At 37.8% G+C, this 144,179-nt stretch overlaps 3 protein-coding genes across 9 annotated transcripts; 1 reads left to right on the top strand and 2 right to left on the bottom strand.

Annotated features, from left to right (window-relative positions):
* Positions 1-49,366: 49,366 nt before the first annotated feature.
* CCDC167 (coiled-coil domain containing 167) lies at positions 49,367-72,348 on the top strand. The gene is made up of 4 exons (XM_034428042.3): positions 49,367-49,474; positions 62,511-62,605; positions 65,450-65,502; positions 71,688-72,348. Exons 1-4 carry the CDS (start codon positions 49,403-49,405, stop codon positions 71,789-71,791), a joined length of 324 nt encoding a protein of 107 aa, XP_034283933.1. The 5' UTR covers positions 49,367-49,402; the 3' UTR covers positions 71,792-72,348.
* A 1,538-nt stretch (positions 72,349-73,886) lies between these two features.
* Positions 73,887-113,257, bottom strand: CMTR1 (cap methyltransferase 1). Of its 4 annotated transcripts, none has more exons than XM_034428039.3 (24): positions 113,155-113,257; positions 110,481-110,618; positions 108,003-108,157; positions 104,798-104,956; positions 104,383-104,475; positions 101,604-101,675; positions 96,648-96,742; positions 96,494-96,566; positions 96,092-96,290; positions 95,695-95,813; positions 94,210-94,306; positions 93,298-93,430; positions 92,486-92,665; positions 90,429-90,485; positions 89,533-89,590; positions 88,021-88,089; positions 87,038-87,169; positions 86,406-86,528; positions 85,029-85,120; positions 84,618-84,686; positions 83,806-83,853; positions 82,632-82,744; positions 81,845-81,953; positions 73,887-76,402 (listed from the first exon to the last, which is right to left on the bottom strand). In XM_034428039.3, the coding sequence occupies exons 2-24, from the start codon at positions 110,611-110,613 to the stop codon at positions 76,267-76,269; spliced, it is 2,514 nt and encodes an 837-aa protein (XP_034283930.2). In that variant the 5' UTR covers positions 110,614-110,618; positions 113,155-113,257; the 3' UTR covers positions 73,887-76,266. The 4 variants fall into 4 exon arrangements, with proteins under 4 accessions (XP_034283930.2, XP_034283929.2, XP_034283931.2 ...); XM_034428038.3 differs by having other exon boundaries at positions 112,940-113,197; XM_034428040.3 differs by having other exon boundaries at positions 112,994-113,197.
* A 4,822-nt stretch (positions 113,258-118,079) lies between these two features.
* RNF8 (ring finger protein 8) lies at positions 118,080-136,776 on the bottom strand. Of its 4 annotated transcripts, none has more exons than XM_087883092.1 (8): positions 136,484-136,776; positions 131,769-131,897; positions 127,722-128,456; positions 126,350-126,412; positions 124,278-124,367; positions 123,859-123,966; positions 120,984-121,195; positions 118,080-119,082 (listed from the first exon to the last, which is right to left on the bottom strand). In XM_087883092.1, the coding sequence occupies exons 1-8, from the start codon at positions 136,562-136,564 to the stop codon at positions 119,043-119,045; spliced, it is 1,458 nt and encodes a 485-aa protein (XP_087739218.1). In that variant the 5' UTR covers positions 136,565-136,776; the 3' UTR covers positions 118,080-119,042. The 4 variants fall into 4 exon arrangements, with proteins under 4 accessions (XP_087739218.1, XP_034283936.2, XP_034283937.1 ...); XM_034428045.3 differs by having other exon boundaries at positions 120,991-121,195; XM_034428046.3 differs by having other exon boundaries at positions 136,435-136,766.
* Between the last annotated feature and the right edge of the window lie 7,403 nt (positions 136,777-144,179).

The raw sequence follows: 144,179 nt of genomic DNA, 5'->3' as shown, positions 1-144,179 counted from the left end.
GCTTCCAGTCCCCTAATCATCTTTGTGGCTCTTCTCTGCCTACTCATTCTAGAGTCTCAACATCTTTTTTATATTGTGGCCATCAAAACTGTATGCAATATTCCAAGTATGGTCCAGGCAGGGACACTTCAGGGATATCAGGTTGTATAAAGTTACAGTCAATATTTGATTGTGCCCATATTAGTGATAATGTAAGGGGAGAAGATAAAAGATAAGATACCTCCTTGCTGATCTAAATGGGAAGAGAGTACGGAATGGCACGTGTGTGTATGTGTACATGTTTAAATTCACTTAAAGACAGAGATATGCAGCAAAAGTACATACACTATTCACTATGGTCCTTCCCTCCCCTCTCCTATACTCACTCAGACTTCTGTATTCTGGGGTTTACATAGGCCAGGCAAGCAAGCCTGCAATCACATGGCCAGTAAAGATGGATCTCAATTCCTGCAAGGTTGAATAATGTGATATTCAGTTTAATGTAAATTGCAAATTAAGGACACCTTGCATTTGATGCAACCCAAAGTTCAGATCATGCAAGGCTAGTGCAAGTACAATTGAGTTTAGTGCATGCACCGTTCTGGTTGCGGTTCTAGGCACTGCTACTCTTTGTGTGTGCAAACTGGAGAAAAGGAAGATTCTGTCAGAGAAAGACAGTAATATGCAAGTGAAAGAGTTCACTCTCAAGGAATTTAAAGATATCTTGCAAGCTGTAGTAGTCATGAAGCAAAAAAAATTATGGATGCTGACCGTAACCTCGATGGAAGCATGCAAATTCTCTGAGATGTGGATAAAGCACTCTGTACCTACTAGCATATGTATGAAGTTTTAAATAAAGAACAGTTCAGTCTACCCATGCTAAAATATTTCGAGAAACAATAAAGATGTTTTTATCGGTGTAACCTTACTTTTAGGAATGATTGTTAGAATTTCTTTATTTTTATTTTGCTTTCTGTAACTACTTTGTGACTTTGTTTACCATATATTTAAATTATAAGTCTATTCTTTTTATCTTTTACTTAATACATCATTAATATACATATAAAAAATATGTTTAAATTTTATCATTGCCTAGTTCTACCAAGTTGAAACCATTTACCCTATGTTCCATAAAAATACCATTTTGATTGGGGTAAATTTGAATAATGCAAGCATTTTGTGGAATTCATTAACTCCACTAATAGAGACTTACTTGAACATGCAGCCCAGATGCACTGAGAAGATAAGCAATAAAGTTCATGTTGTCTGAAGGGGAGGGGGAAAAAATTGACCTGCTTTGGTCAACAGATTTCCTCAGAGTCAGAATCTTCATTACAGCAGGCTCAGAGTAGCCTTTTTTTTTTAATGAGCCTGTAATCCCTTTTATTAGGATGGAGTTAGGAAGACTTAATGGAGCTGAGCTTTTACTGGCTGGATGCCTTTCCTGACACCTATGTGGAGTTTGCAGCAGATATTTTCTCTTTGCACCCTGATAGAAAAGCACTGTCGCTGCCTAGAATTGAACTCTCAATCTTCCAAGTAGCAGGCAAGTGTCTTCATCTCTATGCTATTGCACCGATGAGCCGGATCAGAGTACCTAAATAGACCTATATCACAGATATAGCTAAGAGTATTTCCTCTGAATCCAACGAAGTCCTTGGCAGAAATGCCATTTGATCCAAACAGTTCTCAGCTCCAAGAATACTCAGCCACAATATTCATCCACATCTACAAGATGACAATCAGTATACAGAAAAGTTATTTGTTGTTAACTATCAGAGACAAATAGCTGATATGCCAAAGTTCCACACCTTTCCTAAAGAATCAGGCTTTTCACAGCTGTGGAATGTGTTAAAGGCAGGGGTGGGTTCTACTTACCTTTACTACCGGTTTGTAGCCGGGCCACACGCGTGTGCGTTTGCTTTGCTCATATGTGCGCACACGCTTCTGTGCATGCTCAGAAGCATCTTGATGACATTGGGGTCAATGGGCGGAGCCTCATGCCGGTTTTACTACCAGTTCTATAGAACCGGTGCGAACTGGGGGCAACCCACCACTGGTTAAAGGGTTATGTTGAAGCTATGTTTAAAATACCCCTTCCCTTCCCTTTGATTTAATCTAAACTTTTAACTCTTGAGATGTTAACATAACTTAGAAAATACCAAATGTTATTTCTCAAACAATATGAATAATTAGCGCCTTGGGTTTTTCATACACCTTTAGCAATAGCATTTAGACTTATATACTGTCCCACAGTCAGTGCTGAAATCCAAATTTTTTTACTACCGGTTCTGTGGGTGTGGCTTGGTGGGCGTGGCAGGGGAAGGATACTGCAAAATCTCCATTCCCACCCCACTCTAGGGGAAGGATACTGCAAAATCCCCATTCCCTCTCTACTCCTGGGGCCAGCCAGAGGTGATAATTGCTGGTTCTCTGAACCAGCAAATTTTGAAACTTCTCAAAATTTCCGCTACCGGTTGTCCAGAACCTGTCAGAACCTGCTGGATTTCACCCCTGCCCAAAGTGCTTTACAGCCCTCTCTAAGCGGTTTACAGAGTTAGCATATTGTCCCCAACTATTTGGGTCCCCATTTCACTGACTTTGGAAGGATGAAAGGCTGAGTCAACCTTGAGCCCATCAGGATTGAACTCCAGGCTGAGGAATTTAAGATTAACATTCAGCAAAGATGTGACAAGTGAATTATTTAATATTTGAAACCTGCGCTACTACTTTCAACCCAATGAAAGAAAAGGAAAGCTTACCTCTTTCTTCTGAAGAGATAAAGTGATGAAAAAGAAGAAGCAGGGAAAAGAACAGAGAACTAAAAATCTATGTAAAATGTTGGCATATGCAAGCAAAAAAATAAGTTGCCTCAAAAACAAACCCAGTTCTGAAAAGGGGTTGAGAGAAGGAAAGGCACAGACCAGGGGTGAAATGCTCCCGGTTCGGACCGGCTCGGGCGAGTAGGTAGCGATGGTGGTGGGCAGTTCGGAGAACTGGTAGCAAAAATCCCTGCCCAGATGAGCCGCGCGATCATCAGAGCCTTTTTTTTTCTTTTAAATGGATCTGACCAGCCAAGCTCTGAAGATCCCAGCTGAGTTGCCTGCTAATCAGGCAACTCAGCTTGGATCACCAGAGCCATGTAAAAGAAAAAAAAAGTTTCTTTTTTTCTCCCCCCCCCCCCACAAGCCTCTAGCTTGCTTACCTTAGCTGCTGGTGGCAACACAATCCATTGCATCAGCAAGCAACTGAATCTCCCTGCCTGCAATCAAGCTCATTGGTGAGCAGCTCTATCTGCAACTTTAAGACTTGTGGACTTCAACTCCCAGGAAAGCTGGCTGAGGAATTCTGGGAGTTGAAGTCCACAAGTCTTAAAGTTGCCAAGATTGGAGACCCCTGTTCTATTGGGTAAGTTTTTTTCTCCTTTGGGAGCTTTAGAAAAAATAGTTAATTGAAGTTTTTTTTAGTTGTTCTTTTTTTAACCTAGCCATTTAAAGCTTAGGAAGTTTTAAATTTAGCTGCTTTTATATAAAAATAAAAATAAATTAAAATAAAATAATATTTGTGCAGCTTTCTGAGATTTACTGGGTTTCTGTAGTGTTTCACTCTAACTACACAAACACACAAAATCTCACAAAGCTGTATGTGGAATTTTGTGTGTGTAAAGTGTGAAAGTTGTTTTTTGGGGCTTTTTGTGGCTGTGTGAGGTTCCTGCTTGTTGCAGGGGCCATTTTGGGTCTAGCACAGCTGCTTTTACATTGTGGGTGAGCTAGTTGTGTTGTGTTGTCTTGTGTGTGTGTGAAGTGTGAAAGTTGTTTTTTTGGGCTTTTTGTGGCTGGGTGAATTTCCTGCTTGTTGCAGGGCCATTTTGGGTCTAGCACAGCTGCTTTTACATTGTGGGTGAGCCAGTTGTGTTGTGTTGTGTTTTGTAGGTTAAAAAAGGGTAAAGAAGTGACATTGACTTGGCCATGCCCACCCAGTCACCTTACCACCAAGCCCCGCCCACTAATTAAGCCATGCCCACAGAACCAGTAGCAAAAAAAGCAGACTATTGCTTTAATATCAAAAGGCTACTGTGGAATGCACGGCAATTATTATTTCTTTCATTACTTTATTCCTCTGCATACTCTATTCTTGACATCTTTGCTTTTATAACAATGCTTTGATATTCCTGGTTTTTTTTCCTCACAGTAACCTCTTGGACAGGGAGGCAACTTTGCCTAATACTTGATGAGTCAACCCTCCCACCCCAATAATAGCCCTCCACTTCTACCTGACTTCCTTCTCTGCCATATAGAGCTACTTCATATTTTGACAGAGAAATCAATTCATTCCTATAGCACTGTGCAAATAAAAAGCGTAGGACTTTGAAAAGGAATGTTTTTAACCCTTAGCGTCAGCCAATGTATTCATGAATTTTGTACCTTAGGAACATAAAGCAGGTGTGCTTTTTTAAAAAAAAAACATGTTATTTGTCTACTATTGTAAAGTATGTTTGAACTTTATAAAAATAATTACTGTTTTCAAAGAAAGACAACTCCTATGGGGAAGAAGAATGAGAAAGCCTGGATCTAATTCAAATGCAACAGAAGAGAGTGATTCCCTAGAGAGAAATGGGTACAACAGAGTTACTAATGGAGTTTCACTGTTTTCCCACTGCAGGGGATTAACATAGAGAATGTTCTTTGTTGTGGACTGATTTAATTTGACCCTGTTTAGAGAAAATTTGTTAAAGCATGATGCACATTACCGTTTCCAAATCTGATGCCCTGAAGACCCATGCCCTCAAATCATTGTTCATGCCACCTAACAGTAACAGATGTTCCAGTCCTGCACACTTGGCAATTTTAATATCACTTGCATGTTATTCTGTAGATACGAAGGTGTATTTGGGTATCCAGTTCATTGTAGAAGTCTTCCCCAACCTGAGAACTTCTCAACAACTTGCATGAACATTATCTATGGAGATTCTTAGTAATCCAAGTCATGGTTGTCCCAAAGGTGCTTTTTCAAGAGGCAACTGGACTTTCTTTCCCCACCATCCAGCCAGAACTGAAGAAGCTTCTTGGATAAGAAGCAAAACACCTTCGGAGAAAAACCAGAAAGTCCAGTTGCCTCTTGAAAAAGCATTTTGGGACTTTGGGACTTGCATGGTTATACTCATCATTAATAATGTTGGTTGAGGAGATAGAACTTGGACTCTTAACACATCTAGATGTTGGCCATTGGACTCCTTAATAGAACACTGAAATGAAAAAAGAAAGTATATTTTAATATCAGATGAGAAGGAATCCAACTTGCAGCAATTAATATTCAACATTCAGGAATGGTATGTGTTTGTGAATATCTGTGTGTAGCATATTTTAAGCTGAGAGAGTCTAGCCCAGGAGTGTCAAACTCAAGGCCTGGGGGCCAGATCCGGCCTGTGGGGTGCTTAGATCTGGGCCACTGGGCTGCCCTGGAAATAGCGAAGGACTGGCTTGCGGTGCCTCTGCCAGCAAAAATGGAGCTCAGGAAAGCTGCCCGTAGCCCTCCAGAGTTACGTTTTCACTGGCAGAGGGTTGCAGGAGGCCATCGCAGCTGAAAATGGAGCTGGAGAACCTGTTCTCATTGGCAGAGTACTCAGGCCACCACAGGTGCCCCCGACACAATTGACAATGAGCTGGCCATGCCCACCCTGGCCATGCCCATCCCAGCCCCTGAAGGTCAAACACAACCCTGATGCAGCCCTCAATAAAATCAACTTTGATACCCCTGGTCTAGCCTATAACTACCTAGATGTGTTAGTGCCCTTTCCCATACTTGAAATGGGATTTGAATCATCACTGTCATGTATAATCAAAAAAGGTTCTTCAAGTCTTTCATAAAACCAATATGATCCACCAAATTACTTGAAAAATGTTAATTTGGTTCATTTCAATGTTTTATTCAATTGAGAGTTTCATTGACACAATATTAAAAACTGGGGGGGAAATTTCCAGAGTAGACTATGTCAAGAGGCCTTTCGGAGCCTACCAGAAAATCCCAGATCTCAGGGTAGGAAGTTAATGCGCTTGACTTGACAAGAGCTCCCTCCGCTCAGATTCATTAAATGCTGAGGGTGTTTGTAAAAAGATGCTTTGAAGGCCAATGTCTCCCTTTCTGACCGACAGTTAATTGATATGTGTAAGAGCAAAATTGCACCTGGGAAATCAACCATGGAAGAAGGATTTAGTTTCATGCCAAGGCTTCTCATCTTATGTAAGACAAGGTGAGAAAAAGAACTCACAAAATCAAAACGTCTCCAGATACAAGGAGTCTTGCAAGTTTTCACTACTGCTGCTATTCCAAGCTCATTCTGTTGCCAGCTGTCAATCTGTAGAATGTTTGTGTCTGCTATTCATGATTCTGGCATCTACTTAAGGGCCAAATCATGAAAAAGACAGTTTTTTATCATTTAAAAGCCAGTTCTACTATTTAGTACAGGGGTGTCAAACTCGCGCCCAGCGGCCCAGATGTGTCATGTGCTAGCCATGCCCATGCCCAGTTTAGCGAAGGGGGGGGGAATCATGATACATCACGTGATGACCCCTTGACTACCCAAGTTTGACACCTCTGATTTAGTATATTTAACATTAAAGATGGAGCTTTTCCTAAGGACAAATAATTAAGGCAGGGTTAGGTTCAGTTGCTTTATATACAGACATCAGTCTGGCTAGTTTTGTGACAGCAACTGAAGACTGTCTTGGGCTTTCTTCCCTTGGAAGCAGATATATTTCTCACTTATAGCTAGATGACTATGCCGTTTTAACATGGCTATTAATATCCAGCAGAGAATAGTCAATGCTTTTTTTCTTTATGAGGGAATTGCAGTCACCATCATAAAGACAGTAGTGGTGAGCTCTCTTAGCATGTACCTATCATATTCACTGTTTGCTTATTTTGGATTTACAAGCTGGTTTGCATACATATTAAATCTACCTTCAAATTTTCAGAAGTATTTCAAGTTTGACTTTGCACCATGTAGATGTTGTGTCAGCTTTGGTTCACTTAGGGATTCATTGAAACATACCCCTTGACTAGAAGCACCTAAAGATTTGTATGCAACTGTATTTCTTTCCCAGACAAGCATTGGGCTGGAGAGAACCCAGCTGTGTATAGGCTCAAAAGAGGCCAATTATCTAGATCAGAGGTCTCAAATTCAAATCATCACAAGTGCTGCATAAGGACTGGTTAATTAGCCTGAGTGAGTGCAGCAATGCTGAAGCCTTTTCATAGATTAATATAAAAGTCCCCAGTAAGTCACAGGAAGAAAATTAAGAGTATCATGGTAGGCACTAAATTTGAAAAATGTTAGTAAGAAGCAGAGGTACTTATGAAACCAAGCTATGAAACTTCATTTTGCTTTGGCCATTTAACTGACAGTGATATCAATTAACCAGAACACCAATATTTGGTTTTATTAGTGGGTTGTAATAAATGTAATGTATTGTAAATGTAATATTTTTTCAAGATCATATTCAGGATGATAATCTCAGAAACCCATTCCACAAAGAGCTGCTCAAGTCCTTTTTCTTCTCTGTCCTTGCTGAGCAGAGAGAGATTTCTTTGGTTATGTTCTAATCTGTTTCATTCCTCTTCTCTTTCTCTCTTTGCACAGCAGAGTCTTCCCTTACATCTTTACAGGCATATCTTGCTGGCTTGCTATGTTTCCCATTCTTTGACTAGTAGAGGAGGTATCCCAGCAGGACAGCCAAACACAGCCCTACTCCTTATGTGCCAGCACCCTCATTTCCTTAGGCAACCTAGCTTCCCAGCTCATTTTCTTTGGCAAAGTCTTGTCTTCCAACTGCTATGCTTAAGGGGAGCCCAGAACCACTACAAAAGGCATGGACTATGAGGGTGGGAGAGATTCCTAAAGAGTGGTGCTGCTTACAGTGAGAAGCCTTAGTGCACTGACTATGCAGTCCAGCCAATCAGTTTCCAGTAACCCACCAGTCTACATAACAACCACTGAGTTGGCTTTCTGGATAGCATACTCAATACTTACAAAATATTGTGGTGAACCATAGAAAACGACGTGGAAGGCTTAAAATAGTTGAACAAAACACCCATAACACTGTGTCAGCCTTGCAGAGCAAACCAGATAGGAAATATCATCAGATAAGCTAATTCTACATTATTGTTAAGCCACATTGACAGAATCTTGCAAATCTGAAAGTACAATTCTCCCCCTGTATTCTTCACAGCCCAAGAAACTAAGGAGGGTCTCTTCTGAGCCTCTTGCCTCGCCCATTATTCAGCTGCATCTGTACTGTCTCTTATTTGACTGTTCCTTTGGCAGCATCTCTTTGCCCAGACTCCCAAGGCCATTCCCACAACTCCTTCTATGTACTTTCAAAAGAATTTGTTTAAGCAGCACTATGAAATTTAATGAATGAATCCCCTTCTGTCCTTTGAAGAGACTTGCTAATTGTTGATTTGGCTACCCAACATTCAAAAATTCAACTGGCAATGTACTGTACAGCAATAACTAGAATAGCATGAAAACAAGAAAAACATAGCATAGCACACAATTGGGGCACCACACCCAACTTTACATCATGAGGAATGAGTTTATGATGGTTCTGGCCCCAACTCACAAAAAATAGATCTAGGTCTTCCAAAGCTTCCAGAGGTTAACAGGGTCAGTCTCAGTTGAATCTCAGAGAGGAGATAATTTCATAGGGTAGGCACTGCTGCAGAGAAGGAATATACTGGAAATTGCAACTCTATCCTCATTGTGGATATACATGTTAGATCCAGCGTCTCCTCTGAGGCTTCCTGAAACTGGATCTTCCCAAGACAACCTGCATTTTCCAAAGCAACCATTTAAAGGTAAACAGACTATGATCAGCCCTTTGAGGCCAAGCCAGGAAAGAGACGCTACAAATCCAACTAGAACTCTACTTTACTAATATTGGCTTTTGTAATAGAATCTTGACAGACTTAACAAATTTGCCTCTCCCTCCTTCTGATATTAGGGTGAATCTCTCACTTTCACTGTCATCCAGCCTTAAAATATGCTTTGGGCTTGGCAATCATTGCTGCATTGCTTAGCAGTCCCAAGGTCAGCTCTGTGGTTTTCCACAGCTACTCATCTCTTTGCCAGATAGCCCAAATTCCTCTCCCTCTGGATTGCTTCCATTGTCTCAATTCCTTCTTCCTGGTATGGGTGGGTAAGTCCATTTCTCCTCTCCCTCCTATTCCACTTGGCCCCTCTGGCACTAATCCCCAGCCAAGCCACTGGGTTGTTCCTCATGATAGCTCTGCCAGCCATTCTCATTCTCCATTATTTGAGTACTGCCCACCAAAATTCTTATCTTCTTGCAGTCCAAGACTTCTCCTTTATTTTGTCAGCTATTTTGTCTTTCTTGTTAAACTTCCGCCCCATGCCCCTCCTCTCCTAACTGGCTCTCTACTTCTATATCCCTTCCTTCCGTTCATTACTTTCTCTTCTTAATTTTCATTTCTTCATTTTAAAGCTGTTTTTCTAATTGGCGTTCACAGTCCCTGATTCTTAACTTACATTGCAAAATTCTCTGCAGTAAACAATCTGTTTCTTCTTCCAGTCTCTTTCCTCCTGTTTGCTTTGCCCCATTCCAAGAATAATAGTAGCAATCTTCTAATTATTGTCCCCTTTAACTATATTAATTAGTTCTAGCCCTAATTGGAACCATGGGCTAAAAATTTTATCAGCATGTGGATGAGACTCTGCTGTCTCTGCTTTCAGTCTGAATCAAGGGATAGTGTTGCCTTAAGGCTGTAATGGACTTGATGAGAGCTAATAAACTAAAGTTAAATCCAGATAATATGAGGAAACTATGGATAGGTCTGGCCTGGGAAACAAGTGGAAAGAACAGATGCATAGCTTGGGGGCTTCTTTTGATTCCAATATGTCACTAGAAGCACAGATTGTTTTAAGGACCAGGGGGGGGGGCAGTGTATAATTTTGGCTGCTGCACCAATTTTGAGCCTACCTGGATCATGACATCCTAGTCTTAGTGATCTATATCCTCAAAACTTCTTTGATTGGATTACTACAATATACTCAGTGATTACCCTTGTATTTTGTCCAGAAGCTACAATGTGTATAGAACATAATTACTCAATTAAGTGGGGCAGCCTAATAGAAACTATATAGCACCAGTCCTGAAACAAATTTGCATTAAACAATTGGTCCAGTTTGAAGTATTGATGTTAATCTACAAGACCCTAAATATCTTAGATTCAAATAAAAATATTTTTTTTAAAAAATGAAAAAGTAACCAAACTAGAGAATAATATTAGATTCAATCATTGCCTTCTGATTGTATGGTCAATAGCCCTGAAGTACAGGCAACCATATGTTAACAAGATACTCTTGATTAAAATTCCTTAATTAAAATTGCATGGAATAATGTGAATATGTTTTATCCTAAACATATAGAATACTGTATATCAAAATGGGCCAATATTTTTAACATTAGCAAGGAACGCTGCAGGAATGGGTATAAACATAATCCATATTCTGTACTTTATTAAAAATTATTATATAAATAATAATAATAATTTTATTGTCACTGTACGTGTATATACAGTATACCCATACAACAAAATTCACTTAACACCCAAAGACCAGGTCCAACATACATAACAATCCCCCCACCACATTTCCCTACCCCTAAACCACCCAAACATCCACACAACAGACCAAGTAATACTGTCCAACAGGTCATTGATGATAGATTTATCTTGATTGACCAAAACCAGATATTAATATCTATAGAAGCATTTGATGACAACCACAGCATAAAAGAAAATGTGACTTGGAAGGTAAATGGCATGCAGCATGAATTAACAAATGAAATTTTTAAAAAAGAAAGAAAACTGGGTAAATTGTGTATGTCTCTAAAACTATGAAAAAAGAAAACAATATAATAGCTGGAAATGGAAATGCCTTCACCTTATAGGTATCCATAGGTTCGTGAAAGATGCATATCATGCTATAATGATTGGTGATAATGGAAGATGAGTTTTAGGAAAAATAATTATGCAACATTCCAAATAAATGGGATCTGGGGAATTTTGTTGTTGATGATGATGATGACAGAATGGTGGGAGGGTGCAGAAAAAGTGTTTAGACCATTTTGAAACTCAAGAATGACTTTGAATGGTCAATATTTGATCTGTTTAGAAAAAGTTCTGTTCAGATATAAGTTAGTATTACAAAAATTAATATAAATATAAAACATGATTGGTTGTTTATTATAGTAAAAATAATTAATGAAGGATACAGAGGTTATCAGGTATTCTGAATATGGGACAGATCATTGGAAGTGGAAATAATGAAAGTCGACTGGGGAAAACCCAGACATGAAATAGAAAGAAATGAAAATGACTGCAAGAAGCATGAATTCTGTATGACAAAGTATTAGAAGATAGAGTAATTTCCCAACAAAATGAATAGAAAGTGGATGTAAGAAAAGAAGATGTGGAAACTGTTTCAAACAGCATGCAAATAATTATGTTACAGAATGCTACAGAAGTGTGGGGTGTTTCACTAATGTGAAGTATGAAAAAGGATCGTGGAAGAATAATAAAATGAAAAAGATTGTGGCTGAAAATGCATATAAAAGAATTATTTCTCCAAAAATGAGATGAGAGAAAGTTATTGCATAATGGGTATGGAGGGAAAAAATTTAGCTCAAACAAGGAATGGTTAAGATTAAAAGAGGCAAAGAAAATGCATGATGATTTTGACGGGAATAAAATTTGTTTTGAAAAAGAATGAAGAAAGCTAAACATGGTGCCTCCAGCACAGTGAACAGAAGTAAAAATGAAAGTGATGAAATTATTTGGAATGAATCTGAAATGAGGGAATGCTGGGAGGGAATATTTTAGAGATTTATATGGCAATAATAGTAATATGTCAAAGAGTGGAATAGAAAAGAATGTTAGAAATGCAAGCATCCAATAAAAATAATGAAAAGGGAGTTATACATGCTATGAAAATATTGAAAAATAGTAAAGCTGAAGTCATAAATGACAGAATTGGAGAAAGATTAAAATATGGGTGTGATTTGCTTGTGAAGTGGCTGTGTGGCTTATTTAATGGGTGCATCTGTGCCAAATGATTAGAAGAATGCTTTTAGCGTTCTCCAATACAAAGAGATGATAGCAAGAGTGAATATAAAAGTTATAAAGGTGTTTGTTGTTTAAGTACTATATGCTTAGGAAAATGATTGTCAGAATTCTGATTGAAAAAGAGACGTGTCAGTAAGAACAATTTGGGAGGTAGAATCAGGTTTTATGATGGCAGAAGTCATATGTTTGTTCTTTCAGCAGGTTGTGAAGAAATATATCAAGGTGGGAACTTTATTGTAGATTTGTAGATTTAGGGAATGCGTATGATAAAATGAACTGTCTTGAATTATGGAACACTCTGTGCAAGTAAAGAATTGAAGGTGAGAGGTGTGTATGCCAGGAGAAACATAAAAGGAAGTTGAATGCAGTGGGAATTGAATATTTAAAAAGTGTTTCTTTTTACAGAGATAAAAAGAGATGGAATCAAGAATGAATGTCATAATCTGCACATATACTATATAAGTCTAGAGTTGGTTTATACTGAAATTTTGAGTATTTTAAACATGCTCTTAACCTGCGGTAAAGACCAACAGCTTTCTTGTCTTATCATTTGAGATTGGTAAGGAGGGAAAAGTCATTCAGAGTAGTATGCAGTATAGTTAGATATGCTTGAGACTGAGACATCAAAAGTGTCTTGCTATTCTCTTGAGCTGCCTTATCAGAAGTTTGAGTAAATGGAAAAAATGCAAATACTGTTTTGTATTGAATTCCAATCTATTCCCCAGAATCCATGCATGCAACCAATAACAGTCCCAAAGACAGACTAAGGGTCTTTCCTCACTTATATTTAACTATGGTACAAGCCTGCCATGCCAGTATTTTTTTTCTTCTTCTGTGCCATCATGACATTCATCTTATCCCAAGGCCATGAATGTGACCATCCAAAAATCAACCTTAGCTGCTGCACAGATATTAAAATAGTATTTTCCTCCTTATTCTAACATTGTCCAAGAGAGCTTCAAGGTGTGGAAATTCTGTTTAGGCTTTCTAATCCATTACTTTAGAAGAAGTCAAGTGAAACAGGCATTTGAGGCAAGGTTATTGGCATTAAGGACAGCAAATTTCATGTCAATATATTTTATCTGTGGATGGTGATTAACATTTCAACTCAGCAGTGACCAAAGGCCTTAAAAGAAACAATCTGATGCAAAAAATATCCATTTGAGAGTGACTTTTAGACAAATGGGAAGAGATTCTAACATCTCCTAGACTTATCCAGCCACCATTATATAACAATAAAGAAGACAAGATTTCTATCAGAATTTCAATGCTGGCAGATGATGTTAGACAATATTACAAATCACTGAGGACAAATAACCGATGAATTGATATGACACATGTAAAGATGCTGGTCTCAATTCCTAGATTTATTTGGAGACAAATTAATAGTCCAGATCAAAATCACAGTACATTTTTCTCATTAATAAAAAATATTTTAGCTATGAATATATTTATTGTCATTCTTTTGGCTGCTTGGTAAAATCATATTTTGCTTTGGCCCTGCTGTATACAAAAAGTTTCTAAAGATTGCATATAAGTTATCAAAAATCTTAAAGTTCAAACGTGGAAAAAGAAGAATTGCCAAAGACATAAAATAATCCTTATAGCCAAAGATTACTGCTCCTTATATAATTTATAACAAGATGCTGCTTTTCGTTATGTTACTAGTTTTAGAGACTGAACATGTAAGCTTGATTTTAGACAACCGGCAGAGCACTTTAATCTCCTCTGTAGACCCATGGAGAGGGAATAGGAAGGGGATGACTTCATCAGCAGAAAGCAGCTCTGGCAACAAGGCAGCATCTCAGCATGGTAGCTTTCAAATGGCTTGTTCCACTGAAGAGATGGAAAGAGATTTGAACTGATCTGAAGCTTGCTTTTTCTCCAAAATGTCTCTGCTTGGGATCCCAATAATTGCTTTAAATGGAAGGGCATTTACCAAAATTCAGGATCCACTGCAGTGGTGGGTTTCAAAATTTTTTACTACTGGTTCTGTGGGTGTGGCTTGGTGAGTATGGCATGGCTTGGTGGGCATGGCAAGGGAAGGATAATGTAAAATCTCCATTCCTTCCCCACTCCAGCGGAAGGATACTGCAAAATCTCCATTCCCACCCCACTCCAGGGGAAGGATACTGCAAAATCTCCATTCCCACCCACTCCAGGAGAAGGTTACTGCAAAATCCCCATTTCCTCCCGATCTGCTGGGACTCGGGAGGCAGAGAATAGATGGGGGTGGGGCCAGTCAGAGGTGGTATTTACCGGTTCTCCGAATTACTCAAAATTTCTGCTACCGGTTCTCCAGAACTGTTCAGAACCTGCTGAAACCCACCTCTGATCCACTGGGAAAAATAGTTCTCCAAAGATTCAGCTTTTTCCACAGTGTCCAGCAGAAAGCCATTGAGGTCCCTACATCTGCTTTAAAGCTTTGCCTTGTATTTTAAAATGGTTTCATTTTTAAGCCTTTTGGAACTCACAAATGAAGGCGAATATAGGTGTCCCAGGATAATGTTGCAGGATCCAGTCTGGGTCAGTCACCAGGACCAGAGGTTTATTCTTCTGAGCTTTTGGACACATGCTGGAGCCCATCATCAGGGAATTCCTCTCTAGCAGAGTGTGCGTTTTGGTGTCCTTTTGGAACAGACTGCCTATGGGGTAATAGAAAATAGGCAATATATTTAAATAAAATAAATAATACAGCTTTGAAATCTGTCCTGAGTTGCCCAAGGCAGGCCTCCGTAAAGCCTGACAACCAAGTTTCAGCACCTAGGGGTTGTTTTTCCAACCACTGTGCTTAAACAAGAATACTGTATTTTGCTGCTGCAATAGAAGAAGAAGGGAAACGGTTCTTATTTTCAAGTTGTTTTTGCTTGGAGTGGGGAAACCAATCTTTCTAATGCTGAATCCTGCTATAAAGTAGCTCCCATTTTGAAAGAGAAGGTATTTCATCTACAAAAATAATACATAAACCATCTCGATTACAGGCAATAAAAAGCAGGGGAAACCTCTAAAATATGCAAATGTAAGTAGAAACTGCAGATGCTGGGAAATCAATCTTATGGTGAAAATTAGCTCTGCCCTGTGTTGCAGGCAAAAGTGCAAAAGGCCACAAATGCATCAGGACAGAGGAAGAAACCCCTTTTTGTCTTCGTGAGCAAACTGTGGCTCCAGAAGGAGATTTATGCTTGCCATTTATCTTTCGTGAATCAAGAGAGCAGAAGGAAGAGGCGAGGTCACCAAAAAAGGCACACCGTGGCACAAAAGCGGTGCAGACGGCAGAAGAAAGCAGGGGCAGAGGCAACTTCACCTGCAGCTTCTTTGCACAGGCAACTTCACCTGCAAAGGTGCCCACGTTGCTGCTGCTGAGTTTCTGCAACAATTGAAAAGGAGTATTTCAATCAGAAAGCCATTTCTTTTAAGGGCTGCTTTTCGAGATGAGTTGGAACAGCAGTCTGCAATCTGCTTCCTAAGGCAAAATAATAATGGAGCCAGCCTGAGCCATGGAAATCGGCTGGAGACAATGCAAGTGCATCCCACCAGCACAGTCTGGGGTCAGAAAACCATCGTATAGCTGACCAAAGTACCAACCAATTCAAATTTTAAGGCTCTCTACAGTAATATTAATTATGCCTCAATTCCTCGCTCCCATCCCCTGACGATTACCTACTGAGGAAATATTATCTGATCTGTGAATTGCATTCTGAGCACAATTGACAAAGCTGCCTGAACTCTAGATACTTCTTTCTGTGGGCTTTTTTTTTTTTTTTTTACTTTCTTCATATTTTATTTTATATTTGGGTAAATTCTTTATGTTTTAGGAACTGTCATTCATAAATGACCAGCTTAATGAATAGAAAAGGGAACCAGTTAAAAGCTCAAAAATCTGCATGGAGGCAAGATGGACTTTTTGTCTGGAATGCAAATAGATTGACTGATGATATAAGAGGCAGCTGAAATGAACCCTAAAAGATGGCAAACCAGTTGAGAGCAGCTACATACAACAAAAATATCCATTTTGAGAGCTATGCAACAAGAGATAGGATTCCATCTGCAACCATGGAAAGGGTTTGCATCAATCCATTTTCTATATTTTGTTTCACTTTCATTTTGGACTAACTATTCAAAGCATGTTGATCTCTGAATCAATGGGGATAAGAAGGAATAGTTAACTCATATTCCACATTTTGTATGCTTCTCTGTATATGTATCGCTTGAGGGTGAAGACTCATTCTCTGAGCTTGGGGGTTGATTTCTGAATATTTCATTACCAGGCTAGGTAACATCTTTAGCAGAGTTTAGGGGATGTCAGTGTCAGTGTTCTTCTGTTTATAAGGGCTTCAGGGGTGGGTGTGTCAAGTGAGGGTCTTGTGATAGGTCAGCTGTTAGTCATCAGTGAGTCTTGTGTTGGGTCTTGTGATGGATCTTGTGTTAAGGAGATTACATCAGGTCAGGGTCATTGGGAAGTGAACTTCTGGTGGCGGGGGATGCGTGGGTTGGTTGAGGGTCAGTGCTGTCTCTAGTTGGCTGTGCAGTTAATTTGAGGGGTTCATAGGCTGGTTGTAGGTCAATGTGTCTGTTGATGGAATTATTTGTGGAGTGCCAGACTTTGATGAACTCATGAGCGTGGTGGGTGGTAGCATGGCCGATGATTTTTGTGTTGCTCCAATCGAACTGGTGCTGTTTGGTGTCGGTGTGAGTAGAGATTAATGTTTCATTTCTCTAGCAATAAAATATTATTATGTCATATCTGGATGTTGTTCAGATACTTTGATATTTTGATTGGCCAAACAAATTCAAAAGGACTTAGAGGTATGGAGTAAACTGAGACTATCACTTTTAGGTAAAATCGCCTCGATCAAAATGACAGTCCTACCAAAAATATTATATTTATTTAGAACAATACCAATAAATCCAGGAAAATCATATTTCAAAGACCTTGACAAAATGATCTTAAAATACATATGGCAAGGAAAGAGAGCTAGGATTAAATTGAAACATCTGCAAGATACCAGAGAGAGGGGTGGTCTAAGATTACCGGACTGGCTAACATACTATAATGCAACAGCATTAACTTGGATAAAGGACTGGATAACACTCAAAAACAAACGCATGTTAGCATTAGAAGGATTCGATCTCTTAAAAGGATGGCACGCATTCATATGGGAGGAAAAACCCAGGCAACATGAACATTTTAGGAGACATTATATTAGAGATGCATTGGCAAAAATCTGGACGGAAATAAGGAGAAAACATTACGACAAAATCCCAAGATGGATATCAACCATGGAAGCTCAAATTTACCCGAATACAATGTATATATAGATAAAATGAAAACATATGATGAATTGTTGAATACAAAAGGAGAAATGAAATCAAGAGAAGAGCTCAGACAGCAAGGTACGGACATTGATTGGTGGCCATCCCTACAGATAAAATCAAGATATAAAATGGATAGGGAAAAATTTGGAATCCAAAAAGAATGGAATGAATTAGACAAAATTATACTGCAATCTGACAATAAATTAATAACCAAAATATATAATTATTTATTAAAATACAAATTAGAGGAAGAAGTAGTGAAGGAAAATATGATTACGTGGGCCAAGAATTTTGGATATAATATCAAATTAGAAAATTGGGAGAGAATATGGAAAGTAAACACCAAATTGACAATGTCCGTACCTTACAAAGAAAACACATACAAGATGTTCTACAGGTGGCACCTCCCCCCTGCACGTCTGGCAAAGATGTTCCCAAACACCACACAGAACTGTTAGAAATGTAAAACACAAAAGGGACCTATTACCACATGTGGTGGTCATGCCCAAAGGTTAAAACATTCTGGAAAATGATCCAAAAACAACTGGAAGAAATTACTACACAGAAAGTGCCTCTTCGACCAGAAACTTATTTATTAGGAATATTGACAAAAGACTACAAAAAAGAAATACAATATTTGATAATACACATTCTTAAAGCAGCCAGAATTACTTTCGCACAAATGTGGGAATTGGAAGACACGCCATCAGAAGAGAGAACAATACAAAAAACATTGGAATGTGCGGAGATGGACAGACTTACCAAAGAAATTCAAGAAAAAGAAGACTCAGATTACTATTTGATTTGGCAAAAATGGTACAATTGGTTAGAGAAAAAGAAGACGAAATAAGGGAATACCACTCAAGGACACAAAAATGAGGAACCAAAATTAATATCATTACATAAATATCGTTATATAATGAAGGATATATAGATATATAGATATATGGATATACAAATTACCGATGTAGCTCCATTCACAAAGCTCAAGTTGCATGACTTGATTTTAGTGTACAGTTTGTTTATGTATAGTTTGTTTTTATGTGTGTATGTTTGTATATGTATGTTTGTTTATCATTAATAAACAAATTTAAAAAAAATATATTATTATGTCATATCTGGATGTTGTTCAGATACTTTGATATTTTGATTGCCCCAATATGCAACACTCATTGACTCCTACTGGACATAGGTAGAGCTTCTCTTTTCATCACTTCTCCATTTTAAATAATAGGTCCTTATCCAAATTGTCTTTGTCTTCTAAGAAGCAATGAATTATGTCACACCCAAGATGTCTGTGTATATATCTTTTCTAACTGTATACACATCAGAAGCTATATTTCCTTTATGGTAGCATTACATTTGAAATGATACAATATCCTCCAGTTTAATGACAAAACAGCCAAAAGTTCACTTTGCAGAAAAATCCAAGGTGAGACTTGCAAAATGTTAGTGTTAATTAATTTAATTACTTAGAATAAAGGTCTTACTGCAACCCTTGCCTTAATCTCTTCAATCACTTGCGTGTTAATAACTGAAACCTTCAGCAAGAGTGATTTGTTCCTTTCTTGGCAGCCAGCTGCAGGTAGAGAAAAAGTGCAATGCAATAGAGAGGAAAAAATGGAGGGTGTCAGAATAGCGTGGTCAGCTACTTCCTGCGACAGGCAGAAAAACTTTTAACTATATAACTTTCAAAAATACGTAAAATGCATATTTTTCTGGCCCTTCCTTAAATTTGCTTCAGCCCACTCTTGGCATTGAACCATGGCATGTGGCTCCCAACCAACTATACACAATTGAGGATGGCCCTCAAAAGCACTAAGATTGGCTATCCCTGATGTTGCATTTTCATCATTGCCCAAGATAGTAGAGTCCATTGAAAAGACTGAAACCCATAATTGCCACATAATATGAACCTACCACAAAGTTAGATTAAAATGGCAACAAAAGTCATAATCAATTGGGTTTTCAAAGACCTTAGACAAATCAAAGCATAATCTGTCTCTTTGATCTGGAAGAGGCTCTGATGCCACAAAGCTAGAAAATATAACAGAATCAAATGTCCCCCAGTGATCTAAGAAAACAAGGATGGGAATGGGTGATCCACACAGTATACAGTATACAATATACAGAATACAGTATACTGGAACCAGCCCGTATAAGGTAAAATGTTTGAAGGTACTCTTCAAAAAAATTGAAAATACTAGCCCTAAAGTGTTATCCCTATCCCATAGAAACAGTTTAATCTTACATGTCCCAATATACTAAGGAAGGAGGCAAAACAGATGGTGTATACAGTTTGCAATTGTCATCTCTAATGTACCAGGCATAAATCATAGAAAAATTAAATCAATTACATTCCATTGAAATCAACATGATTTAAAGTGCTTAAGTATGCCTAAGTAGCTTTGACTTCAGTGTGGAGTCAAACCATATCTTATATTCTCTGGATAATATTTCATGCATAGGCTGGGAAGGCGTGTGTGTATGTCAAAATCAGCACAATGACAGAGCATTGCAATGTAAGTCCCATCCTTTTACTCCCCTCTGTGAATTCATATGGTTTTATAGCTTCTTCTTAAATTAGAATATGTACAACATAGCCACAAGTTTCTCAGGCTTTGAATTATATAAACATGAAGCATTGCAAAGGTATGGTATGGTATGGTATGGTATGGTATGGTATGGTATGGTATGGTATGGTATGGTATGGTATGGTATGGTATGGTATGGTATGGTATGGTATGTCCAAATAACTGCAGGAATTAGAAATAATTGCTTGTCATTGAACTTCAACAATCCTTCTCCAGAAGGAAATGGTTGCAGGGGGGAACAACTGCTGGGGATTCAGTATGACATTCAGTGGTTCAGTGGTTGAAAAGTCCAGCTTTATACAGCCAACCTCAAACTCAACCCAGCACTATTTTTCATTAGAGATGTGATGCCAATTTGCCGTATCCTATTTTCTTCTATTTCAAACTCACTTTCCAGTTCTATTTGTGCAGCAGGAAACTGCAGCAACTGCAGAACTGTGCCTAGGTTGGTAAATAATGCATACAGCCCTTGCCGCTATGCAGACAGACAAAGACAGGTACTGTATCAAACTGTAATATTGTATTGCAAATTGCAGCATAAGAGCAGTAATTTAGTGCCCTGTAGGCAATCAGGATTCAGACAGTCCCATTGTCCTGCAATCTGTGCTGACTAGCAAGGTGACTGGAGATATAGCACATTGTTTGACCTTTGGATTGTCTCCAACCTAAGTGAAGCTATAAAAAATTCAGGAGACTATGCTCTCTCCCAGCAAATGGGTGCTAGAATAGATTTTAGTTAGCATACCTGCATGGAGAGGATGAGATAAGGAATATCCAGGCAGTAGGCAGTATGCATTAGATCCATCATCTATCAACGTATTGATCTATTTGTACCCAAAAAAAGCTTATTCTGGTAAGCGCAATGAGGTCATAAAAGAACTGATCAAGAATCAGGTTACTTAGATAGTGGCTGAACTTGGGTTTGGCTAATGATTTGCATATTTTATTTTGTAGTAGTTGCAGGCTCAAGGGAAAGTAGGGGAGGATTCATTAGATCTCTGAGAAAGTGCTAGCGGTGGGATTTTTTCCATTCATTTAAAACTCTGTTTGGGTCCGTGAGCAAGGTGGATTTCAGCTTTGTGGGCTTCAGGACATTAAGATGCATTGTCAGTTTCCCATTTTCAAGCACGTTTGTCACTGTTGATCATTCTGGGTTGTAGGCGTCTAGAGCTAGAAAAATGATATCGGGGGAAATATACAATTTCAGGCTCCCCACTAACTTCTTCATCAGAGGCAGCTGGGAACAGTGAACCAGGCATTCCCACAGAGCTCAGCAAAGGCCTGGAAGGATGTAATTACTCGGCCCTATTTAGAAAATATAAGAGCCATCATGGATCGTAGAGAGGTTTGCGCTGATAGAGGCTTCGGTGTGCTGAGAACTCACCTTTCTTTATTCTCCCGTTTTCCTCTATGACTGTCACAAAATACTTAAAGATTTGGTTCACACAAACTATAATTGATGACTAGGTGAAACCCTGTCTGGACTATATCACTTCACGCTGCAGGTGTAGAATCACAGAGTTTGTTTCTTTGTGGTTGACAAAAACTACATGCAAAACTAACATATGATGGTTAAGCTGCAGCTTTTTTTCTCAGATTCTCATTTTTTTAAATAGCGATATGTATCCTATTGTCTTACTAGACAACACAGTATCAACAGTAGAGACCTTCAAATTTCTAGGTTCTACCATATTGCAAGATCTAAAATGGACAGGTAACATCAAAAACGTCATCAAAAAAGCACAACAAAGAATGTTCTTTCTGTGCCAACTCAGAACGCTCAAACTGCCCAAGGAGCTGCTGATCCAGTTCTACAGAGGAATTATTGAGTCTGTCATCTGCACCTCTATAACTGTCTGGTTTGGCTCTGCAACCCAACAAGACAGATACAGACTTGAGAGGATAATTAAAACTGCAGAAAAAACAATTGCCACCAATCTGCCTTCCATTAAGGACCTGTATACCGCACGAGTTAAAAAGAGGGCTGTAAAATATTTACACAGACCCCTCGCATCCTGGACATAAACTGTTTCAACTCCTACCCTCAAAACAATGCTATAGAGCACTGCACACCAGAACAACTAGACACAAGAACAGTTTTTTCTTGATGAACGTATCTTCCTTTATGTACACTGAGAGCATATGCACCAAGACAATTTCCTTGTGTGTTCAATCACATAAAAAGAAATTCTATTCTAATTCAATTCCATTCTATCCTATTGTCTAAAATAGTACAGATTATAAAGTTTTACCTATTTAGTTGCCATTCATATGAGCTGAAAATATAAAGCATTAATATTAAGCAAAGGAATCAACAATACTGAAGTTTTGCATAGGATATACAAGAGTTTGCTATCCCTGGAATAAGTAGACTAAACTGGTTCTGTATCAGATAGGCCTGCACTTGTCACCTCTGCATGGGAGGGGAAAACTGAATTTTAGCCTTTGACATTGCAGAGCTTTGAACAGATTTCTCTGTCTGTCTGTTAATAGCCCCAAAAGAAAGATATGGACACTCTTAGAGCAATTCTGGGTAAATCTTCTGATACTCTGAACTTTGCTCTGAGACTCTTCATACCCAATATCCAGCCTCTTCTTTTAAACCGACTATAAAAGTTATTGCAAATTTATTAAGCTTAGGGAGGCCTGAAACTTTAGACCCTCTGCACATGGCACAAGTGAAGTTGAATGTAATTTTCTCCTGCATTTTTAATGCTGAAGTGACTCAAGTACCCCAAGGGATCCTTACTCTGTTTCTAGCCAAAGAATATTATTTACATTACTCACATTTGTAATTCTTGCAGAAAAGCCATATTGAACAGAACATTCATACATCATTTTAACAGCAGCTTCCTCTCAGTTTCTGTTTCTCATTATGACCATTTGGAGATTGAAAGTCTTTCCGAAGGTGCTGACATAGTTGTTGTGAAAGATCCAGATGTTTCTTCCCAGCAGCTGAAATTAATATTCACTGTCCATAAATAAGTTTGAGTTACAGACGGAGCCGAAGGCATAATAATTATAAGCCTTTCTTTTCCTTTTTCTTTCCTGAAATGATTACATCTCATCTTGCCCCCAATGCACAGAAAGCATCTCTGTCACATACCTTTTCAAGTGTTTGAGTTCCAATCCCCATCACAAACTCCAAGGATGAAAGAGGCAAAACTTCATCAAAATGAGAGGTGTTGACAAGTGTGATGAACATCAGCCTTGTCTACAGAAATACCTCTTAAGAGAATTGCTCACTTTGTGAAACCAGGCAGCCTCATGGTGGGTGTGTGAATTAATTTAATTCTAATTAATTCTCTAATCTCAAGCTGTTCCTAAAACCTGCACACAGCTGTCAAGGTGGAAGCACGGAAGGTGACATAGAGGCAAATCAGGGACTGAGTTCAAGGATTTCTGTATGTTTATCTCACCCAGATAAGTGGGCTTGGGAGAGAATGTTGTCCAGTTTTGTACCATCTAACCTGGAGGACTCCTGGTTGTCATTTTCTGTCATTTCCATAGTTACAGCATCCATTTAATGTTTTCTGTGTGGCCATTAGGTGAAACATATTGCAAATGCATGCATATTTTATGTGCAATTCTGCCCCCCCAAAAAAAGCCATTATTGGACTCGTTCCATCATTATCTATGAATAGGATTAACTGGCTGTAGGTGATTGCAGGTGGTTAATTCAAAATGGCTAATATATTGAGCTGATTATATGTGTATTTATATACTACTCTGGCCTCCCGTACGACTTCCGAGAGTTCAGGATCACAGCACCCAACAAGCTTTGGCCAGATTATTCACATAGCTCCACAAGGTAGCTTATTTTGAGACCCAATGATTGGCTTAGAGTCACCAAGTAAGCTTCAATATTTAAAAAAAAAAAAATCTGACCCTGGCTTCCTTCCTCTCTGTTCCAATCCAGTACCATATTGGTTATTACCTTCCTTTAGTGCAGGAAATATCCTACTGGTAGCCAGCTAGCCTGCATTGAAATACACACCTGCTTTTCCAGCATACAATACATTCAATAGATATACACCTAGAAACTAGAGAAGAATCCTCACATACAACATTGCTGGAAGAAGTTGGATCAAGCCACTTAATGCTTCTTCTCAACTCACACACTCAGACACACACCTGTTTTACTACTCCTGTTAAAATGCTTCAATATGCATATTAAGCGTATTATCCCCATTCATTTCTCTACCGCTATTTTTCTGCTAAAATTCTATTGGCATGAATTTGTTGATTTCATTATTAGAGGCGCAGCAACTGCTTCATATATTCCTATCAAAATATTTCTTTGTTTTAGGAGAGATCTGATGAGCAAATGCATAGGATCAGCCCATTTCTCCAACAGAAATGGATGGACAGACAGATACCTGCCTCAGTTCTCTGAAGAAAAAGTGAGGCATTGCAGGGAGAGTTTTATAGAAACCTCTGATTTCCAAATGACCATTCAACATGGTTGGGCATAGTATTTCATTTCCTACCACCAGCAATTCAGTGGTGGGTTGCCCCCGGTTCAGACCGGTTCACAAGAACCGGTAGTAAAACCGGCAAGAGGCCCCGCCCACCACCCCGGATGTTGTCATTGCTGATCTGCACATGCGCAGAAGCTTGTGCAAAACATTCTTCCACAAAATATGAATATCAGCTTTTTGCCCCAAACTATACTGTGATGATTGAATGGTGAAATGACCCATCAGAAGGTGGTAGCACTGGGCACCTCCATCCAGATGACATTCCATATTTCTTTGAATAAAAAGCCAAACATTAACTGACTGAAGAAGCAAGACATTAGCAGCAGTGAAACCAAGAAATGTAGGAGAAAGAAATGCTAAAAAGCAGTGGTTACCCGTAAGAAACAGCCTCATAGGGCATTCTTACTAATTGCTACACTAAAATGCTTTGCCAGGATTGTAATTCTGTCTACATTTGGTAAAATTGCCACAAACCAGACCGCAAACAAGATAAGAGCATAACACAGATAATAGAAGACTAGAAAACATAGAAGAAAAATATTAAGGGTAAGGAGTCCTGGAGTAGCTTACTTCTGCTGTTAATGAGATTAATGATCCGATTGTTTTTCTTCCTTTCTTAAAATGAACTCTGGTTCTACAAAGTCAATGATCAGGCAGAATATTCTCCTCAAATTGGTGCCAAGGCAGTGTGTGTGTGTGTGTGTGTGTTCCTTGGCATTCTCTTGTTCATATCTTTCCTTATTTATTTAACTATCTCCAATTAGCTTGGGTAAAATTCCAGACTGAGAGAGCCTATAGTCAATACCTAAGGGATTGTAATTAACATTTTTAAATACAGAGTTTGAAGCTATTTTATGGGACAAAATTGCAGGCTATTATTCAAGAATCAAAGTAATTGGTATTCTGTAGTACAAAAGCAAGAAAAAACAAAACCTCCACCTTATTTATCAGTGCATCGTTTGGATGGGCAATTGAACATTAAAACATATATTTGTAACACAGGAACCACGTTATTCTCCAGGAGATATTCATTAGGGGAAATATTGGGCTAAATCAGTAGAACTTTCCCAACATGGTTGTCCTGGAAGAACCCACAGTTTGCGTACTGGGTCTGCTTGGGCCAATGCAACCCCATCCAATACCAACAATGATAGAATCCCAGAATCAGAAGGTTAGTGTCATCTGAAAATGATCAAATCCACGTAGAATCCAAGCTAACTACTTTATTGTATTCTGCCTATAATACAAGAATCTCTTCAGTCTGCTTGCCTTCCCTTGGGAACAGGTAGATAAGGTTTCATGGAATTTAAGAAGGTTTAGTCCTGGATCTCTTCCATCTGCACAACAATTCAAGGCTGAATCCCTGCTTGATTCCTCCTCCCTGCCTGGCTGTGTATTTCCCAACAGCCCTAAAAACCAAAAGTCACACAGTTTTACTAGCTTTCAGCTGAAGCCTGTTGTTCCCCATCCAGACCCCTGTAGCCTCCAGGTTTTGGAACAGAATATCATCAGCATCACTTAGTTCACCAGGAGTGATGAGGTACACTTGAAGTAGCATCAGCATATTGATGATTTCTCATCCCATGTGACAGACCAACTCCTCCAGCTGTTTCATGTAGATGTTAAAGAGGGGTGGAGAGAACATTAAACCTTGTGATATCACACATAGTAAGGGCCAAGGGTAGGACTTCTCACTCTTGATCAACATTGACTGGTATTAGCCCCATAGGAAGTAAGTGAACCAGCAAATACAGTGCCACCCACTCCTAATCCACAAAGCCAATCCACCATGGTTAATGCTATTGAAAGCTGCCAAGAAGTCAAGAATCAGAATGGCTGTAGTATTCTCATCCTGCTCCTACCAGAGATCATCCAAAAATACAAGCAATGTTGCTTCTGTCCCATGTTTAGGCCTGAATCCTGACTAAAAGGGATCCAAATAATTCGCTTCCTCCAGAATTCATTGAAGCTGCTAAAAAGGGGGATGTTGAATACTGGTTGAAAGTTGTCTAGTATGGTGGGATCAAGAAATGGCTTCTTTAGGAGCAAGGGTCAGGCTAATGCCTTCTTAAGAGGTAAAGAGACAACCCCCTCTCACAAGAATACATTCACCGCCACACCAACCCACCTCCATATTACCCCCAGGGTAGCATTGGCTAACCAGGAAGGGCATGGGTCTAAAGAGCAGGGAGCTATTCTCAGTCATAAGGATCCTCTCCATTTCCTCAGGCCAAATAGGTTCAAACTGTTCCTATACAACTGGATAAAACTGTGCTCCAGATATCTTCATGGGACTTGTTCCAAGGCTGGCATTGGGAACAAATTTGAACAATTTTGTCCAACAATCACTCTGAAAATTCTTCCATGTGGCCTTGTAAGGAAATCTCCCAGTTCCACACCTGTGCTCAAAAAGGCTCAGGTCACTTGGAACAATGGGTAACAATCCATTGATGCAATAAACCATAGAAAATGTTGTCGCTTTACCACCCTAACTGCCACAAAGCAGGCCTTAATAGCAGCTCTCACCTGTGTTCAATCAAGTTCATCCCTCACTGACTTCCAGCAGCACTCTAGACTTCTCTTCCCAGTTTCATCTCCCTCAGCTCTTCTCTAAGTCACAGAGAGTGCTAGGATCCACAGGAACGGACATATCACATGAGTGCAATCTGATCCAAGGCCACAGCCACCCTCTTGTTCCAAGCGATGACTAAAGGCCTTCGCTGGAGCATGCAGCAGACTATCAGGAACAACCCCAAGTTGCCTCTGGAACCCTTGTAGGTCCATCAATTCTTGAGGGGGGACCAATTAATAATATGTTATTAGATGCAGCACACAATTTCTTCTATTCCACCTTGAAAGAAAGATACTCCCGCTTTTTTCAGCCTCAACCTGTGAAAGAGAGGACAATGCTAACACATATGCTTTTACTAGTGTCAGTACAGAAACTCCATCACCACCGAATCAATATTGACTTTTCTAAGGCAGCAATTTGTTGCTACAGAATTGATAGATGGTTTGCCCTACCCTGTTTCCCCCAAAATAAGACATCCCCTAATAATAAGCCCAATCAGGCTTTTGAGCGCATGGCAATAAGGCCAAGCGCTTATTTCAGGGTTCAAAAAAATACAAGACAGGGTCTTATTTTCGGGGAAACATGGTATTAAAAACTATGACCTAAACAAGAGTAGCATCTGAAGCAAAACTCCTTCATGGGTATGCTTTAAAATAATTGTTGCAATCCCAGTTTGGTTTTAAAGTAGAACATAGTGAATTTCCCCAAAATAACTGGACTGAAATAATGCTCCTAGTTCTCATAATTTATTAACCAGACTGCAGGGGGTGGGGGGAAGGGACCTCTGTACCTGCTCTATATCCAATCCAACTTGAAACCCTTAAAAATCCTACTCTTCAATGGAATTCTTAAACAAGCATGGAAAGAATCACAACTGCAGGTTGTTTTCAGCCGCAGACTTATTCATTCATTCATCCCCTATTCTAAGATTAATATAATAGTCCAAGTCACGATCCTCGTTCCTGATTTTTTATGAATAGGAGGTGAGATTTATGGAAGGAACATTTCGATGCATGGTACAGTACACATAAAGCCAGAAACATGGCACAACATTATTCATTTAAACAGTGTATTTCAAAAAAGTCAGTGTTTCATGAACCTGAATCCAAGAAGCTGTTTGGCAAATTGGCAAGACAAAACAGTTTTATGATTTGCACAAAGTTACACTCTGTTGTAAATCCAATATATATGAGAAACCTTTTAGTGAGTGAACTAATAGGCCTTATGTATTATTGTTATGTTCACTGAGATGAGCAGACATAAAAGAAAGAGTGAAACAAAACAAATAGTAAAAGAGCAAACAAGACACTACCTTAAATACATCTTTTAATTTAGGTGTGCACTTTTAAAAATGTGAATAACACTGTGAAGGGGGGGGCGGATTCCTAGGAACATAGAAGCAAGAAGGATGAATTGTTTAATACTTTTTTCAACAGCTTGGCTTGGATCTTAAAAATCTTTCAGAACCAGTATTAGCTGGAACATCCATCATCACAGCTAGTGGCCTATTTTTGCTCGATGCAGTCTCAGAGTGATTTTTCTTAGGAACACAAGGGAGGAAAGAATGAAATTTCTTTAGAGTAATATTCACCCTCTCCAGCTGATGTTATCTGCATTAAAAATGCTTTTGCTATGCAAGGATTTGTCAACCATCTCAGCTATTTTGCAATTAACATCTCAGCTAATCTAAACATTGTTTGGATTTTCATTTTTGAACCTTTTTCTAATTCTAGGAAACGAAAAGAATGCTATGAAGAGGGGAGGGGAAGTCTATTAGAAATGAGGTCTAGACCAGGGGTCTCAAACCTTGACAACTTTAAGCCTGGCAGACTTCGACTCCCAGAATTCCCCAGCCAGCTTTGCTGGGAGTTGAAGTCCACCAAGGCTTAAAGTTGCCAAAGTTGGAGACCCCTGGTCTAGATTGTTATGGAGCAAAAGAAAAAGAAGAAAGTTGATAAGCAGCCTCAAGCTCAACTGCTATGCTGGTTTGAGATGAGAACAGCTCTACTGGCAGGCGCTTAGTGGAAGGCAGACTGAAGAAGGCAGATGTATAAGTAGTCCTTGACTTACAATTGGCTGCCATACAGCACAAAGTTATGGCAGACCCTAAAAATGTGACTTAGAACCCAGATCCAAAGTGCCAATGGTCAGGCTTCCTCCTTAGTCATGTGACCAAACTTAGGGCACACAGCAACATGGCCACATTTACAGCTGTTTGCAGCATCGTGTGGTTACGTGACCATGTTTTATGCCAGCCTTGTCCCCCCCCCAAAAAAACCTGGCACTTACTTCCAGTCTTTGGCAAAACTGCGCCCACAGCCAAAAACATTGGTTCAGTTAATGACCGCAACAGTTGCTTAACAGCCATTGCAAAAAAGCCATAAAATTGGGTCAAACACAGGACAATCATCAGGACACACGGCCATAATGAGCACAGGGTCCGTTACAGTCATATGTCAAGGACTATCTGTAATGAGATCTAGGAAATAAAGAAAAAGGATTCAAATGCAAGGCAAAGCACATAAGATTTATGATAATGAAAAATTCTATGGAACGGAGAGAAAGAGGTTTTTTGTAGAAGGCATTTGCTGTATCAAGAAAAAAAAACCCCAAGGTGCATTTTTAAAAATACTAATAAATGCATAATAGCGGTGCTCAGTAATGTGTGTATTTACATATTAATGAGATGTTAATCAGAATTATGTTTCAATAGCTTTTCTGGTTATATGAAACCAATAATTTGATTCGCTTTCACTTTGCCAAAACATCCTTCCCTTTTTTTTTCTTAAGCAATACCACTGCTTTATTTTCATTTCAGGCTACTTTGGCCCATCTGTTATAACAGATGATTAAGTTCTGCCCAAGAACACAAGATGGTTGTATTTTAGTGGCAGCTTGTGTTGTTTTGGATAGATTTCCCAGTATACCCAGAGGTACTTACCTGTCTAGTTTAATTATAAGACCCATAATTTTGAGAGTTTCCAGGCTGCTAGAAATATAAGAAATCTGCAGAAAGATGTTGTGAATTTGGTTTTCCTTTAATAAATATTCGATTAAAATTCTGTGTTCCACTGGTCGCAGGGGAGAGGTGCACGCAGGGCATATTAAAGGCAAGGAGCCCAAAACACAAACATGAAGAGATTTTTCTTTTTTTAAAAAAAAAAATAATAATTTTAATGCAAACCTGTTTCTTGTAAGGGCTGGTTTGCACATTTACAATGTTTGGAGTTTATTTTCAAGCCCAATCTCACTTCGTTCTCTTATTGTTTACTCCATTCACCTTTGTTAGGAATATGACTATTACCTAACTTGTTGGGTTGGCAATATATAAACCATCAATGTATGTTTGCATTATATTGTATTGTATTGTATAGCTTTAAGACTGCTGTATTGCATCATACTGTGTACTGATTGGTTAGCTCTATTGCCAATGTCCTTAAGAAGGAGCTAGAAACATGGCTTGTTCTCTTTGTTGTTCTTACTCTCTGATATCTCTATCTGACTTACTGTCTGCAACTCTAGAAGAACTGTTTACTGTGTATGGTTAATACAACTGGTATGAAGACTTTGTTTATTGGATTGTGTAATCTATAACATGACTCAGTGTATCTGTGTGGTGACTGTGCTTATTTATAACTACTCTCAACCGCTTTCATGTGCACATCCTTGCTACTCAAGGGTTATTCCTTAACAACCTTGCTGCAATGTTAATAAAATGTAATAGGATTGAAATGACTGTACTGTATAGTTGACCCACCAGTGGTCATAACGTTTCATCCATACTGATCCAGGTTAATACATGAATGCTCTATAGAATAATTTATATCCTGCATGTTGCTGTTTTACTTCCATGTCCTACTATCATAACATGAAGTCTTAGATTCCTGGAATGTTGTAATGATGTGTGGAAAATACCTTTGGAGACAGGAGAAAGAGATGCAGACTAGTCAATGATCAGACAAGCAACAGCTGAATCCAAAGAAGGAATGTGGAGTTGTACTTTCAGACTTGCAAGATTCTGTTAATGTAACCTTATAATAAATAAAGATAGAGCAAGTACTTCTAAGTCTGCTTTTTGTATAGACTACCATGCAAGGCTAACAGATACTGACCTTTATCATCTTATACTTCAACCCAATTTATCCAGATTTCATCCATTCCCTACGTATATTTCCAATCCACCCATGCATCAGCCAAGTATTCAAAATTGTATTTATTTATGAAATTTATTTGTTGCCCATTTCGTACCCAATGAGACTGGCTGGCTTACAACAAAAGCATTAAAGCATTAAAAAACATTAAAATCACCAGAAGATAAAATTATTAACAAATAAAAGCATTAACAGCAGATGGGAAAGAAGGAAGCTGGGCATATTGGGGAAGAAGGGGGATTAAATTTTAATTAGTCAACCACCTCCAGTATGAAGTTCCTCCATTGGGTCTCCAAGACCTGACAGATTCAGGTCTTAAGGCTCTTATGAAAGGACAGGAGGGTGGGAGGCAATCTCACCCCAGGAGGTAAAATGTTCCAGAGGGCAGGGGCCACAGCAGAGAAGGCTTTTCTCCTGGATCTGCCAGATGAAATTCTTGGCTGACAGGATCCAGCGCAGATGGGGCAGGCCAGTCCCATCAGGGTGGGATGGTTCTTCAAGTAACCTGGACCAAGGATGAAATGCTACCAGTTCAGACTGGTTTGGGTGAACCGGTAGCAGAGATTGGGACTAGTTCACTGAACCGGTAGCAACCCCTGGCTGGCCATACCCCGGAACCGGTTCGCGGCCTGCAGTCCTGCCATGCATCCCTGCCTTCTACATGACCTTCCCGGCATTCCCCTGGCCAGCTTGTGAAGACAGGCAAGCAAAAGGCCACATGGAAGGCAGGCAAGCATGGCAGGGCTGCGGGGAAGGGTGCTAGCGGCCTACTCCCTTCCCCTCAGCCCTGCCATGCTTGCCTGCCTTCCACACTGCCTTCCCAGCAGTGGGTCCCTCATGCCCGCTTGCCTTCCGAGATCAGTGTCCAGCTAGCCCTAACCCCCACGCCCTTAGGGAGATGCAGTGGCTGCTACCTTTGCCCAAAACACCTCTCGCATCTTTTGGAAGTGATTGGGGGAAGCGGGAGGGGGGGAGAGCACCCAGCAAAGGCCAGGAAAAAACAGGCTGAACCATGAGGAACCCACCACTGGTGTTGGGGCTGAGAGGGCCGCTTGCTTTCTGCCTTCTCCAACCACTGCTGCTGGAGCCGAGACTGCTGCTCTGCTGGGGTGTGCATGGGCAGCCCCAGGAGGGTGGGCAGATGTAAGACCAATGCTGGCGGTGGGGAAGTGAGACCCGCTGCACTCAGCCGAAGAGCCATCTCGGCGGAACATGGCAAAGGTTGCTCGCCTTTTGGGCCTGGCACGCTCAGCTTCCGCGGGGCATTTGGGCAACTGTTGCCCGCTTACCTTCCCCTTCGCCTCAGGTCCTGCTGCCTGCATCTAGCCCATGACAGGGGATGGCCTGCTTCCAGGCCGGGCCACCCGCCCTCCCGAAGCACTTTCTTCCTTCTCCCACAGCAGCTGCTGCTGCTCAGACCAGGTGTGTGTGAGAGAGAGAGAGAGAGAGAGAAGAAAAAAAGAGGAAGAAAGAAAGAAAGAGGAAGGGAGAGAGAGAGAAGAAAGAAAGAAAGAAAGAAAGAAAGAAAGAAAGAAAGAAAGAAAGAAAGAAAGAAAGAAAGAAAGAAAGAAAGCCGTGAGTGATGTCATGTTGGCCATGACCACCTGGTCACATGACCACCAAGCCACACCCACTAAGCCACGTCCATCCACATAACTGGTGGTGAAAATTTTTAGATTTCACCACTGACCTGGACTCATGCCATATGGGGCTTAAAGGTGATGACCAACACCTTCATTTTCCCTTGGAAGCAAATCAGCAACAGTGCAGCTCACAAAGCAGTTGTGTAACACAATCCACTCTAGGGGCCCTAAGAACTGCCCACGCCACACCAGCACTCTGCACCAGCTGTAGCTTCCAAATGCTCTTCAAGGGTAGCCCCATGTAGAGCACATTGCAATAGTCCAACTGTGAGATGACTAGGGCTTTGAGTGAACAAGCACATAAATATCAAATATAGCTCTGCACGTGTATGAAATGTATTCATAGTACAGAGAATCCTAGGGCCATCAGTTCCAATTACTACTTGATGCAGGAATCCAAAATAGCCTGCAAGAGAGCACGCATTACCTTTCTGGGTACTTAGTTCCATCATCAAATTGCTCTTGTAGAATTTTTTTCCCTAATATTCAGGTTGATATCTGGCTTCCTATAAAGTCAGTCTATTATTTTATGTTATGACAGCTTTTTAAATATTTAAAGAACTTTATCATATTACTCCTCAATCTTCTCCTCTAAACCTAAACAATTTGAGTACCTCAAATCTCTAGTTTCTAGTCTCCTGATCATCTTGTTACCTGTACTTTCTCCTATACTTGAGCTTGAGCCCTTCTTAAAATATAATGTCCAGAATTATACTCAGTAAAGAAATTTGACTCATACAGAAAAAAAATAATTTTTTTTCTATGTTCCTTCAGACACTTCAAATATATATCTATAGAACACCTTTGTTCTGCACTGATCAGTTTTTGAAAATGAGTTTTCTATATTACAGGATTATCATGCATACAACAAATGCCTTCATTTTAAAAATACATTTTTGTTGATCATTCCTTAAGTTATTTCTTTTTATGTTTGTGACATCACAACATTTTCACACAAATTATATGATTTTCATATTTCAGGCATCATGATGCAACTGACAAAAATTTGATAATTGCATATAATTTGCCCAATGACATTTATTTATTTATTTATTTATTTATTTATTTATTTATTTATTTATTTATTTATTTATTTATTTATTGGTTCGATTTATATGACGCCCTTCTCCGGAGACTCAGGGCGGCTTAAAATGCATTAAGCAATAGTCTTCATACTTTTGTATATACCTGCTTACTAGGGCTTTTGCCCCCCCCCTTAAGCAGTGTTCTTTTTTTATACAAAGTCAGCTTATTGCCCCCACAATCATGATCATCATTTCAACATCAGTGTAGTTGTTGTAACTACCTATAATGTCACACCTTGTTCTCCTGGAATTTCAACCTAGCCTAGTCAGCTAGACTTTGAATTAAGTAGACTCAAGTGTGTTAATTGTAAGAATGAGTGGAAGATCAGAGAGTAAACAATAGAAGTTGTAAATTTGCATTTGTTTCTATAGGTCTGAGTCTTTGGATAAAAGAAACAAATAACACCGGAGGTGTCATAAAGACTCTTTTTACAAATCCTTAGCATGACCCTGAATGTTACTAATGTACAAAGTGTCTCACTTTCCCATTGCAGTAATGAAAGAAAACACCACTTGGTACCACTGAATTACCTGCAAAGTATGTAAACCCAGCTGACGTAAGCTGTTTTTTTCTTTTCTCTAAAAGGAACGGAGAGCACTCTGGGCATTTTCACACAAAAAACTACGTTAGTTTGAAAGCAGTTGCTGACCTTTGATATCTCCCAACATTGGCTGTGTTGGAATTGGAAAGCTGGGCTGATTTATTTCTTAGTAGCTGCAGCTCATGTCAAGCAACAACCAAATCTATTTTTGTTGTTGTTTGAGATGCACTGTGGACCTTCTTCAAAATGCCGTAAAGTATATGGGGAGCGAAAACACTGGCGGAGGTTGGAAGTTCTTGCTGGCTTTGGGAAAAACAACAGACTTTTCAACATGTCCAATTTCCGGAAAAACAAAATGCGGTCATTTTCTAATTCTAGCTCATGGATGCCCAACCTTTTGGCTTACTTGAGCTACATTGACTGAAAAGGAACGGTCTTGGGCCACATAATATAGTAAACTATATTATAAAACATATTATGGTTTTATGATATAAAAATCACATAATCATTTTAAAAGTTTACGATCTTACAGGGTTTCATTACAAGCTGTCCAGGGCCGTATGCATCCCATACTCCGTGGCAGGGATGGGTTCTACTTACCTTTACTACCGGTTCACAACGGGAGCACGCGTGCACGCCAGTCGTGAAATGTAAAATTTGTTACTACCGGTTCTGTAGGCGTGGCTTGGTGGTGGTGGGGTAATATGACTGAGTGGGCGTGCCCAACTTTTTTTTTTTTTTTTACTTTTAAAACCATTTTTTCTACAACCTCTTCGGCTGAAGAGGTTGTAAAAAAATGCTTTTAAAGCCTCTGATGATCCTAGCTGACTTGCCTGATCGGCAGAGGCTTTTTTTTTTTAAAGCCTCTGACAATCCCAGCTGACTTGCCTGATCGGCAGAAGCTTTTTTTTTTAAAAGCCTCTGACGATCCCAGCTGACTTGCCTGATTGGCAGAGGCTTTTTTTCCATTTAAAAACATTTTTTTATAACCTCTTTGGCTTTTAAAAACCTCTGATGATCCCAGCTGAGCCACGCGATCATCAGAGGTTTTTTTTTTTTTACTTTTAAAAGCATTTTTTCGGCCAAAGAGGTTGTAGAAAAAATGCTTTTAAAAGTTAAAAAAAAAAAACCTCTGACGATTGCACGGCTCAGCTGGGCAATGGGGGGGGCAGGGATTTTTGCTCTGGTTCTCCAAACCACCTGCCTCCATCGCTACCGGATCGGGTGATCCAGTCTGAACTGGGAGTATTTCACCCCTGGTGCACGTTTCTGTGCATGCGCAGATCATACCTTATGACGTCTAGGTATGTGGGCAGAGCCTCCCACCACTTTTACTACTGGTTCGCAAGAACCGGACAGAACCGGGAGCAACTCACCACTGGTCCATAAGTAGGACCCCTCTCGATTAGATGGTTTCAAGAATAGAATTCAATGATAATTTAAACAAAAGAAAAACTCATAAAAAAACCAAACCCCAAACTCTAATATTTACCAACCTTTTTAATATGGGGAGAGACAGGAACCCGCATCGTTAATTGTTACTAGGGGTTGCAAACTAAAAGAGAAGTAAGTTTTTCTTCTACATTTGCATAAATATTTAGCTTGGCTGCTTTATAGGAATGAAGATACAGCACCAACCATTTTGAGATTGAAAAACTGTTATGAATATTGCAGCAATAAGACAGAATACATAGTTTTAAAATTAAAGAAATTGCCTTTAATTCCAAGACCCAACAATTAAAATTTAACATCATTAGATTAAATTTCTATCTATTATTAAGACAAATGAAATAATACCATTAACTGTATCTCTTCTATCTTTTACAAGCAATTAATAAAATGGGCACATTGCAGATGTGTTCACAGAATTCTAATTATTACTCAGGGCTAGTTGTAGCAGTTTTTTCATATATTTATATGTCTTATACATAAATGTCATCTAGCTTTAAATGAATAATGAACTCAATCACGGGCTGCCTGGAAAATGGTTATTCAGAGCATTTTCCTTAGTATGGATGCAAAACATTCAACAAAGCATGCTTCCCATCTTATTTCATCAAAGACCCCGTCCTACACAACTGATGCACCTGGTTGTTTATTTGATTGGCTTGAAACCAAGCCTTAGAGATTTTCTTTCTGAATTAAGTTGTTTTGCCCAAAAGAAGTAACAGAATATGGTTTGCATCAGTGGTGGGATTCAGTCAGTTCTCTCCGGATAGCGCAAACCGGTAGCGGTGACTGCGGGAGGCTCTGCCCACCTGTCCGGACGTAATGTGTGACTACTGCGCATGCACAGAAGGCCATGTGCATGCACAGAGATGGTGCATGCAAGCAAAGCATGCACACACGCTCACATTTGCGAACCGGTAGGGAAGGTAAGTGAATCCCACCTCTGGTTTGCATGGAAATAAAACATAGAAAACCAAGGAAACTATATGGAGGTATCTACTAGATGAGAAGATTACCAGGCATTAGGGAAGAAATGTCTTCCATGAATGGTTCTGGAAATGATGACACAGCTGCAAGAAAGCCTGGTCATCAATGGTATTGAAAAGGGGCACATATAATCAGAAGCACAAACCAAAGAAAATATGAAATAGTCAAAATGAAAATCAAGGGTTGGGCATTGGATGTTTATGGAATAAGAAAACTTAGGTAGATTGGAATTTAACTACTTTAAATCAGATGTTACCTGATATGCAATTTAAGGAATGAATATATATATGAACAAAGGATGACCACACGCAAGAGTAGATATTTCAAAAAAGAACATAGCTAAATATGTGCTTCATTACAGCCTGATAAATGCCAAGTGTGTGTACTTTCTACAAACACATTGCAAGAATTCTATAAGAAACTGCACAACATATTAGATGCAACATCAAGAAAGGACACAGTATTATAGATGATTAAAATTCAGAAACTGGAAACATTAAAGAGTCTGAGTCACATTAAGATTTAAACTGAAAAAATACAATGATGCAAGAGATAATTAACAGAGTTTTATGAAGAGAATTCTTTATTGCCAACACCTGTTTCAAGCAACATAAATGCAGATTCTGTATCTGGACATCACTGGATGGACAATGTTGGAATAAACTGGAATATATAACAGGAAACAGAGGAGGGAATCGTCCAATCTAATCAGCCAGGACATTTACAAGTGCAGTTGTTAATATGATTAGCAATTGTCAAAGACCCAAATCAGAAAATTCAAGAAAATAGGTGTGCACACTATATATGATTTATGAAATATAGAATATAAAATAAGCATCCAAACAGATTTAGTTTATAAAGGAAAATCTAAGTTGCTCTGGAAAGAAAAAAAAATCTCATCATGAAAAGCGAATTGGGAAAAATATTTTCAGGATTTTAAGGAAAAAATATCCAAGTAACTTGCAGAACAATTCTTCATTAGAATTTGGGCAAAAGGGAATATGAAAACTCTTGGGCAAAATATAAGAACATCTATTGAGTTGTAAAGATAAGTAAGCACAAGGGAAGATATATCAATCAATGTTACAAACAACAGAAACCAGAAAAAGAAAATGAGACATGTTTTTAAGAAGATTAGAGAAATCAGAGGAAAAATGTATAACTTTTTTTTATAAAAATTTATAAACTTTATTAAAACGTATATAAAACACACATAAGAAAAACAAAAAAAAACATATAAATACATTATACAATGAACAATTTATAAGTAAATCAATCATTTGGAGCATTTGTTTCATATTGGTCTTTCAAGTAATACGGTTATACTTATTCCCCTAAATCTTAATTTACTAATTTCATTTTACCATTTCTCCCTCCCCTCTCTTCTTTTCTCTAAGACTTCTACTTTAGTAATCTATATATCATACATTTAAATTGTATCTTTACTTTTAGAGTTTCTCTCTAAGTTTATCTGCCCGTAGAAAATTATTTGTATGCACAATTGTATTTCTATTCTATCTTACTTCTAGTTGTGATTCTTCAGTAGTAACATTATGCCATTGATACCATTTATTCCAAACTTTATAAAATTCTGTCTCTTCCTTTTCCTTTAACTCTTTTGTTAACCTATCCATTTCAGTACACTGTGTAATTTTATCTATTATTTCTTCTTCCGTTGGGATTTTTTCCAGTTTCCAATTTTTAGCATATATTATCCTCGCTGCCGTTAGAATATGTATTAACAGGTATTTTATTTCTTTAGGAAATAAAGGATATGGTTTCATGAAGATTCCTAACAGGAAGGTTTCGGGTCTCTTGTCTATCTGTAATTTGGTAATTTGATCTAGCCATTTCTTGATGTTGGACCAAAATTTCTTCGCCGCCGGGCATGTCCACCATGGATGGTAAAAGGTGCCTTGTGGGTTTTTACATTTCCAGCACACTGAGGTATTTTTCGGATTAATTTTGGCCAATCTTGTAGGCGACATATGCCACCTATTGAACATTTTTAGCTGGTTCTCCTTGTATGCCACCACCAATGTTGTTTTTGTGTTCAATTGCCAGAGTTCTTCCCATTTCTCCAATTCTATTGAATATTTAAAGTTTTGCATCCATTTAATCATCGTGTTTTTGACTATTTCCTCCTCCATCTTATATCGCAGTAAGAATTTGTAGATTTTACTGATTAGTTTTTCTTCGGAGTCTAATATAATTTTATCTAGTTCCTGCTTCTCTTTACATATTTCATACGTTTTTATATATTCCTTATGTTTTGATTGAATCTGTGAGAAAGTCCACCAATCGATTTCTCTATTCAAATCTGTTTCCAATTGTTGTTTGGTTTTCAATTTTCCTTGTTGATCAATTAAATCTTTATATCTAATTATATTTTTGGGTTCTGTAAGGTTAGGATGTTTTAACGCTTCTGAGAGTGAAAGCCAAATCGGGATTTTTGTATACTGTTGTTTTTTAGTTTTTAGCCAAATTAGTAATAAAGCATTCCTAATTGTGTGTCTTTTAAAATAAGTATGTGATTTATACCTTTCGTCCCATAAAAAAGAGTGCCAGCCCGTTTGTAGGTCATGACCTTCAATGGATAATATTCTGCTATTATTCAATTCCATCCAGTCTTTGACCCATACAAGTCCCGCCGCTTGGTGATAAAGTTCCCAATCTGGGAGTGCTGTTCCTCCTCTATCTATTGAGTCCTGGAGTAGTTTTAATTTTATTCGTGGTCGTTTCCCCTGCCATATAAATTTAGAAATCATCTTATTTAGACTTTCAAAATAAAATTCTCTAATTTTATTGGAGCAACTTGGAACAGGTACAACAATTTTGGTAAGGTATTCATTTTAATGGTGGAGATTCTTCCCACAAATGAAATATGTAGATTTTTCCAATTGTCCAAGTCTTTTTTTATCTGTATTATTAATTTATCATAGTTATGTTCTCTTATGGAGGACGTTCTTGGTGATAGCCAGATCCTTAAATACTTTATTTTATTTGTTACTTGGATTTGTATGCTATTCTCCAATTCTCTCTCTTGTACTTTCGTCAAGTTTTTAACTAATAATTTTGATTTATTTCTATTTATCTTTAGTCCAACCACCTCTCCATAGTCTTCTATTTTCTTAAGCAATTTAGGTACTACTTCTAACGGTTCTTCTGCTATGAGTACAAGATCATCGGCAAAAGCCTGAGTCTTGTATTCTTCACGCCTTACTTTTAACCCTTTGATTTCTTGGTCTTTTCTAATTTTTTTTAGCAAGATCTCCAGAGATAGAATATACAATAGCGGGGAAAGTGGGCAGCCTTGTCTGACCCCTTTTGTTATATCAAATTGATTCGTAATATCATCATTTAGAATTACCTTTGCTGACTGTTTTGTATAAATTTCTCCTATAATATTTTCCAAATTTGATCCAAATTGCATACTTTTTAGTTGCTCTTTTAGGAATTCCCAATTTAAATTATCGAATGCTTTTTGGGCATCAAGGAAAACCAGTGCAGCTTGTCTATCCGAATGGGCTTCGTAGTATTCAAGTGCATGTGTTATCACTCTCATATTATTTTTAATTTGGTGGCCCGCAGAAATCCATTTTGGTACGTATGGATATAGTTGTTCAGTACTTTTTTTAGTCTTTCCGCTATAATTATGGCAAAAACTTTGTAATCTATGTTTAGTAAAGATATCGGTCTGTAGTTTTGAATTAATTGGAGATCACCCAGCTCACGATGTCGTCACCACCGGAAGTCCTCGGAAAAATGTATAATTAAGATAGAAATACTCGAAGAGTTTTCAAGAAGAGATCTGAGAGTATACAGAAACCTTTTACAAAATGACAGATACATCTGTGGAATAAAATATATTCCTGAATCAACTCCAGTCAAACATTTAGAATAAAAAACAATATACCCACCATCACACAGGAAAGCAGTTAAAATACAAATTGAAGACTTCAAACAGAAAAAAAGAGGCAGTTAAAGTACTAACAGCTGTATGTCAACAAATATGAAAAAGGTTTATGGCCCTTAATATAAAAGAGTATACAAAATACCTATACAAAAGAAGGCAAATGCAAGAGAAAGTGTAAATTACCAAACCATTACATTAATTGTTCATCCAAGCAAATTTTGAATTGTGAGAAGTTACTTATGAGAATGTCTGATCTTAGTGGTGTCTCCTGGTCATCCAGCAGGAGAGGCATGTTCCAGTTCCTATTCACAAGACAGTGTCATCCAGCAAGAACCAGCAGGAGAGCCCTTTCTGCCCTGGGAGAATTGATAGAGCCTTGATAGTACAGTGGTCTAAGCACCCTGTTATTAACACAGCTGCCTGTAATTTACTGCTGGTTCGAATCTCTCCAAGGCTCAAGGTTGACTCAGCCTTCCATCCTTTCTAAGGTAGGTGAAATGAGGACCCAGTTTGTGGGGGCAATAAGCTGACTTTGTATAAATATACAAAAAGTATGAAGGCTATTGCTTAACGCATTGTAAGCCGCCCTGAGTCCGGAGACTCAGTCTCCGGAGAAGGGTGGCATATAAATCAAATAAATATATATATATATATATTATATATATATATATATTATATATCAAATATAAATATATATATATTATCAGAATACCATCTAGAATATCATCCCCCTTAAAATCAGACTTATCCTGATCAGAATAACAGAATTGGAAGGGATCTTGTAGGTCATATAGTCCAATCCCCCCACCCAAGCAGGAGACCCTACACCATTTCTGACAGATGGCAGTCCAGTCTCTTCTTGAAAGCTTCCAGTGATGAAGCTCCCACAACTTCTGAAGGCAAGCTGTTCCATTGGTTGATTGTTCTCACTGTCAGAAAAATTTATCTTTATTTCTAGGTTGAACCTCTCCTTGATCAGTTTCCATCCATTATTCCTTGTCTGGCCTTCAGGTGCTTTGGAAAATAGATTGACCCGCTCCTCTCTGTGACAGTCCCTCAAATATTGGAACACTGCTATAATGTCTCCCCAGATCCTTTTCTTCACTAGACTAGCCATGCCCAGTTCTTGTAACCATTCTTCATATGCTTTAGCCTCCAATTCCCTAATCATCTTTGTTGCTCTTCTCTACACTCTTTCTAGAAACTCAACATCTTTTTTATAGTGTGGTGACCAAAATTGGATGCAGTATTCTAGGTCTGATCTTACTAAGGCTTTATAGAGTGGTATTAGTACCTCACGTGATATTGATTGAATCTCTATGTTAATGCAATTTAGGATTGTATTGGCTTTTTTGGTTGCCGCTTCACACTGTTGGCTCATATTTAATTAGTTATCCACTAAGACTCCAAGATCCCTCTCACAGTTGTTGCTATTAAACCTGGTTTCTCCCAGTCTATATAATCCTGCTGGCCTTTTGCAAGGCATTAAAATTTTGACTTTCCCATCAAGCCTGAGTCCCAGATAATGTGGCTGAGTTCATTGTCTGATTGTATTGATTGTACAGTGTTTGGTTATTCTCAACTATTTTATGCCCTCTTGTGTCATTTTTTAAATCATTGCTTGGGTTTTACTTTGTTCCTCTTTTGTTTTAATTGTTAGCTGCCTACAGTCATGTATATAAAATGGGTGGCCATTTATATTTTCTAAATGAATGAATAATATTTTACAGACTATAGCTATTTATGAAGAGCAAAGTTTCAGCTAGCAGATTTCAGAAAAGCCAAACTTACAGGAGATCAGACAGTTAAAATAAGATGGATAATGAAGAATGAAGAGAATACAGGGAGGATTTCTATCTTTGCTTCATTGACTGTAGCAAGGCCTTTCAACATGTGACTATGCCTGCCAAATGGAAAACATAAAACTAAAGGATGTGCCAGAACTTCTGAAGTTTTCTCTGAAAAATGTTTACAAGAGCTAAATTGGCCAAAATGGATTCAGAATAAGGAAGAGAATAAACTCAGCTTTGTAAATCACCTAAGCCAACCCTCTGCTCAGCATAGAAAGTCAACAAACATTGTCCTACATGAAAAACTTTAGCAAGGAGGAATCCACTACTAGTCTAGGCAATATGTTCAGTCCTTGACAGCTCCTTTGCAAAATAAACACGCCCAGTTCTTTTAAACATTGTTCATACGGTTTGATCTCTAAACCCCTTAACGTTCTAGCAACTCTCCTCTGAATCTAATTTAGCTTTTCCATGTCCATAAAAAAGAAGAAATTATAAACTTTAAAAAAAATTATGTGCATGGGATATGAAAAAAGACAAGGAAATACAGCTAAATCTCATTTACATTAATACAATGTTTCTCAACTTTGGTAATATGAAGATGTGTGGACTTCAACTTGCAGAGTTCCAGAAACTACTTTGTGCAAGCTGTGATATTGTTACCAACACTACCCATGGCCGGTTGAGAAACACTGCATAACATCATTGTCTACAAATCACCATACCACTTATTTTCAAGATACACTCCTTATACCATCAAATAATGGTCTAGCTCTCCCATCCAGAACTTCTCATTTCCCACATAATCTTCACTGATTATCACAATTACAGTTTTTGAACTATTCCTTTTCCATGTGTAAATGAATTGACATACTTAAATATACCTTTTTCTAAGCAGCTATTCATGAAAATCACCATTCTGATATATTCTTAAATCTCCAAATAGCCCAATCACTTTTGTATTCTCTCATTTTGTTCCCACTCATTCATATCACCTATTTTTGTTCCACTCATTCAAATCGTATTATTTGTCCATAATTCCTCCTTATTTCTTTCATTATCGCTAGAAACTGGACTGCAACATGCACATATCATCAACCTATGAATCCTATTTTCATATCCAATATCAATTCATACCTTCTGACATATATTTGGTCATCTTTATCTTAATTAAATCTACACATTAACTTTCCAATATATATTAATCAATTATGCCACAACATCAGACAACTTTCATTCAGTTCTATTATAGGCTTCCCCTTTCTCTTAGTTTCACATAATAATGTTCGTTTGTTTGTTTCATGAATTTCTTAATCCATGCTCTTTACCATGTACTTCTCTTATATTCAAGTTGTCATCTTCCATAAACCATGGTTGTCCCGAGATAGACTTAGATATTGATTCTCTTTCATCCATGGTTTTGCTGAATCAAGGCTTTTACATAATACATTCTGATAAGAGAAATGTGGACTTGGCTACCAACTTCATTCTTAACTGTGGCCATATGCAGCATTCCCTACTAATGTTAAGGACAATATTGACCAGTTTAAGTAAATTTTGGGCCATGTGTTGCAAAGCAGAACCAAAGTCTAGTTTTACAATCAAAGTCCAGTTTTAACCGAAGTATGGTCATCTATGCAAGTTAGGAACCTAATCTAAAGATTACCTTGCAAACCAAGATTTCTCTTCAGTTGCTTAATGCAAGAATTAAATCTTCCATACATACAAGACTCCTAATGTTTCAAGATTAATAGAACGTTTGTTAAATCCTGGATTGCTAGGTGTTGGCCAGCAAAATCCAGAGTACTTCCCTTTCTAGTTTCCTAGGTTAGCAGGATATCAGACCTTTAGAAAGGCTAAGATCTTCCCAGCTGCATAGACTAGAGGTTGTCAGCTGATTCAGCCTGACTGATAACAACATATCATAAGAATATTTTACTGGGGAACCTTTGAGAGAAAGGGTCTTTCAGTGGAGTCTTAAATTATCTTCTCTCTTGGTTTGTAATGGTAGGTCTCCCCAATCCCACATCTATTTCCATGACAACAAACATCAGAATTACAAAAATGATTTTCCCAGTGATAACATATCTGGGTGACCAAATAGCCGAAGATGCACAAGTTACCTGTTGCACAATTAGAAAGGAGACAAATTGAAGAGAGAAATGATAATTTGTTTGATATAAAAAAAAAATTATAGTGAAAAATATGGAATTGCTTTTTCCAGCATCAGACTGTTGTTGTTTTTTTTAGTTGCAGGAATGTGCTAGAATTTTCAGTTTGTAAGCGATTACGGCAGGGGTGAAATCTAAAATTTGTTACTACTGGTTCTGTGGGCGTGGCTTGGTGGGGGGGTGTAATGTGGGCATGGCTTTTTTTTTTTTTTTTTTTTTTTTACTTTTAAAAGCATTTTTTCTACAACCTCTTTCTACAACCTTTTTAAAAAGCCTCTGTCGATCAGGGACCTCAGCTTGGATCGTCAGAGCATTTAAAAGAAAAAAAGGTTTTTTTTCTTTTAAATGCTCTGCCGATCTGCCGATCAACTCAGCTGGGATCGTCAGAGCATTTAAAAGAAAAAAAACCTTTTTTTCTTTTAAATGCCTTTGATGAGCCACGCGATCATCAGAGCCTTTTTTTTTTACTTTTAAAAGCATTTTTCAGCCGAAGTTGTAGAAAAAATGCTTTTAAAAGTTAAAAAAAAAAAGCCTCTGATGATTGTGCGGCTCAGTTGGGCAACGGGGGGGGGCAGGGATTTTTGCTACCGGTTCTCCAAACCACCCGCCTCCATCACTACCAGATCGGGTGATCCGGTCCGAACCAGGAGCATTTCACCCCTGGATTAGGTCTTGTCAGTTTCAGGCAACAGCAGAACCAGTCAGAAGTACTAATCAAAGTCATAGACTGGAGCTTCTTAACTTGTGGTTAACCCTCACTGTACTAGTAAAGCCCTGTGCCATGGAGAGAACTGTTCAGAAAGAGATGCCATGAAGATTACACAAAAATGTGAACAATACAGTATTTGATTTTAAGGCTATGCCTGTCAGATGGTGGACATGAGGACAAAAAAGTTGCCAGGGGTAATCCTAGTCAAACCAAGCCATTAAGAAAGAGCAAAAGGAACAAGAGATATGCCTTCAAAATTTAGGAGATAGCTATCAAGTCACCATCTAAAACAACAGCCAATCAATCAGTCCTGGATTAAATATACAAGTTGTTTCCATAAGAACAATACTCACATATTTGGGGCATATGATGCCAATAGATGGAGGACTAGAAAAGATGCTTACACTAGAGGCCGAGAGATGTAGAAGACAACAGATGAGATCAAAAAAATTATTGAAATGCCCATGAAAGAATTGTTAAGCACAGGTAGTCCTCGACTTACAACCACAAATGAGTCCAAAATTTCTGTTGCTAAGTGAGATAATTGTTAAATGGTTTTTGCCCCATTTTACAACCTTTCTTGCCACAGTTGTTAAGTGAATCACCGTAGTTATGAAGTTAGTAAGTTAGTAACACCGCTGGAAAGTGAATCTGATTTCCCCATTGACCTTGCTTGTCAGAATGTTCCAAAAGGTGACCACATGATCCCAGGACTCTGCAACCGTCAGAAATATGAGTCAGTTGCCAAACATCTGAATTTTGACCACATGACCATGGGGATGCTGCAATGGTTATGTCATTTTTTTCAGAGCTGCTGTAACTTTGAGCTGTCACTAAATGCACTGTTATAAATCGAGGACTACCTGTAATTTCCAAAAACAGATCAAGACATCAATATTCACCACATTATAGTTAACTAAGAACTAAACCTCACGTGGAAGACCCTAAATCCTAAGGGCATTTGGGCAGTTTGGCTGGCTAGGAAGTGTGTCTTTCTATCTCGGCATCTACTTCTGTCCTACTATCGCAGCACCATTGAGTGTCCTGACATACGGCATTCTTGCATGGTATGGGAGCAGTTCTGTAGCGGACAAAATAGCTCTACAGAGAATCATTAAAACAGCCCAGAATATTATCAGACTGCAGCTACCAGCCCTGGACGACATTTTATTTATTTATTTATTTATTTTTGGATTTGTATACCGCCCTTCTCCCTGAGGACTCAGGGCGGTGAACAGCCAGATAAAAACATCAGATACAAATATTAAAACACATTTAAAAATATATATAGATTTGGCCCCATTAATTAAAAACGATAAGCAAAACAGAACAATTAATAAAACCCTTAAAAGGAAATTAAGCCAGCCCGGCTTGTTGAAAAAAGAAAGTTTTAAGGGCACGGCGGAAGGCACTGAGGTCATGGATTCTCCTTATCTCAGGGGGCAACTGATTCCAGAGGGTAGGTGCCCCCACAGAGAAGGCCCTCCCCCTGGGGGTCACCAGCCTGCATTGTTTGGCTGATGGCACCCCGAGGAAGCCCTCTCTGTGGGAGCGCACGGGTTGGTGGGAGGTCGTCGGTGGCAGTAGGCGGTCTCGAAGATAGCTAGGCCCTATGCCATGGAGCGCTTTAAAGGTGATAACCAACACCTTGAAGCGCACCCGGAAGACCACCGGGAGCCAGTGCAGTTCACGCAGGAGCGGTGTTACATGGCAGCGCCACGCTGCTCCCGTCACTACCCGCGCTGCTGCGTTCTGGACCAGTTGGAGCCTCCGGGTGCTCCTCAAGGGGAGCCCCATGTAGAGAGCATTGCAGTAATCAAGGCGAGAGGTCACGAGGGCATGAGTGACTGTGCACAAGGAATCCCGATCAAGAAAGGGCCGCAACTGGCGGATCAGGCGAACCTGATAAAAGGTCCCCCTGGTTACAGCCGTCAGATGTTCCTCCAAGGACAGCTGCGTATCCAGGAGGACTCCCAGATTGCGAGCCCTCTCTGTGGGGGCCAAAGACTCGCCCCCAATAGTCAGTGATGGAGTCAACTGACTATATCGGGATGCCGGGAACCACAGCCACTCAGTCTTGGAAGGGTTGAGCTTGAACCTGTTCCTCCCCATCCAGATCCGTACAGCCTCCAGGCACTGGGACATCACTTCAAGGGCATCGTTGGGGTGGCCTGGGGTGGAGATGTATAGCTGGGTGTCATCAGTGTACTGATGGTACTTCACCCCAAAGCCCCGGATGATCTCGCCCAACGGCTTCACATAAATGTTGAACAGGAGGGGCGAGAGGACCGACCCCTGAGGCACTCCACATATAAGAGGCCTCGAGGTCGACCTCTGCCCCCCTGCCAACACGAACTGCGACCGGTCGGAGAGAAAGGAGGAGAACCACCGTAACACGGTGCCCCCCATCCCCAACTCTTCCAACCGGTGCAGCATGATACCATGGTCGATGGTATCAAAAGCCGCTGAGAGGTCTAACAGGACCAGAACAGAGGAGCAACCCCTGTCCCGAGTCCTCCAGAGATCATCAACCAACGCGACCAATGCCGTTTCCGTGCTGTGCCCAGGCCTGAAACCAGACTGGAACGGATCCAGATAGGACGTCTTCGAATCTCGCTGTTTCAGAAAGTTGCATAACATTCTCAGAGACTCTTCCCATCCTGCTTACAATCTTTTTGGACTGTTGCCTTCTGGCAGAAGATACAGAACAATTAAAACTCGGACCACACGTTTTCTGAATAGTTTTTATCCCAGAGCTATTATCAACAATGAACTAAAGGGCCACCATCAGTGAGCTGTTGGACAGTATTACTTGGTCTGTTGTGTGGATGTTTGGGTGGTTTAGGGGTGGGGAATTGTGGTGGGTGGGAGTGTGTTTGGGGATTGTTATGTGTGTTGGACCTGGTCTTTGGGTGTTAAGTGAATTTCGTTGTATGGGTATACTGTGTATACACGTACAATGACAATAAAGTTATTTATTATTTATTTATTTATTTTATTTTATTCAGATCCTATCCAGATTTTTGCCTTAAATGGGTAATAGAATGAGATTCTGTTATCATTTTCGGTCTTATTAGTGGGTAACCGTTCTAAATGTCATTTACCTCTAATACATTTGATTCAGACATTATTTCATTTTACTGCATCTTCTGGTCATATTGCCCCATTTTTAACATCATTTCTTCCTTGTTTTAAAATATATATATATTTGGGAGCAACTCAAAGGAATATGTTTCTGACGATCTAATCACATTTGAAAAAAAATCTTTTGCAGGCTATATAAAAACGTATAACGTATCCTAACGATTACCCCGTATTCCACAATTTAAAGTACAGCCGACCACAATAATTCAGTAGCGCTTCATAATGATAGCTTGGCAAAAATAGTATCTCACGAGAGACTTTTAAAAGCTTTCTAATTTTAAGAGCCACCAAAGGGACTCGGGGTGGGGTGGGGGGGAATCAGGAGGAGACGCCAGCTAAATAATAACAAAAATGATTTTTAAAAAAATATGCATACACACACACCGATGGGCTTTGTAATGATTTTATTTGCAAGCGACTTCAATGAAAGAAGAAGAAAAAAAACCCAGAAAAACCGGCTACATAACCTCAACGATTATACACCCCGCAGCGTCACAATCGCCTTTCTGAAACCTTGACGCTTCTGTAGGACAGCTAGAAAGCCGGCGCGTTGGCCACGCCCCTTCGAACACAACGGGGGGCCCGCGCAGGAGAGAGGGCAGCGCCGCCCGTGACAAAGATGGCCGCGGCAGTTGTCAAGCCTCGGCCTTCCCTCACCCGACGGGATCCTACGTCAGCCCCCGGCGTCTGAAAAGATCCGACCAAGACAGGAGGGTCGCCGTCGTCCACATGAGCCAACTCGGACCGCGCGGAGGGAGGAAAATGTTTGAGAAAGCAGAGGGTTTGAGCATAGCTCAGCAGGTGAGGAGGGCGGCACGTTGCCTTGGCAACTAGAAGACGACCCCGGGGAGGCAGGGAGCAAAGATGGAGGACCTGGCTGAGGCCTTATGAAGGGGTCAACGAGGGGAGGGGAATCGTGTACCCAAAGGCCTGAAAGGACAACAAAGGTCGGGGGAAGAGAGAGGCCCTGTGAGAAGTAGCTGCGGGGATATTGGCTGTATAGGTGTGTAAGCTGAGGAAGCCTGCCACAATATTACCCAAATCTTTCCTCAGAGCAGAGTCTGTCATGACTCAAATATCAAGTATTTGAATAACAATGAAAATAAATTTATGTGATTTCCCTTCCCCTCCCCCCCACCCCCAGATTTTAATCTTCCCTACTTTTTAAAGAAAGAAAAAGCCTGGAGTATAAAACTCTTGCCAGTAAAATTTGACCCTTTGGATATAACAGTAACAAAGAGTTGGAAGGGGCCTCAGAGGTCATCTAGTCCAACCCTTTGCTCACGCAGGAAACCCGGCATGTATTAGGGACTCGAACTGCCGACCTTTCTGATCAACAAGCTCAAGTGTCTTTAGCCACTGAGCCACCTAATCAGGTAATGGACACAATTTGGACAGATGTCCAATTTCTCCCAGCTGGAATTGAACAATTTTCTTGATAATTCAGCTTGATATGTCAAATTTACAGCAGTAGTTCTCTCCTCTCTCTCTCTCTCTCTCTCTCTCTCCCTCTCCCTCTCCCTCTCCCTCTCCCTCTCTTTATAGGAAAGGAAATAAAACTTTTCCTTTTTAATAAAAGATTGGACAAGCATTTGTCTGAAATGGCATAGGCAGGGGGTTGGACTAGAAGACCTCCAAGGTCCCTTCCAACTGTATTATTCTGTTCTTACAGTCTCTTTATAGATGAGCAGATTGAAGAATAACGGAATTTACGCACACACCCTTTGGGAAGGGTGGATTAAACTAAAAAACAAAACACACTTAACGCAGTCACACTGCAACCCGTGCCAAGGAAAGTAAGCCATTGGTTCCTGGCTTTCCTAAAACACACAGTCCCATTTCCATTTATTCTAGCATAGCCATATGCAATAAAGCAGAATTAGTATAGGGTAGCATCTAATAACTTCCTATTTCATCTACCATTTGAAAAACGGATGGAGTATTGGGTCATACTGATGACCTTTGTTTTGAAATGGATAATTCCTTTTTAAATTAACACATTCAAAACAGTTTCTGAAAAAGTTTGCAACACAAAACAGTTTAAAGCCATAATATGAATGAAGAATAAAACAAGTAGGCACAGATACTTGGAAGATAAAACACGGATTCCATTTATCCGTCCCAACAGGAATAGGCAATTAATTAATCAATTTTATGAATTTAGATTGCCTAATCTGTGGTTTCCCCGTGACTGGATTTTGGCTCACCTTATCCCGAACCAGGATAACCATTTGTCATGCTTGTAATTGAACAATATTTAGAGGACCATATAATTTCTACATATTGTGGTCACTATAAAGTGGAGATTATAATTCAGTGCAGTGGCTTCGATGTAAACTTAATGGGGCTTATTTTTTGTTTAAACAACATTACAGAAGATATGACATCCTTACTTACTAGTTTATGACCTTCTGAAGTTTTTTTCCTGCATTACTGTATTACTTTAATTGATGGTGTTAAAGTAGGAGAATAAAACATTTCCTTGGTAAAAATTGCAGAGTGTACGAATTAGCAACCATTTTGGGTTAGAATCAAGAAGTCCAGTTTAGTTCTGATAATGATGCAGTGTTACTTATTGGACATACTGAGCAACCCACTTTGTAAAAATGGCAAATGAATTCTTGTACGCTAAAGGTGATGAACCTGAAGAGGACCGTAATTGATATTTGAAGTAGCATGGGTATCAGAATAAACTATTTGGTTTCAGATTGTAGCAGGGGAGAGGTATCTTTTTTTTAAATTTCTCCCATGCTAAGCCTTTCTGAAAACCGTCAAAAAAATAACTAGGTCCTTTCTATCTGATCTCCTAGTTGTTTATTTCTATTCCATAAGGAGCATTATAGTCCATTTCATCATAGGAATTAAATATGTTAGCCTATGGGAATTAGCATGGCTTGTAAAATTATTTCATTAGTTACCATTTTTGTATAAATTTATATTTTATCCAGTTTTGAAAAATAAAGTTTAGGTTAGAACCCATGCATGTATTTTTTTGTTATAATTATGAGTGTGCAATTTTATTATTTTTTGTTTGGTCTGGGAAGATTATTTGATTATAGAACTTTATATGGGGGCAGATTGAAGAGAATTGACAAGAGCTTCCTCAGCATTCTTCCTCAGCTACTTAAACCATTTGCTTTTATTTCTATATTTCCTTTGTATACTCAAAGGTTAAATGTCTATGCATGCCTGAGACAAGGATGGAAATAAAATGTGGATTCCTGTGCATTATTTGTTGTGTGGAGGTAGAGTCAATTTCTAAATCAACTCCCTTGTGACAAAATATGTGGGGCTCTCTGTGCACACTGTTAACTCTTTTTTCCTTGCTATGTTTGTTTTGATCACCATTTCTTCCTCCAACCTTGGCTTAGAATTCAGAGTGTAAAAAAGGTTTTTTAAATCAGATGATTTTGCTTTTTCCACACTTCCAGCAACCATTCCCACTACTGACATTTACAGTTTCAGGAGTCAACTCACTGGCATTCCTGCCCTGTGTTGTAAAACCTTCACTTGGCTGCTGCATTTCTTTTGAGCTTTTAAAAACTTGCCTCAATGAGAGGCAGTTATATGTTGATTTAATCAAAAGAACTTGCTGATCTGAGCAGAGCTACCAAATGTTCACAAATGGGAAATCCTGGAATGAGAATGTAAGGTTTCAAGCTTCACTAATGAAAGTGACACAGCCTGTTTTGCAGTAGCTTTAGTTGTCAATAATACCAGCAAACGTTTTCCTTTGTTGCATAGAAATCTTGTTTAAATCATTGTACAAACTGTTTTTTAATGAAATGTTTCCATCCCCAATATCCTGCCGATACAATAAGGTAGTATGAATTCTAATTCCTAGAGCAGTTTGCACATACTGGTGAAAAGGATGTCTATATGAACAATTTATTAAACACATCATAAATATTAAGAGTGGAATCTGTATAAACAAAAAGCTTTTAAGAATCTGAACATGTCTAATCAATTCCCAGTGAACTATCAGAGTAATTTTTAGTTCATGCATCCAGAAAATTATATCTCACAGCAATCCCAGAATCATCATTCCCCCTAATAGCAAGCTTGATAGCTTCATTGAATTCGAATGTTGGTTTGAAATATATATATAAAAAATACTTTTTAAACAGCAGCCTAACCAACAGCCAACCTTTTCCAATCTAATGTTCTCAGTATGTTTGAACTGCAGCTTTCAGCATTCCTAGACACCACATTCAGTGGTTAGGGACGATGGCAGATGAAACCTTCAAAAAAGTCTTCCAATGTAATGGAATTGTGAAAGTTGTAGCCAGATCATTCCTGGAATCAATCTAATGGGGCTATGTAGTACCTGATTAAATTCAGAAGAGGAGTTTTGGAATATGCAGAAGCACAAATGAAACACCTTTCTACAACTCATTAAAAGAGCTGCATCTTTTTCATGAATTGTGGGGATGCAGTAATAATTTATTCACCCATAAATTATTCTTCAACTAATGTATTCATCAAGGTATCATTTGATGTCTACATCAGAGAGATTCTTCTGCTTTCAAGGGACTCCCACTCACTCTTTAATACCAGTGTATGTTTGCACTGACCTAAAAAAAATACATTACTTTTTTCCTGAGTAATGTTGTCCAGTTGTAGTGGACATCAGCTTTTATAAAACCCAAACCACCATATACTGTATATTAGCCCTCCTGATGGGAATCGGTGGTACAGTCAATGTCAGTGGTGCCAATTTGGCATCATTAATTCAAATTATGCTGTTATTTAGACAAAATTTTAAGATTTTTTTTGAAAAGTTATGATCCCTATTTGCTCATTAACAATACTTTGGAGAAAGGTATTACTAAATACAGTGAAATGAATTTCAGTGAAAAGACAGTGAAACAAAAATATGGATAATACAATTGAAAATGGGCTGTTACATGTTGGCAATATAGCATTTTGACTCAAAATATATGATTGTATTTTCTACTTCTGAGAATAACATTTAGCAATTTTCCCTATTGTTACTAGACCTACCAAGGGCTCTTTTGAGTACAGAAGTACAGCACACATTTCTCCGCAGATGGTTTCAATTAAATAAGTAAAGGGAAAGCAAAAAAAGGTTTAAAATATACATAAAATTAAAAATCTGAATTTGTAGCAGGGACCCATTTTTCTCCCTGCTTTTACTTTTGTTTTTGTTTCCTCCTCTCCCCCCCCCCTTGCCCTTTTGCTGAATTTTAAATTGTTGCCTTCTTAGGATAGTTGTATCTTCTTTTGTACTCTAAATAAACTGTGTGTTGAACGTCTACATAAATAGTAATAGTTGACATTCTCAACTTTTGCCACAATTTCCCTATATACATGAGAATATGTTTATTTCAAATGTTAACACTGATTTTTATGGCTATATTGTAAGATACTATCAATATGAAAAATACTTCACTGCAGTCATAAAGTCAACTGGATATTGAAGTCTTGTGACATTATTCACATGACATGGATAAGAGAGGGTTAAATAAGCATCTCAAATAAACTCCCCAATGGAATTGATCAACCATTTAAACTTGAGTGGACTAAATTTAACTCCAAACATAACTGTTGTTGTTTGAAGTTAAATTACCTGCCAGGAAGAGGACTGGGCTAGACAGTCAACTCCCCTGTATTGTATGTACTACTTACTAGAAGGTTGTAAGTAGTAAGTACTAGAGGGTGGACTGCCCCTTCCAATGACCTTTACCAAAAAAAGGTCATGAACAGGAGGAATCTCTAAATGCTCCACTTCAATGGTGGTTGTTTTCATTTCTGCTCCTTCTAATAGCAACATAGGGAAAGAGTGAAATAGTGAGAGGAAAAAAACAGGAGGTGTATGATTCTATCAAACTTGTTCATGCTGCACCAACCTCAATTTAAACAGCACCAGTGTCCCTAGGGGAAAACTTTTTTATGGTCTGAGAGAAATAAAAATGACTAGGATATCCACAATTATTTCCTGCTCAAACACAAATATAAGTAAATTCTGGTATATTATTGCTTGTTTCAACTCTCCAGTATTTAGAAGAGAGTAAACATATTAATTTATAAGTCATGTAATTATTGTGTGATTACCACCTTTGATGTACATAGTCAAATTAACATGCATTGTGTCCTATGGAATGCCTGGCCTATCATTGATCCAATCTAAAATTGCTGTCCTTCAATAAGGAAATTATAAATCCCCAATTCTTTCCCAAGGTATTTTTCTTTAGAGCATTAAATATATGTGATTGTCATTACAGGATTTGATATTTTAAGTTAGTTCAGTTGTGCTATAGTCCTAGCAAAAAGTAATACATTTGAATGAAATACATTAATGCTTTTCTTATAAATGAATGACATTATAGAGAACTAAATCTTCACTATCCTGGACAGATAACTTCTTTTATATATGCTTAAGTTTCACAAGTATGAATTCCACAAGAAAGGCAAAGCTATGTTGTCAGTAAAAAAAATCTTCCTTTTTCAAGGAACTGGTTTAATAATACATTGTATATCTGGTGTATTGGTGTATAAGTCACAAAGGTATATATTGTAGGGAATTTTTTTTTGTTTTTGTTTTTTATTTTGGTGCATTCAGAATAAGAGAGTTGGAAGGGACCTTGGAGGTCTTCTAGTCCAACCCCCTGCCTAGGCAGGAAACACTACACCACTTCAGACAAATGGTTATCCAACATCTTAAAAACTTCCAGTGTTGGAGCATTCACAACTTTTGGAGGCAAGTTGTTCCATTGATTAATTGTTCTGTCAGGAAATTTCTCCTTAGTTTTAGATTGGTTCTCTCCTTGATTAGTTTCCATCCATTGCTTCTTGTCCTGCCCTCAGGTGCTTTGGAGAATAGCTTGACTCCCTCTTCCTTGTGGCAGCCCCTGAGATATCGGAACACTGCTATCATTTCACCCTAGTCCTTCTTTTCATTAAACTAGACATACCCAGTTCCTGCAACTGTTCTTCATAATGTTTTAGCCTCCAGTCCCTAATCATCTTTGTTGCTCTTCTTGACTCCTGGTGACTGCCTGAACAAGTCCCTGCAGTTTTCTGGGTAAGATTTTGCACATGGTTTGCCATTGCCTCTTTCCCAGGGTTGTGACAGAATGACTGGTCCAAGATCACTCAGTTAGCTTTGTACCTAAAATGGAACTAGAATTCACTGTCTCAGTTTCTAGCCTAATGTTTTAACCTCTACACCAGGGGTGTCAACCCCCAACCCCGTTTTTTTTCCCCTACTGGCTTTGGACAAATCCTTTAATTGTCTTAATTTTATATGAAAGCAAATTCTTGATATCAGGCTTTGTCTATAGATAGTGATCATTTGTTTATTTAATGTACTACCAAAATCCTATAACCAATGAAAATACACATTCATAAAAGACATCAAAACAAATGGTTAAAACAGCACAGCATAACAGAAGTAAGAATAAAATCCCAATAGTAATTATACAGTTACTTGATAGTGCCAACCCAGCATTGCCAACATCAGTGGGACCAACAGAGAATATCATCATTTCTAGCTCTCTACTCATAGTTTGGGTATCCTCAGCATTCTAACCACAAATGAAGTGAATAGATTGGTTTTGCCTGGAAAGTAAGTCCTCATTTAGTGACCATGATTGGGACTAGCAGTTCTATTGGTAATGAAAGTGATCACTAGGTGGGAAATCATTTCTCCACTTTCCTAAACCTTTCGAATGTTCACCCTGGCACTGGAATGATTAGTATGGGATTAATCTTTGTATTTACATTCATTGGAGAGGAAGGGATTACAAAAGAGTAAGCAGACATACAGTGGAGAATGCACTGGCTTGGGCAGTCCGTGGAAACAGCTGGTGTATTCCCCATTGTGTGCCTGCTTACTAACCTATAATTCCTTCCTCTCCAGTCTCTCTAATCTGCAGAAAGGGAGGAATAGGAAACAAGCAACCCTCCTGTGCCTGACCCAGTTTTTTTTTCTTCCACCTATCCCCAAGAGCAGAGAGATTATAGAACAAGGGATGACAGTTGTGTGCCTGCTTTCGCTTACAGTCTCTTCCTCTCCAGTCTCTGCTCTGCAAGAGGAAAAAATAATGGGTCAGGCACAGGACAATACATAGTGACTGTAACGATGATCACATGTCTAAGGAAAGTTTGCAAATGGACACACTGGATGCAAAGCTATTTTTCAGCACCCATGTAACTTAAGATGGTTTCTGCATGAGATAAGCAAGGTTTGCTTATACTTTGGAGCCAATCTATTTAGGTCAACAATTCAAATTGTTCCCAAAAGCCTATTGTGTTACATGGCTGTAATGGCTCTCATACACCATTCAATTCAATGGTGAAGAAAGCAAGGTTCTACATTTAGGCAAGGAAAAGCAAATGCACAGGAATCCTATAGGTGGTAACTGGTTTAGTAGTAGTAATTGTGAGACGGATCTTGGAGTCCTAGTGGACAATCACTTAAACATGAGCCAGCAGTGTGCTGCAGCTGCAAAAAAGCCAACACAGTCCTAAGCTGCATTAACAGAGGGATAGAATCAAGATTACATGAAGTGTTACTACCACTCTATAATGCCTTGGTAAGACTACACTTGGAATACTGCATCCAGTTTTGGTCTCCACTATGTAAAAAAGATGTTGAGAGTCTAGAAAGAGTGCAGAGAAGAACAACAAAGAGGATTAGGGGACCAGGGGCTAAAACTTATATAAAATGGTTGCTGGAATTGGGTATGTCTAGTTTAATGAAAAGAAGGACTAGGGGTGACATGCTAGCAGTGTTCCATTATCTAAGGGGTTGCCATTAAAAAGAGGGACTCAACCTATTCTTTAAAGCCCCTGAAGGTAGGACAAAAAGCAATGGGTGGAAACTAATCAAGGAGAGAAGCAACCTAGAACTAAGGAAAAATTTCCTAACAGAACAATTAATCAGTGGAACGACTTGCCTCCAGAAGTTGTGGGTGCTCCAACACTGGAAGTTTTTAAGAAGAAATAGGACAACCATTTGTTTGAAATGGTATAGTGTTTCCTGCCTGAGCAGGGAGTTGGACTAGAAGACCTCCAAGGTCCCTTCCAACTCTGTTATCCTGTTATACCAGCATGTGGGCAGCTGCATTCCGCACCAGTTGCAGCTTCCAAGAATTCTTCAAATGTACTATTATTTATTTTTATTTATTTATTTGTACCCACCTTTATTTTTAAAAATAACTGAAGCTCGCAAACATATCCAACACACTTTCCTCTTTCTATTTTCCCCACAATAACAACCTTGTGAGGTGGATTGGGCTGAGAGAGGGTGACTGGTACAAAGTCACCAGCTGGCTTTCATAGCCAAGGTATTCCCAGGTAGAGCACATTGCAATGGTCTGGCCTAGTGATGGGGGAGGGGGGTGGTCATACAGGTTTAACTGAGATATAAAAGTGTGACAAGTGTTGTTATTCCTTCTCACTTTTATCTTGTGCCTTTCCAACATCCAAACAATTCATACCTTGTGATAGATTTGTTAACAACGGGAACATGAGGGGAAGCTGCCAGCAAAGGACATGGGCAAATATACTTAAGAGAACACAAAGTGCCAGTGATAAAATTCCCTTAAATATCACTTCATTTACTTGACAAAGTTTTGGAATAGCTGCTCCTTTGTGTAAGGAACAGTGCTTTTTATTAATTCATTAGAAAAGTTGTTTATTTTGGAATCTCAATATATTTGAGCACACATTCAAATGTCATTCCTCAGTTGTGATGTCTGATTCTTGGTCTTTTTACCAGAGATAGTATAAATTAATATCAGCATTAAGTGTATATTGTACGTCTCTTCGTGCTGTGAATTTTTTCTCCTTTGTGGATCCAGCTTATCTTTTGGGGCAATTGTCTCAAGATCCCTCAAGGGAATCCAAATTCCAGAAGTGGTCATTGTATTTGAACATGTCTCTAAATACTTATTTTAAAAAAGTTCATGACGCTGCTGCATTTATTCTGAAGGGAAGAAAACTACATAATTGGATAAGAAGGAGTAAGCAGTAAATAGTCCTTATTAGTAGTATTCTGGAGAAAAAAAAGTGATAAAATGAGAAGGGATTTGCTAATCAGAATATGTCCATACCTCATGACTAAGCTTGGGCTCTTCTGGGGGCATGAGGGGTTCAGCAAAACATGCATCTGAAGATGACAGTAACATCGGTAGGACCTTGAACTCTGAGAGAAGAACTGTGTGTCTGGGGATCATTAGACTTGTAGTCCACTGGAGGGTGCCAATTTAAGAAAAAATTCTTCATCTTTTCTTTGGATCTCATACCTCCTCCTAAGTAGCTCTTACAGATGATGGGAATTAAGTACATATTAAATTAAATCCATATGAATTCTCATAATAGCCACAGAAATAGCATGTATCTGAGAACAACATCTGCTCTCAGAACAGGAAAATTCGTGGCAGCATGGTCAAATTTGTGCAGAAAGGGTCTTTAAAGATCTATTAGATATGATGGCACTCAATTCGGGTTGCTAAGCAGCAAGAACAGCAGGTGTAGTTCTTTCCCTTATGTTTGTGTGCTTTCCATAAGTATTTGATCATTTGGGCAAGAAGGATACTGGACTAGCTGAACCTTTGGTATTATCCTGAATTCTTTGTAGTCTATTTGCCTTCTGCAGCAAAAGCAAAGGCTAGTAGCACCTCGAAGATTTCTGCTCCTACCATTATTGTTGCTAAACACCAGTATTTTACATAATAGCATTTCAACTGATGTATTTTGTCATCAGCTGTTTGATGTACAAGGAAAGACTGTATTTTTTTTTCCATAGCAGCCTGCTTTTCTTGGCATAAATTAGTCCCCCACCTCTGTTTTTCTCTCCTGTCCCTTGCCTGAGGCTAACCTTGCTTTCTTTCCCACAGCAGAGTGTGAGAATTGCTAATTAGCCCAGAATTAACTCATAAAGTGATTAACCAGGAATCAGTAGAATTGATTTCCAAATATTACTTGTGGAAGGGATATGTGCTGTGGTAAGAAATATCTGGCAATTCTCCCAATTCCATGTATCTCATCAGGCTAATGGGAGAGACTGACCAGGTGAATCACACTTTCCCTTGACTTCTGGGTGCATGGGTGACACACCCACCCTATGCAATGAAAGGGAGAATTGGAAAGGAAGCTGGCATGAATTTGTCAGCCATTTTTATTATCTTCTCATCATGCCAAGTGCACTTTTTAATTCTCCTGCAGAGGAAGGACTAGTTTCTGGAGAAAGAACACCCCATTCTGTATTCAGACTATAGCGCAGAGCACAGAACTAAATTTTTAAAAAAGGGAAAGAGCAAAACAGTTCTCTGAGTGTGTGCACTCTGCATGGCTAGATGGACAGTAGTTTGAAAGTCGATATTCTTTTTGCCAGCAAAGACCATATTCTTTGTACCGAGAATTACAACAACAGTGGTTTACCTTGGGCTCCAAACCGGTGAGAATCCCTAGAGCCCTTTTCTCTTTGGCGTGACTTCTGTTCTGAAACGTTCTTTCCCTCTTCAAAACCTTGATTGCCTATGCAGCCTGCTTCAGCTGTTCCTCTCCCTCTCTTGTCTTTCCACTTTACTGAAAAATAAATTAGCAGACTAATTAGATGACTATCTTAAGCAGCCAGCAGTTGCTTCCTGCCACAACTCCAGCTGAATACAAGATGATCACAGCAGTTAAAAGTATCCACTTGAGACTTAGAATTGCCCAAGTTAATTTGCCTGCTCCACCTGGGGCAAGTCCCTGGGCCTCTTCCAATGTCAGCTTTTTATTTTGAAGACATGGCTGCCTGAAGATGTAAAAAAGCAATAAAGGTAGTACAGGTGATGTCTTATTTCAATGGGAAAAAAGTCCAAGCAGTTGAACAGAAAAGTATATTGACATTCACAGGTTGGTCCATCTGGATGTTATTTAATGAATATGATTATATTCCATACATATATGTTGTAACATTTATATTAACAACAAAAACATGGGAGTTTTCTCAATAATTTTTTCCTTGTAGGAAAATATGCATGTTATCAGCTTCAAGAAGCAGAAGTATTTATTTTGCTGCAAAAATTGTGGACTGACTGAGAAGCTGAATGCACAAATTGTTCTGAGTGTTTTAATCCCCAAACATCTGGAGAGCAGAAGTGAAAAACTGATGGAGATCCAGATGTGCATCCATATAAGCTATGCATTATTTTATGCTTTAATACTGTGATACCAGACTCAATACTAGTACTCAAGTAATGCTCAGGACTAGTAATGTGTGATCTTTCTTAATTAATTTCTATGCCTATACTCTTTCTATACTCTTTGACTCACAATTTCTGTAAAACCCTTGTCATTGGTCAAATAAGTTATGATTCATGAGGAATTGGACTAAACAGGTATTGGAGAGGCATCTACTACTCGAACTACCTGATAATTTAGTCAGAAGAAATTTGTTGAGTTGCTTGTACGTAAAACTAAAGCTGAAGAACTGGGCAGTTTAACTCCAGCTTAATTCTATTTGAAATTTGGCTCAAATTTAATTTTAGTTCTGAAAGCCTATGCCTGGATTCAGTCACTCTTGGAATGTTTAATTTTAGGGGTTGAAATCTTAACATTGATGCTGGATTGATCCCAATCTGACTTTGCAGTCATGGAGTTCCACTAGAAAACCAATTTAACTTATTTAAATACTGCTACATTATGACCATTTGAGACCAGAATTTCTTGTTGCTAAGTGAAGTGGTTGTTAAATGAGTCATGCCCAATTTTATAACCTTTTTGCCATGGTTAAGCGGATCACTGCTGTTAAATGAATCTTGTGATCTGTCAGGACAGCCTCCTTTCATTACCCAAGAAAGAAAAACCCCAACCCCATTTTCATAGAGAAAGGTATCTTTTACTGGGTACGAACTGAATGCAGTCAAAGAAAAGCAAGGTCTGAAGCAAAAGCACGAAAATTACATAAAGTACCCCCCCCCCCATCTGTCCGGCGTCCATCATCCAATCCACAATTTCCCCAGGGGTCATGTCGGTGCCACGTCTGGTGGAGCCATCCTCCAGCTCTGTCCACGACCGTTGACCTTGAGCCGTTATCAACTTCAAAGAAGACGCTGAAGCAAAGTTTTCCCCGTCTTCTTCTCCAGCTCTCTTACCCCCCCCCAAGAATCCCAATAGCTCCCCCCTTCCCCCGTTTCATGGCAGCTGAGCAATAAGCAATGAAAGAGTGGAGGCTCATTAAGCAAATCTGGCTTCCCTCGTTGTCTTTGCTTGTCAGACCTGGGAAGGTCACAAATGAGGATCATGTGACTACAGAATGCTACAACTGTCAAATACATGCTGGTTGCCAAGCCCACAAATTTTGATCACATGATTGTGGGGATGCTGTGACGGTCGTAAGTGCAAAGAATGGTGGTACATCTCTTTTTTGAGAACTGTTGTAACTTCAAACAGTAATTAAATGAATGGCTGTAAGTCAAGGACTACCTGTAACCACTATTTTTGTTTGTTTCTGTAACATTTTCCCATCTGTGAAAATCAGATATGTCTCTGGAATGTTTCACAGAATTTTTAATAAAATTACCCCACACGAACAGATCAACTTAATAATAAATATTGGAAGTGCAGTTTGACATAGAGGTGGTGGAACAGAAGGTTATGGGCTCACTCAATAATAAGGTTATGCCTTATTGGTAAGAATGATAGTTTGAATCCAGGGGCTTTGTCTGTTTTGCTCAAAAAATTTAAAGGTCGTGAGAAATTTAATTGCAGCAGATCCTCCAGCTAAAATGCAAGATATCCACTCTCTGGTCAAGTGCTGCTGCTTAATAGAATGGGCATCAATGAAATATCTTGTCATTCCTGTTTGTCTAATGTATTTCAGGTAGAGAGCCTAGAAGACAAGTTGACGCTTTGCAGGCAAGCTTTGGAAGAGGTGGATTTTAAGCTACGCAAAGAAGAACTAACATCTGCACGAAGGTACTAGTAGACCCTGTCTTGGGTCTCTTCTAACTGCATATATCTGTGGCTCTTGCAGTATGTTGGTTTGATTATTGTGTGCTATTCTGGATCAAGCAGTGATAAAAATGAGCTGCTCATTTCTTTTTAAAAGGAGTATATTGAATATAGAGGAAGAGGCAGAAATACTTCATTGAATTCTCCTTATTGGGAGATGTTGCTTTATACTTTGAATTTCTGATAGCTCATTTAAATGTTTCTGTGGAAATTGATTTTGTTATGACTGGACACTTCACAGGTTGGATACAAACTTTACACAACGCTGTGCAATATTCCATGTGTTCCCAATGCATGGTTTCTGCTCTGGGTGTATACTGTTCACTTTGCCCTCAAAGTTCTAATGAGCTGATAACCGGACCTTGGTGTACTTGGCCTTTTTGGTCTTTGAACTTCTCATAGGTTAAAATGGGATATAATCTTCGTCTCCCTCTAAAATTTCTTGCACACCTTGGGGATTTTGTGCAGCTTCAGTTTGGTTGTTTCTTGGGTATATCAAGCTGCAGAGCAAAGTTGTTGCCAAGCTTGGGGCCCAATTGTGAGCAGAGTTGCTGCACTGCCAGACTGAGCTCTAAGCAGGGATCAAGCTTCTTATTGTGGCTGTTGATCCTATGCAGCTGGATATCAGCCCTGGTTAGCGCTTGTTGTTGCTGAAGTTACCCAATTGTTGCTTCCCAGTTCCTTATCCCATTGCATCTTCCCTTCTGTTGTCCCTCTGACCCATGTAGTCTGTAAGTTAACTTTCCTTTATCTGTACTGAGGGTATGGGTGGGGCAAGATGGGAATGATCTGGTTGATTAGGGGTTATCAACCTATTCTTGAAAAAACTGGGGTATTAGTAAACTAGCCAGCTGTTTGCTACCGTATTATGCCTGTCAGAAGATCTGAATGTGGCCAGCTAGCTGGTTGAGATATAGTTAATGAATGCCTGTGAATGGGCTTTTGCCAGTTAGCCCATCAGCAAAGCTCCTTCACTTGCCTTTCTGGCAAAACCAGGACATAATAATTCTCACATCTTTTTCTCCTGAGGGGTGTGAGGAGGGAGGGAAAAATTAGCTGAACTCAGCTTTGGGAAGGTCAGGAGAGGGCTACTTTAGAGTGCAGAGGAGCACTTTCAACCATGCTACTCTTTCCCTCACAGTTCCCTTTCAAAACCATCTTTCTGCTGCTGAGATGTTTTCTTCCCATTAATACTTGGAAGCCATTTAAAGTGGCTTCTGCCCCTCAGCTGCCTAGAATTTCAAATTTTGCAGTACTTTATTTCCTCCAAGTATAATAAAACTTGATTATGTTACATAAACTATAGCATTAAAGGGAAATAATCCAAAATAGAACTTCCCTGACAGATATTGTTCCTTTTCAAAAACCTTTTACTTGTATGAAAATTTCCCCTGACATCCCCCCAAATTAACCTTCCTATACCTTAAGCCCACTAGACGTAATTTTACCTTCTAAATCAGCAGGAAAAAATTCTCCTTTCACCCTTATAAGATGTCTAGAGATTGCTTATTGGTGGTTCTATTCACCTAAATAAACAAGCCCAATTACTCCTTTTCTATTTAGGCATAATTTTCCACCATGTCTGTTACCTTCCTCCGAACCTATGCCAATTTGTTTACAATATATCTGCCGTAAAGTACCCCAAACTGAACAAATGCTTCATTGAAGTTTGTGCTAGCATAGAATAAAGTGGGGCTGCTACTTTTAAAGAAGAAAAGCTATAAAAGTAAATTAATTGGTCCTCAGTAATTTTAGAGATTTAAAGTCCTGTCAGTCCAAGCAGAAGCTATTCTGTTCGTAGTTATTCCCTGGCTTTTTATTTTGCCAGTAACATCTTGTCACCTTAGAGTCACTTTCTGGTGTCATTTCTTATATCAGGGCAAGGAAACAGCTGCTGGCACTGTGGGCTTTCTCTCCACAAAGCATTAACATTAAAGGATGTGACATGATGAAATTGCCCATTATCATTCAAATCTCAGGACAAATGATGACTTTTGGCAGTAGCAAACATTGAAAGGTAGCTGCACCATGATGAACTATTCTGTGGGATTGGACTAAAGGCTTTATTCTGCTCTCCACTTTCCTGATTGTGGGAAAGTTACAGAATTAATCTTCCTCTGTTTATGTTCCTCAGCAGTTTTATTCAGGGGCATTTGTTGATATTGATGAAAACAGTACAGGACCATCACAAATAATTTAATCCTCCTATGACACCCACTTTAGAAAGTGTATGGACTACAAAATTGGGGTTCCATTTCCTTCTAATTCTCAAATTACTCTTCATCTCAAGATTTTTATATATATTAGACACACAGTAATTCTAGAATTGTCTGAATTTGTCTGCTTTGTTTCTTCAGCTACACTTCTAAGAGCCCTGCTTTTGCTTTTCCAATATAACTTTATCCTGCACTTCGCCCTTAATTCACTCTGTAATCTAGTTTGGCACCATTTTCACTCTGGCTCTTGTTTTATTCTCTAGGGACAAACTGTATTGTGCTTACTGCCTTTCCTAACTATACTAGAGACCTTACTTGGAACTGGCAAACAAATTCAGTTATGTCACTTCCAAATCAGAGAAGGAATCATAAGACTGATTTTTTTTAAAAAAAAAAAATGTGTGCAGGAAAATTAACATAGCAAAATGCAAGTATGTTCAGAGGAACACTTAGTCATATGACCACCTTCCAGCAAACTGAAGTAACATAACTAGGTTGTCATCTCATCTGCCGTTACAGAAGCTAACTAGATCTTTGTGAGCTAGAAACCTTTATTTTTTACTAAGTATCTGTCTTTCCCACTTCCTTGCAGAGAATCACTGGAAAAAGAGAAAAACATGCTAGAAACCAAGGCCGAAATTTATGGTAAGACATATATGCAGTTAGTTTTCCTGTTATGGTGTCCTTCAGATAGCTTGGATGTCACCCACTAGAATTCCCAGCCAAGAATTGCTGGAGAATACCACGTTTGGAAGTAATTACGGTAATTTCCTCTGAAACTAAAAAAAAAAAAATCATTCAAAGTTGCCTGAGATGGAAACAGAGGCTTTTTAATAGTGGTATTATAAATGTGTTTTTAAAAGTTTAGAAATTCCTTGATACATTAGAAATCTCACCCATTGTTACAGTGATCATATGTCTACACTTCTGTGTAGTTAAATTTTCAAAAAAGAACTGCAAGTAAATAAAAACTACAATCCAGAAAGGTGCAGAAGAGACCATTAAAATGGTGGGTTTTTTTACACATTTGGAAAGTTCAAGAGGTCCCTCCATTTAATTTGTAGGTGCAGAAGCAGATAAGGAGGTTTGTCAGCATATATAGCACAAGTCAGTGAAGAAGCGAGAAGACAGCTTGTGCTTTCTGCCTGTTCTAGCAGAAAACAGCTGTTATAAGTTGCTGTAACTGAAATACCTACGTAACCTCTGATGTTCACTGGCCGTGCTGTGTGTCTCATCATTAAGAGGAGATTCTTGAACTAGGACAGGCCTGTCAAACTGGCAGCCCGCAAGCCGAATGCATCATGCACAGGCCACCCCCACCCTGGCTCCGCAAAGGCAAAAAGTCACGATACATCACAATATGTCACGTGACACGATCGAGTTTGACACCCACAATCTAGGACCTTTTCTACAGCATTGCTCCACTTATGAGGCTCCCTTGCCAAGAAACTCAAGCTCATTTTAATCTAGTCAGAGTGTAAGTCTGTTTTATTTACAGTGAGCCATTATAAATGTTAAAAGTCAAGAGCATCAATGGAGTTGTTTAAAAATGGCTTTATTACATTTTAAATTTGATTGTCTTTCTGTTCAGGGCAATGTACAAAACAATTAAAGAATATTTAAATAAATATAAATAAAATGCATGTCTCCTATTCTAGAAGATTGACTTCTCGGGACTACTTAGATTGAGATGTGCAGCGATTTCTTTATCATTTGGATTTCTTTAAAGAGAAAACACTATGTTTTATGCCCCAGTAGCAGAATTTGGAGATCATCTGTTCTTATTTGTTTACATGCAATATTTGTATACTAGTGAGTCTCTATGGACTTTCAAAGGCTTACAAGAATACACAGACAATTTATAATTACTAAAAGCAAGATACAAAATCTGTCCCAGTATTGCAACAAATGATCACCATTTGTTTGAAAATCCTCAGTAATATCACTTAAAATTACTTAATAAAACATCTCCATATAGACACTGTTTTGACTGTGCTTCTAAATATAATCAGGGAGAATGCCATCGGTATTGCTGCGGATAGAGTGTTTCATAGGAATGGAACATAATACTGAAAAACACCATGCTCTTGCCCTCCCACATCTCATGCTGGGGGGAGGGAAGAGGGCCCTCAATATCCCAGGTTAAAACAAATGTATCTGAAGGGCCTGCAGGTGCTAAGCCAAAAAAATCCGCAGGGCTAAAACCAACACTTTGAAGCATATTGGAGCCATTGTAGTGCCCACAAAACCTCAATGCTTTTATATGCAGCACTGAAGGCTGTCATCCAGCAGCATGTGGGACTTGAATTTTGCATCAATTACAGCTTCCAGGTGGCCTTCAAAAGCAGCTCCAGGCAGCATTAAACTGCAGAGGTGATAATAGCCTCCAGATATTGCCCGCCTGTGCCTCGTGCTCCAGAAAGAACTGGCACACCAGCTATAGTAGGGAAAAGACCCCTCATCTCCACCTATGTATCTGACAAAGGGCTACATAAACAAAATGGGCCAAGCACTTTACAATACTTCCCAATACTTCTTACAGCTGTCTGAACAGGTATAAACCCTCCTACTATAGATTTGAAAATGACTAAGCTACTGAAATTAAATGATACTTGGATATTAAGCGTTATGATATTCAAAACAGGTGCTTTTTATCTGTCTCGTTTATTTGGTTCGTTCTTTTTTTACACTTCTCCAGGGCAGACTTAAAATGCATTTCTGAGTACTTGTGTAGGAGAAATGTAATTTGACACTTCAATATCTGAAATAATGTGTGCCACCAGATGCACTTGACCTCTTCTGTAGTGAAGTGATTTTAGTTCCATATCAGAAATAAGTATATGTGCTCTAAAAATGCAAGTGAAGAGAATTGTTGATTTTAAAAATAAATCTCTCTACAAGGGCATTAACCTATCTTGAGAAAATAGGCTATAGAGTATCTTCAGAAGTTAAATTAAGTTCACTGCAAAAAAAAATCTGCATTGGGTCTTCTTTATACTAAAGGGAGTACAAAATAGTCTTATCATATCTTGGCACTCCTTTTGTCCAACAAAGGGAAATGGTTGTTTAGTGATCCTTTTGGGGAGACGTTTGTACAGGATACACTTCTATCAGCTTTGATTTGTCCAGCATAAAGAACTATAAATAGAAGCAAGGATGAGTCTTCACAATACTGGATGCCCTGTGGTGAGAAGATGCTTGCACTTACGTTAGGTTTTGCATGAAACATTAAAAAGCATAACCAGAGTAGCCTCCTGATAAAATAAGAGCACGACTCTTCCAAAATTGTGTTCATGTTTTCATTTGTGGAGACTCCAGATAAAAAGGAATTCGTTATCTTTTACAAGTTGTGGCTCCCCAGATGGGTAAATGTAATTTAGTGCATTCCTCATCATTGGCACACTGGGTGGCATTGCTGAGAGCTCTACTTCAGTTGCATCTGGAGGGCTGTGGGTTCCCAGCTCCTGGCTAAACTAAAATTTTAGTTTGTATCAAGACTATATTTTAAAATCTCCTGCCCTAGAAAGGAACACAATATCTTAGGATCAAGAGGTGACTGGAGACAGAGTTGAGTAATTGGCTGCGACAGCAGCAAGCGGTACAAAGATAAAGTCAATACAGCCTAATTGGGAAGAAACAGAAAAGTCTCAGAACTCCTGGAAAGGAATTCACAGTCAGTAGTTGCTGTGAAGAATCAAAATATCTCCCTCCTTCCAAAGTGTCTCTCTGTAGCAGGAAATTATCAAAGAACAGCATTAGAGTCCAGAATTCAGTTCAAAGGCATTCGCAGGGAATCATGCCAGGGATTTTTTTTTATTATTATTATTATTATTTTTTGCATTTCAGAAGGGCACAGACTAGTTAACATTGCCTACAGCTGGAAAGAATACTCAAAAGGTTAAATGTTTTTTGACTTGTGTGGGTGTATACATACACGAACACACAGACAGTATTGGTTAGGTGTTTATCTTTGTAAATCAGCAAATTTAATTGTAAAAGACTTTGCTAATTGAGCAACAGCATTTTTCCAGGGACCAAGTATTGAAGATTAGGCAAAGAAAAATGAGTTTGTCCTGTTTTTTTTTTAAAAAAAAGGTCAGAGGCAGCAAATTCATTTCCAGACCTACCTTTTTTTTTTTTTTTTTGCTCCTCCATAGATGCAGCACTAGGCTACTACCTTTGACAGAATAAATACTGCCTTAATTCTTGCTTTTCTTTGCTGTATGGAAAGGTCCCAATGCATAATTGTGTTTTCCTACTATCTGTCCTTGGCTATTTAGGTTGCACTGCCACCTGCTGGGATATTGGAATTTTCAGTATTTTCATATTCTTTATTTGAAAATATTTTTTAATACATAAGATTACATCTTAGAATCTGAAGTAGCACCCATATTTGTAAATGTCTAGCATCCATGAAAATTCATTAGTTATTAAAAATCTGAATTACAAAATCTGGGGCATTTTAACTGACTCATCTTGTGTAAGATTTTAAACAATATTGCTGGTCATTAGCAATATTTTCTAGTGCCCAATTAACTTTACTTCCAAGATTTTCTAGTAGTTCAACTACTATTTGAAATCTTTCTATACTATCCTTCTGTATATTCATGGTTCTTTATATCTATGTACAGTACAATTTTGTCATCTTTGTATTTTATTCATGCCCCCATATCTATATAAAAGCTTCCTTGGATTTCTGTACATTTCCAAAATAAATATTTAATCTTTCCTATGCAATTATTTACTTTCTTTGCACTGCTTGTTTTATGGGTCTGTTTTTGCTCATCTGTGGAACTTAGTACTTAGGAAGGCAAATAGCTCCTGGTCCTTGCTGAAGCTACTTGATGAATAGTAAGCATATAATGTATGAAGACTTGTTCTTAAAAACCCTAAGAAAATTAATAACCTCCTTGCTGCAATATCATCTAGGTATGGTTTGAGATTGGATTTTTTTTCCTAACAATTAATTTGCAGTATTTTCATACCCACAATCATTATTACATTGCGAAAGAGTCAGCATTCAAAAGCTTTGGAGAACAAGGAGAAAGCATCCCATAATAAATCTGGAGCTGTCATTCAGCCAAGGGCTAGAGACCTTTTGCCCATGTTTTAATGCACTGAGCTCCTCTCACTAAAGCTACCTCCCTTAGGGAGCTGGCAAATATAAAGGGACATCTGCCTGAGCTGTTATATTAACACCCAAGACTTCCCATTAAAATCATACTCCTCTGGCAGTCCCAGGTTGAACCGCACTGACCTTTGCTGCCACTACAGTCAGTAACAATGATTCTGTTGTCAAATAAGCCGTCCCCAAACTCTGACCTCTCCCAGAAATTACAAAAGCACTGAAATGGGCTCTGAATGGGCTTGATTGCTGTATAGCAGCAGAAAATAGATATATGAAACGGTATAGTGCAGAAGTTGAATAGCCTTTGACTTCATTTTAAAGTAGCTTTTTTATTACATTTGTATGTCACCCTTCCTCTGAGGAGCTCCAAGTATACAGAATGGAATCTAGCACCATTACTATAAAATGGGGTTTCTTTTTCCCCTGTGGCAAGTCCTCATAACCTAGATTACATAGATCAGCCTGCAGAATTCAGTCAACCGCCTCCCTACAATAATTCCTTTTGAAGCAATTTTTTTTTCTACTCAAGATGCTTTGTGGCACATAAGTAGGTAAAATGTTTACGTATGAATGAGGTCAGATCAAAAATCATGTTTAATTGTTAAACATGCTATTCTATTGGTAACCTTAAAACTCTTGACTCAAAGGTTTAAATCAGTGGTGGGTTGCCCCCGGTTCGCACCGGTTCTATAGAACTGGTAGTAAAACCAGGAGGCTCCGCCCACCGGCCCCAACATCATCAAAATGCTTCTGTGCACGCAACCCCGCTGCGAACCAGTAGTAAAAGTAAGTAGAACCCACCCCTGGTTTAAATGCTTTAAATTTGAGGGATGGGGCACCTTAATCATTTGTTATATTTATTCTACTCCCATTCCCTATGTTGCCCTAAAAATACATTTTTAACCATTTGAAATTTCAACCCTGTGAATATTATATAAAGATATATTCTCTGTAAATCAGGGTAATCCTACCATCAGTCGTCTTCTTTAAATCATGTAATGGCTTAAATTAAAATACTACATTTTATGTTCTTTTTTTAAAAAAAAATCTGTTCTCTACTTAATCTTAAAAGCATTAAGCAGAATCCACAAGTTTTGTCAGTATTCCAGCTTTTAATTATATAAAGATACTTTGAACATCTTGAGATTTCTTTTCATGAAATACAGTTGATTAACCTTGTTCATCTTTTGAGAGCGATATGTAAGTTACTAGTCAGACACACAGTACATACAAAGTAAACTAAAAGCTCACAATATTTAGAATAAGACTTAGATTTCATGCTGAGCCCTATTCAGGTTATGAGTCAAGTGCCATGGGAAATTTACCCATGTGCAAAATACATGACAGAAAAAGAAAACTATAATAGGAAATTATACTACAGAAAAAGAATAGAACATTAATGATACTCCAAAGAGAAGTGAAACTTGTTACTTAAGAAATGTTAAAATGGCCTTTCTTCTCCAAATTCTACAACCAGCTGATGAGGTAATTTCTCTCTTCCCACTCTTCCCCCCAAAATCATGCCTCTTTTACTGTCCTGCTATACGGTGCTTAAGAAATACCTAAAATTCTAATGTTATCTGGTTTAATAATACTGCAAAAGGCTAAAGACGGAGAACCTTAATATTTAAAACAAATTACGTTTTATTTTGAGAAGTCTATAATGTCTTTACAATGTGGGTTTTTGTTTTTGTCTTTCCAGAAAAAGAGCTCAAAACGCTTCGTCATGAGAATCGGAAGACTGTAGCGCTTTCAGCAGCCATCATACTCCTAGTGTTTGTTATTTACACCTGCTGGACCATGTAACGTTTAGGTGCTGAAATCTAGTGACTACTGTAGATCGTGATGAGTCTACTTCCCTTCCCAAATTGTGCCAAGGATCAGCTTTCCATACCAATGTGCTCTGCAACTTGGACCATCTTAGTGTAGTCCTCCCAAAGAACTTCAGTAGAAAATTAACCAAGGACAAAAGGCGGGCTTAGTTGGACCTTCCAGCTGATGTCTAGGGAACGGGATTATGAGAGCAGGTTAGTTGCACCTTGATGGTAGAATAGCCTTCAGAGACTGAGCTGGGGCCACTGCATTTTTTTTTTATGGCAGGCAATATATCTTTATAGAGGCTTCCATGTCTTTCATTAAGTCCTTTTAATCATGTTAAAAATGTTTTTAATTCATAGATCGTTTTGTAAGCCAGCTGACTAATTGTATTTGTGAGCCAGTTGACTACTTTTATCAAACTCTATTAATTTTTTAAGGGAAGAAGTTACTGTATAGTTTTGCCTTCTTGGAGAAAAATGTCAGTCCAAGTGATTATTAATATTTGCATTTTGAACTGAAATAAAATGCAGAAATTTAAAAATAAATGTGCTTCCCTTTTCCTTTTCACTTTCCCTGGTCAGGTCTCCCTTGTCAATTCGTTGCTTTGTAATTCTCCTTCCTTTCCTGACTTTTAAGTTTTTCACCATGCTAGAGTTAATTGGCTTGACATTTTCCTGACTGCAACAATGCCTCAAGTTCAGTACCTATTAGCAGTACCTATTAGCACCTCCGTTGAAGGAAGAAGGCATTCTAATGCTGTCAAGCTGCTTTGTTTTGCTTTGGAAATACACTCCTGGCTCCTTTTAGTTTCTGCTTCAAATATGCGCTCAAGCCTCATTCCTTTTGTTTTCTACTTTGGCAATATAACCATGGCTCCCTCCTTTTGTATATGTGATTCAGTTACATCCCTCTGCCCAAAAAAGTATATAAGTCACCTTTGAACTTCGCTGTTTTCAGTAAGAAAACAAATTCTGCTCTCACTTCCTTGCAAATAAATAAATTGCCTGTGTGTCAGTTTTAAATCCTTTTTCTTTAACATAATTTAAATATTAGGACTCTGCACATTTTAGAAATGACTTGCAAAATGTGCTTCAGACCTGACGTAATCTGAGCCCTTCTCTATAAAGCAGCCTATTTTTCAGTCTTCTGCTTAAACCTAAAAAAGATACCACAGCCTTAAGGAGTCATCAACTCATCAAAAGTGACTATCACTCTTCAAGCAGCCTCCCCAACAATGTAATCAAGGGTTTTGAAGATAAAATCCAATTTTGCCTAAATATCAGTTGCACAAAGCAAAAGAACTATTTCAGAAAGTCGGTTAACACTAGCAAAGTACCCCTGCTTGAAGTGCTAAAGAAGCTGCCCTACTCTTCAATCACTGCATGCATGCCCAAGTGGCTAGACATAAGCAGACCTTCAGATAACTTTTGAAGGAGCCATATGAGGCTTCCAAAGGACGTGGTAATTCAAAGCTTTGAGGAGGGCTGCTTTGCTCATAGTAGAGTGGGCATTTATTTCAAATCTATATATGTATTAACTGTATACTCCAATGTGCACAAAAATAAAACAATTGTTCAATTTTGTAAGAAAACAATCCCCCCCCCTTGGGACAATTCACTGAACATCTGTCTTTTCTGAAATCACTTAACAAATTATAAAGTTAGGTAGGAAAACTATGTTGACGTATTTATATATTGCGTATTTTAAAATGGCATATTTCACAAAATACGAATTCTATCAGAACAGCCCTTTTTCTATACAGTCTTCTATCAGCTGCATTTCCTAAAATTTGACTCCTACAGATTGGATATACTCTAGTAATGTGACACGGAAGCTGCCAGTTTTCTGATGGGGTTTTGGCTCTGTAAGAGAAACACATATTTTTTGCCCCAAATTTAAGCTTTTTAAATAGTTTTTCTATTTCCTCCAAATGTTACCCCCAGATCCACCCTATGAAGCAGGTTGGGCTGGAACAGTGACAGACCTAAAATCACTCCAGAGTCAAGTGGTGCCAGAACTTGATCTTCCTCAGCCCCGGATGTATCATAAAGAGCTAGAATGTTTATGCCAAAAAGAAAACACATTTTTAAATTATAAGGATTGTATTGGCAATGCAAAGAACGGACAAGAAATCACAACTGATACATGAGTTCAGAGAACACACGCTGTAAACATTTCTTTCAGCAAGACATTTTTACCTCCTTCCCCTCACCTCAACGCTTCACAGACCAGTAAGAGAACAAACAAGAACAAGTTGAACTATCAATTGATCAAATCTTTCTAATTTTCTCTTTGTACTCTGGACATTTGGGCTCTGAATCAACATGAAGTCATTTTTCAGGACTGGTATAAATTTTGTTTTAAGGTTTCTAGGCACACACTCTTAATATTTTTAAAACACTTAAATAGTTTCCCTAGGAGAAGGTCCCAAAACGGGGCCTCTAGTTACAGCCAAAGTAAATAAAAGGAAGGCAGATAATTTGTGTACCAGACTCCATATACAAGCTTATCTACCACCAATCACTCTTTAATAACAGAAACTAAAATCAATCTTGCAATGAAATCTTCCTTCTGAAATATTCTAACTTGCGATGAGCTTAACTAGAAATATAATCTGAAAATTTGATAACATCTGTTGTATTTAAAGCAAAATGACTCTGACCTATTGGTTGCATCAGGATAGTCGGAAAAAGTGACAAAGTTTCTCATCAAATTATTTTAAAGCCAAGGCTATGAACTGTAGATGTCAGATTATTTAATCGCTGTCACTTCCTATTGCAAATAAACACTCAATTTGTTGTTTTACCCTCTAGTCTGCTCAGACAAAAAATTGTATTGTATGGAAAAGAAATTTGTTTTGAAACATGGTCAATTCTTGCCAAAAGAATCTTAAAAGGTAAATCTTTGTTTTCGAACTCTCAAAAGAGATTTAGCAAATCTCAGAACTGAATCTCCAATATTAAGTGCTTTTGTATACTTCAGCTTTGAAAGAAAAGGAGAGCTTTAAACTTCCATTCTTCTCAATATATTTTCAATAGAGGAATCTAGAAATAAGATGAGATGAGATGATGGCAATTAAACTACATAACTGCTATTGCTAAAGTGAAGTATTAGCTATACTATACCTGAAGTGGCTCTGAAAGCTAGAACTACCGGTATTTATTTTAGCTAAGATTAAGATTTACTGGCAGTGTGCAAACATTTCTGAATTCAAAATATTGTGAGTTCAAAACAGTGGTTTCAAACAGTCTAAATGTTCTGAAACATCCCATTATAAGCATAAAACTATTTCAAACTTGAAGCAAAATTGTTTTGAGACTTAAACAGTTCCAGTAAGAACCACCATTCTAAACTTAGAATAATTCTTTCAATCGCAAAACATCTTGAATTCAAATATTTTGCTCATTTCTACAGTGTGTAGAATTTAAAAGTTCTCCTGTGCTAGTCAACTTTAATGGAGATAAAATCTATATAGAAACTTCTGCTTTCCCACATCAAATCCGTTTTTGACCATTTTCTTTGGGAGCTGAGACCTGGCTGATGCCTTCACTTACAAGACAGTCATATTTCTTTAAAACACAACATAGGCACCACTCACTCAATTACAAAGTCAGTATCTTCCTGCCAATGTGTGCAAAGGTTCAGTTTTAAATTTCTGAAGCCAAAAGAAGATGCTCTCTTTAGAAGTATGCAGCTCTTTCACAGGATCTAATTTATATAGTTCCTCTAAAGCCAATTCTCTAAATTGCAAATCTCCTTTACTTTCTGAAGGGAAAGTACTGGGTATAGAATTCAGAGAGGAAAATACTTGCATTGCCATATTTGAAAGTGGAGAGTGAGAAAAAGCATAATATATTTACTTGCATAGAAGCATGAAAGTCCAACTCTGATGAGAGTTGCAAGTTATGTTGACAGCAAGTGTACCTAAATTACTAATTCAAAAATTCTACCTGTCTGGTTCCTTCCTGCTAAGACCTGAACTCTCAAAAATCTCTAGGCTGCATTCACAAGCCAAATTACAAAAACCAAGTATGCTTCCCAGTGGAATCACAGAGAAAGGAACAAGAAAGATTACTAAAAGTATATTCATTTTTCTGTCCTCCTTTAAATAGTTTTGTCAAAAGTTGTCTGGCCTTCCATTTTACAAAATGCCACGTGTTCAGTGCATCCTCTTCTTTTGTTGCCTACTAGTAGAGCCCAGATGTCCGGGGGAGGGGGGAAGCCCTAGAAGATCCAGTGATGATCCATTCAGAAGAACGTGCACTGCTCCAGTCTTAACGTGGCCAGGAAGCAGGTACTTATATACTGCACGGTTTCCAATCCAAAGCTTTCTCCCATTTCTCTTGGATTGAGTCCTTATCATCCAATCGAACCACTTTGAAAAGTGTTTTTCTCCGTGGCTCCCTGCTGACTATTCCACACCTGGGTCATTCCCCATACTCTAAGATGTGACAAGAGAGTAATCACAGGATGAAATGTCGTCTGATGAAGGATAGAACAGTTTCTTTCGATAGTTTCTCTGAATCTTCTTTTTTCTGAGAGTCGTGCATTTTGATACCATCATCCCATTCCCAGAAGAGGCGACCAAAGTAACAAATGCTGCATGCAAAAAAGATATAAAACAGTGTAAATATTTGGCTGAACTGATGAATACAAGGCATTTATTTCATTGGTAGATTTATAGCCATCCTTTCCAGCATGATAGGGTGGTACACGGCATCATCCAATTTTTCCTAGAAACAACTATAAACGGGTTGGGCCGAAAGATAATGAATGGCATGCAGTCAACATTGGAACCTTCATAGCTATGGGTCTCCCTGGTCCTAACCTAACAGACTCCCTGGTCCTAATCTTTATACCTGCAACCTGATTGCAGGTATAAAGACCCCCAATCATGAACATTTCTAGTTTCTCAAAAGTATCAGGGCAAATGTATGTGCCTGAGCCAAGTAATCATGGACTATATCAGATTAAATCAGAGAGACCCAATCTTGAAGGCCTATGGACGAAATCTTTAAGGAAAATATAAGCATAATTATTTAATGACTATTATTAGAGTTGGCTCACTTACAGAACTATTGTTATCATAAGCACAGCAAAACCTATCACGACAAGCAAATTATAATGCTAAGTATGAGGCAGCAGGGGGCCTGAAATATAAAAATGCTCATCTGAATCCCGATGTTCTGATCCAAAAGAATTTAACATTTATATCACACTGATATCACCACGCCTTTGGCATGGTGTGCATTTATTTTCAAAAAGAAACAAATTATATATGCTTAATGGTATCTAGCCATACTAATAAAGGAGAATATTTGTAGCTCAGGCTTAACATGAGGGGCCTTTGGTGCTGAGCTTGCTTGTTTTCTTGCAGTTGTCTCATTATCCAAACTAGGTAACCTCATCAATGCTAGTGACTGATGATGTTACCTAGTTTGGGTAATGAAACGTCTGCAAGAAAACAAGCAAACTCAGAGAGCACCAAGGATCTTTCATATCTAGCCATTTTTAAATCTGAAAAAATATGAAATTCTGGGTATAACTTCACAAATTAAATTAGTTCTTATTCTGACATTTGGTTAGTCTGCTAAATTTATATTATTAAGACCAAAACAATCCCTAAACTTAATCAATGTGTTCCTAAGTGGCTATAATGGACAGTAAAGGAAAAGAAAGAAGGGTGGGAGAGACAGAATTATGGATTATTCATATTATTTTTATTCTTAAAAAAAAACCTGCATGCATACAAATATACGGCAGAGAATAGCCTCTAAAATAAATGAAACAGTACTCTGGGGAATTTATGAAACCCTCACCTCTTTAGCCTTTATGGACACAGCAACCAACTCTAAAAACCAGGGCAGGGAGATGAACCAGTATGGCTAGGAACTATGGTAGGTTGCATTACCTACAGCAGGACCTTTCCAGCATCTCCATTCTAGATACCCTGAATGATCCCGGTAAGGGAAAAGATTAAAGATTAAAATCCTAATCAATGTCTATATGTTTGTTTTTATACATTTCCATATCCATTCTTCTTTTTTTTGGGGGGGGGGGGGGTCAGCATGTCAAGAGTGAAACTTTGGCAGCTATGTGCCTCTTCGTTTCAACTTGCCACTAGAATGGGGGGGGGAGGTGTTGCTTTAGAATGGATTAGTTACAAAAGTGAAATCTTTATGATTCCGCTGAAGACCGTGAGTGCCTTAAACCTTTTCAAGGACATCACGATGGATGGAGTTGAAGCACAGAGTTCCCATAACAAAATGAACTTGTTTACATGGACTACATGAGAACTTGGGGGTTTGGCTGGGGAAATTATCCTTTAATTCTATGAACTGGTGTTTGGGAACTTCAGAGTTAGTTTTGCTTTGACATTACCATGCAGTGTATTCAATAAACAGTAAGATTTTCAGAAACGGAATAAACATGGGAGTTTTATTTGGATTCTCGAGCTGGATGTTGACACTTACCTTCTATTGTTTTGCACAATTACATTGACTTAATTACTTTATTTTGTGGCATTAGCTTTACATTTCCCCATGAAAGTCCATAGTTAGCAAGGGAGGGAGAGGAAATTGCCAAGAACTACAAAGTGGAAATGTCTATTTTAAACTGGATTTGTAGACTCAGAGCATTAGAAATCAGTATCTGATCAAAGATGGAGAATTTTTTGTCTTTACTCCAATGCCTTAAATGTCTAACTTCACCTAGATCAAATATTCTGCAGAATCAGAAGGACTGCTACTGCAAAGGCACCTAAATCTATACATAGAAGATAAAATACCAAAAACTGTTTTATTTGTATATCATGTCAGAACATAGATGGATGGGATGACAGCCCAAAATAGAAATTGAGAATTTTAAAGCATCTGGCAAGGGAAATGAAGTAAACTCCCAAGAATATATAAAAATGGTTTACATAGAAAGATCTGACAAAATAAATGCAGTAGGAACTATAGCAATTTTCTAGATAAAAGAAACTGTGTAAATACAGAACTTTTTATATATACTTAAAAAAATTGTGTGCTCATGTAGGTACACCTGTCCCTTATTTGAAACCTTCTTACTGAATAAGTATTCCAGAGCTCAGATTCTCTTCTTGATTTGAGGCTGCTGACAAATTGATAAAAACCAAGCACCTCACAGCAAGAAATGTAACAACCAGGCCCAACAATTACTGGCATTTAATATTCACAGTCTATTTAGTTACAGTATTTTAAGAAATGGATTATTGGACTTGAAACATTGTGTCAAGAACATATATCAGTGTCTATTTATAAACACACTAAAGCTCGCATGGTAATGCAATGCATCCATTACTAAAACCACACTCAGAATAAATCTAAAAATACCAGGGCTGAAGAAGCTTCCGTCTCCTAGTGAAGTACTGTCAGGAAAAGTATTCGGTGTGATGATAAAAGAAAGAAGAAAGTTTGTACAAAACATTATTTACTGTGCTTAGAGAGCAAAGAAAAGAAGCTCAAAGGATTCACAGTATCTGTCAAAACCCATCACTGAAAGAGGAGGAAAACTAGAAACAAATCAGGAAAATCACAAATCTTGGCAGTCTTGCATGTGAGAACTATATTTCACCATCATTAAAAGGAGAAACTAAAGAATAAAATATTTACTATGCTACCCCTCCATCCATCCAGTTACTCCTTTAAATGGTTTTCCCCCCATTATTCTTTTAATTTAAAAAATGGGAAGCTGTAATGCTGCAAAGATAAGCATTGATCTTTAGGATCATGTTTCTTGGAAAAAGTACATCAGAATCTGTAAATAAAAAGGGGGATGGCTGCAGCTCACTGTTCTCTTTGCCCATATGCACACTTTCTACATAGCAGAAAGCATGAAGGAAACCTAGAAGTGATAGCAGGAAACAAGATGGCAAATAAATGAAAGTTTTGTGAATATCCATAACTATGATTGCAACCTATCTCCACTCCCACCCAAAATAATAGCAATTTTAGAAGCGCGCCCTCACCATGTTCTCAAAATTTCAAAAGTGCAAATATCAACTAAAATATTTCCTGTCCCTGGCATGGACACAAAGTGGGTAGAATGACAAAGATTGGTAAGGAATAGATGAGAAAACTTACAAATTAGGTGCTAGTAAAATTGTTTAAACTATTTTGAGAAAATTGAGAAAAAAAGTTGTTCTTAAGTTCTTACAGAAATTCAAGTGAGAGAGTCAGAGAAAACCCTGAAGTTACAGAGTGAGAAAATGGAAGAAAGATAATATAGAAAATCGGAGAAAATTTCATCATAAAGTTATGAATGAGAGATTAAGCATCTCTGAGAAATAAATCTGTACATCTCTAGCTGACAGGAAAAAGAAAATCCAGCCTTCCTTTATGGCATAAAAACAGTGAATGGTTGAGCACATTTCTTACAGAAAGCAGCTGCAAATTTAAAGGAAGTTCACAAGATCAAAGACTGTCATCTGAAAAGAATCTGAGGCAAGTAAATCAAAACAAGATATATTTTTTTCAAAAATACAAAACAGAAAGATTGTGAAGCTGACTGAAGGCTACAGAAACTCCACAAATTTAAGGATTAGATTGGTTGTTGGAATGTTCACATCTTTGTTTCTTCCTTGACTAATAGAATTGTGTCCTGAGTGAGTTCCTCTGAAGTACTGATCAGGGGAAGGGATTTTTCTTAAAAAAAAAAAATCTCCCAATGAAATGATGAATTAGGTTTAATTAAGCAGGGAGACAGCCCATATTAATTTCCAAAATACAGACTGAACAAGGCAATCTGCAAAATGTATTTATGCGCAAGCTGTAAAGCAATCTGTACTTCAGAATGTTGCCTACAAAATATCTTTAATGTGTCATCAGATGCAGAAAGTCATTTACAACTACAAAAAAAGCTCAGACATCCAAGATGGTTCGAATAAAAGGAAGAATCATTGTAAAAACATAGGAAATAAGTAAGGAAAGAGCTATGAATTAAAATATAGTGTAAGCCCATTATAAATTACAAATTCAAATGGAGTTTGTTTATTTATAAATGAAATAAAGAGTTTAACTGGAAAACAGTTGATGCAAACGCAAATAACAAATGCAAAAGGTGGTATAATATATAACAAACTAGCATCTGGACCTATAAACCAAAGAGATTTGCTACAGCTCAATTAAGAAATTAGAAATGAGCAATAATGAACTGTCTTCTTACTTCTCTCTTAAAGTCTAAGGATTTCAAATTCACAACTCACTCTCTTTGACAGCAGGTTAATCTGCTGGACCCAGCACAGAAAAATCCTTTTGCTTGGAATAATAAATTAATAATGCATGTTTCTACTTTTGCTTATGTAACTCAAATATTTTTAATTAGCTATTTAAAGGTATTATAAGCATCCAGAATTCCCAAGCACTGTCAGAAGTGTTGATACAAATGTCTTCTCTTAGACTATTCCTACACTTGGAAACCAATTTCTGGTTTCCCACTCTTTAAATGCTAATATTTCTACTTTGTAAAGTTTCACCAATTTCAATAAGAACCTAAGACTCATCATTCTTTGAAGAAGCTAAACAAACGTTAGCATGGCTATAATACTATTCTGAAGGTGCCTAAGAAAACTCTGTTACATAAAGTGATCTATATTATATTTAATGTGTACAATGTTTGTGAGAAATAAATTACCTCAGTCCCCATGTGAATTCCATTTTAATTTAATTTTATATTCGTAATATTATGGTACAGTCATAGAGAAGAAAAGAATTTCCTGTCGTAAAAGGATGAAAGCTGACAAGAATCAGAATCCAAGTAGGCATCTGTGCCGGAATCTAAAATATCTTACCAGAGCTTACCAGACTAAACAAATTTGGTCAGTAAGGAATGCAATGTCTTAAAAAGCATATTGATTCAGAATTGTCTCATATGTTTTTATTTGCTTTCCTTGTTTTTAGAAATTAGTACAAACTTTACAGAACAGAAGGAGAAATAAATAAATAAAAAGTTCTAATGTGATTCTGCATCTAGCTTTTTCCTCCTGGATGAATTGCTACTATTTGCAAATTCAATACTCACTGAAATGGTGCTACAGACTCTGGAGGCAGGTCGTACGTGGACTTCTTTGTTGCCTTATTGTAGAAAAACTTTTTGTTAGAGGTTTTGCTGAATGCCATTGTCCAGGGGTCTTTGAAGAAAACCAAGAAGACGGAATCAAAAAACAAAAGAGGAGAAAGAAACACATCAAAATTTCTAATTGTAATGTTCCTTTGTACCATTCTCAGCAAACTACTTAACATATAAACTATTGTTTGGCTAATGCAGCATAAGAACATCAAAATAGAAAAATAGGTAATTTCTGTAGAACAGCAACCATACAATAATCACAATACAGTACTTTATTTTTTAAAATTCATAAGCAACCCTGCTTTGAACTAAAAGGTTATGAGGTGATTTTGTGCCAGTTACTAATGATGGCTGGTAAGGAACACAAATAGCATATGAAGAAGCTAGTTACAGCAAACATCTTTCAGCATTTTAAAGTTCTTTTCAAGAAAATAAACAGAAGAATCCAAGAAGCTCTCCCTCGGCCTCTAACATTTTCTATGCACTTTCTACCACCCGAGGTAGGAAGAAAAGACATTAAAATATAATAAGGGGGCAACAAATCAAGAAGGAAATCCGTGTTTGTTTTTTCTCATTCTACAAAGCAAAAATAATAAAAAGTGTCCTTACTTAATTTTCTCAACATCATCCCCCCCCCTTACACACACACACACACAATGATATCGATCCACAGTGCTCAAATTCCAGGCCTCAGGCTTGACTATTATATCAGACTTTGCATGAGTAGAAATTGATTTACCACTGACAGTCCGAACGATGTACAATCCAAAAGGTACAAAATGCCTGTCATCACGACCAGTGTAGGATAGCCGTGGGATTCCACCTGAGCTCTTGATAACCTTCATTTCTAACCTAAGTTAACAAACATGTGAAGAGAAAGAAAGAGAGAAAGAATAAGAAACAATCAGTATCTTTGCATAAACTATAAGAATCTCATAAGCTCTGACAGTCAATATGATTTGGTAGCAGGTAAAACAGGACTTGGACAAAGAGATCTAGTTTAAATTTTGTTCAATACAAATTCAGTATTGGCCAAATCAGTTCAACACCTTAGCTCTCTATCACAAGTAGTGATTTATCTCAGACAGATGCTGTAAAGATGAAGAAATCATAAGGTGGTTGGGTCCACAATTTTTGGATGAAGCTTGGTACCCATTTTTTTTAAGGTAGAATTCTATCTCCTCCAAGAATTGGAGTCTTGTCCCTAACATTACGACGCACCTTCCAAGTTCAACGTGAAACCCTATGATAAAACATGGCTGCTCGCTATGTATTCTAAAGCCTCAAGAACTGCAGAGCCAATAGAAATCCCAGCATACATCTATAATTTGAAGTGTGAATTTTGAGGAAATAACTTTCTCGTCCATTTCCAGAGGTTAGTAGAACCTTGAGGCTGTTACATTCATCGGAGATTGGCGGAATGCCTGCAAAGGCTTTGAATGAGGGTGCTGAGGGGCTCAGAATATTATAAAGTATAATAAGCATAAAAACTGTGAGGGAAACTAAGGTCAAGTTCTTCCATGAATCTCTGCCATAAACGAAATTCATATTTTACAAGAGGTAAAGCGATGAGGACTGTTGATGAATGGTTTTTTAGCCCTAAGTATGACTGCATCCAGATTAAACTGATTTTTTTAAAAAAGACATTTTTCCAATAGGTAAACATCTATTCCACTCTTGTTTTAGGCAAAAGTGACATCATCATACCACACTGTGGTTGTTGTTTTTTTAACCCTATTGATTTGGCAATAAGGAATAAATGATTTTCCTTCCAATATATACTCTATACCTTTTCTTTTTTCTACAGGCTGGTCAATCAGAACATAATAATACTGCTTTCCCAAACAGTAACAGAATTCTACGTTTTCAATCTGCAAATTAAATTACGTTTTAAAAAAATTCTGAGGACTTACCTCAGAAAGATCTTTTCCATATCCTCTAGCCTGTACACTTCCTTCACTCTGTGGGAATAAAACCAGTAAGCTTGGATATGTAAGCGCCAACCTCTGACTGTATCTAGGTTTCCTATAGTCCCCTTCTAGACAGAGTTGGGAACAAGCTATGGAACTTTTGCTGAATATTTTTAATACCTTGCCCTTTAAGCATATGATGACCCCCACACAAAAAAGGAGAAACCGCAGCCTTCGTGATTAAAGAGAAAAGATTGAAGAAGACTAAAAAACAATATATAATAAACAACGAAGAGTAACTGCACATAGTTTTTAAATATTTGTTCACTCTCGGGATCATTACAGAATTGAATCTATAGATTTAAGCATTTCTGGACTGCAACAACACCAATCCACTTGGTAATTCCAGATAGCAAAGTCAAACCATTCTGCTGAGCAAGTTAACCTTGCCATAAATTGTTGCTAAACAGAAAAATGCAGAATTATTCGTATAGAGAAAATTAAGGCTAGCTTTTTGAAAGTCTGTTCCAGCAAGTGTTATACGGTATATGCTAAATAAAAATCACAAATGGGCTTGCTTTTGGGGGAGATGCTTTGGAGTCAGTGGGGACTGCAAGTGCCTTGACACATTCCTGTAGTCTCCTTGGCAAAGATTTTTCAAAAATAGTTTTCACTGCCTGCTTCCTGGGGCTGAGAGAGAGGGACTGATCCAAGGTCACGCAGCTGGCTTTGTGTCTAAGGTGGGACTAGAACTCATCCAGTTTCAAGCCTGATGTTTTAACCACTACAAGAAGAATCCAAGAGGACTTGTTCACCTGATGGGGCTCATATCTGGACGGCTAGGTTTAGAGACAGCTTTCACAAACTTTTCTGCCAGCTGAATTCTGCAATCAGAAAGAGAGATTTATACATGGTACGGTATTGGACATTAAGAAAACTTATATGAGAATTTTCTGCAGTGTCTGCTGGGCAGATATTCCCAAAACAAACATAAAAAAATGATTGGATTTAATAATTCAGGCCTCTTCTGAAGAAAAGGTGATTAGTTGTTACCTAGTCTTCTTTCCAACAGGCATGTCTCCTTTGATAAAGTGGACAAAAAGAAAACAAAAAGGTTTCTAATATTGATCTGAAAAACTGTCTTGAACAGTGCAGATGAAAAGTTAAAAGAAGCCCCACTATCCCACAAAAATATTTATGCAATGGTCTACCGAAACGCTACTTACCGTTGATTGAAATGCTGCTCTTTAACATCACTGCCATTCAGCACCAAAGCATCCAGGATGTGGATGGCGTGGATTTTTCGCTGGGCTTTGCCCTAGAAAGAAAGGGAATTAGGAACATCTCAAAGTGCTACTCCTTGCAAAAAATGTGCATATCTGCATATAATGGTAGTCCTTATGAGTGACCACAGTTTATTTATTAAATTTATATGCCACTCATCTCACTTTTTTAAGCAACTGTGGGTGGCTGAATCTAAAATTTAGTCTGTTTCAATGTGGACCAATATGCAGATTTTCAGGCAGAGGGATGGAAAGACTTTAGTTCAGCTGGAAGATACTCAGAACAGATTGCAGTAAATTGGGATCAGAAATTCAGTCATTAAGTGAAACCTTAACAATGCTTAATCTTACTTTGGGGTTTGTCTGTTTTTCTTTACAGACCGGCAAAATTCATAAATCAAGGATTGGTCATAAAGTTATTTTTCCATCACTGTCATAACTGCTAACAGTTGCTGTATGAGCCAGTTGCTAAGTGAGATCTACTTGCATTCAATCTCAGTTTATATAAGTGAGATTAAATAGCACAATTTTTAATCAAAAAGTGCCCCTATCAATTTCTCCCCACTACCTTCTCTTTTATGAACCTTGAGGTCAAAAGTAATTTTATCTTCTGACTGGCTTTTATCTATTCTTGGGTTTTTTCTCCTTTTATTGATGTTTTATTTTATGGTATGTCTTTGGATTTGCAGAAACGCTTAGAGCCAATGAAGTTATTTCTCTGGAATTATCATGCCTGTAAATGCAAAACCACTCTGTCTTGGAAGTATGCGATCTGAATCTGTTCAGCCTCCAGCCACTGGGTCAACACTTCAACCACCTCATCTCTTTGGCCCAGAGATAAGATACAACCCAGAGCTTTTCTCTGAGACTCCCTCTGTTTTTCAACCATGTGATGCTTATTTTAGGGATTATACTACAGGCTTTATGTTGTTTTCCTACATCAAAATAGCTGAAACACTTTACTTTTTTGCTATTGTGGCCACAGTTAGTCCACTTCTGCTTTTGGCCAGTGTTTCTCACCTCAGCAACTTTTAAGATACGTGGATTTCAGCTCCCTTAGTTCCCAGCAGTCTATGCATCTTAAAAGTTGCTGAGGCTGAGAAATTCCTAGCCAAACATAAGAATTTTTTTTCCTGTCAAGATATCCTGAGGGACAATTTACTGGGAGCTGCACAGTGGTTATAAATGTGGCTAGCAGAAAGATTGGTTAGGGACTATGCCCTTGTTCTCTCTCCTCTCTCTTTTCATCCATCACACTGTTCAAGGAAGGAAACAGGGCAAAAACATTTTCAAAAGAAAACTTCTCTGAAGGTCACCAACCTCTCCTTTCAGCTCAGGAACAATTTCCACACAAAGAAGTGTATCCCGTGGCAGTTCTATCTTCAATTCCAGTTTGGTCCAGCGGTCTGATTGGCGACCAAGCCAAGTGTATATCTGAGACTTCTGCATATAAGCAAAAAAGGAGGTAGCCGGATTAGAGGCAGAAGCAGCCCACCAAAGAAGCCACATGCTCTCAAGCAGTTTGTAGTATAACAGGTGAGAGAAATGTGCATCCAAACTAGGATGATGTCTTAAGAAGGATATGAAAGAGATGTTATTAGGAAAGACAATAAACATTCAGTTTCCTTAACAAGACTCTCTAACTATTCCCAAAAATGTGACTTAATTTCACATAAGAAATATTAATTATTATAACCAAATAAGCAGAGATATTTCATCAAGTTATGAAACAAAGTTTTCATTTATCTTCAAATGACAAGGAGAATCCACCAGTCAAATTATCATCTTGGTAACATTTTGTTTCTTTTGTGTGTCTTCAAGTCAGTGTTGACTCCTGACGACAGCCTGGACAACCAGAAAGAAAAACGTACCTAATCTAAACAAATTCCACGTTACTTAAAATATATTATTTCACCTATTGATATTAACCAATATGTTTAATTATCACATACCCCTAATGACAGAAGGAACTTCTGCTCATTTCCCGATACCATGCATCTGTAATCCAGCACCGGTCGAATTTTGTGCAAAGTTTTTGAGTTGAGAGGAGTTGATTTATAACTAAAGATCTCTACGTTAGTACCCTAAAGCAAAATTGAAAGAGACAGAATGAAAGAGAATTCCACAATTTATTTCAATATGGTGACCTCCAGAGATCTGATCTGTAACTTTCATCAGTCACATCTACTGAGCAAGCTGACCAAGCATAATGAGAGTCTCTGAAAGAGACTAAGTTGAGGAAAGTAAAGGGCTAAATCTATGACTAGCATTAAAATACATTACAATGCTTTATGTACTGAGATAGAGCCTTGCTGGTACAGTGGTCTAAGCACCCTGTTATTAACACAGCTGCCTGCAATTTACTGCAATTTACTGCTGGTTCGAATCTCTCCAAGGCTCAAGATTGACTCAGCCTTCCATCCTTTCTAAGGTAGGTGAAATGAGGACCCAGTTTGTGGGGGCAATAAGCTGACTTTGTATAAATATACAAAAGTATGAAGGCTATTGCTTAACGCATTGTAAGCCGCCCTGAGTCTCCGGAGAAGGGCGGCATATAAATCAAATTAAAAATAAAAAATAAATAAAAAATAGCAGAATGTGCTAACTTCAGAGCCTATCAGCATGATAAATGCTTATCAGCCTACCTATCTTAGCATAAAGTAACTTCCATGAAGCTTAAGTTCCATCTTTATATATCCCTTTTCCTATAGTTTTAGAAAAGGCTCAGCCAATTGAATCTAACCATAGTGTCTAAGTGAAAGCCCTTCACAGTGCATTTCAAGCCAGCAGCTTTACAAGAATGTTAACCAAAGAACAGCTGACATTAAGTCTGGCCAGGTATTTTTTTTAATCTTTGCTTTCTATGAATGGCACCAAAGAGGGCATGAATGTCATCTGAATATCTCGACACAGAAAATGGGGAAAAAATTCTTACCTGAGTTAGTTCATAGAATTTGGACAAGGGATCAGAAGAGGATGGAGCAATTCGGGCTTGGTCTGGAATCTAGAAAGATTAAAAATTTAATTAGTTTAAAATTATAAATTGCCTACATTTCCCTGATTTTTTTTGTATTATGTAAGGAAAAAAACACGGCAATTTTACTATAAAGAAAAAAAATCAGACAATTTTATTCTTGTAGAAGCTATTGTTGAATCAAAATATTATTTTTCCACATATATTTTTATCTTCTCAATCCTCCTTCCTCATGAATCCCACACAAAGGACAGTGGGGATTTTCTGTTATAATAAACTACCCGTGTGGCCTTTGTCCATGCCTGCAAATTATCCAAAAGAATTAGGCAGTTCATTTAAACGTGAATGAGAATGAAAGTTCCTTTTCAAATCAGTAAAATACTTTTCATGCAATACATTATTAGCCTATAAAACAGGCTGCAATAAAAATCCCCCAAATCCAAGATCCATGCAGAGAAACCAACCTGCAATGAAACTATTAGTTCCCTTCAGCTATTAGCAATAAACTATATTTAATTCTACTGCATTATCTACTCTGTAATTTCAATGAATATTTATTATATTTGAAAAAAATACCCTTATATGAAAGATTTCAAACCTAAAATGTTGCAGAGATCCTTGCAAGTTCTCAGCTAGTAATCTCTATTTGGAGATATCATAACAATATCAATATTTTTTTTTTACTTTGGGATAATTAGCCAAGAAAACACTGTATTATGATTCCTCGCTTATAATTACATTTTTATACATCCATGACAAGTTTTAATTGTATGACAACACTGTTACCATAATACCTGCATCATTCAGGATGTCAAACGTTTTGTTGTGATTATAATCATGAGATAATTTAGATAGCAATTTTATTCTTGTTTTCTTTCTCCTAAAAACAAGGGATATATTTCCAACTCTGTCCTTCATCCTTCCAGTCAACTGGGCCAGTCAGCAGTTTTTCTTCCTCAACAATGAGTGCTTTTTATTAACAGAACTCTTACTCTCACAGAAACTAGCAGAACAAGCTGCCATCTGAGGAGGAAGCAGGATTTTCAATTCAGAGATGAAATGCTATCATTTTAACTTCCCAAGTCTTCCCTGCAGTGACAGGAGTGAAAAGAAGACTAACTTCTAAAAGGCTGAGACTTCACCTGTAAAATAGTAACTTCCAGCTGTGTTTCAGACATATTAAAGAGGATTGTGTCAGCTGGATAAAGAAGACAGTACAACTAGTTTAAGAAAATCATAAATAATGCCAGACTAGGTCAATTTGTACCTGCAATGTTATTAAAAACTGACATCAACTGGTTGCGAAGGGTCATCCTGAGCATACCTTTTGATCTTCTAAAGACAAAAGAATCCTTTCTGACAGAGAATATATGATGTTCTTATTCGGACTGCAGAAACCTAGTTCTTATATTAAGAAAGTTGAGAACCACAAAATACAATGGTTGTAATATTTTGCTTCTTTGTCTTACTCACCCCCCAAAGTCGGAGGCATTCTTTTCGGATATCAGCTTGACGTGGTTCATTCAAAGTCCTAAAAGAATATATAAGTGTCTAAATCTTCCCCCAAAAAGATACTTGAGGTTCTTTTTATCCCATCTACTCAATGATAACTTATTACTATCCATTCATCTAGTCACTGAGTCACATTGCTTGAATTGGGTGATCTTATGAATAGATAATACATAAAAAAACAATACAGGTGTCCTCAATTTACAACGGTTCACTTAGCAACCACTCAAAGTAATAACAGATCTGTGTTGGGGCTACTTATAACCTAGATTCAAACTTCCAGCAGACAGACAGACCAGAGACACAGACACACAAACACACACACACAGAGTTACATGACTGAACTACGAACACTTGACAACACAGCCACATTTTACAACCATCATGACTTACAACCATGATGGGCAGACTTCATTATGGTCGTAATTTGAGGACTACCTGTAGTTTTTGAAACCCAATGCTGCCTCACATATAATCTTGTTTCCCTACTAGTATGGCATTCTTGCGTTTGAAAAAAAACTCAATCTATAGTAGCTCAAATAAGAAAAAGCCAACCTACCATATTACAGATTTGGGCCATAAAAAACACTGCTTCTACCGAAGGAAAATCAATAGGACAAATTTAGTGACAACACACTAGGTAGGGCCCAGTGACTTGAAAGACAATAAAATCCTACTAAATTTACTCTAAATCAGTCCCATTGTAATCATACCATGGCTAAATTTGTACCTTACCACTATAAATGAAAATTATATTCATGAGACTAATTATGCATCTCAGAGAATCTACACATTAATTTCCAGTAAAATTCTTAAGTATAGTTTTGTAGAACACTTTTGAAAATACCAAATCTACTTACGTGTCTTGAACAAAGGCATGAATTTTGGCCAGGGCTTTAATCTGAACAGCACAGAATCTGCAAGAGAAAGCAGGTCTATTCTAGAGCATTCAGAGGAACTTGTTAAATGAAAGTCTTATGAATCAAAATATGGATTAAAAAAATAAGAGGCAGAACAAAAATAAAACATGTAGATTTGTACCACATTATAATGAATCGCATTGCACTGATACTGTTAGAAATTGAAGAGTATTTCATTTACAATTTTTGCTCATGATATTTTTCATTGGGTGAAATCCAGTGATTACTGGATCCCTTATCTATAATATTACCGCACATTTTAAATGTGTGTGTCAAATTTTTCAATTTTCAATTTCCAAACATTAGGAGTCCTCAAAACATTGGTTACTTTAATATCATTTAGATGCACTTGGTAAATAACTACATAAACATCATAACTTTTTAATATTTTGTTTGTTTCATTTGCCCAACAGGGATGCCTACACCTCCAAAGATCTGAAACTAATGCTTCAGGCAGCAAAATAGTAGCACCTCTCTGTTATTCATTAAAGCAGAACCTCTCTTTGGGCTGTCACAAAGTATGAAAGAAGACATGGCTACTTTAACATAGAAGACTAGAAAAACGAAGTGTATATTCTCATGAGTGCAGAGGGGTGTTTGAAGCATTTCTTTCAAATCGTTTTCAAGTATGCACTAACTCACTGTAGAATAGGAGACACAATCAGCCTCCCAAATCCTTGGGGTAGCCAGGCCTCAGTAGGTAAGGAATTAGATATAATATTCTATTTCACCACTTGCCTTTTGTCAAACATACACAATGATTTAGCTTCTTTGGTTTAAGAAAAAATGAGTCTTGGAAAAGAGATAACTTGCCTATGATATCAGAATAGAAGACTAAAATTGGAGAAAATGCTGCAATTGGGAGTATATATCCACAATAGAAGTTTAACTAATTCAAGCAGAAGTGGCTTCCTTATATGCAATATATCACAAAGCAAGGCAGATCTGGATACCTGGAATATGGTTAGGGCTCCAATAAAAACTAACAACATCTACTAATGCTTGGTGTGAAGTTTTACTATCTAATCTGTGGCCAGCGATTAGAGATACAAATAGAAGGGGATGGGAAAATATGTACAGGTAGTCCTCAAGTTACAAATGTAATAGAGCCTGCCTATTCCATTTGTAACCCGAGGATTCGTAGGAGTGAATCTCATACCTTGAACCTGGTCATTCCCTTCTTTCGTTTTTTCCAAAGGACTGGCAAAGCCTATAGAGACGCAATCTCCCTGCAGGCTTCGGCAAGGAAACAGCAAACGGCAAATATCCAGGCCTCAATTCACGGAGAATAGAGGCTTAAACTGCGAGTTCACGCGAGATCAATAGCACGAGATCTCACGCTACTGATCTCGCGGTACATTAGGCCTTTGTTCTCTATGAATGCATCGAAAGCCTAAAGCAACAAAGTAGGCAAAGAAACCGCGACAGAGAGATGATCTTTGCAAGTTAAGTGAGTCTTCACAAGCACAGTGCCTGTAAAGACCCGGGGGGGGGGGGGTAGGTTGAATAGGCAGGGCGAATGTTGTAGAGCCTCTGCGGTCGTTCATAAGGGCGAACAACTGCTGTGGTGTTGCAACATTTGTAATTTGGGGATTTGTTCGTAAACACTAGGGGGCGCTTATTGCATAATTTTGAACGTTTGCTAAGTGAATGTTTGTAACCCGGGGATTACCTGTAATTAAAAAGTGTTCCATGTTTTTAAATTCAGAGAGAGAGTCTTCTTCATATCATATTTCTTTTCTAACTTCCTTTGCATTTTATTATTTGCTTTTCCCCTCTCTGCATTTCAGTATTTTAACGATAAACACATGGATGAAAAAAGTATCTTATAAAGTATGTTCTTATGCAAACTATTAAATTTAAAAAGATATTTTCAGATAGTAAAAGTAACTTGGTAAAATCACTAGCAAAAAGAGTGCAACTATCCAAAGGCAAATCCTTTATTTTTTCCTGCAGAAAGTTTTTGGGTTTGTTTTTTGTTTTTTGTATTAACTCACCTTTCATTTGAGCGGATCATGTAGTCATAGAAATCATGATCGCCTCTGATTACTTCCAAAGGAACAACAAGATTAACATCTTGGTCAGAGTTGCGTAGCTGGTTCATTTTCATGTTCACTGTGAAAAGATAGTCTCTCACTTCTTCAATTCCAGCTTTTAAACCACGGCATATCACATACCTGTAGAGGCACAAAATACTTTTTTCCTTGTTTTTTGTGGGTTTGAGTTTTTTACACAATGACTAATACCTTTTGCTAGATTAGAAGGGAAACTCATGTGTATATGCTTCTGAAGAAACATAGATCATGCTATTAGAATGGTACAATATTTCCTGCAGTCTAGAGTTTTTGAACGACAATGGATCCAGAATCGTCTAATGCTTTCTCTGTCGTTGCTATTTTTCCAAACTATTTGCCAGTGATAGAAAAAAACCTGCATGAACTAACAGTGAGCTCTGATTAATTGTAGATTATAGTAGCTTTGTCCTATTCATACTTTAATGTGACCAATATTAAGCTATTGTAGCCAATTCAAACATTTCCTAAATGATTACTAATATATATGTTAAAAAAGCAAAAAGAAAAGATCAAACAGAGTCTGGTGGCAAATAAAAAAAAAATACTTATCCAGTGCCCCTTGCTTCCCCCCAACTATCTTGTATAGTTCTTTCTCCTTCTCTGATTCCAAGAATGGAAAATTCACAGCCAAAACCAGACATAAAACACATATCAAGATTGCAACTACATCAAATCTTTTATCACTGTTTCCTCATTCAAGCAGATTAATTGCCTTCACATTTCTCACTTCTCACCTTTCCGAATTGGCAGGACGGCTTGTCACAGGTTTGAAGATTGATACACGTTCAAAGCAGCAATACAACAAATACACAAGGCCAATACTGAATGGTGTGAATAAGTCAAAGGTTTTGCAGAGAAAATGCCCTCCTGGAGGGAAAAAAAAAAAACAATTAAAAGGGAAAAACACATACTATTTTATATTCTATCTTTCCATCAAGAAATTGAGTTTATCTTTCTGAAACCTAAACGAAACCAAGGCAGAATGCTTGGGCTGTAGCTTCTTAATGAGTTTGTGCTCATCAAAGAACCAAGTGTGTGTTTTCTCATTCTGTCTCAGGCTTTATTAGATAACCATCTGCTACATAATTTATCATAGCAGTAAAGCTTTACCCACAGACTTCTTGAAAAACTGAACTGGGAAGATCTTGATGATCTGGTAATAGTCATGGCCAGGATTACATAAATCCATTTTATGCCTGTGCCCTTTCTTGTTTCATGCAACCCTGTTCAGACATATCTTATTCAGCTCTCATTTGGATTATTGCAATGCACTGTACATGGGGCTACCCTTGAACACATTCAGAAGCTACAAGTTGTCCAGCATGCAGTGGCATTAGTAGTTATGGAGACACCACATTACATCCATGTAACACTATTACTATAAAGGCCTCTATTATCCTGTTACAAGAATATCTACATATATCTAAATGCATTTTAGAAACAGCAATTCACAATGACAAAAAAATAAAATAAAAAAACAAAAACAGCCCAAATTGGAACACCTTGTCACTTATAGTCCAAAGTTTGAACAAATATTTTCAAGGGAAATGCTTCATAAATAGAAAAAGACAAAACAGACTGGAGAATATCTAACTCCAAAATCAGAGGAGGATAAAATATAGAGGTAAGGCAAAATGCAACAGCACCTGTCCGTATAACAGAGAGTCCTGTGAGGAACTGACAAAGCGTCAGCTGTTTGCTTAAAATCTCTTGGATGTTTTCCTGCCCTTCTACTGAGAAGCCCTGAAACACACAAAGTTAAATGCATAATTGTTTAATATCACCATCTATAAGATTAAAAAATAATGGCTCTTCAGGTGTTAGCGCTATCTTCCAACCAATCCACCGTCAGAACTAATCTGTCCTTCTCTGGAGTGCCAAGTTTCGCCTTGGCTGATTGAGCAAAACATTGCTGCCACTTTCTCATCTCTCTCTTACCAACACCAACCACAGTAGAATATGCTTGTTGCCTTTCTGCTCCCTTCATTTATTATAGCACCAAATTACAACTGAGATATGTAGATTTGGGGTGGAGGGAGAGAACAGAAGAGAAAGTAAAATCAGTAGTGAAGTATCTTCCCTCTGGTTATAAACTGATAGGCATCATCTGTCTAAAGCAGTGGCCCTCAACCTTTTGGGCACCAGGGACCGATTCCACCAGAGGAGGTGTGGTTTTGCATGCTCCCTAATCCCAGAGGGGGCTTTCCTTGTTTGCACAGCCCAATTGCTGACATGCTGACATAAAGGATCGTGTTCTCCCTTTTACCTCATTTTTCTGTATAATCCTATTGGCAATACTCACTGAACATGCCTGTATGTAGATTGAGGGTTATTTTATAATAATTTTTAAGGAACCACTGCTATCGGTTTTCGATAATGTCTAGCTCAATGGCCAAGGTTATTCTGACAGAGGGCAGCAGCACTCAGGTCTTATACACGTGAGGCATTTAGGGAAAGGAAAAGGATGGAGTTCAGATTCCTATTACCTCTAGAGAGCCTTTGGAACTTGGACATTAATGGGAAAATGATAATTGACCTTTCATTGAGTTTCATAGGCTCTTGACTCCAGAGTTTGCTGCGTTATTAAATAAAGGCATATCCCTCTGGGATAGATTGACTATGCATAGTTAAGTCCATATAATCCCAGGAATCAAGTTCAATTCAAAGGTATTTTATAATTATAGCAGCTAGATAAAATTTGTCAACTACATCTCGGACCTTTCACAAAAGGTCATTCTCTTGACCAAAAAAACTCTCTAAGAGTTTTGCTTCACTTAGGACATAAAAATATGTTTTATTAGCTGAAAATAGAGGCTCGGTATTTACACGCAACAAGATCAGCTATATAGTTACATTGAAGTTTAAGTTTCTCAAGGACATTTGTAACGTATAATTTGGTGACATTCAGGGAACATATGTATATATATATATATATATATATATATATATATATTTCATTTCCACACAGTTCATTAATCCAGTTCCAAGATAAAACAGAATGATCCATGAAGTAGCTGCAAAGGAAAGCTAGTATTATGATTATTTTCCTAATTTGACTGCATGTCACAGCATGCTATGAAAGGTAAGCTGCAGATAATGCCCACAGGATAAAAGAGAGAAAAAAAACATACCCCATCGGCCATTAAGAAATGCACCCCCTTCTGATCTGTGTTGTCCAGCACAAACTGCTGAAAGGCAGATATGTTCTCAGGACGGGTGATGTCGCCATCTCCCTCAACACCCCCTTCACCTAAGTGGGAAAACAAGGATTTTGATTTTGAATCACATATATTAATACCGTACTTACCGAAGAATTGTTTTTTTAAAAACCTCCTGTTTTTAAAAAAATAATTACCTAACTTTCAACAGGAAGTATTTTAGAAAGTTGTTTAGTAAAAGGAAAGGCATTTTTCTTATCCCAATACTGCCAGTTTTTCCTATTCTTAGATAATTAATGTTCTTGCAGAAAACCATGCATCCATTGCGAATGGTTTTTTAAAAAAAATGAAAACAATTTTGTTTGCTTACCATAGTAAGGCTCGAAAAGCTCACTAGATGCAGCATAGAAATCTTCCAATTTGAAATCGTTTGGTCCTTTTAAGGTCATCCCAAAACCTTTTGCATGCCACTTCTTCCTCCAGAGGATATATTCTGAGAAACCACCAGGGCCAGCACATACATCAGCAAAATATAGCAGTTCAGCAGAACTCTCTTTAATTAGTGGTTTCTGCAAACAGAAAGGATAAAAATTCAATCACCGCAACTAAATCAATCTCCCAAGTAAATAGTTGCTGATATCAATCTGTTAAATTGCTTAGCTTTTGAGGTGCTTAATCAACCTCCATTTCAATAAAGCTCTAAGGATTTTCCTACTCACTTTTCCCATTCAGAGAAGGTACCAGAGATACACAAATAAATGAAAACCCTCACCCCACGAGAATCCTTTGGGTTTGTAAACATGTGGTCGAAGACATAATCTATGTTTGCCATCTTCATTGCAGCTCTGTAAGTGTAAGATGGGCACTTGTTAAGAGTTTGCCCTTAACTGACCAGATATGTTGCAATGTGTAGTGTATTCTCTGACCTATTTAGGAAGAAAGCTCCGCGGATCATCTCATAGGGATTTGATCTTGTACGAGCTCGGCGCATCTCCTCTCCATCCAGCACATCAAAAACAGTCTGCAGAAAGAAATTAGAAAATCTAATCGGGGAAGGGGACCTAAACAGAACATTTTGCTGCTCCATACTTAGAACTTTATTTTACTTTACAGAACCCAATTAGGGGGAACAATTAGCAATGGAACATTCGTTCTTTAATCAGAATGTAAGCTTCATTAAGTAGACAAGGCCAAAAAAATTCAACCAGTGGTAGGATTCAAATAATTTAACAACCGGTTCTCTGCCCGAATGATTTCTTCCAACAACCAGTTCACCAAACTGCTCAGAAAATTAACAACCGGTTCTCCCGAAGTGGTGCGAACTGGCTGAATCCCACCACTGAATTCAACTCCAGAGAATTGCTAAAAATACTTTTATTGAAATTGGCTACAATAACAGAAAGGAGCAGAGCACAAAGAGGGTACACAAATAGGCAAGGAAGACCAGGGCCGAGGGGGAGCGGGGGGGAGCTATGAAAGACAGAGTGGGTCTGGTATGTGAATGGAAGGGGATCCTTGCTAGTGAGGAGAGTACCAGGAACAAAAATGGTCCAACGTATCATGCTGCCAATTTTCATGTGCAACCTCAAAGCCGCAGGTTTTTCTTCCATAACCGGATCTCATCAACTTTCAGAGATGACACTGCTTGACAGTGGAAGCCTACAAAATGGCAGGACATGTACACCTCAATCTTGGTACACAACTACCAAATATCCTCGATGATTAGACCAAGGGTCTTATAAATCCAAAATGTCCTGCCACCACTGTTGTGTGTGCCAGGTGTAGCATTTCCTCTCGTAATTCCACCAAAGGCAAATAAAGGTGACCATGATAATGCAAGAAGCCATCCTCAGATTTAAATAGAGGTATCTTGAACTGGTCCGGGTTACACTGGTGTGCTAAAGCTGAGCCTGAGTGAAATGGTTTCTTCCCTGCAGGTTTCAAATATGTGCTGTCAAGGAGGTGACTCCAAAGTGGCTTTCTAGCTGCAGTTTTCTAGCTGCAATATTGTGGCTGTGAAGGGCATCTGCTCCATCATTTGAGAGCCTGAACAAGGCATCTTCCCGTTTGCATGGGGCTGGGACACATAGATCAAGAAGTTAAAGCATGAGAATAAGGCAGACCATCAAGCCTGGCAATAACTGAGTTGCCAGGCTATGCATAGTTGCTCCAGGTTCTGGTGGTTGGGTCATATATATACTGGATATACTGTGTGCCTTCAGATGTTGCTCCCAAACCTTGAAAGCACCCTTGAGAATGAGCAGCTCTTCCAATATGGTGTCACTGATTTCATCTGTAGTTAACCTCCCTAAGTAAAAGGAGCAGAGCAGAGGTGATTGATTTGGTTTGTGCCCTGCAAGAGCAATGTTAGGGGCAGGCACTATAGTGCTTTATACTACCTTTATACTGGGGTCTGAGTGCTGAAAGAGTACGGATACAACATCTCCAGTTATTGGAAAACCTCATTGGAATGGCTCTTTGTTTCACAGTGGCCCAAAGAAGGAAGTAATAATATGCGAGAAAGCAGAAATAAACTTGTAAGAGAAGTTTGCAAAATCTAGGAATCACTGCACATCTTCGTCACTTGACAGCTTTGTTACTTTGTTACTTGGTTTACTCGAACCTTGATAGGATCTATGCCCAGGCCTTCAGGTGAAAATGAAATAGCCCAGGAGTTGTCTTGGCGAGATCAAATGTGCACTTTCCAACTTGGGAGTACAGGCAATACTTTTGGAGACATTGCAGGATAAATTTGGCATATATTCCTGTGGTACCCTGGAGTAGATCAAGATGTTGTCCAAGCAAATAATCGCTAACGGAAGATTTCATGAAAAGCTGGAAGACCATCAGGATTTACAGAGTCTGAATGGCATGATCAAGTATTTGAAATGGCTAAAACTGATCTGCAAGGTGATAATCCCCTTTCTTGATCTAGATCACACAGTACACTCCATGAAGCTCCAGTATGGTGATGACAATGACAGAGAAAAATGAGCAGAATAGGATTATCTGTCATTTTACCTCCCCAGTAGAGGTCCCTGTCCTATTTTTGAAGAATAAATTTGCAAGGGAGAGCTTCATCTTTGTAATGACTATACCTAAATCACATAACTCTGCAACCAACGTTCTCTTCTGCTGATCTTGGATCTCCTATAATAATTATTCTCAATGAATTCACAGAGATCCACTATCTCTAGCTCAGAAAGTACATATAATCTTTGGAATAGTTGCTCTGGGGACAAAATTTATTGTGCGATCACAGAAGTAGTGTAGGGAAAGATGGTCAGTCTGCTTGGCACTGGATACATCATGGAAGCCCACATTCCAGGTCAGCAGAGTTTGGGCAACTTTACTATGAATAGTGCTTGAGTGGTCCCTGCAGGTTTCCGCATGATAACATATGAGTGGTATCCCTGCTCTATGATTACCTGATGCAGCTAGCAGTTGTGATTGCTAATATGGCAATGTGCCTAGAGGGCACAATGGGCAGTGAGACACCAAAACATCTAGCCACTCTAGGCAGATCGCCATATTAGCAATCACAACTGCAAGATGTATCAGGTGATCATATTTGGTTCTCTTTGTTATATTTTGTCAGTCAGGCTGCATGGTGTTCATATGGAGGAATAGGACTGGAAGCAAATTTTCATGGTCCAGTTTCAAAAACAAGGAAGAATGCCAGAGCACTTGACAACCAATGATCTGGGGACATACAATACCACCTATGCACAGGGCTTTCTGAGGAGCTGGAGTCAAGCATACACCACAGGTGTGCTTTAGGGTATGTAGCTGGCAACCAGGAGATGAAGATCAGGGCATGAAAACGGTGCATATGCAGACCAGATGAAGAAAATAAGATGAAAAAACAGGAACGGAGCTACTGGGAAGAAGACATGGAATGTGCATTTGCATGCCAGGGAAATTTCTGATGAAAAAAATATACTTGCATGTGAATTTCTGGTTTCTGTAAATTAATAAGGCTATCTCGTGTGAAAATTACCAGGAAGAGAATCCCCATTCCCCCACCCCCCATAAAAGTAGAATATCAGCTAGAAGCTACACATTCTACACATACACCTTCTAAACAAACCACTTTTCCAGTCAATCTGGTCTGAAACCTGGTAAGATTATAGGCATGATTGCAAGCGTATCCCTCTACTCCTGAATTAAAATGCTTTACAAGTGAAACTAAATACAGCCTACCATAATTAGAGAAGAACAGGAATTTATGGCTAAGTGCAACATTCCGCTTCTCCTCTCACATACAGGAGACTTGCTACTTGAGGATGTGAAAAAACAATATATTCCCTTTTCCTGGATGGACGAAAGGACCATATACATGACCAAGTTTCATCCTGGCAGTTGAAGCTCTGATCCAGCAAAATTATCTGATAGAAATCTTTCTATTTTGTAACATTTATTAAAATAATGAAAAGAAAAATATGTTACCCTGGAAATATTTTCTAAAGGGAAACTCTACCCAATCGTTACATCCACTGGATAGAGAAGGACTTGTATGAGTTAAAATATTCTTATGTCCAATTCTCATGGGTGGGACAGAAGGCCAAATGCTAACTGGAATGGTATGCCTCAATTCGGATTTGTTAAGAGTATTTTCTAGAGCACAGCTTATTGTAGCCCGAATGATTAGGAATGGTCTTCTCACTGAATGACCAGAAATTGATAAAGAGGAAATCAGTTTTTGGATTATAGATCTGTGTCTGGAGCAATCATCAGTTGCATCAATTCACACTTCCCCACTCTGGATAGCACAATTTTCCACAATGGCTCTCTTGTCTAGGGCTGAGCTCCAATAACCAGCCTGTATCACAAGCAATCTGAGAAACATTTTGTTAACTTCCTACATACTATCCAGAGAATGTAGGAAAGGACATCCAAGATCTTCTGACTGAGTCAGATATTTGTTTGCCAGGCAAGAACTCAACTACTATTCAATTGCTCGAATAAGGTTCTCTTTTCCTTGCTGCCACCCTCTCTAGGACAGCGGTCCCCAACCTTTCTGGCTTGGGGGCCCAGCGGGGGAGGGGAGAGGGAATGGTTACAAGCAAGCAGTAGGCATGCACACACACAGCTCTATTTCCGCTTGAACAAATAGAGCTTCACTCATATGGTCCGGTTCTGAACGGGTTGTGGACCACTACTCTAAGAGACCCACTGTTGTGCTTTTTCTCCCATTCTTTTGAATGTGTTCAGTGCAGGATCCCTGTAAGAGTCTGTCTCTGATATCAAGGCAAGGAGTCAATCTGAAGCTTCTGAAAATAATTGGGGAATTGGCTTCCACCACAAAAGGAGGAATATCAAGTGAATATCAGGTATTCATATAAGTCAAATCAGTATCAGACAATATCAGTGCATCATATAAAAACTGATGGTTTGCATTTGTTTTTCCATGATTGGACTCAATAATATTGTACATAGATTGCAATTTCACAATCACCTAACAACAAACTCTTCCTTGGGAGCACCCACTTCAATATTATCAGAGTGCCATCCTCAAGAGATTTTGGGATGCATTCTTTGTAGTCGTCAAACTAGCTTCATTCAAAGAGGATAAGACTATTCATGTATTCTGTTTGTTAGGCATAATTACTCCATTTTCAGGACAGAAACTACGCTGAAACATACACAACTTTAAGATTGTTCATCTAAAGCAACTCATCCAAAGTTCGGTCTGATTATTAACTCAGTAGAGAAGGGGGAGAGGAAACAAATAGGGGAGCTACTTAAGCCTCCATGTTACTGGAAGCTACTCTTTTCTAAATGTCTCAAAACCGTCAGCCCAGATTGTTCTGCCTTTGCACTGCACTGGTATTTCTCCTTCTACTGACAGGCCTGTTGTGGTTCCAGGAGATAAAATTCACCTTGCACTGGAGCATGCTGTGTATGAGTTCTTGTCCACAGAATTCCGTTTCATCATCAATCACCAGTTTCTTCTATAAAACAAAACGTGGGGGAAATGAATCAATACGTGTAATGCATTTGTCCAAGACTGTGTAACACTCCCAACTCAAAAGAAGAAAATATGATTCATAACCCTGGAGGACCTGCACATGGTATTTGATGGTACCTCTTATATCAAATGTTTCTGTTCCCAGGATTGCTGGCAGCAGCAGCAGCAGCCTAAGCCCAAGTGAAAAGACCCCCCCCCCTCTTTTTAATGAATCGGAGACTGGTGCAACTTGCATGAATCATCATTTCCCATCTGAATCATTACGCAGCCCTAATAAGATCATCGCCTTTTTTTTTTAAAGATATGGTATGGTTAATAAAATTTAAGACTGAACCAAAACAGTGAAGGAAGAACAATTTACAAACAATGTAAAACCCATTAAGACAATGTAGACATTTTAGACACTGGGGAGTTTGGAGTGCTTGCAAATAAGAAATGTTCAGCCATTCAGCATGAGGAAAGGAAGCCCTGCCTCACCCTGATGTAGTTTCACAACCTCATCACCATCAGTGCATTGGCCATATTGTTCTTCGTTTTAGAGCATCTGATCAGACAGAGATGCTAAATCTACATAAACTACCTTACTATAAAAACCACCATGGGGAGACCAAACTTTTGCTTATCACATATAAATGGATACAAAAAAAATAAAGCTTTGTGGGGCAGGGAGAGGGGAATCTGCAAAATTATCTTTGCTAACTGAAAATGTCCATGTATGAAGCTGACTCTTAAAGTAGATTTTTAGATTTTCATATCCTATTAGTATTTCACAACAACAGAATGACTTATGGCAGCTGAACTGGAATAGAAGCATTCCTGCAAAGCCCCTTCCCTGATATGGTCACAAAATTCTCTCCACGGAATTCTGAGAGCAATGGGCAATTTATTAAGACTTTACATGAAACTGAAATTAATCTAACATGCACAAGGCTAACAAAATATTCATTTTATACCAAGATCAATGCAGACGGCTGAAATTCAAACCTATAGTTCTATTTTATAGAAAAATCTCTTTACAGAGACAATGCTAATAGTCTATATCTATATCTCCAAGACTTTTGGGGAGTTGGGCAGCATATAATTTTAATACATCATTTTCATTATCATCATCTTCTTCATCATCATCATCATCATTTATTTCCTTATAATAGGAAATTTGGTACTTACAGATATGGGAACAAGGAGTCTGCCTTAATTGTATTTTTCAGTACATGAACAATGACAGATCCATTCACTGTAAGTAGCAGGCATGGCATATTTTTAGTCTGAGCAACATGGAGAAAGCAAGCTTATATAAACTCCCCTAAGAATATAGTATCTCAGCAGTAGACAGCACATCATTTAACAATATGCCAATATCCAATAGAGGGGAAAAAACTATTCATCTCTCTGCTATTACTTACACTCTGCGCTACACTGCCACTTTTTAGAACATGTAAATATTGAAGAGCAGTGGTCTATGCCAGACAGACAAATGGCATTCTATAAATGAGAATATCACTGGAGCAAATGTGATTTCCTATTGCTCTGTTTAAACAGCTTGTCACGTTATTCAAGCTTTCACAAATACAGTAATCAGAGGAGTGAAGAGGCACTATTATATAATTTGAAACTGACAAACAAGGCCAGCCAGTCACACACTCAAGTGCATCAACCTGCTTATTTTACAGGGAGTACGAGCTGAGAAGAGCCTCCCAAGCACAAAGCATGAATATGTATCCCAGCCACAAAAAAATATCAACAAGGCTTCTTTGGCACATAAGAAAATAAAACAATTTTGTTTACAAGTACTTTTTATAAAATAATGTTAAAGAATTATAACTGCTTTCCAGGCCTTATGGGTTCTCTGTCCTATGGCTACAAAATTCACTTGGCAAACATAAGCTAGATGTAAAAAATAAAAATGGAACCATGACTATGACACCCTGAAAGAACAGAATTAAAATATGAGGGGAGCCTTCAGTGGAAATTCATTTAAATAGGTTTTCATTAAAATCATGTACTAAAATGTGATATGTAGGTCTCACCAGTAACTGTATTGAAAAAGTTAAAAAGATCAAGATATTCTACTTATATTTAAAGATTAAAGTTATTATTTTAATATGCTTTCATAGTTTCAAGTATTTAATAAAACTTTGACTCATTAGGTGAAGTTTAAGACTATTACTATAATTTTCCACCTGATGTATCTTTTAGCATACTTGGCCACTTTTCTGATTTTAACTAGCACTTTTTCACTCTTAACCAATTCAGCATTTAAATATTATTTTTTTGTTTCTTTACTAAGCAAGTAAAGAAATTTACATTCATGAGATGTTATCATTGATCAAAATTAATAAAAATTATTCATTTGTCTATCACTCTTTTATTCCCAGGGCTATGCTTTTCAGCAGTTCAATTACATTTCTTTATTTCCTGAGTGATTTTCAGTAGTTTAAAAAAAAACCATTGAATCAAAACATAAATATTTTAGCATTTGTGTATAAGTGTTCTAGCAATTTTGCAGACCCTGCTTAACAATCTTCATAATGCATTAACGTATTTTCTCTTTCTTAGAACTTTCTTTAGAACTTAGAACTAATAAAAAATAATAAATCTCTTTATCTACAGTATTTTTGCTTTGTTTTTCAGTAGACACCAGTTATAAAGATTTGGCATTGATTATTTCCTTTGTTGTGCAATCTGAATACCTTTCCTATCGTCATCCAATCTTTCATTTCTTCAGCATCTGGAATTTCTGTGGTACATTCCGGACACCAGTCCACCTGCTCATAAGCACTAGCCTGTGCACAAGAGAAAGATGATAAGTATAATAAATCTGGCTCAATGACACCCATAGATCAGAAAATCAACCTCAATCCAATTTTTACTTGAATGCTTGGAGAGAATCTGAGTAATTTCTTACTATTACTATAGGTATCAAAACATTCTTCTCATCCAAGAATAGAAATCAGTGTCTGATTTCAGGCAGTAAATCCTCAAATGAGGATTTTTATAATGAACTTTACCCGAGTCAATAGCACAAAGGAAAATATCTATCAGATCTCTTCACACTAGGATATTCTGAGAACAGAATATCAGGAAATTTAAAGGAAATGTAATTACCTCTGGCTCATCTTGCCAGTTGATGTTCATCTCTCCATCAAATCCTTTCAGAATGAGTCCCAATCCACGCCTTCCTTTTTGTTGTGAGGCTTCCACAATCTCTTGCCTTCCCTGGCCATATTTGCCAAGACCTTCACCTTCTCGAAAGCCCATCTTAGCCTACAAGGTAATAGAAAAGTTATTTTATATCGTTCCATTACTTTTCAGCAAAGAGCACTGGTCTGCCTGATTAAAAATATATTTTTACAGAAGATTTCCAGATTCTCCTTTCAAACATATTCACTTAACCAAGAGGAAAATTATATATAGAAAATGAAGCAGAAAAAAAACAAATGATGAAATAAAACTATTACAAATAAGCAACCTGCAGAGAACAGTTATTTGTTACTATACTTGCGAGGCATCTTCATTTAACTATATTCAGTTGTCTTCCTTCAGTGCCAAGTTTCTTCTTGAACATAACGTTTCTATCCAGAGAGATAACAATATGACTTCCATATGCCAAATCACACATAAAGAACAAAATGCCCATTTTCTGTAAGGGAACATAAAGACCCACATCCTATATAAAATCCAGAACTATCTTCTAAAACCCTAAAAAATACACAGACTCGGCTACCACCCTACAAAAGCACACTCACAAATGAGTGTTTTACAAACTAAAAAAATCCTTTTAAATCTATTTCAAAAAGTCATCAAGAAATAATTAAAACAGATAATGCTACAATCCAGAAAGATACAAGTAGAGTGACTTTCCACTTCAGGTGAATTTATTGCATTCTATTTTATTGCCTATTGCCCAATCTTAGTTTCAATTAAAAATATGTTTTCTTCCCATATTAAAACTTTTCATTTCTTGGACTGTAAAAGTCAAATGCTGATCTTTAAAAAATGTTTAAATAAAAATACAATTGCATAAAAATATTAAAACACAAAAAAATATACACACTGAAAAAATACATCCATGCTTCCATAAAGAAAAATAAGACTTTACTTTTCCAAAAAACAATCCCAACATAAACACTGCAGCACTTCTATCCCTTTATCAGAAGAATATCACACCCTAAGTCACAGTGGTAAAAACAAAACAAAAAAACAAAACAAAACAACTGGCATAAATACTTTTCCACATTAAAAAAAAGCTCAATCCATAAAATCCCTATAGACAAGTTATACCATAAAGAGAAAATATTCACAAAGACAAGTAAAACTGTCATTTACAGTTAATGAAAACACTTTGATACTAACTGACTACCAGGAGGAAAAAAAATAAAAGAAAACTATTATTTCTTTGCTCACCTTCAAAGACTCATTCTGGTTTGTTTAAGCAACCATGACTGAACAAATCCCAATTTGCATAAAGCATCCAAATAAAGCTGTTCCCCATTAGTAACTAAACCATAGCTTCTTAAACACAGTGATTATATCGAAGATGCAAAGTAACTATGGCTTTTAGGAAGTTCAAGGCTCATTTTCCACCAATTACCAACACAGAAGTAATCCGTGATTCTGCCTAACATACTAAAATGTTTGTTCGAAAGTATATTACATTTTGTACAAAAATATTACTTTATGTAATGTTTGAAAGATCATATCTGACTTTCTCATAAAACAGACTTGTTTTGCACTTCATTAAGGTTTTTAGTGCTTGCCTAAAAGGAAATATCTTATATTTCAAAAAGGTCACATATACACATATTTTCAGGCACCAGATACATACGTATATAAAAATGCATTACATACAGACTTGCATGTTTATAGGAAATACATTGCCAAAGGTCCTAAATAAGGAATTTCATTTATCTTTAAAGATTCACTGAACTAGGAATGCATCTGTACTTCTATCATTCAGATTGTTCTGTGATAATTTAGTTTGTAAAAGACAAGAGTCTATTCATTAAAATATTAAAATCATATGGGTAAACTCAGTTCATGTCTAATCCATACCCCCTAGAATACTAATAAATATATAGAGTTAAATACATACTGATAATGTATGTAGCACAGAGATGTTCAATATGATCACTTAATTTTCTGCTAAGAGCTACTGAAAATCCTATCCAAAGTAATTGTGCACCTAGGCCTTCAATGATGCTTTGCTTTTTAAAACTTTTTTTAATGTACATATTTTGGTTATAAGCCATCCTTTTAAAGGGTGACATACAGTCTGTGTAAAACACAAACAATATGATCTACAATAGCTAGAAAATAGAATTTTCAAAAAATAATTTAAATACTATATGCCAAACCAACTCAACAAAGCAACAAATCAATTTATTTGAAAATTAGGGCAGAAAAAATATGAAAGGGAAGACAGTTCAGTGTATTGAACTAAAAAAGAAAATTCTGATTTCCCTAGATATTCCCTGATTGTTCTTCAAGTACAGGTATTCTCCACTTACAACAGTTCACTTAATGACTATTTGAAGTTACAACAGCACTGAAAAAGTGATTTATGATCATTTTTCAGAGTTATGACTGTTGCAGCATCCCCATGGTCATGTGATTTACATTCGGATGCTTGACAACTGACTCACATTTATGATACTTGCAGTGTCCCTGGATCCTGTGATCTCCTTTTATGACCTTCTGACAAGCAAAGTCAATGGGGAAGTCAAATTCACTTAACAACCATGTTACTAATTTAACAACTGCAGTAATTCACTTAATAAATGTGGCAAGAAAAGTCATAAAATAAGGCAAAACTCACTTAACAAATTTCTCACTTAGCAACATAAATTTTGGGCTCAATTGAGGACTACCTGTAAAACGGAGCTAGAAGTTTATTCCACAGGGATTGCACCGAGTCTCAAAATGCTTGAAAGTGAAAACAAATGCCCTCATATCAAGCTACTAGTTCCTGGAGGTAAACAGAAAAGGATAACTACCAGGTTCTGAATAATAGCAGCTTAAACTATTTTAACCCTGGTGGGTTGCCAGTAACAGACTCTATGATGGTTGGAGATAAAGAAAATCAGAGAAAGACCAGCAACTGTAACTAAATGATAGAAGATTAAGGAAGCTCCACTAAGAGGCTATTACATTATTGTGACACTCCAAGAATATAAAGAGGTGTCTTAGTAGTGTTGAAAATCAGGAATCAATGGATAAAGAGATACCCTAACAAATGAAGAATGATAAACTCTAATTGTACTCTTAGGACCAAGCTGACAGATCCTACACAGCAAGAGGTATTCTGACCCACCATGAGCTTCTGGGACACACTGTTGTACATAGAGTAGCGGGATGATGTGCCCTCCACAAGGGAATCTGCACTGAAATTATTGCTGAAAGTGCCAAGAGAAGGCCGCCTCCCACTGTTCTCACTATCGGATTCACTGCTGCTTGTGGTGGAAGAATCTGAAAATCAAACAGAAGAAATAGAAGCTTCAAAAATCAGCACCACAACATATATTAGTCATGATCTACGAACATAGGTTACCTTTTATCAAATTGGACTATCTAGTTCAATACTGTCCCATTATTGGGCAGCAGTTCTCTGAAATTTTAGATTTCCAAAATGTCACATTCTGAAGTTGATACCAACTGCATTCACATTAGGTGCCATAATGCAGAGCTATGGAATCTGGAACATGCACATTTTAGGATATATCTTTTCTCTGTTTCCAAACACACGAAGATTGAGAATAATCAAATAGGAAGGATCTTTTTGAATAGAGAGAATGTGAGAAAGGGACCCTTTAGTTGCAGTCTCCTTTTGAAACAGGATCACATAACAGCTAATTTCTGTAGTGTAGCTGCAGTCCATTATAATAAACTACTATAATCCCAAAAGCGAAGAGAGGTACAATAACAAACAGTATAGGAAACCTCTGATATGTCAAGAGAACTTATCAATTTCCAAGCATCCCAGCTTAAGGTGTTGATGTCTATTAATCTAAATGCTTTTTAATAATTTAAATACCTTAAAATGTTTTCTCCTCAAAATCATCCAATCCATATAGCACATAACAACATACCTGTTCCTAGTCTAAATATTAAGATCAGTTAATATGTGATGGGCAGAAAGGCTGTCCTGGTGACAACTCCTAACTTCAGGCTGTTTTCAACAACTAAAAACAGACAGATGAAGGACAAAAGAACTACCATTTCAGCTGATCGCTTAAAAATGAACTTTGCTTTAGATGTCTGTATTTTTAACGTCTTTGGGACTTAGTTACTTTATATTAATAATATAAATAATTATATTAATAATTTTATATTATTGTTTAGACAACTCATGACATGTTAGGTTATTGTATATTTCCTTATCTAAACAGAATCAGAATGACCAAAGGCAAAAAAGCAACAGGAGCTGGAATGTCTGCTGACTTCCTGCCAGCTTTCCCATTGACTTTCCTTGTAGAAAGTTGGCAGAAAGTGTTGGATAAGACAAGTACATGACCGTAACTGACCACAGCAGCACAGCCATGCAGCAGCAGTGAAGCCAATATATTTTGCCAAATTTCAATCCCATGGGAATCACACATCCTGGATTTTGGATTTCTGTAAGTTAGCCCATTTGAGGTACGCCGTTTCAAAATTGTTGCCCTGTGATGCACTGTTTCACCCAATTGAAGGTTATAAACAATCAAACAGACACGAGGGTTTTAGTTGTATAGCGATTCTTTTTAATTGTTCTCTTGTGCATAGCATTGGGTTCTTTGGAGTAAAGAGTGATACAATAACAGCAATATTATCCACCAAAATAGCTTCGATTCCCAAATCCATCTCAAAAGTCAAATTGGAATGAAGATAAATAAAAGGATAAATTCTTTCCAGACAGCTTGACATTTATAAGCAACTATTCATTCCGAGTCTGGCTTAAAATTACAAATCAGATATCAAACTAGTTTTTCAAAGCCACAGGATTTGCCTCCATTTCCTTCAAAGCCAATAAGATAATATTACTCCTGACTTATATATTTATCATTTATTTTTTACAATCTATTCTTATAAATTACAGTGTATATAGACAGCACTGTCTTAACTGATTACTAAATTCAGACTGCACAAGGATCCAAAGAATACATAGCTGGCCTCATTTTTCCATATATCTGTCAATATCCTTAGGTTGCACAAGCTAAAAACACTTCATTTTATGCTATTTTAGTTTGAAGGGAGTTGATTCCAGAGGAGCAAGACAGTGAAGTTTAAATACTTCATGTGGGGAAAAAGAATTAACACAGCTCTTCCCTAGGAATTCTCAGAGTGTATGTTTAATGGTACAAGTAGTCTACTTTAGTTTGGCAAGATTTCTGTATATAACCAAGGAACAATAAAGAACACTGCTTAGAAGCAGCTCAACATGTGTTGATTTTTGGAACCTGACAGGCTTCCTTCTCTCATTTGTGCAGTTATTCTAGCTGTGACTGGATGTTGAATGTTCTTTGACTATTCAAACTACATATACCAAGGCCTCGCTGGGCTGGGCTAAAATATTCCACTACCTTCTGATTCACAATTCTGATACCTCATAGTATTTTTGTTACAGTGTTCTCATTAATAACAATTCAACTAAGAACAGTGGGGAGATTGCTATAAATTCAATGCAACAAAGTTAGAGATAAATGTTTGAGTATGGGAGTTTTAAAATTATCATAGTTGCATTTTCCATCATACAATGTTCTCCAAGATGACTGAAAGCTTCAGGAATTTATGTAAAAATTGCTTCAATAAGTACCTTGAGTTGCATGGTTAATATTAAGTTGGGTTTCATCATCTGATGTGGAACTAAGAGTCAAACCCAACTCTTCTATTCTTTTTTTCTGCCTTTTCTGTGGGCTGCCATATTCAGGATCTGTTCTTCTTTTCATTTTTACTGTATGAAAATAAGAGTATATTTTACAATAAATTCATATACATCACATAATTGTAAAGCAATATCCTAGTTTCCAATCTTTTTGTAAATATCTTACATAAAAAATTGGAGTGCCTCTGTACATTTTAAATACTATTCATTTAAAAGAAAAAGAGTAGGAAAGGAGAAATAAATGCTGTCTGTTTTCAAAGAAAATATGTCTGAATAGGCCCCACAATTACCTTCCAAAACATTTTTGTTTTCTTTTAGAGCATTGGTTATTTTTTTAAAAAATATTTTACTTATTTCAATAAAATGTTATTTCTCCTGAATATTTTAACAAGGTAAAACATTAAAATATTAAGCCTAATTAGTCAGATGCCACCAATTTTGTGTTTCTAAATCATAAACATTTTCATTTTTTTACTAAATGATTAAAACTTACTTTCGTACAAAATATACTGAATTCAACATTTACACGTTAAACCTCTAAAATTCATTACACTATGCTTTTTATTGGAAAGCATAAATATTTCATAATTTGCCAGAAAAATTATATCAAAACTAACTGAATTTGATGTAAAATTCAGGTAGGTTTGGAAACATGTTTTGGATTATAATCCAAGAAGTGAGTTCATATCAAACACAAAATTTATAAATTGAATCATACGGATATAGCTGTCAATTATTTAAATACTGTTTTATTTTAATATTGAATCCAGCTTTCAAACTAATTTTTTTATTTTTGTTTCTTTCTCTGATTATATTGTATTGTAATTAAAAATAAAATAAAAACAGTATATTTGAGACTAGAATCATAAATATTTTTATGTGAGCCCCATTTATACAATGGAATTGACTGCTGAATCAAGATTTGTAAAGGTTAGGGACAGGTCATATATTTAAAACCAGAAAAATAAGAGGGATAATAAACATACAACCAGTTTAGCTGGTATTTATGTATTAACAACATGTACCATAAAAAAACTATTGTTTCTAAAAAAAAGTTGAAGCATTAAAAAAGCTACAAAAATTAAAAATGCTGATTTCATTAACACAAAGATACATTAATGCCACTAGAGGTATCCAAAAACTTTTTGGCATGGAACATACAGCTGCCTGCTTGCAGCTGGATACTTTCAATTAAGTGAAGAATTCTTACATTGTTATTCTTTTGATAACAATATCTAGAAAAAGTATAGTATGTCCTACATTATATAATTCTTTAATGAAGATGAGGTGAAATTGGCTGCATTGTATTTTCTTATTAACAAATGTGAATTCCATCATATTCATCCACACAGAAATAAATTACATAGACTCTTAAAAGAAAAAAATGCCATTCCTGTGAGAATCAGATGAACAGCTGCCTATTACAGAATATACTCTGGTCAATTCAGAGAATGGCTCAACATTTAACTCCTCTGTAGTCCAGTTTTATATAACAAAATCAAGTCCCATTTCATTCAAAAGGCCTTATTCCAGTACAATATAACTGGGGAAAAAAATGAGCAAGAGAGTACTGACTTTTATTAACTTTGGGACATAAAAAAAATTGCTAGAATACATTGCTATATTTTCCAGAATAATGGAATATAATATCAAAACTTTATTCTGATGTTGTTTGGCCTCGATGCCACGCCTAACCTCCCAATAGAAAGAGAAAAGAAGTATGAATTGGATGGACAGGCACTTTTTAAAGTATAAGGGACTCAGAATTATAAAGATAGAATTTTAATTGGGGTATCAGTTCCTGAGGGATAGAAAATACTTAACAAAATTTTGCAAGAAGAGAGGGAAGGAATGCCTTTACTGAAGAAGACACAGCCATAAAAGAATAAACAAACCAACAGCACTTTATACACAGAGCAGAAATGGAATAGGGGAGCCCCATGGTGAAACTTGGGGAGCAAAAGGTGGTTGAAAATAAGTTTTTAAGTCTCTCAGGCAAACTGGGCAATCTTGAAAGCAGGTGAGCCTCAAAAACAAGCACCGCCGGGTCCAAAATAACCAATTTCCTTGGGAAGTAGGTTTAGATCCCAGGCTAATTTAACAGGAGAGGCCCCAAAAGCTCAGATGGAGGCGAGGAGAAAGGCGAAGCAATGAAGGCAAGCTAAGGAGGAGTGAGAGACCGGGAGGGGGGGGGAACGGCCAACGACATGCGGGAAGACTGCGGTGGGAAAAAGTCATCGCCATGCTTATAACGGGCATAGAAGCACGCAGGGAAGAGGGAGCGAGCGGCGTAGGATCCTCTTGTGTGGCGGGAACGAACCGACCAGCGCCCTGGGAGAGAGAGCAAGAAGGGCGACCGGAGGAGCCGGCCGTGCACCGCCAGCCCTCACCTTCCTCGGCTCGCTCGCTTTCCCTCCCCGGGCCCCTTTGCCTGCTACACTCACAAGCGGGGGGGGGGAGGAAGGGGGCTCTGCCTCGGGCCGGAACAAAGAGGAGAGAAGGGAAGAGCAGGGCTCGGAGCTGTCCACAGGTGCGGCTGGGCTTGGCAGGAGGAACGGCAGCCCGCGCCCCCCCCCCCAACTCTATATACTCCGCCACAATTCACTTTCGTTTCCCGGCAGCTTCTCTCTGGGGCGGGTTCTTCCTCTGAGCAGGCGCGAACTGATGACGCAAAGCAAGGACGGGAGGGGGGAAAGGGAGGTTGGGGGATGTGCGCCTGGGAGTGGCGCCCCTACCGGCGGGCGGATAGAACTGAGCAACGAACGGCCCGAGCTTTATTCCAGTTCCCGAAGGCAGCCGAGTTGGCAGGCGGAACTAATAACTTTTATTTCGTAAGGTACTGCTGTCGGTCAATTTCTGTAGCCTACGGATGAGGCAAGTTAGGGCTTTTTTTTCCCCCTCTGTTTTCCAACAGCTGCTAATTCTCTCTCTCCGTTTTATGAAACCGAGTGAGGTATTAATTGTAAACTTAGGGATTTTAGACGTAACTACATGGATGGGAATCACTGTGTGGGTTTTACATTATAATAGATAAATAACTCAAGTAATTTGAATTAAATACTAACATCGGGGTGTTTTTTAAAAACCCATCATCCATCGCCTTGGGAAAAAAATTGTGTATCCACTCCCATAACATTCAGAGGGTATGATCGTCTTTAATGAAACTGAAATTGTAGGTACCCATCATATTATTACTTGGAAGTTTAGGTATATTAGCTTTTTAATAAAGGTGATATTAGCATTTTAGCATGGCATTCATATCTCCTTTTGAAGTTCAGGAAATAATTGTTTTGTCCTTTGAGCCAAAGCAATTTCTTTCTTTTACATTAGCCTTTTCAGCAACTAAACAGAGGGAGCAAATTCTGGAAGCCCTCGAATAAACTTACAAGTTTTAAGAAACATATGCACCTTGCAGGGAAGTAACATCACTCATATAAATTTGCTACTTGTGAAATTTTGTCTAGAATCACTGTTTTCTCTGTTCAGTTCTCACATGTAATCAATGTCTGATCACTTGCTTTCTAAAGTAGCACATACACTGTTTGTAAGTATCATTTGTTTCTGTCCCCTATATAACTATTTGAAATCCCCCTTAATAAATGCTTCTTGCTTTATCTGAATTACTTGGCAATTCATATTTTTGAGTGGTCAATAAAGCCCCTTTGCAAAAGTAAAAGTTTTTCTCTCCCAAATTCAGGGAATAGGTCACATAAATTCAGGGTGCTTGAGTTTCAAGGCAACAAGAGGTACAATGACAGTGATCTGTTCTGTCTGATAGCATCTGAATTAGATTGTCTTAGTGTGTTGTATGTGAGGACACCAAAGAAACTTTGGAAGCTACAGCTGATTCAAAACAAAGCGAAAGACATGAGGATGCTGATGGGATAGTTCACTAGGACCATACTTTTAACAATTTTACATCTTCGTTGGTTTATTCTCAGTCTGCTTCCAAATCCAGTTCTAGGTGCCATTTTTGCTCTTTAGAGCCCTTTCCAGCTTGTCTCTTGAGGATCCCCTGCTCGTCTATCAAGCTGTCTGCTTCAAAACAGTTTTCACTAAAAGCCCTTCTTAAATTACAATACTCCTACCTTTAGAGCTGAGACACATAACAGCAAAGAGGAGTTTTTCCATTTCAGTGGTCTTTTAATAAAGAACCACCTTGTTCAATACATTTATAGTAGGTCCTTCCAGTCAGCACCTAGGCCACTAAGGACCCCTTTTAATCTATACTACCAGAATTTAGCAATCATTTCTTGAGTTGCCAAAAAATCAGTGAAATAGTTTCCTGTCATTTATAAAAGTACAGTATATGAAAAAACATACAGTGCACTCAGAATAACAATGTAATATACAAATATTATTCACTTTATAACCCCATTTTTTCATTTTAAAAAAATCACTGTGATATAGCCCGACCTGCTTACCCTTGCCCTGCAATCCTTGCCCCAACAAAACACTAAGTGTAGCCCCCAGCCTTGGAAACAGTTCTTACATTATTTTGAAAGCATTTTACACTTTCAAACGTCAGGACATTTTAAGTGGTTGTTTTTCATTTTTCCTTTGTTGCTTTTCTATCTTATTGATTTTGATAGCAGTACACCTTTTTGTGGCTATAAGCTATTTCTTCTACTTTTAAAGTGAACTCTAAACTGCTCTGGATTAAGATTTTCTGAACCATAATAATAATTTAAAAAAAAAACATTTTAAAGTGCTATGAAGCAACTAAAGTTTGCAGAATATAACATAGTTCATATAAGCAAAGATATTAAGTAAAGTTGAATCATAAATACAAAGTATTTTAAATTCGGATAGAGGTCAGTGAGAAAATAATTGTTTTTCAAGTGTTTAAAGATACTTCATTTATGATTTTGTCGTCATTTTAGAATATTCACATAGATCTACTTCAGTCAGAATTCAATGTACTACTGAAGCTGTCACATGGATTTTCATCTGTCTTTTCCTGTGGTATTTCCTTACTCCATTTGTTTATTATTTATCACTCTATTTGCATTGTACCCTTTTTCATTAAACATGCATGCAGCCATCTACCCTGCTTTCTGGGGTTGAGAACTGAATGGTAATGCAGCATCAGTAACAAAATACATCTGGTTGAGCATTATGAGATATTTTAAATTGAAAAAGTCCTTTGAACAGCAGTTTTTTCTATCTTCAGTATTTGCATTAAGAAAGGAATTCTTATCTTACCTACTTTGTGACATTATGGTCGGATAGAAAAACTCAAGAGAAAAAGTATAGAACACTGACTTTAATAGCAAAGTTGTTCAGGATAGACCCCCCTCTTGGATTGAGCATGATGATAAAAATAAATAGCATCCTTCTCAAGTTTGATAGATGGAACTTTTTCTAAAAATTCGTTCACAGAACACTCTTCTGATAGCTGACCAAGAACTAATATATCATAAAAATAATTGGACTAAAAAAGCTCCTTGGGTGAGAAGCAAAACATCTTCAAGTAAAAACAAAAAGTCCAATTGCCTCTTGAAAAAGCACCTTTGAGCATATATATTTTAACTAGGTTGTTTCTATTAAATTTTAGGTAATATTTATGCAGAAGTATTGAAAATTCAAAAAAATTAACTTTTAAATACTACTGTATGTTGACATTGATATTTTATCTTCAAACAGTACAGGTGATGTACTTGAACAAAAAAACTATGAAAATTTGACTATTTATTTATTCCGCAAAAAATTAAAACTTCCGTCTGTGGAAAAAGTAAGCGCTCCTTTGGTTCTGATAGCTGGCTCTGCCCCCCATTTGCAGAAACAACCTCAAATGTGTATTTCTTATAACTGCCCAGCAGCTGTGACATCACCTCGGAGGAATTTTCTTCCCACTCCTCCATTCAGATTTTTTTCAGCTGTGCAATGTTTGAGGCATTTCTTGCATGCACAGCCATTCCAAATTGCCCCACAGCACCTCAGGTCCAGCTTTTGACTTGACCATCCCAGAACCCTCAATTTTTCCCTCAGCTATTCCTTGACATGCTCATTGTCGTGTTGCAAGGTTCACTTTTAGTTGAGGTTTAAGCTTCAAGCATTACATTATCCTTAAACACCCACTGATGCAATGAAGAATTCATAGTAGATTCTATGAGGGTGAACTACACAGGCCCTGATGCAGCAAATCATACCCTAACTTTAACCTAAGTTCCACCATCATGCTTTACAGTTGGAATCAGGTTCTTCTGGTGATACATTAGGTTTTCACTAAACATGTTTTCTGGTACTGTGGCCAAATAACTATCTTTGTCTCTTCTGTCCAGAGGACATTGTTCCAGAAGTCCTGGTCTTTGCCTAGATGTTCATGAGCAAACTTTAGTCTTGCCCTGATGTTCTTTCTGAACAGCAAAGGTTTCCTCTTGACGCATCTTCCATACAGATCTAATTTGTGCAGCTTGTGCATTTTGATATCAGCAGTAACAACTGCTACTTATAGGTTACATTATGAAATTCTGAAGTTCTTAGAAACTTCCTTCAGCAACTTGTGTTCTGCTCTTGGGCTGAACTTGATGGGACAGCCTGGTCTGGATAAATTGGCAGTTGTTTGAAATCTTCTCCATTTGTAGATGATCTTCTATACAGTGGAATGATTAATATCCAATTTTTGGCAAGCTTTCTAAATCTCTTCCCAGAATCATAGACAATTATCTTCTTTCTGAAGGCCCTGGAGATATCTTTTGATATAGGCCCGTGATACCACACAGTTCAGCAACTAAGAGTAAAGCAAACCAAATGTCTCAGGTTTGAATAAGACAGGTTCCTCCCAAATCTTCTCTAACAATATTCTCATCTTTTGCACCAGATCTGGTACACATAAGTCTAGTTTTAGGTATTTGAGGTGATAATAGTACAAGTATACTTACTTTACCAATATTGTTAAAATGAATATCAAATGTTGAAATATGTTGAAAAAGTCAAACATTTCAATGGGAGTATACTTAACTTTTTTCACATGGCTATAACTTCACCAATAAATTCTGGGTTGAGTAGTCTGAATAGGACCTTGTCACATATGAGTTTTGCTGCAGTAATGTATTGACAACTATTAAGGCTGCGTACAATTACTTGTAATAATATTTAACATTTGCATTTGCAAAGTCCAGTTATTAAAGTGTATAATTAATCATTCTTGTTAAAGCCAAAATAGGTAGACTGAATTGACTGTACAAAAATTCATAAACAAAGAAATAAAAGATTATTTCTTTTTTATATCTTGCACCTTAATAAATAGATAAAACAATGTCTTCAAGTAATACCAAAACAAAAAAGAAGGCATAGTCAATTGCTTGATGGTTTGAATGCAAAGCCTGGAACATGGGTGTTGTACACTTATGACAATAAAATTCTAGAATACTGGTATTGTGCGATCTTCCATTTGTTCAGAAATGCACCTTCTTCACACTGCTTTTTCAGGTGATTTTCTTCACTTTAGTCTCAAGATATCCTGAGTAGTTACTTCCCCCTCCCACAAAATTTTGGATTAATTTCATTCTATTCTGGCAACAGAAATTGAGGAAAACAATTTAGATCCTTTTATGGAAAACACAGTACAGTTCCTGCAAACTTTAACAAGTATCTTCAACATGTTTTAAAGTTATAACTGAGGCTACCATTCTTATTCTTCTTATGAACCATTAGATATATATATATATAAACTGTTGTCACAAATGATATATCATAGTATACACTTCAGTTGACCAACTATCATTGTTAAAGTTACTGAGAGAAAATTCAAGCTTGTGATATTCAAGCTTGTGCATTCTCACCCACAATTTTCATTCAAGTTATGAAAACCTTTGAAAAAAATCTGCTTCATAACATACAGAAGCATGAATGAAGTACTACTCTTCTAATCAATAAACAGCTATGTTTTGCCAAGTTCATGCATTTGCTCTGGAAGCTGTTCCTGCTCTTTTCACTTGACTGTAGAAAAGAAAGAGCATGAATTTGGAGGAAAATACATTAGCAGCTTGATTGATTCAAACAAGACTTTTTCATTACACATTGCTTTATGCTGTGAGGCATCTTTCAAATAGGTTTGCATAGCCCTAATTTTCATAGCAAGAACAGACGAGCTTTAATCACCATGAGTCCAGTGTGACAAATGAGTCATATAATTGAAAATTTGGACTTTTGGGGGGTAAAGATACCCATATATGCAATGAAGAAAAGAACAGGATCCTGCAAAGCTCCTTTAATCCACAATTTAAAATTCGATATCTTCTTTGTTCCAAATACCCTTTCTCCCCACAGAAACCATCTTGAGGAAATTCCAAAAAGCTGCACATATGCAGAGCAGATTTTCATATCACATGGGGACTATCGGAGTCACCATCATAATCATCACTTTCAGAACTGCTTGTGAAAGTGCTACTAAGGGAATGCATAGATGGAAGGCTACTGCTCTCACTATCTAATGTTGAGGTAAGACTACTGCTCTCACTGTCTGAAGAAGAGGTAAGACTACTGCTCTCACTGTCTGATGGTGGGCTTGATGGAACAATCTGCTTTCCTGCAATTAAACACATAAAAATACAGTAATTAGTCTACACAAAGTTGGTATAACTTAGGCTGATACAGATACCTTAATATACAAAAGTTATCTATAATTTTAATCAACTTATTTCAAATAAATCTCTGTCACAAGGTTACATACAAAAATATCTAGTGAAGGTTTGCACAAGGCCATTTCACCATCAGTTGTCTTAAATCAGTGTTGTGGAGATACCAACTGGAGAACTTCCATAGATAGTCACAGGTCAGGGGTTCTTAACATTTTCTTCACAAAAGACCCCCTTTAAATACCTTTTGTGGCCACGGACTATTGCTATAGACCTCCAAGACTTAACTCAAGATTTAAATCATTACATTTCTTCAAGTCTTTTCGGACCCCTTGTGACGATATGCCCCACCCCAGGGGTCTGCGGACCAGAGATTGAGAACCACTGATAATAGGTAGATAAATGTGTAAGATAAGGTGGGGCCTACCATGATTTCAAGTCAGTTATAGATTTCTAAGAGTAGAAATCCATTAATTTCACGAGTAAACTTATTCAGATATACACAGGTTTCATGTTTCTCTGCAGATACATATGGGTTTACTCTAATTTTAATTTTTTTTTTTTATTTGATTTATATGCCGCCCTTCTCCGGAGACTCAGGGCGGCTTACAATGCGTTAAGCAATAGTCTTCATACTTTTGTATATTTTATACAAAGTCAGCTTATTGCCCCCACAAACTGGGTCCTCATTTAACCTACCTTAGAAAGGATGGAAGGCTGAGTCAACCTTGAGCCTGGTAAGATTCGAACCTGCAGTAATTGCAGGCAGCTGTGTTAATAACAGGGTGCTTTAAACCACCGTACTACCAAGGCTCTTTTATTACCAAGGCTATTTTATTACCTATGGCTGATAACATTTTATGCCCTAATGAATGTAACAGTATTTATGGTTCTACGGCATTTGTGCAAGTGTTGCTGCCCTAAACTGATCATGTTTGATCAAGAATTTTTTGAAGGTTTTTTTGTGTGTGTGTGTAATGAACAGGGATAAAGTTTGAAAACCCTGGTATTAATGTACCAGGCAGGAAAATTAGAACCATCTTTGTTTCATAAAAGTCAACTATTGTCAAATTTGGGGGTCCCAAAGATTTTAAACATTTCAAGCAATATACTGTTTATCCTAGCACCTACATCAGGGACCATCTTTAGTAATTTCACAGAGTGAATGGTCTTCAGACACTAGGTTGGGGTCCACTGCCCTACATATATGTGTGTGTGTATCCTACTTAATAGCACAACTGTTCCAAGGAGACTATTAAGGAAAAAGATCAGTTATTACAAAAATGTGCCTACCCATTATCTCATCACTGTATATCCCAAAAAAGTGGAACAATATAGAGACCACTAAATTTTAGCTGCAAACTAGATTCTTCAACAGACACTATTTCTGTACTTGCAACATGATACTTCAATCAGCTGATCCCAAGGACCTGGTTTACTTTGAAGCCCAAGCTTATTGAAGCAAAGCAGAGCTGTATCTGGTCAGTCCTTGTAATGGAAGACCATATGTTATATATCCATAATGGAAGAAAGAGAGATAGAAACATACACACAGTATTAAACAATGTGGATTAAATAGGCGGTTAATCTATTTCACACTTTTCTTAAACATTCAGGGAAGCTATGCAACTGTACAACTTGGAAAATATCTGGCAAATTTGCTGTATTGTTCTCTTTTCAAATTTGAGCACAATTCAATCTTAAAACTAGTAGAAATGCAGATAAGAGATATCACCATGAATAAAATTAAGTTATAGAAGTATGTTTAGCTTGCTATCGATGCAATTCTAAATTACTCTCTAAAATAAGCTACTGACAAAGAAGTTTCATCTGCTAGGAATGGAGGACCCACCTCTCACCTTTTCTCTCTTGGATAAGGGACAGGCGACGACGCTTTGTCTCAGCATCCAAGTTTTCCACCATCCTGTCAATACAGTTGTCCAGAACCAGTGACCGGGTCTTGGATAGTATTGTCCCTCTACATATCGGACACTCCACTTTACGTTTCATCCATTCATCAATGCAATAGGAGCAGAAACTATGTGCACAATTCAGAGTGACAGCCTATAAAAAAACAAGAATGCAAGAAAAGTGTCACTTTATAGAAGGTCCTTCTTTTGATCATCACAGTTTATCTCGGGGAAGAATTAATTGTATAAAAGAGAAATATAAAACCAGCACTTTCCAAGGTTATTCTGTATTTTCCACTGTGCAGTATAAGAGATTTTGTTCTTCCATAGTAAAGGTGGTCCTCAACAATTCATTTAGACTGTTCAAAGTTATAATAGCATTAAAAAATGTGACTTAGGACCATTTTTCACACTTATGACCACGGCAGCATCCCGGTGGTCATGTGATTTACATCCGGATCCTTGACAACTGACTCACATTTATGACGGTTGCAGTGCCCTGGGGACATGTGATCACTTTTGCGACCTTCTGACAAGCAAAGTCAATGGGGAAACAAGATTCACTTAACAACCATGTTGCTAATTTAACAACTACAGTGATTCACTTAATAAATATGGCAAAGAAAGTCATAAAATGGGACAAGACTCACTTCACAAATTTCTCACTTAACAACATAAATTTTGGGCTCAGTTGTGGTTTTAAGTTGAGGACTACCTATACTATCTACATTTATATTAGCGTTATATTTTGTATCATTTGAAGAAAAAGCAAAACTTCAAATAAAAAAATATAAATATATAAAAACAGTGTTATATAGCATTAAATCACTTCTGATTTAGTTAATTTACTTTCTAAGAGATTCTAGAAGCACTGAGGACCTGGATTGGGCACAACAGTCTTTACTTCAATCCAAGCAAGACCAAGTAAGACTATGTTTTTGGACCTTCTGGCTCCAAGGATCTTCCATCTTTGGGTTTGGATGGGTGGCATTGCCCAGACATAGATCCACTGTGCAATCTGGGGTCCTCCTGGCTTCTGGTATGCTTCCAGATGCTATTGAAGATGCTGGTTGTCACCTTTAAAGCCCCTCATTGCTTAGGGTCAGATTACATGTGGAACCATCTCTCCCTAATTGTTTCTACCTGTCCTACCAGAGCTGGCAGGAAAGGCATATGATTAACTGGCTGGGCCCAGAAGCAGAGCCTTCTCTGCTGTGACATCTGCCCTTTGGAACATCCTTCCTCCTTGAGATCAGATTAGCCCCATCCTTGTAGATCTCTTGTAAGGCCTTGAAAACTTGGTTTTGTGCCCAGGCCTGGGACCCTTGAGGTGGGTAAAGCCCATCTCCTAGTTGTGTGGATAATAGCTTAGATTAGGCCTTGCTGCTACAGGTATGTGTTTTTATTTATTTGCTTTTATATTGTGCATTTTATTTTATTGTTTTAGTTGCTTTACTTTAAGCTGCTTCGAGTCATATAAAAGTCAGATGGGTGGCTATATAAACTGAATAAATAAATAGCCATTCCCCTCACAAACATGACTCTGGGTGATTAACAAATTAAAACAATATGTAACCAACAAGGTAAAAACAATAATCAAAAATAAAAGAAACATAATATATGGCATCCAAGGCAGCCAATAACCAACCCACCTGGGCTCAGCTAATCATCTTATCCCCATGTCTGGGAAAAATCTGTTTTCTCCTCAGTATTAATTATTTTGGATTTTTTTTTCAAGTTCTGGTTTATAAAGAGAAGAATGTGTGGGACATAATACTGTAGCTGTCTGTCAAGGCAGAATTGTTCCAGAAAATAGGACAAGAAAAAGTGGGTTTCAGTTTAGAAAAGAGTACATTTTTGTTGAACATCAAAAAGAATCGCCTTGATGGTAGACCTTACTAGAAAGGTTGGGACAGAGCCTGAATGGTTATCTGTCAGAGATATGTACCGTAGCAGTTTGTGTACTGGGCAAGGGGATGGACTAAATTATTTCTAAGGTTCTTTCCAATTCTTAAATTTTATTATTTAAAACTTAACATATTAATACAGTATATAATTTTGGGGCCTGAATGATAGGAGAATCTTGGGAGCCAGTTCAGAGTTGACCCCTATGAGTTGCATCACACAAAAAGCATATCGGTGAGGAGATCTGTCCAATGACTTCTGCCAAGGACTGGTCTCAAAAGCAGGCCCATCTCTAGTGGCATCCAATCCAAGGAAGTACATTCAAGCTAGACATTAGGAGGTAGTTCCTGATAAGCCTTTGGAAGTGATTCCAAACTAAGTGGTGAGTTCTGCTTTACTGGAGGTCTTCAAATGGAGGCTATTACCCTTTTGAGACCTGTCTGATCTCAGCCAAGTCAATAAAAACCCAAAAGAAAGTCATCTAAAAGGATTATACAGTAAGTATGATTACAATAGGGTATAGCAGTGGGGACATGGAGAGCCAACAATTTGCATGCCAGCACCTGAAAACACACACTCACAAGTATCCATGTGTCTAACCTGGAAAAATGGGGCAAAGCAAAGGGAGCCATCTCAGAAAAACTTTATCCATTTCTGATATTCTCATGTTTGCCTCAATTGACTTTTTATTTGACTGTTGCTAAATAAATTGATCTGATATGCTCCAGTAGTTCTAGTCTACATTTTTAAAAAATCTTTTTTATAAGATCTTTTGTATCTTATTTAAGCTTTCCTCACAGGGAAGCTTTAAACTTTAATCTTCCCCCACAGTTTTCATGAAAACATGAAGAACAAACTTGCACTTTGCTCTAAAATTTTCTCTTTTGAACAAAACAATAGTATTTATTTTACCTCAATAAAGTGTTCAGAGCAAATTGTACACTGCAGCTCATTCTCCAATACATCGTTCATCTGGCTCAGTGCCTCCTCTTTTTGTGCTCTTGCTTTCTCCTTCTCCTCCTATGGCCAAGACAGAACACAAAAACACTAGGAATGCAATTGCTGAAGCTAGGAAATGGACAACATGCTACTTACAATGAAGTATTGTGTACTCAGAAATATAAATTTTGCCTATATGATTAGTTAAAATACTGCTTTTCAATCCACAACCATATTTAAACATAAAAAGGAAAAAATGAGGGCAGTTCACACTGTATCGGTGGAAAGGAAGACAGGAGCTTCCTGAAGAAATTTTATAGACACTTAAAAGAGGATTGTAGAATGTCTGCACTGTCCATTTTTCCATACGTTCATAGGTCTATTATTCATACCTTGGTTTCTTTCAATTCCCTATCCTTGGCTTTAATTATTTCTTCAAAATCTTTCTTATTACGATTCAGTTCTTCCATCAGGGCCTGATGCTAAAAATTAAAAGCAAACAAAAACAGTTTCGGCAAAATAATTTGATATGCTGCATTCAAATTAATATCTCTGAAGCTGGTTGCCACGGAAATTCAATTCTTCTGAATGTGTTCCATAAAGCGTACAAATATTTGCCTATACATGATTATCAAACTATAAAACACTAAAAAAAGTAGAAATCTATGATAACACAGAGCTATTAACTTTAAAAATACGCACCAGACAAAATGATGAAAACAGTATTGCGGTGTTGTGTTGCAAACTCCACCCCTCTTGTATATGCATGTAATATCACAAGACACACACAAAAGGGCTGGATCCTACATCACGGCATTGCTTTCATCATTCTGCCCTCTTTGCCTCCATCCCTGCAGATGCTGCTGTATGGGTATCTATAATGCAGATACACATATACAGTATATTAAAGAAATACAGGTAGTCCTCGATTTACGACAATTCCTTTAGTGACTGTTCATTTACAACAGCACTGAAAAAAGTGACTTTGGACCGGTTTTTTCCACACTTTTGACCAGTGCAGCATCCCCATGGTCACGTGATAAAAATTCAGATGCTTGGCAACTGATTCATATTTATGACGGTTGCAGTGTCCTGGGGTCATGTGATCCCCTTTTGCAACCTTCTGACAAGCAAAGTCAATGGGGAAGCCAGATTCATTTAACAGCCGTGTTAACTTAACAACTGCAGTGATTCACTTAACAACTGTGGCAAGAAGAGTGAGACAACATTCACTGAACAAATGTCTCGCTTAGCAACATAAATGTTGGGCTCAACTGAGGTCATAAGTCAAGGACTAACTGTATATACATTTGGTACGTAAGTAAATTGTCTTCATTGCTGTCTCCTGCTGCTGCTGCTGCTGCTTCATCAGCTCGGACTAAAGCCCTCCCACCCTCTCAAATCACCACTGAAAACAATCTCTAAAAGAGAAAAGGAAAAAGCAGCAAGCAAAGAACGTGACCATCATTAGCACCACATGTACATACATACAAAAATACATACATATTCTTTATTTAAGAACTCTTATTTTTTATTTTAATAACATGGCACTGTTCTGGCATTTATTCGGACTTGATGGCTGAAGGAGAGTGTAAAATGTTGTTAAAGGATGAATAAATAAAATATTAATGGTCAGCATGAACAATTCCCGCAAAACAAGAAGTTGGCTACCTTTATCTCATAGGAGAAGCCAACACTATAATGACTTCCACTACACCAAGATACACAACTATTGTCCTAGCAATTTTTTAGTGGTCACATCTCCGTTATCTCTGAATTATATAAACTTCAGGAAAAACACAAACTTGTTAAGAAACCAACAGGAGGCAAAACGGAGATGAAAAGAAACAAATATAAAAAACAAAACAGGATGAATTCTGGACAAGTATCAAGTAGTTTGTCAAAACAATGCAAAATTGACAACTTGTTGACAGTCAGGCCTATGAAATACAGTAATATTAAAACTGTCAACACAGAGTTACAGCTATCAGGAACTAGCTTCTTTAGTAGGGCAAGATAATTGGTCTGGACATCAGGTGGACGAAGCAACTACAACTACAGAGCAACATGCTGCAGTCCCTCCCTGGAGAAACTATAAGTGACCATAGCTTCAGAACTGAATTTGTGGCAAAACAAAGGTTTTTAACTGTGTTCTCAATTTTTGACCAACAAAGTACGGCCTATAATCATGTGGTGGAGATATATGAATATTTTTATGTAAATAGGGCAAAAATATATTTTAAGGATACAAATAGCATAGGAATGCCAAAGTCAGTTAGATTGGCCTCAGAAAAAGATGGAACTGGCCCCAAAAAAAGTAAAATCCTGAGTGAACACAGAGGGGATAAACAGAACATAAAATAGAGCAGAGCAAAATCCATGGGGAAATGAAGAGATTTCTATGAATCTAATAACTAAGCTTTCTCGTTTAAGCAATTAAAAAGATAAATATCTCTAAAATTACCTGTAGTAGAACCTGAGCAAGTTGGTCCTTCAGTCTTTCTTCTCCATGTTCTTCATTTGCTCTCTACATAAATAACCGGATATGAATCACAAGCAGAAAAAAAATATTTAAAAAATCAATGTCAGTTTGCTGGATATCATGTACAAAAATTTTTCTCCGTACACTTATAAGAAAATGCAAGAGAGGACAATTACTGGTTGTGAAAACTAAAATTTTAAAATAAAATAAAAATAAAAATAAATCATGAAAAATCATCTTCACTTTTGCCAATCAAAAGTATATCCTGCTAAACACTATACTGTACTTTTAATATGAATGCTTCTATTGTTGAATGTTTAAAATCCTCTTTTGTTCTCTTCTAGGGCTAACCCTAACCCTCTCTCTTCCACCCACCAAACAACAAGTTTAAAGAAACAGATAAAGCAGCAAAACATCAATGGTTGTTATCATACCAGAAGAAAAAAAACCACCTTCAGCTGAAAACACTTGAACCTAGTAACTGCTATTGAATTTTTTGTTACCTTTTCCAAAAGTGTTTTTAAAGTGTTGTTTATTGAAAATATGCAACTTAAAATATGTTACAAAATATCTTCCCCAAAGAATAACAGGTCTGGAGAAGTAGAGCCGGTAATCAGAATATATATTCCATGAATATTAAATATTTATTTAATATTTATTTTTCGTCAAATGAAATTACTCTTTTATCTTAAAGGAGAGTTCTTTGTAACTGAAAACTATATTTTAAACAAGAATAAAGGATAAAGAATAAAAATGCTGTTTTATTCTTGAAAAACACCCAGGGAACTACATCATTTCCCACAGGGGCACATATTAGTGCTTCAAATTCTAATTTTTAAAAATAAACATACTAGAATTCCCTAGAATCGTCATATTACCCAAGACTGAAATTTGAAAAACCTATGGAGAGAGGAAACCTTTCACATTTTCAAGTTCTGTGGAGAAAGGAGAGGATCACTGAAATTGGGTGATGGTGACTAAAAATCTGAAAAGATTTGCCAATATTAAAAAAGCTGACCTTTCCCTCCCTCTGGTCATTCATGTTTAGGGATGATCATTTTTTAGGAAGCCAAAGGATGTATTCTTTCTTTGAATGAAGTGCTGGTACTGCACTACAAAAGACAGCAGGTTATGCATAAAATAGGCTTAAAAAGTTAAAAATTATGTAACTAAACTTACCAAAAAGTTCCCTTTTTCAGATGTTTACAAATGTTACTTTTATTAGACTACTACTTTACCCCAAATATTGGCATTTCCAAGGACATTGCAGTGCTCCCCACCCCTTAGTTTAAGTTCATCCTAAAAGCTTGCCTATTTTAAAAGATAAATGAAAGCTTATCATGGTTATACCTACCTGTAGTTCATTACAGAAAGATTTCTCTAGCTGTTCGACTTGTTGCTGCTGCTGCTGCTGCTCGGTACATAACTGTTCTTGCAGTTGTTGCAGCTCCTGCTCCAATACCTGAATCTCTTTTGGAGCAAATTTGGGCTTTTGTTTTACAGTCAAGACTGCTGTCTGCTTCTCCTGCACTTTGGCTTTGAGCTTTGTCATGTCTTCCAGAGTTTTTATTACTTGTTCCAAACTGTTCCAAGACTGTTCCAGACTTGGTGTTTTTTGTTCCTTAGAGATGAGAAACACTTGATCAGGCTGAACAGAGTTACAGTGGTTTTTCTTCTTCTCCTTTTTGCTTGGCTTTGACGACAATAGTACTATGGTTTCCGTGTTTTCCGTTGGTGGTTTAGACAGATCGATACTGCCTTCCTGAGATTTTCCCAAAGAGTCATTATCAGAGGATACTCGATCTCTCTTGGATCTAGAATGGGAAGGCCCTTCGGCTCCAGATGTCTCCGATTCCTCCAAGCTAATTTTACGTTTACTTCTGTCCTTTACTTTCTCTGTCACCTGGTCATTTTTCAGCGCCAAAAATGGGCTAATTATCTTCCTTTCTTCCTTTATCAGTGTATATTCGTACTCAGCAGTTTCTTTGTGTTTTAAAGGCACACCTAATTGGATAAAGTCCCCCTCTTGTAAAATATAGGCCCTTGAAGGGTCAATGCGTTCACAGTTCAGCCAGACACCATTTAGGCTCTGTAGAAATTAAAAAAAAAACATTTTTTAAAAAAAAGAACTATGGAGAATTTATGGGGGAAAACACAGGAAAAAAATTGGGGGAAAAAAGTGATCCAAACTAAAAGTGATTCAATGGATAAGCAGATTTAATATGGCCATTAAGGAATGTCTTTATTTATTTAATAATTTATTTAGCCTGGCTTCTAATTAGCTAATTAATAACCAGATCAATATAATACTCTTTACCAGCCTCTTGTATGGGTTTATGACAATTTGCCACAGCCAACTTGGTAAGTTGGCCACGGCAAGTAGGCCATGGTGAGTTGGCTGTGGCGAGTTGTCCATACCGTACACCTCTACTAGAAGCGAAAGTGCCTAAACAGAAATCTGCTACCAAGATAGAAATCTCAAAAAAATTCTAGCATCAAGTTCTGATTATGTAATGCAAGCTGTTTTAACAGCTATTGCTTTTAACTTCTTAGGAATCTTAACTACTTGGTCAAGCAAATCATACTGGATCACTCCCACTCCCAATGAGTGCAGCTTCAGAGGAATGCAGTGTTATCATGTAGGCATCTTCACTGCAAGACAAAATACAGTTAATTTACAAGTCTGATAGGATGCTTCAAATATGTAGAAGTGACTTCTGTCTACTATAACATCACAGTTACAGAGATTGCTTTCTAAATACAGAATATTGTTTTATAACCATTACAAAATAACCAAACATTAGCTCCGAGATAATTAATTTTTTTTCTAGCAAATTTCTGGAAGACAGTTTCAAAAACAGTCTAGTGCTTACAAATGCTTGTTATATAATATCTGGAGCTAAGCAAAAATCTACCAGCCAACAAATATTCTAGGCAGTGTGAAGTGAACGCAGCAAAACATTAATTACTTGGGTTGAAGTAGTACTTAATGAAAAGCAGAAGCCCAGCAAAGCAAATTGTAATTGATTAATTGTTCCTAAAGTCACCTCTACAGTAGACTGGCTGTCAAATTACTTCCATTATCTGGAAAAGACTATAGCTGTTGGCTGATTTAATTTAATGGATGACAACATAATTTCTTTTTAAAAAATCATTCTGTATATTATAAATCTTTAAAAAGATCATAGAATACCTGTTGTAGATATCAAAGTGCCCAGGCAACTTATAATACAAAATAGTATACAGTAAAACTCCACATCCACTTCAACAGGAAGTGGCCAAAATTTATTAGTGAATCAAAACACTTCATCCCATTGGTATGTTTTTATTTTATTGGCTTCAGCATAACGTTTAGTGTAATATTCTTTCAAACGATGCATGGATGATTTTTATTGTTGATGATTTTAAATATGTTCTCTTACATGGAAAAAAATATGGTATGGAATACAATAATTTGGGGGGGTGGAATCTCCTAAAGACCAGATTCATATACAGGTACTCGTAACTGCAAATGGTTGCAAAACAAGGTGGTCTCTAAACGTGGGCTACCTGTATCACAATAAACCACATTTCTGATTTACCCTAAATCATAACACAGATCTAAGGTTGCCTCAAAAAACATTGGGTTTGTTAGTCAGAGAGAAGCCACTTCTTAGAGCCTTTGAAGCATCTTAACCTCAAGAAGTTTCTTGAATACTTTGGAAAAGGGAAGGCTCAAGGGACAGAATTAACTAGGCCCAAAGAAGATCATTAATACAAGACCTGGTATAAGACTAGGAGACCTAAGAGCCTACAGAATTTCATGAGAACTAGGATAAAATCTATTTTCCAGAAGAGAATGGTGGATTCAGAGATTTGCTACTAGTCCTCTTCCTCCCTCATCAATGAATAATTCATATTTCTTTCTGATTGGCCCACATTTTATGCTTTTTTTTGTTTCTCCTATGGCATTAATACAGGTAGTTATTTAACATCCACTAGTTCAGCAATCACTTGAAGTTATGACAGTGCAGGACAAGGGATACTTACAACGGATCCTCATAGCTGCAATCACTGCAGCATCTCCACAGTCATATGGTCATGATTTGGGCACTGGGCGACTGGACTGCAGTTACAACATTGCAGCATCCTCTGCAATGCAACATGATCACCATTTGCGACCTTCATTCCCATTTCCAACAAGCAAAGTCAATGGGGAAGCTAGTAGGGCACAAATACCGGTGACCATTGGATGCTGTAGCCATGTAGGATTCACCTAACATCAGTAACTGGAGCTGCCAGAACTGCCATCGTAAGTTGGCACAGTCATGTGGCACTGTGCCTTACAACCGTGTTGCTTAACAACAAAGTTCTGGTCCCAATGACCATTGGTAAGAGAGGGGTACTTTTAACGGGTAAGTCAGCTCCATTTGAACCGCAGCCCAATTAGAAGCCCCGTTTCCTTTTCCTTGGGAATCTGAGGAAATGAAGCTACTGGGGATTAGAGACTTCCCAAAAGCAAGGTGAATACCAAGCAAAAGAAAAGAAAAGTAATCAGCAGAAAATATGCTATTGTGATGATCCTGGCCACGCAAATAGCTGGCAGAGCACTCAGCCATTTGTGGTATCTGGGGCAAGGCAGGGTTTGAACTGGAAAAGAGAGCTATCTTCTTCCACAGGAACCAACATCTTGTCTTTCTATCTCTGCTTTTAGTGTGGGGGGAAAGGGGAAAGTATCCATACCAGAATGCCCAAGCTCTGAGGTGGGAAAAACTGCTGATTTACTCAGGATTATTTAAAGAATTACACTAGATAATACATGACATAAGGTAGGAATGATCTCTTGTGCATTAGACCTTCCCAATTCCTCTGCATTGTTCCCAAAAATCTTTAAGACAATAGGGGTCTCCTGAACATGAAATTAATCATGTGTCAGTTGGGAGTATGATCCAACCAAGGAAAGAAATTAAGTGATAAGGGGCCTCCCATTAACATCAACCTTTAGTTATTGTCCATTAAATATCTTCATCAATTCTTCAGCTAAGAAGTGAGCTATGAACAGTCCTTCAGAAGTTAACAGACTGCAGTTGCCACAGTCTGTTATCATTGACCATACTAGTTAACGTTGATGAAATTTAAAATGTCCTTATCATCTTGCCAATCCCCAATCCAGTTGATAAATTTAAAGTATACTGTAAAACATAATAATCTTGCATTCTGGATGACATTTTCACAAACAAAGTTCCTGAATCTGTTGGTTTTTTTTTTATTATAGCAGGCTAGGTTCCAAAAACTGCTTAATTTTCAAAAATCACCTACAAAATAAAGATATATTTCTATCATTAAAACTTAGGCCTTTCCAGGTCATTTTTTCAAACTGGTTTCCACATTCTGCATCTTTCACTTCTTCTGATTAATTTACCTTGTTATCCATCACGGTCCACTGGCCATTGGCATTTTGCTTGAAAATGCAGTGATTCCGAGAGATCATCAGTGGACAGGATTTTGATGTCAGCTGATAAGTGACACCACCTCCTCGACCTATAGTTACCTAAACAAAGAAATGGACAAAGTGTTTTTTAAGTTTTAATCTAATGAATTATTATAAGCCAGAAGGGGACTTTTCTTTTTGAAAGATATGGGACATTTTCACTTCATTTAAAAATACATCACCCTTCACAGGTTACAGGGGCCATGGTTAGTAATACGATTATATCACCAAAGTGAGCAGAATCCAATATTTCAGTCCTTTTGCCGAGCAACAAATATATTTACCAAAACAATTTTTTTTAAAAATCTCACTTTTACAAATCATTTTTACTTTAATTATAATCATACCCTGTTTCCCCCAAAATAAGACATCCCCTGATAATAAACCCAACCGGGCTTTTGAACGCATGGCAATAAGGCCAAGTGCTTATTTCAGGGCTCAAAAAAATATATGACAGGGTCTTATTTTCAGGGAAACATGATAGTTTAGAACTTTAAAAGATAATTATATACATACATCAAAAAGAAACCTTAATTTAGCTAAATGGAACACCAAAACAGGTATTATTTATATACTTATTTATATACTTATTTATATACACTTCTCGCTGTGGCTCCTGCCCTTTGGAATATCTTATCTCCCACCCTCCTAATTTTCATAAGAGCCGTACAACCTGATTCTGTCTGGGGTCCCAATGGGAAGTTTACATTGGAGGCAGTTGACTAATTAAAAGTTAATCCAACCTCCCTCCCCCCCCCCCCCCCGTATATCCAGCTCCTTCCTTTTCCGTCTTGCGTTAATGATTTTATTTTATCTATTCTGTCATTTTATATTTTATATTTTTAATGTTTATTAAGCTGTAAGCGGACCAGAGTTGTTTGAAACATGGGCAGCAAATAAATTTAATAAATAAGTAATTAATAAAACATGCATAATTTATTGATATGGGAATTCTTTGGGTTATGAAAAATGGAGTTGAGGTATCCCACAAGGTGTATGTATTGCTCATCCAATTTACACTACCATATAAATTTCCTGTAGTTCTCATACCTGAAGCAGCCAAAAAGTACTGCACTATTTATTAACATAACTTGAAAAGTAATACTTGCTGTCCATACATGAAGCAACATCTGTGTGTTTAGAGAGAGAGGTGTTTTACAATAAATAAAAAGGTAAAAGTTCCCCTTGCAGATATGTGCTAGTTGTTCCCGACTCTAAGGTCTAAGGTACTCATCGTTTCAAAGCCAAGAGCCAGTGCTGCCTGAAGACGTCTCCGTAGTCATGTGGCTGGCATGACTAAACACCAAAGGCACACAGAACATTGTTACCTTCCCACCAAAGGTAGTCCCTATTTTTCTACTTGCATTTTTTATGTGCTTTCAAACTGCTAGGTTGGCAGAAGCTGGGACAAGTAATGGGAGCTCACCCCATTATGCAGTACTAAGGATTCAAACCGCTGAACTGCCGACCTTTTGATCGACAAGCTCAGCGTCTTAACCACTGAGCCCCTTTACAATAAATAGTTAGCCACATATACAGATACAAATTCAGCAAGGTTTTCCTTTTTTTTTTTTAAAGTCATGGATCCTGATATTTAAAAAAAGAAAATCCATGAATCTCTGATCAAGAAACAGGGCTTAGAAAGCTGGCTATGTTCAAGTGAGCTTTGTTTGTGTTTGTGCATGAGCTTAAAGTCTCTCATAAATATGAAAGCCTAACTTCCTGGAGAAGATTCTAATGCTGGGAAAGGTGGAAGGAAAGAGATGATGGTGATCACGGGTAACGTGGATGGACTCAGTTCCATTGATGATGGGTATATCACTAGAAGAAAGATCAGATTAGGATCCCATATTCCTATACTTATGCATTTATCTTACCATATGCTAAATATGAAAACTTTCCGTATCATCAGTATCATACTACCAACCTGCCTTCCATTGAGGACTTGTATACTGCACCAGTCAAAAAGAGGGCTGTGAAAATATTTACAGACTCCTCGCATCCTGGACATAAACGGTTTCAACTCCTACCCTCAAAACGACACTATAGAGCACTGCACACCAGAACAACTAGACACAAGAACAGTTTTTTCCCGAACGCCATCACTCTGCTAAACAAATAATTCCCTCAACACTGTCAAACTAGTTACTAAGTCTGCATTACTATTAATCTTCTCGTCATTCCTATCACCCATCTCCTCCCATTTATGACTGTATGATTGTAACCTTGTTGCTGATATCCTTAAGATTTATATTGACTGTTTCCCTATGACTATCATTAAGTGTTGTACCTTATGATTCTTGACGAATGTATCTTTTCTTTTATGTACTCCGAGAGCGTATGCACCAAGACAAATTCCTTGTGTGTCCAATCACACTTGGCCAATAAAGAATTCTATTCTATTCTATTCTATTCTATTCTATTCTATTCTATTCTATTCTAGTCTAGTCTAGTCTAGTCTAGTCTAGTCTAGTCTAGTCTAGTCTAGTCTAGTCTAGTCTAGTCTAGTCTATCTATTCTATTCTATTCTATTCTATTCTATTCTAGTCTATCCTATCCTATCCTATCCTATTCTGAGATAACATCTGCCAGCTCCTTCAGAACTCTGGGAAGTAATCCATCAGGTCCCAGTGATTTATATTAATCAAGATTAGCTTTGTATTCTCTTACTATTCTCTTGCTTATTTTAATTTTCATTTCTAGTCTGTCTTTTACAGTTATTTTTTTGGTCGGTTGGGTTATAGGGTTTTTTTGCGTGAAGACTGATGCAAAGAATTAATTAAGCAGCTGTGCTTTCTCTCTAGTGCCTGTTGCTTCCTTGCCATCTTCCCTCTTCTATTCTATTCTATTCTATTTCAAATTCTGATTTTGTCCTGGAAGATACAGGTAGTCCTCAAATTATGACTACAACTGAGCTCAAAATTTCCATTGCTAAGCAAGATAGTTATTGAGCTTTGCTCCATTTTACAACCTTTCTTCCCAGAGTTATTAAATGAACCTGGCAGCTTCCCCATTGACTTTGCTCATCAGAAGGTGCAGAAAGTGATCACATGATCCCAGGACACTACAACCATCATAGATACATTCCAGTTGCCAAGCATCCAAATTTTGATCATGTGATCATGGGGATGCTGCAATGGTCATTAAGGGTGAAAAATGGTCATAAGTCACTTTTTCCATGCCGTTGTAACTTTGAACAGTCACTAAATGAATTGTGTAAGTTGTGAACTACCTGCATTATCAAATCTTCCTATCTTTGTGTAATATGCATGCAATAAACAACCACACCATCCCATCTTTTCGGTCAGTGATAGCTAACCTTTTCCAGACTGAGTGCCCAAAGCGCACATGCGTCTGAACCCCCAAAATGCAATGTACATGTGGCCCTGCACATGCACCCCACCCACCGTGCATGCGTGCATGGCCCCTGCATGTGCCCCTGCACATATGCGTGCATCTCCCTGCATGCACCACCGAGCATGCACACGCATCCCCCGCATGTGCCCTGTGCATGCGCACGTGCCCCCTGCATGCACCCCAGAGACCCGAAGACCAGTTGGGCAGCGGGAAGTGTGCACGCATGCGTGACACAACTGAGCAGGGGCAACGGCTCATATGCCATACGTTTGCCATCACAGTTCTAGGTCATTTATAAAGATACAGGGCAGCACTATTTCCCCTCAGAGATGAGGCAGAACCATTTGCGAAGACCCTTGGGATGTAAATCCATCAGACAGCAGTACCATCCAGCCCCCATTTCTATCATCCCGCCCACAAGGATACATTATGAGTCGTGGGACATATTTTCTTGCAAAAACTAAAAGGGCAAACCTAAAAAAAAAAGGGGGGTGGGTGGGGAGGTGGCAAATCTGAAAGCTGTTCCATGAGGATAAAAAAAAAAGTAATGTTTTATGCTTCACACTTTGCTTTAGAAGAGAAAATCCAAGATCAAGACCAAGAAGGGAATTAATTAAATAAATGTAAAAGGACAGCTCTCCGAAATAAAGAGAGAGCTGTCCTTCATAATGAAGAGCCCGTGGTCACTGTAATTTATCAAAGACTTTACCAAAGGTTTGCTGAAGTCGAGGAGGCGTTGTTTTTTTTTTTGAAACTTGATAACTTCAAGTTGTGAACTTCAACTCCCACGCATGCTGGCTTGGGATATTCTGGAAATTGAAGTTCACTCATCTTAAAGTTGCCAAGTTTCAAAGCCACTTATTCGCAGCATCCCTTCAATACTCTTACACCGAAGTAGTCACTGTCTTAAAAAAAATAGGTTACTCTGGCACAGGGGTTCTTCCCCCCCCCCACCACCCACCACCACCCCAAGATCCTGGCTAGCAGTTCCAGAATGCCATTCCCTTAACGCAGCAAGGTGGGTTTCCACGCAGTTATCCTCAACGCGGACCACTTAAATAATAATTTAAAAAAAAAAAAAAAAAGGCTGGCAGGTTCCTGGGAGCACAGAGGCACCCCACGAATGTAATTCCTAAGCAGCCGCCAGGGGGCGCGGGAGGGGCTCTTGTCTCCCTCTTTTCGCCGTCCCTCCCTCGACCCTCAAGCCCTGGTCGAGAGAAAAGGCCTTTGGCCCTCTCACCTCGCTCCCATCCTCCAGCAGCAGCCACTCTTCATTCATGCCAACTCGCCTGAGGCACCAAGCTTGCCCCAGCCATCCTGAGGGACGAGAAATCCGGTCGTCGCCGCCAAAACACTCCGCCATCTTTCATGGCCCGCGCCACTTACAGGCAGAAGCAATCGCTCGATTTGAGCCGAACGGACCCTGCTCCTCCTAACGTCGGGCAAAGAGATCAACGTCTCGCCGCCTTCAGCCGCCCCCCACAAAGATGGTACCCAAAGCGTCAAAAGTTAGCAGGCCAGACTAATCGATAGCCGGAGGGAGCCGCGGGCGCAGTTGTTGCGTTTAGCTGATTCGTCAGCCGTATCACAAACCCAATTGACCCTTGCAGGGCTGATTGGGCGCTGCGATTTTACGCAGCGCTCAATGGCAAGGGGGCAATTTTGCCACAACTGCTGGTCTTCGGGCGCAATAACGCTTTGCAAACGGTCGCAAACTTTTTTTACTTTTATCGCCTCGAGGGGATTTAAGAATTATAGACTTTTATTTGCTTTTCTGCTGAAGTTAACAAGTGGAATTAGGGCAATGTCTGAAACAAATCTCTTTGTCCTCCAGGCACGTATGAAAACAGATTCGGAATTCAGCGGGTATGAAAATAAATTTATTTAATCCAGACCACCCTCTTCCAAGCATACCCAAATTCCCTCAGTAATTTATTTTACAATTTCATTATAAAATGAAGTTCACTTAATAGTTTAAATTAATTTTAACCGATTAAGCACCTTGTGCTCATTAAATTTCAAAAGCACTCAACAAATTAGGTTTTTTTTCCGTTTGGGGGTTTCTTTATTTTAGATAGCAAAATCGCGAAGTTGAACGTTTGACATCAGTTAAACATGTCTGCATAAAAGCAATATTTTTGAAATAGATTTCTCTTCCTTATTTTGAAATACTATGCCTATATGGAAAGTTTTATAGCAAACAGGAGAAATTCTTTTACTCAAACTTCCTTGAACCGCCAAATAAATTACCCAGACTTAATACACACACCAAAGAAGGTCTGTAAACACAAATAGTTAATTAAACCTGATTCTCAGAGGAATCCCACATTCACCAGAATAAACATCACATGAGAGGAACACACTCAAATACCACACTTTCATTAAAGATCCACCTCTTCTATAAAAATGTATGATTTCTGTACCACATTTGAAGCTACCTTTCAGGAGCAGATTCCTTACACCAACTCCTTTCCATGAAGGGACACCCTGACTCTGATCGGGATTCTCAAATTCTTTGCACACCTACCATACTGTAACTAGCAGCTGGTAATTTTAAAAGAACCACTTATTTGTGTGAAAGACAATGGGTGTGTTCATGCTACATCAAATTGAGCTGCATGTGCATACGCTTGTCCGCAAAGCTGGAAAGGTTGGAGAACTCTGGTTTACCGAGTTAGCATATTGTCCCCACCAATCCTCATTTTACCAACCATGAAAGGATGGATGGCTGAGTCAACCTTGACTCAAACTGCTGAAGTGCTGGTAGTCAGCAGAATTAGCCTGCAATACTGCATTCTAACCACTGCGTCACCACAGAATAGGAATAGGGTGGAGTGGAGTGGTTCTCAATCTGTGATCCGCAGGCCTCTGGGGGGCCGTGATGTCATCACAGGGGGTCCACAAAGGCTTGAAGAAATGTTATAATTTAAATCTTTTTTTTTTATTGCAAAAGTTTTACAATTACATTTTCTCCCCTTTTTCCCCCCCCACCACCCACCCCAAACTTCCAAACCTCCCTAACCCTCCCTAACCCTCCCCTCCCCCCAGACTTCCACACAATATACTCATATCCGATACAAAACCCCCCTTAGTATAAAACTTGTATAAAACTTGAACCCCTCCCTCCCCCTTATAATTTCTCTTTTTATCTTCGTTACATTAAAAAATTTCTAATACATTATTTTCAAGTAAAAGCTATTTGATACTTCCTAGTTTGATATTTGTTCTGAACATATTCTATCCACTTTTTCCATTCCCATTCATAAGTCTCTTGTGAACAATCTTTTAAGTATGCTGAAATCTTCGCCATCTCTGCAAAACTGGCCATCTTCAAAGTCCATTCCTCAATAGTGGGCAAGGCTTCATTCTTCCAGTATTTACCTATCAACAATCTTGCTGCTGTTATCATATACAATATCAATTTTGTTTCACCCAATGTAAAACCCTTAACTATACCCAATAAAAACAGTTGTGGAGAAAATTGAATTTTTTTCTTCAAAACATTCTGCATGACCCACCAAATTTTTATCCAAAAAGCCTTAACTTTCCTACAGGTCCACCAAACATGATAATATGTAGCATCCAAACATTCACATCTCCAACATTTTGGCTGAACATTAGGGTACATACATGACAACTTTTTGGGATCTAAATGCCATCTATAAAACATTTTATAGAAATTTTCCCTCAAGTTCTGCGACTGTGTAAATTTAACATTCTGAACCCAAATTTTTTCCCATGTTTCCAACATCACTGGTTCTTCGAAATTTTGTGCCCACTTAATCATACAGTCTTTAACTAATTCAGTTTCTGAGTCCCTTTCTAACAAAACATTATAAAGCCTTTTGATATGCATTGGACCTTTCTCCCTTATATGTCTAACCAATTCTTCCTCATGCAACATAATACCAGTTTTTTGGTCCTCTTTCCATCTCAATTGTAATTGATTATATTGTAACCAAGTTAAATTAATCCCTTCGTCCAACAGTGTCTGCAATGTCTTCAGCTGCCATCTGCCCGCATCTGTAAAAAGAACCTCTTTATATAAAAACCCCCCGAGTGACATTATATTTGTATTCCACAAAGTATGACCAAGATCCAACCATAGCGGTATTTTATAATCCCATTTGAATCGATGCTTCTTCCAAACTCTCATCAAAGAGTCTCTAAGTATATGACTTTTAAATACTTTATCAACTTTGTCATCGTAAAATAAGTAAGCGTGCCATCCAAATTCAAGATCAAAACTTTCTGCATTCAATATTCCAGCCTTTTTACTTCCAAACCAATCACTTGTTAAAGTTAAAGCTGCTGCATCATAATATAACTGTAGGTTTGGAAGTTTAAGACCTCCTCTTTCTGGAACATCTTGCATAATTTTCAATTTCACTCTCGGCTTCTTGTCGTTCCAGACAAACTTATTCACTCCAGATTGCCAAACTTTCAATTGTTTATCACTTTTAAGCACCGGAATCATTTGAAACAAAAAAAGAAATCTTGGCAAAATATTCATCTTAACTGCTGCTATTCTTCCAAGTAGAGACAGCTGCAGTTTTTTCCAAGTCTCTATATCTTTCTGCACCTCTCGCCACAACACCTCTTAGTTATTTTGAAACAATTTCATGTTTGATTCTGCAACCTGAACTCCTAGATATTTTACCTTAGGTACAGTCTCAAAACCTGCCCTCCTTTCAAGCTCATGTTTGTGATCTTGTGTCATGTTTTTAGCTATCATTTTAGTCTTTTTTGGATTCAATCTAAAACCTGAAACTTTACCATAATCTTGTATAATGTCCTTCATCAAGATTATTGATTCCATTGGTTGTGATAGGGTAACAACCAGATCATCTGCAAATGCCTTTATTCTGTAATCCTCTTGCCTAATCTTTATACCTTTGATATTAGAATCCCGTATTGTATTTAGCAAGACTTCTAGTGTTAAAATAAATAAAAGTGGGGACAACGGGCATCCCTGTCTTGTTCCTTTTTCAATTTTAAACTCTGTTGTCAGACTTCCATTAATAATAATCTGTGCCTTTTGCTCTTGATAAATTGCCGAAATCGCCTGTATAAATTGATCCCCAAAGTCCATCTTTTTCAAAGTCTTTAATAGAAAATTCCAATCCACTCTATCAAAGGCCTTCTCTGCATCCAAAAAGACCAGCACTGCAGGGATCTGTTTATTCTTCTCAAGATATTCCAATAAATCTATTACTTGCCTTACATTGTCCTTCATATATCTGCCCTCGATAAATCCTGCTTGATCATCATGAATCACCTTTTGAATTACTGGCATCAACCTGTTGGCTAATACTTTCGCAAAAATTTTATAATCTGTATTCAAAAGAGATATTGGTCTATAGTTCTCTGGTTTTTTAGGACCGATTTGTTCTTTTGGTATCAAAGATATGTAGGCTGTTGTCCATGATGGGGGTATTTTACCCCCTTGCTGAATATTGCAAAATAAATCTTTAAGTTGTTCCACCATTTCAGCTTGCAAAGTTTTGTAATACACTGCAGTCAAACCATCCATGCCAGGAGCTTTGGCTGTTTTTAACTGTTTGATTGCTACTATTATCTCCTCCTCTGTTATAGGATAATTCATTCTTTCCTTTTGTTGATCAGTAATTTTTGTAACTCTTTTATCGTTTAAATATTTTTCTATAAGTCCATTCTGCACCTCCTCTTTAGCATATAATTTGGTATAATAGTCCACAAAAGCTTCTTTAATTAATTTTTGTTGAAAGATTTCTTTCCCTCCAATATCAATACTATCAATAGTCCGTATACTTTGTTTTTTCCTCAATGTGTAGGCCAACCATCTGCCCGGTTTATTAGCGTTACAAAATGTGTTATGCTTCGCATATTGTAAGTTTGTTGCAACTTATTCCGCCAAAAGCATTTGAAATTGGTCTTTCAAAAGTTTTATAGCACTACGTATTCTTTCATCTGTTGGATTTTTAATAAGTAGCTGTTCTTTATTCTTTATTTCTATTTCCAGTTCAGATCTTTTCTTTTGTCGGAACAGTCTATGTTTAGAGTTCATGTAGATAAGTACCCCTCTCATATAAGCTTTACTTGCATCCCACACAATTTCAATTGGGGTACCTTTATTCAAATTTATTTCAAAAAATTCTTTCAAATGCTTTTTAAGTTCTGTTGTATTTTTTTCATATCTAAACAAATTCTCATTTAATTTCCAAGAGCGTCTCTCAATCTTGTCCATCTCAATTTCTATCCATACTGGGCTATGGTCAGTCAAAGTTCTTGGAAAAATCTTTGTTCTTTTTGTCTTAACAAGTAAATCATCTGTCAACAAGATAAAGTCAATCCTAGAGAAGGATCTATGTCTATCAGAAAAAAAAGTATAGTCCAATTCTTTTGAATTATGTATTCTCCAAACATCTTTTAGTTCCATATCTTCTTTCATGTCAAAAAAGGTCTGTGGTAATCTGAGTCTAGACTTTGCCAAACTCTTTTTATCTAATTTAGAGTCGATTACTCCATTCCAGTCTCCCATAATTAAAATAGATCTGTAATCCCATTGCAATATTTTAGTATGTAACATCTTATAGAAATAGTCCTGTTGTTGATTGGGAGCATAAATCCCAATCAGAAGAATTTGGCCATTTGCTATAGATAATTCAATTGCTACAAACCTACCATCTTCATCTGTTTCTATAACTTTAGCTGTTAACTTTTTATTTACATAAATAACCACACCATTCTTTTTTTGCAAAGTTGAAGATATAAAATGTGTTCCTAGTTTGGAGTTTATCAAATATTTTTGATCTTGAGTTGTGATATGCGTTTCTTGTAAACAAATTATATCATTATTAAATTGTTTCAGATATGTAAATAGTTTCTTTCTTTTCTGTGCTGAATTCAACCCATTAACATTCCAGGATAAACACTTAAACATCATCAGCCTCTTTCTGGAGCAAAGAGCAAAATAATTGAAGGTCATCCGAAAGCTTCGATCTTGCTCCTCCCATAGCTCCAGTCTCTTGTGCAGTACTCTTATCTGCCTCGTTGTCTTGTCTTTCCTGTTGTTGTTGTTGCTTTTGTTTAAGTAACTTAGCTTGAGCTCGAGTTATACGTTGATCCTTAACTTCAATCATCCGAACCGGGTCCAAGATTGGAGAAGATTCCAGCAGGGGCTCATCCAGAAAACCTCCTTCTGCACCTTGCACTTCCTCTAATTCCTGCTTAGACTGTTCTTGCAATTCTCGTTGAGGTTGCTTCTCTTCACTCTCTTTAATCTCCAAAACTGTAGATGTACGTGGAGATGGTGTTCTTTCCTTAAGAATAGTAGTATAGAAGTGCTGTGCCTTCTCCACGGTATTCAAACGGTATCTTTCTCCCTTGTATCTGAAAATTATGCCAACTGGTGCATCCCACCGGAAAGGTATCTGTAAATTTTGCAATTCCTTAACAAGAAAGCCAAATTCTTTTCTGGCTTTCAGCATTTTAGGAGGCAATTCTTTATAAATTCCAATTCGTGAGCCCCCCACTTGTACAGAAGTGTAAAAGGATTTTTGCAGGATATCGTTTCTTATTTCTCTATCTGTAAAATATATGACCACATCTCTAGGTAATTGTCTTTGTCTGGCCACCCAAGAGTTCACTCTGTAAATTTTGTCTATTTTGTGAAAAATCACATCTGGATTAACTTGTAAAATCTTAGCCAGGGCCTCAGAACAAACTTGTCTCAAATCCTGTCTTTCCTCCTCTCGAATTCCTCGAAGCCGTATAGCAAACTCCATTGCCCTGAATTGTATCATGACAATCTCGTTTTCAACTCTTTGCATTTTATTATCAACATCAGCAATTTTATAATCATTGTCTTTCATCTTAACATTAACTTCTGATTTAAGTTCTTCAACTTTAAAATCAACTTTCCCAATAAATTCTGCCAGGCCAGACGCCACTTCTGATATTTTTTTGGTCACCTTGTTTTGATTCTGTTTCACCATATCTTTAACTTCATTAACTTCCTGCATAAACTCCTGATGTGATTTTTGAAGTTTATCATGTATCTCCTGTTGAGATTTTTGAAATTTGTCATCCAAAGTTTTAGAAATAAATTCTTTTAAATCTCCCACATCAAATTCTTTTTTCTGAGTCTGTAGCTGTTGAGCAGGGGGAGGCTGCATTTCATGTTTGTGTGTGGGGGATCCCCCCCCTGTTGCCTTCCCTTCCTGCTTCTTTGAAGCCATCCTGCCACGTGATCTAGTTTTTCTAAAGAGGGAAGTTCCTTTTCCTTTGTAATTTAAATCTTGAGTTAAGTCTTGGGGTCCGTGGCCATGGACCATGGTTACAAAAGGTATTTAAAAGGGGCTCATGGTAAAGAAAAGGTTGAGAACCACTGGAATAGAACAGAGCAAAATAGAATATTGGTCAAGTGTGATTGAACACAAACAAAATTTGCCTCCGGTGCATGAGCTCTCAGTATACATACAAATAGCAAGGTAATATAATCATAAGATACAAGAGGAGAAGGTAGTAGAAAAATGACAAGGATAATAGTAATACAGCAGTACTACATGGGTAAATATCTATAGACATAAGACAGTACTGTGACAATTAGATATTCAGCAAACTGATTGCATGTGGGAAAAAACTAGCTGTCTTGGCATGCACAGTAATTTAGTGGCTTTATCAAAAAATGAAATAAGATTGGTTTGGCATGATCTGTTTTTAACAAACTGTGCTGCCCACTAGTTATAACTTTGTTTCTAGATGTTAACAGATCTGGGGGGGGTTTATTATTTTTTCCAGCATCTTCCCAAGTATGGATGTTAGGCTGATTCAGGGGTCTCCAAACGTGGCAACTTTAAGACTTGTGGACTTCAACTCCCAGAGTTTCTCAGCCAGCTTTGCTGGGTTGATTGATCTGTAGTTTCCTAGGTCTGTTTTTTCTCCTTTTTTAAAGATGAGAACCATATCAGCTCTTTTCCAATTTTCTGGTAGTTCCCTGGTGCT

The sequence above is a fragment of the Pantherophis guttatus genome, chromosome 1 (assembly GCF_059756535.1).
Source record: "Pantherophis guttatus breed Tessera chromosome 1, ASM5975653v1, whole genome shotgun sequence".
Classification (NCBI taxonomy): domain Eukaryota; kingdom Metazoa; phylum Chordata; class Lepidosauria; order Squamata; family Colubridae; genus Pantherophis; species Pantherophis guttatus.
The sequence above is the reverse complement of the archived record's forward strand: the minus strand, read 5'-3'. Positions and strand labels throughout refer to the sequence as shown.

Excerpts from the sequence above, each read along its gene's own strand:
- CMTR1 (XM_034428039.3), bottom strand. The coding sequence starts at position 110,613 with ATGAAAAGAAGAACAGATCCTGAATATGGCAGCCCACAGAAAAGGCAG. Across the intron at positions 89,591-90,428 it reads CATGCCTTTGTTCAAGACAC|GACTTTGAATGAACCACGTC; the intron begins GTAAGTAGATTT and ends ATATTCTTTTAG. Across the intron at positions 84,687-85,028 it reads GAGCAGCATTTCAATCAACG|AATTCAGCTGGCAGAAAAGT; the intron begins GTAAGTAGCGTT and ends TTCTGATTGCAG.
- CCDC167 (XM_034428042.3), top strand. The coding sequence starts at position 49,403 with ATGAGCCAACTCGGACCGCGCGGAGGGAGGAAAATGTTTGAGAAAGCA. Across the intron at positions 49,475-62,510 it reads GTTTGAGCATAGCTCAGCAG|GTAGAGAGCCTAGAAGACAA; the intron begins GTGAGGAGGGCG and ends AATGTATTTCAG. Across the intron at positions 62,606-65,449 it reads GAACTAACATCTGCACGAAG|AGAATCACTGGAAAAAGAGA; the intron begins GTACTAGTAGAC and ends ACTTCCTTGCAG.
- RNF8 (XM_034428044.3), bottom strand. The coding sequence starts at position 136,557 with ATGGCGGAGTGTTTTGGCGGCGACGACCGGATTTCTCGTCCCTCAGGA. Across the intron at positions 128,457-131,768 it reads GGACCGTGATGGATAACAAG|AGCCTAAATGGTGTCTGGCT; the intron begins GTAAATTAATCA and ends TAATTTCTACAG. Across the intron at positions 121,196-123,858 it reads GCTCTGAACACTTTATTGAG|GCTGTCACTCTGAATTGTGC; the intron begins GTAAAATAAATA and ends GTTTTTTTATAG.